The sequence below is a fragment of the Schistocerca gregaria genome, chromosome 4, assembly GCF_023897955.1.
Source record: "Schistocerca gregaria isolate iqSchGreg1 chromosome 4, iqSchGreg1.2, whole genome shotgun sequence".
Lineage (NCBI taxonomy): Eukaryota > Metazoa > Arthropoda > Insecta > Orthoptera > Acrididae > Schistocerca > Schistocerca gregaria.
In genome coordinates, this window is record NC_064923.1 from 499894902 (window position 1) to 500039080 (window position 144179).

General features: G+C 40.0%; 1 protein-coding gene across 1 annotated transcript; it reads right to left on the reverse strand.

Annotated features, from left to right (window-relative positions):
* Positions 1 to 22750: 22750 nt before the first annotated feature.
* On the reverse strand, positions 22751 to 91078 carry LOC126365894 (U1 small nuclear ribonucleoprotein 70 kDa). Its single transcript, XM_050008613.1, has 10 exons — positions 90771 to 91078; positions 90560 to 90677; positions 81324 to 81388; positions 60810 to 60872; positions 36406 to 36487; positions 31020 to 31121; positions 29282 to 29513; positions 28969 to 29205; positions 23124 to 23185; positions 22751 to 23027 (listed from the first exon to the last, which is right to left on the reverse strand). The coding sequence occupies exons 1-10, from the start codon at positions 90912 to 90914 to the stop codon at positions 22876 to 22878; spliced, it is 1257 nt and encodes a 418-aa protein (XP_049864570.1). The 5' UTR covers positions 90915 to 91078; the 3' UTR covers positions 22751 to 22875.
* Positions 91079 to 144179: the final 53101 nt, after the last annotated feature.

A 144179-nucleotide genomic window follows, 5' to 3' on the forward strand; every position in this document is an offset into this window, starting at 1 on the left:
GATTTTAATACCTACTCCAAACTTTTCTTTTGTTTCCTTTACTGCTTGCTCAATATACAGATTGAATAACATCAGGGAGAGACTACAACCCTGTCTCACTCCCTTCCCAACCACTGCTTCCCTTTCATGTCCCTCGACTCTTATAACTGCCATCTGGTTTCTGTACAAATTGCAAATAGCCTGTCGCTCCCTATATTTTACCCCTGCCACCTTCAGAATTTGAAAGAGAGTATTCCAGTCAACACTGTCAAAAGCTTTCTCTAAGTCTACAAATGCTAGAAACGTAGGTTTGCCCTTCCTTAATCTAGCTTCTAAGATAAGTCGTAGGGTCAGTATTGCCTCACATGTTCCAACATTTCTACGGAATCCAAACTGATCTTCCCTGAGGTCGGCTTCTTCTAGTTTTTCCATTCGTCTGTAAAGAATTCGCGTTAGTATTTTGCGGCTGTGACTTATTAAACTGATAGTTCAGTAATTTTCACATCTGTCAACACCTGCTTTCTTTGGGATTGGAATTATTATATTCTCCTTGAAGTCTGAGGGTATTTCGCCTGTCTCATACATCTCGCTCACCAGATGGTAGAGTTTTGTCAGGACAGGCTCTCCCAAGGTCGTCAGTTGTTCAATGGAATGTTGTCTACTCCAGGGGCCTTGTTTCGACTCAGGTCTTTCAGAGCTCTGTCAAACTCTTCACATAGTATCGTATCTCCCATTTCGTCTTCATCTACATCCTCTTCAATTTCCATAATATTGTCCTCAAGTACATCGCCCTTGTATAGACCCTCTATATACTCCTTCCACCTTTCTGCTTTCCCTTCTTTGCTTATAACTGGGTTTCCATCTGAGCTCTTGATGTTCATACAAGTGGTTCTCTTTTCCCTAAAGGTCTCTTTAATTTTCCTGTAGGCAGTATCTATCTTACCCCTAGTGAGATAAGTCTCTACATCCTTACATTTGTCCTCTAGCCATCCCTGCTTAGCCATTTTGCACTTCCTGTCGATCTCATTTTTGAGACGTCTGTATTCCTTTTTGCCTGCTTCATTTAATGCATTTTTTTATTTTCTCCTTTCATCAATTAAATTCAATATTTCTTCTTCTATGGCGTTAATACCAGTATTAATTGAAGTTCAAGATGAATTAAAGCAACAAGTAAATGAGATGTCAGCAGATATGCAAGATTTGAGACAATCACAAGACAAGATTCCGAAGGAAATCCAAAATTTGGATAAATCCATAAATAACATAAAGGAGAGACAAGATGAGGTTGATCATAAGGTAAACATTCCCACCGAAAAATTCTCGCAGTTAAGTTTGGAAAGGCAAAGTATTTCTTCAGACAATATTGAACAAACGGTCAGAACCGCTATACAATCCATGACCAAAAGTTCTGAAGAAAATTTATTTAATAAAGGTTTGCGAGAGGCCAGAGAACAACTAGGTGAAGAACTTAAACAATGGAAAGAAAAGATTGAGAGATCTTTAAACCTATCTCGAGAAGATTTGTGTTCCACGCAAGGAAATGATCCCATAACAAGATCTATCAATGAAGCTACATTATATAACCGATCAAGTACAGAAAGGGACATTAATGCACACGTTCGTTTTTGCAATCAACATCAATCACAACACAAAGAGGGTACTCATAATGACTGTAATTGTAAAAGCAAAACTGAGGAGAAAATGCTGAAACAACATCAATTCCAGATCTACAACCCTGACAAGAAAAATTTTCATCCCGTAGTGTTTATAAGAAGTTTTAGGGGAGTATTGCCAAAAAATTGGGCTGAGTGGCAAAAGTTTAATTTCGTGACCGGTTATATTCAGGGGTCAGGAGCTATATGGGCATCTGATATGATATCAACTTGGGACACATATGAAGATTTTGAACGAGCATTTTTATCTAAATACTGGTCCGAAAGAGTACAAGAACGTTTAAGGCAGGAGGTATTATACCCGGAATCTTTTTCCTTTTCACGTGGGTCTTTAAAGAAATACTTTGAGAAATATATAAACAAATTGCGGTATTGAGATAAGCCCACACCTCTACAAGACGTGATTGGCATATTAAAATCTCGATTTCCGGCCAGCATCAGAAATAGAATGCTGTATATTAATGAGTATGACCTTGACTCTTTCATGACTATGCTTGACACTATAGATATGATCGAGGAAGATGAACATCGGCCAAGACAACCGGTTATGCAGAGGAGAGCGATTGGGGCACCAAACGCAAACCGGAATGGAAACGGATTTAATAATTATTACTCTAGGAATAGTCAGAGATTCAATGGGAACAACTGCAATGAAAATGGAAATTTCAATAACAGTGCTGCGAGGGGCAGTTTCAGAGACAATCGAAAAGGTCGCAGATACAACCCAATGTTTGGAAATACAGGAGATTATCAGAACCAGCAGTTTTCAAACAATAATAATGCGTACAGAAATTCTGACCCTCGATTTGAAGCAAATAACACAACCAGTCATCAACAACAATCAATCATAACAGAAGTAGTAGATGATTCAAGAGGAAATAATAATCAACATTTAAACTGAAGGGGGCTGCTTTATGCTCCGTAAAGTCGGCCGGGGAATACTAAAGAGGCAAACCTGTTTTAAACTAAATTAATTCTGTGGCAATGTTGAGATATAATGAAGGCGAATGAATCACCGATGAATTGTCGAGAGACTTAAAGGCCTGTGTAGTCGAAGATAAAAGGGTTCCTGTGTCTGAGATCATCACAGAATTGGGAGGAATTTTAACCAATGTTGTATTGGACACAGCTTCATCTACAGACGTAGTATCGGGAACTTTGTTTTGCAGAATTAGTAAAATTAAGAAAATCCCTGTTCTACCAGTACAAAATTGCCGAATTATAGGTGCAGTGGGAGCAAAATCCCAGAACGTCAAGATACAAACGCTTATTGAGATAAAATTGGGAAATGTAGCTAAACAATGCACATTTCTTATAGTGGAAAAGTTGTTAGTAGATCATATTCTTGGCATTGGAACTTTGCAAGCCTGCAATTGCAAGTTGGACTTGGTAGAAGGAAATGTGCATTTTAAAATCGAAGATCAATTTGTTACACTGATCTTACTGAGAAAGGAGGCAGTGTATGAGCGATATTTCCGTGGTGCTGCAGTGCAGTTGATTTGTGCTGAAAATAATAATATGTACCGGCTACCGATCAAGTCAATTGAAGTAGAGGATTTCAGACAAACAGTTGAACAGAAAATTGCTGAGTCAGATTGCCTAACGGATAGTCAGAGGGAACAATTATCAATATATTAACAGAATATGAGTCAGTTTTCAATGAAAAGCCCGGAATTATTAAAGGATATGTTTGTACATTACATAAGACATTTTGCCGCAAACACTATCCCATTCCCTGGCGATTAAAACAACCAGTTCAGGAGGAGATAAAAAAAATGTTAAACTGGAATCTTATTGAACCGTCGAACAGCCCATATTGTTCTCCATAGCTTGTTGTATCAAAGCCAGGAGGAAAAGTTCGATTGGTATTAGATGCAAGGGAAATTAACAAAATTATAGTACCTGTGCACACACATCCAGAGAACATCGATGAGTTAATACAGAAATTTCAAGACGTATCCTATTTAACCAGTATTGATTTGAGAAGTTTGTTCTGGCAAGTCCGGTTAGACAAGGACTCAAGAAAATATGCTGCTTTTATATATGGAGGGAGAAGCTATCAGTTCAAGGTTGTTCCGTTTGGTCTCAATATCAGCTCTGGAGTTTTTATTTTTGTGTTGGACTATGCCCTTGGACCAGAACTAGGTAGTAGAAATAACAATTTTTGTGGACGATCTATTAATTGCCTCTAAAACTTGGGAGGAACATGTACAACTTATTATGAGGATTTTTGCTGTGTTCAAACAAACTGGTATAACTGCAAATCTAAAAAATCCCAATTTTCTCTACAGAGAATTAAATTCTTAGGACATATGATTGATGTTTCCAACAGAAGTGAAGAATAGTGCGATAAAAAAAAATTTCCAACTCCAGGAAACAGAAGACAACTGAAAGGCTTTATAGGCTTGGCTTCATTTTTTCGTCGATTTATTAAAACTCAAGCAATGAACTTTGAAGCACTAAATCAGCTCCTGAGGAAAGATGTACCATGGCAATGGTCTAATGATTGTGAAAAGGCTTTTTGTAAAATTAAGGATCAACTGATAAATGCTCCATTATTATACCATCCTGATATGAATTTCGGATTCTGTTTAGCCACTGATTCATCAGATGTGGGATTAGGATCTTGTTTATTTCAAATTAGGTATATTGATGGTGTAAAAACCTTTTGTCCAATTGCATTTGCTAGCAGTGTTATCCACCTGTGAAAGAGCATATACCACTACGGAATTGGAAGCTTTAGCAGTTATTTGGTCTTTGAAAAAGTTTAATTATTATGTATATGGCTCACGAATAACCGTTTACTGTGACCACCAATCACTAGCCTTTTTACAAACTTGTAAGTTGCTGCATCCTTGCTTGTCAAGGTGGACGCTGGCGCTGCAAGAATATCAGTTTCAAATTATTCATGTAGCCGGAAAAGAAAATATTATAGCTGACGTGTTGTCAAGATCTCCAGAAGGAATAACACCTGAAATGGATGTAAATAATAAGCCAGAATTTCCAGTGCTTCTTCTTCAAGAAAATAATTACAAGTTATATTATATTCATTTATGTAAGACAATGGTTCAGCTTCAGAAGAAGGATTGGAGATGGAATGCTATAATACGACAATTCAATCAACAAAATCCTACGGTAAATTTGGAATACTATCGGCTTACGAATAATATTTTATTTTTTAAATCTGGGAAGGCTGAGAATCCAAAGTGGTGTGTCTGCATACCCGAAGAATATGAAGAACGATTAATTTGGTTTACACATTTGACCTGGGGTCATGTTGGTGTTGTAAAGTGTGATAATAAGATTAGATATTATTGTTACTTCCCAAATATACGGCGAAAAGTGCACAAAGTTGTACAGAAATGTGTTCTCTGTCAAAAGGCTAAGCCGGACAACAAGGGAAATAAAATTGCGCTTCACTCAATAACACTTATATCATGTGATACTTGTGGACCACTTCCTAGAGCCAGAGGTGGTGTTAAGTACATTATTGGATTTTGTGATGTGTTTACAAAATATCCTATAAAATCAGCAACTGCATGTGGTGCCACAGTAAAGTTTGTAAATGACTACATTCCTCATGCAGGGATTCCAAAATCTATAATCTCTGACAATGCGAAGATATTTACTGGATATTAATGGAAAACATTAATATCACAACTAGGAATAAAACAGATATTTACATCTTGCTATCATCCACAAGGGAATTTAATTGAATGGGTTTTTCGAGAACTAAACAGATTCATGAGAACGTACTGTCATGATAAAGAAATTACCTGGATAAACTATTTGACCGAGTTTGAGCAGATTTATAATAATTTACCACATAGTTCTACAAACTTTACCCTGAATGAACTGATGTTCAGAGATAATGAAAGAAACTTTTGGGTAGATAACTTGCCTAAACTCGAGGACACCAAAATGTCATGGGAAGAAAAAATTCGCAATGATCTCATTAATATTGTGGAGAAAGCAAGACAAGGAAATCCATGATAGAAACATCAAACCGATTCAGACTTTCAATGTCGGACAGAAAATTCTTTTAAGAAGATACATCAAGTTATCAAGGTTGAAGAAGACCATCAGAAAATGTAATCTAATTTATACAGGTCCATATATAATAGTTGATATACCGAAGCCTGGTGTGTATTTATTAGCATATCCGGGTTCTGGAAGAATAAAAGGATTATTTCCCCATGTAGACCTAAAGAGGTACTTTGAAGAAAGTGTTTCAAAGTAAGTGAAAAGTCTGTATGAAGTATTTGGGTGTTGGAAAAAAAAAATAAAAAAAATAAAAATAAAAAAAAATAAATAAATAAAAAAAATGAAGTGCGAAGGACAGTATGCCTCAGCTACTGTGATAGGTTAAATGACAGCATGCCAAGCATCTGTGATAGTTTAATGAACAGTAAGCGATTGCTTCTGTGATAGTATAGGAATATTTAGAAAAGTAAGTGGAACTGTAGCTATTGCTGCTGTGAAGACTTACGGATTATCTGTCTACACGATGATCACCAAAGAAGCTTGTGCATTGAAATAATATACATTCAGGGAGTGTTACTCTCCAGTAATAATAAGTTTACTGAAACTATATGATCGAATACGGCGCTTGCGTGAGAAGTTAGTGTTTGTAAACTGATAGTTCACACGAGAACAAATGAACTGCATTAGGAAATTAGAATCGATTGCAGCTGTCCACAGACATAAACACTCGCTTTTTTTTTTTTTTTTTTTTTTTTTTTTTTTTTTTTTTTTTTTTTTTTTTTTTTTGGCGCAAGCTAAATTCTATTCAAGAGAATTTAATTAACTAGCTTAGTGTGTGTTTATAAAATTAGAGTTAATAAGAAAGTTCTTCATTGAATTTAAAATAATGTGTCATTTTCCAGTTGGATTTGTTTATTGTTACATTGGATTCATATATATTCATAAGAAAATGAGACAATTGGAGTATAAAAGAGAAAAATTTGATTATCAATCACTACTAACAAAGATTAATTTCAGCTGGAGAGGTCATGCAGCAAGACTTAATTAAACGTTCTCTTTCAGCAAAATTTCATTGTAATCATGTATGAATAAGGCATAATTTTTTTTGGAAATTGTCTCAAATAATAAAGTTTTTAATATTCTGACATGCTACCCACATTCGTACTTGAAACCAAATAACGAAAGATTCGGATCTACTTCCACCTGGAAAAGCCAGCGAAACACAAATTAAAACCAGGATTAGAACCTTTTGGCTTACTCAAGAAGATGGATGAAATTATCCATGTTTTCAAAATTGTTTTTGGATCTGGAATTGTGATATTGTGCAACTACAGTATCGATTAAGACACCTAGGTGTGGAAAGTATAAAACAAATGGATTTTCTCATTCTTCAGATGGAAGATTGGATGGATCAGGTCCATATTTGAGTTCAAAATGAATCTGGAGAAATTCGACTAATCCTTCTCTTCCAGGAATCTTTAATAGTTGACCATTCCTTAGACGAATTTCGATTGTTTCATGCCACAATCCTGAGTACCTGTTCCTGAGGTTCCTTCTGGTCTCTCAAATCCATTACGTCTCCTGTCCGGTACACCAATGCGACACCTGTCCTCCGTGCCGTGTCCCATGTTCCTGTTCGATCAGTTTCACCGCAGTTCAGCAAGACATCAATGAAGAAAATTTTTCAGAATATTGTCAAAATTTGCATGTGTAAAGACTTTTTTTTTCCTTCTATGAGGCAGATTTTATCTTTCCTATGAATTCTAGAATATCTCTCAAATTTCTAAATTATTCTATCTTTCCTATCATTTATGATACCTCGTTGGGGTCTAAGCCTCCAGGTTTTCCGGGGTTTCCCTGTGAAGGCCAGTTCCTGAATAGGTAGACCTGATTAACAATATAAGTCCATCTTCCCTGGTTGTGTACGTGGGATGCGGGTATGACCGAGTACACGTGAAAGCAACAACTAGGTAGCTAGGTAAAGAAGATCAGTGTAATCCTGTAATCAAAAAATCTTACTAACTTCTTAAAATTTATAGGAATGTATGTTCCACAAATTCTAATGAGTTAGCTAAGCCAATATTTAGCTCGCAAAGTGGATACATATCAACTTTGCTCGCTGCATGGGGCGATGTAATGTCTCTTGTAGCGGTCTCTCCGCGAAATTTTCAAAAATTTTATAAATTATATAACTCAGTACATATCTCGAAATATCTCTTCAATCTTACCAATTCCTAAACTTTAATATACGATGATTATCAATGCAAAGTAGTTTCAGGCCCTATTATTCCTTGGAGTGTCCATTTACTCCATGGAATAGCTTCTCTGCTATGTTTTCTCTTATGAAAAGAATGAAGGATCTTGCCGATTAACCGTGAAAGGAGGAGGATGTATATGTATGTATTGTTGAGCTAGTCACCATCTTGATGAGATTCTGTATGAGAAGGAATTTAATACATGACTAAACTAAAGTAAGTGTGTTCGCATATTATTTAACTGATTATTATAGACAGTGTCTGCTTACTACGCTGTGTTGCACGGGATCAGTGGGGAATGTCTGATTTACACTAGACAAACCTGCCGTTTTTATGCTCAAGATATCCAGTTTATTACAATAAATGGGCTAACACGGTCTTACCAGCAGATCTCCGGTCTTCCCCATGTGATCACCGAAAGTTAATAATTATTACAAATGTTTTTCAGGAGATCGGCTGACAATTTTCGTCGCACCGAGACTTCGAAATTGCCTCACTGCCTTAAGGAATTTAAGTTAAGCTCAATTTAATCAGGATAGAACAGTATTGAACTGTGTGAATGTGATAAGCCTGCTTTGTGAATGAAGATTCCCGTAATGTACGCATGTTTTTTTACTATCCTGATCAGTGAAGCTAAATCAGGTCGGTGTGAGAGAGGTTATTAAATTTTAGATCCCACAAAAAATACTGAACTACTTTTTATCATCACTTTCTATTCACTTATCACCAACATTCATAATGGCCTGACCATTTTATGGATGCTTCTTTACTTTTTCGTAGAACTATTTCATTTTTTAGGTTGAATAACAAGTAAACCGTTTTTGTTTATGTGCAACTACTTTTTGGCTTATTGGAGCCCCTCCAGAAAAAAACCTAATAGTTGGCAACATGAATGTTGTTCATAAAACAGCGCTCTCTGTACACAGGACATGTCAAGTTGGCTCATTGGATGTGCTACAACTGAAATTTATGTCCTTGTACCCAATCTGTCACATTTAGCAATAGCTACTGCTGACATTGTGGCTATGCACCTTCTGCAGGTGTCTCAAAATGGTGCTGGTCATGTGCAGATGTATGCTCCTAATGTGTAGCACTGCATGTGTGGGAAGCCCACAGTGGAGTTGATGCTTTGCAAGTAATAAGGTTTTTTCCTGGAATTGCAAGTGGTCACTAGTAACCAATTTTCTGCAGCTATCAGATAGATTATACATTGGTAAGACAGAGTTAGGAACCAGGTTTTAAATTGTAAGACATTTCCAGGGGCAGATATGGACTCTGACCACAATTTATTGGTTACGAACTGTAGACTAAAACTGAAGAAACTGCAAAAATGTGGGAATTTAAGGAGATGGGACCTGGATAAATTGAAAGAACCAGAGGTTGTACAGTGTTTCAGGGAGAGCATAAGGGAACAATTGACAGGAATGGGGGAAAGAAATAAAGTAGAAGAAGAATGGGTAGCTCTGAGGGATGAAGTAGTGAAGGCAGCAGAGGATCAAGTAGGTAAAAAGACGAGGGCTAGTAGAAATCCTTGGGTAACAGATGAAATATTGAATTTAATTGATGAAAAGAGAAAATATAAAACCACAGTAAATGAAGCACGCAAAAGGGAGTACAAACGTCTCAAAAAAAGAGATCGACAAGAGGTGCAAAATGGCTAAGCAGGGATGGCTAGAGGACAAATGTAAGGATGTAGAGGCTTATCTCACTAGGGGTAAGATAGATACTGCCTACAGGAAAATTAAAGAGACCTTTGGAGAAAAGAGAGCCACTTGTAAGAATATCAAGAGCTCAGATGGAAACCCAGTTCTAAGCAAAGAAGGGAAAGCAGAAAGGTGGAAGGAGTATATAGAGGGTCTACACAGGGGCGATATTCTTGAGGACATTATTATGGAAATGTAAGAGGAGGTAGATGAAATGGGAGATATGATACTGCGTGAAGAGTTTGACAGAGCACTGAAAGACCTGAGTCGAAACAAGGCCCCGGGAGTAGACAACATTCCATTGGAACTACTGACGGCCTTGGGAGAGCTAGTCCTGACAAAACTCTACCACCTGGTGAGCAAGATGTATGAGACAGGCGAAATACCCTCAGAGTTCAAGAAGAATATAATAATTCCAATCCCAAAGAAAGCAGGTGTTGACAGATGTGAAAATTACCAAACTATCAGTTTAATAAGCCACGGCTGCAAAATACTAACGCGTATTCTTTACAGACGAATGGCAAAACTGGTAGAAGCCGACCTCGGCGAAGATCAGTTTGGATTCTGTAGAAATGTTGGAACACGTGATGCAATACTGACCCTATGACTTATCGTAGAAAATAGATGAAGGAAAGGCAAACTTACGTTTCTAGCATTTGTAGACTTAGAGAAAGCTTTTGACAATGTTGACTGGAATACTCTCTTTCAAATTCAAAAGGTGGCAGGGGTAAAATACAGGGAGCGAAAGGCTATTTACAAGAGACCAGATGGCAGTTATAAGAGCCGAGGGGGCACGAAAGGGAAGCAGCGGTTGGGAAGGGAGTGAGACAGGGTTGTAGCCTCTCCCCAATGTTATTCAATCTGTATATTGAGCAAGCAGTAAAGGAAACAAAAGAAAAATTCGGTGTATGTATTAAAATCCATGGAGAAGAAATAAAAACTTTGATGTTCGCCGATGATGATCTTAGTGGAGAGGATATAAAATGTAAACTGGCAATGGCAAGGAAAGCACTTCTGAAGAAGAGAAATTTGTTAACTTTGAGTATAGATTTAAGTGTCAGGAAGTCATTTCTGAATGTATTTGTATGGAGTGTAGCCATGTATGTAAGTGAAACATGGACGATAAATAGTTTGGACAAGAGGAGGAGGAGGAGGAGGTGGTGGTGGTGGTAGTAGTAGTAGTAGTAGATGCAGGTGGAGGAGATACTGAATGCATATTCTGTGGAGGTCATTTCTCTAAAGACTAACATGAAAAAATGGGCCATGGAAGGTTATCCTTGTGGTGTCGAAGTATGTTAACTTCTTTTACGTAACAAATGGAGAAAATGTTGGAGACACAATAGGGGAGAGATTATTATTTCAGGCTTTACCTGTTCTTATGTTGGTTGATAGTTACAAGTTTTCTGTGACTGTCTCATATTAGAATATAATTTCTATTTACATTCAAATTGACTTGTTTGCACTTTTTTTCAAATTTACATGTATTAAGTAGCATACATTCAGGAAATGAAATTTAAAATGCATTAAAATCACTGACTTCCAATTAGCAAACATACAGTTATATCAGATTATGTAAAGTCTAGTAATGTGAGAAAAGGAAAGTTTCATTCAGGGATGAGGCTAGTCGACTCACCACTGGCATAAATTTTCTACCTCATCCGATGAGGCATGGAGGTGGAAACTGTCTGGAAATAAGTCTTATTGGCTATGAGACTCTCTCATGCATCAGACACTAGGTTTCACAGTCAGACAGTCAGTATTGTGCTGATGTCAGCCAGTAGAAGTTCATGTGACACTTCATTTTGGCCCACAAATTTTCAGTGGTATTCAAGTCTAGCACACAAACAGGTCAGTCAATCAGGTGGACATCAGCATTTTGTGAAAACCACTGCTGAATGATTAGACTTTTGTGATCCAGCGACTAGTCCAGCAGCGTTTGGATCACTCCACTGGGATAGTGTATCCTCAAATTCTGCTCCATAGCGTTTAATAAAGTGAACATACTGATCCATAGCAAGATGATCAAATTCTATGAAGTACTCTGCCCCACTTGAAGACACGCAACATCAGTACAAGATTCTGTTGAGGCCAACATGCAAATTATGTTCCACATACTGTGGGTTGTAACGCCCTACAGCTATCAGACCATCACTGAACCCTCATTTACTGAGCACCTCATCTGAGATGATGATGTGGTGAAATTCAAAGTCTACATTCAATTCAGTGACAGCCAGCCTGTAATGACCAGAGAGGGCTTCTATATTAGCAGCCCTATGGCTTTAAGACCAGCATCTCTTCAGTGGATGCGAACAGTTTGCGAGTATCCAGGAAAATTGCTGTCATTCTTGAGTTGGACAGCATTTAAAAATGAATGACCATACAGATGTCAACTAATATGCTGCCAACACCTATCCTAAACTTGACCCTTTACACTGGCTAGTTATTCGTCTTGCCCACTAGTTTATCCACTTCAGGACACAGCGAGGTTGAATACCACACCTGGCTGTGACTTCACTGCTGTGAAACCTTTGTATCTGGACGAGTGCCACCACACGATGACTTGTCACCTACACGTCTGTAGCACAGTGAGTCATGCTTGCAACACATTAACAAACAATACGCTGTACATATAAAAAATATGGTACTGAGTGAATGTGAACCCTAATTAATTCAGTGGAATTCCAGAGCCCCGAAAGCTGGCATGTGATTGCCATTAACTATACAGATTTTCTCTTCTTCGTTCATTCGAGCAAGAAGCATCTCAAAATGATAAATTTAAGTTAGCAGTACTTATACACAACCACAGAAAATCAGACCATAAGCAGTCATTACAATACGAAGAGACCAAATACACTGCTGAAAGTGTTTATTACAGGTGATGCTGCCACCTTGCAAGCGTCTGTTGCGCTACCACTGGCGTCAGCTGTACACAACTAAAGGTGGTGGTTGTTGTTGTTGTTGTCTTCAGTCCTGAGAGTGGTTTGATGCAGCTCTCCCTGCTACTCTATCCTGTGCGAGCTTCATCTCCCAATACTTACTGCAACCTACATCCTTCTGAATCTGCTTAGTGTATTCATCTCTTGGGCTCCCTCTACGATTTTTACCCTCCACGCTGCCCTCCAATGCTAAATTTGTGATCCCTTGATGCCTCAGAACATGTCCTACCGACATCAAAGTTTTTATTTCTTCTCCATGGATTTTAATACATACACCGAATTTTTCTTTTGTTTCCTTTACTGCTTGCTCAATATACAGATTGAATAACATTGGGGAGAGGCTACAACCCTGTCTCACTACCTTCCCAACCGCTGCTTCCCTTTCGTGCCCCCTCAGCTCTTATAACTGCCATCTGGTCTCCTGTAAATAGCCTTTCGCTCCCTGTATTTTACCCCTGCCACCTTTTGAATTTGAAAGAGAGTATTCCAGTCAACATTGTCAAAAGCTTTCTCTAAGTCTACAAATGCTAGAAACGTAAGTTTGCCTTTCCTTCATCTATTTTCTACGATAAGTCGTAGGGTCAGTATCGCCTCACGTGTTCCAACATTTCTACAGAATCCAAACTGATCTTCGCCGAGGTTGGCTTCTACCCGTTTTTCCATTCGTCTGTAAATAATTTGTGTTAGTATTTTGCAGCTGTGACTTATTAAAATGATAGTTCGGTAATTTTCACATCTGTCAACACCTGCTTTCTCTGGGATTGGAATTATATTATTTCTCTTGAAGTCTGAGGGTATTTTGCCTGTCTCATACATCTTGCTCACCAGATGGTAGAGTTTTGTCAGGACAGGCTCTCCCAAGGCTGCCAGTAGTTCTAATGGAATGTTGTCTACTCCCAAGGCATTGTTTTGACTTAGGTCTTCCAGTGCTCTGTCAAACTCTTCACGCAGTATCATATCTCCCATTTCAACTACCTCCTCTTACATTTCCATAATAATGTCCTCAAGAATATCGCCCCTGTGTAGACCCTCTATATACTCCTTCCACCTTTCTGTTTTCCCTTCTTTGCTTAGAACTGGGATTCCATCTGAGCTCTTGATATTCATACAAGTGGCCATCTTTTTTCCAAAGGTCTCTTTAATTTTCCTGTAGGCAGTATCTATCTTACCCCTAGTGAGATAAGCCTCTACATCCTTACATTTGTCCTCTAGCCATCCTTCCATAGCCATTTTGTACTTCCTGTCGATCTCATTTTTTGAGACATTTGTACTCCCTTTTGCCTGCTTCATTTACTGTGTTTTTATATTTTCTCCTTTCATAAATTAAATTCAATATTTCTTCTTTTACCCAAGGATTTCTACTAGCCCTCGTCTTTTTACCTACTTGATCCTCTGCTGCCTTCACTACTTCATCCCTCAGAACTACCCATTCTTCTTGTACTGTACTTCGTACCCCCATTCCTGTCAATTCTTCCCTTTTGCCCTCTCTGAAACCCTGTACAACTTCTGGTTTAGTCAGTTTATCAAGGTCCCATCTCCTTAAATTCCCACCTTTTTGCAGTTTCTTCAGTTTTAATCTACAGTTCATAACCGATAGATTGTGGTAAGAGTCCACATCTGCCCCTGGAAATGTCTTACAATTTAAAACCTGGTTCCTAAATCAGTCTTACCATTATATAATCTGATACCGTCTAGTATATATAAGACACGTGAAAGGTTTTGTTTTGTTGACTGCGTATCCTTTCCTGTATACTAACACAGGCTGAATCAATAACTTGTTTTTGTATATTGGCCTGTAGGTTGACTAAATTATACTTCCAGAACGATGTATTCACTCTGGTGGTTTGCTTACCCTTGGCCTTGGCCTGCAGGCGTGTCTCCTGCAGAGTCTACTTACAAACTCCACAAGGACATCGTGTGTTGTGGACATGACACTGTATAAACAGTGTGTTGATACACCAATTGTTACAGGACCACCAGCAGGTAACAGACATGCTTTCAAGTAGCGTGCATATCAGGAAACCGGCTGAGCTGCTATTTTGGAAATAAGTTTTGGCTACACATCATGTGGTCATGGACATACTTCCACCTCCAGTGGTATTGTGCAATTGCTGGCTCAGTTCCAGGCCAGGAGCAAAACTACACCTCAGAACTTGTTATTTGTAACTTGCCGAAACCAGCCCAGATGCTCCAATCTACACTGCACCATCTCCACTGAGCTTCACAGTAGATCACACTTTGTGGCCCTCTGTGATGAGGCTCCTCTTGGAATTGGTATAATGCCAGTGTACTTAGTTTCTGTCACTTTCAAGTGATTACAAATGATCATTCAGTTGCTTTCTGAACATAACTTTATTGTAAACTTATGGCTTTAATAGTGTGTTCCTTACTTCACCTTGAAATCTTCATTCACTAAAGCATGCACCAGCGAAACTGGGTTGTAGCAGTTAGCAAGGAACATATAAATATCTTTTCATTAGGCTTCCATCTCATGACATTGCTTATTGTTCTTGCCACATACTTTGTTGGGTGACTACTACATGCTTGTGTAATATACCATGTGTTTTTACTATTCTTATTGTGTTCTCACAGCTTACTGCCAGTGTCAAAACCACTCACAAGGGATAATTCATCACTGATGCACATGTCTGTGATGAAACAAAGTAAAGAGGGACACTTCATCACAAATAGCTGGTACACTTGTCCCGTGTCAGAGCTGCTCCAGCACTAGACTTAACAAAGGCCCTGGAGTCAGAGGACTGGTGCTAACTCACGCCAGGACATCTACAGTGGCCATCTGCTGCCTACCTCCAGCCATACCCAGCCTAGTTTGCACACTGTAGCCATGGTCGGCCCATCTTCCTAGGCTGGCATCACCTGTACATCTATTGATAACTAGGTTTGAGTCCAAACACGGCAGCTCTTGGGGTCCTCACCCACTGTTGTCCTGCACAACCACCACATCACCTCTTCAGCTGCACCCGATGCCACTCTACCACAGGGTATATACGTGGATGAGAGGAAAAAAATTCCCGGATTTTTCCCGGTTAAAAACAGACTTTTTCCCGGATGAAAATACACTTTTTCCGTGTTAAGTAACAGCATATTTTTCCTCAGAACTGTAAAACTTAATCCTTTCAATGGTTGTGGTTTTACACACTGGCATAGAATTTCCTGGCACTTTAGAAAATGAAACGCAGGGGAAAAAACACGTTTTGGAAAGATGTCTGAAATGCAACAACATGTACACTGCGTATTTTCGTATTACGAAAGTATCAATTTGAATTCCACCAAACACTGCATGTCACTTTACAAAGGATTGAAATCGAGATTGAGATGCACTTCTGTAAGCCAGTCGTAGCTCATGTCAAGCGATTATATAAAATAGAAAAAACAGTATACTCCAAGAGCCTGGGAATTTTGTGAACTATACTAAAATGCATCATTTGGCTTAAAGTGCACATTCGTGTGTCCAGATTCATAAGTAAATTTTCTTGAAGTACCAGTACTGTATTATCTCATGTTTGGTTCTTTATTTAGGCATAATGCCAAACGTGTTAGAAGATGTAAATGCAGCTAACAGTTGAAACTAGCCAATAGCGCAGAACTAAACACTTCATTTCAAATAAATTGACTGCCCCAGCAAAAAAGATTAATATAAGTCAAATTTCTTCAACAAACCCACAAAAATAACTTCATTGTTCTGCTAGGCGATTAACACTTTGACGGCCAGAAAGGCAGAACTAAAATAAAATCTGAAACTAATTACGTATTTTGGCCTACAGTAACTGTGTGAATGTATTTTAATTCACTTGATAGCTCCCGGCCACAGAAATCAGTTTGAGAGCAATAAACGAAGAGGAAACAACAAAAATCACTTAACGTAAACACAGATCATGTAGAGACTACCACCTCCCCACTACAACTCAGACAGCTCTGCGCATCAGGTATGGATCTACGATATTTCCAAACCAGGGCAATATTAGATAGTGGCACTCCCCCTCCCTCGAGTGTTTGTGGTAAGATGCCAAAAATTCAAAAATATCTTTACTTTGCAGCACACATCTTTCTGAAGATGTCTGATACATAAAACATATGTTTGAGGAAACTTAACACATGTTATTTGTGTCTTAAGTGTGCCAAAGTGCAGTGCCACACCTACTTACACAACATTCTTCCATCACATGTCTCTGATTTCACTCTGTGGAATTCAGACACGTAATATTTTGTAATGGGTGCCATCGAACTATATTCATGCCAGTGGAAATTAAAATGTCCTGTGGTTCCTCTCCTGCTACCAGTTGACCAATTTGACATCCTGCCCCTCTTTTAAAACATCTCGCAATCAATATTGAATGGGGTTATTTGTAATTGGCAGAAAAGAATTTTTCAGAAAATTTGCAGTCTTTACTGCCTGTTAGCTAATAAATTGCTGTTTAGTGTGATATAAAATTAAATACAGGATACATAAAACGAATAAGGACAAGAGACAAGCAAGACAGTGCATATTTCTTCAATCCTTAAGCCCTAGCTAATATTGCCACATCGTACTTTCCTTTCTGGGAAAGAATCTATTATCAAAGTTCGTCAACGTTTTGCTACATGAAGAAACAAAATGTTGTCTCATACTAGAAAAGCTGATAATACAAATTGTACCCAAGTCTGGTGTGGTTTCTCGATCTGATTACATGAATTTTGTCACTGCTAGATAAAACGAAATAGGCCTGTCTTGTTTTAGCACAAATGGTCATTTTTACAACAAGACAAAATATAATTCACGAAGTACCAATATCAAAATACCTCTAAGGCGTACTACATGAAAAAGTTTTATGTTAGGAAACAGTTTCATATTTCATTCGTACTCTCTAGCTTCTGAAGCACGAGATCGAAAAGTAGTAGTATGAAATTTTTACATAAATTTGGAATCTTCATATTCTTCTGTAATTTGTGAGAGTCCCCATTTCTTCTCCTTCCTCGTTATAACAGAATCTTGTCAGCACTAATTCTGTAACTATTCCTGCCAGTGTCAAAACTTATTCTTTGGTTAACTTCAGTAACCCTGCCACAATCACCAGTTTAGTTATCCCACATTCTCCAGTTATCACGTGTTCCTACAATGCTTTTTCCATGCTACTCCCAGAATAGAACTTTAGCCGCTGTTACCCGGGGACAGTATAACTGGCTCTTAGTGATGCAGCAGTCTGGTCAAAAAATATTCCGGCAAAATTTCATTCTCTTGGATACACGGAGGAGAGAATACGCAATCCTGGTAGTTGTTTATTTAGACTCTGGTAGTAGTTACAACAATGATGATCATTTCAACCACAAACAGCGATCGGCATTCACCCGTTCGGCTTTATTGTGCTCCGCTTGTATAGACCCATTCCCATTTGTCTGCAGGAAAGTTTATTTCTAGATGCAACAGGAATTCTGCTGGCAGAGACATCACATTCACTATGCACGCATTCAAAAATCAACTTAAGATTCTTTCAGAAATCAACTTAGAATTTGTTCTAAAATGTTCAAAAACCAGCAGGGATGCCTTCAAAATCATATGAGTAATCGACAGACCAATGTGCACTGGACACTAGGCGCTTTGTGAAACGGTCTTTTTCCTCAATAATATGAATTTGGTGCCCTTGACCCGAAACTGCTGCCCGGGACAGTACCCATTTTTGCTCCCACCCCCTAGTTCCAGGCCTGTTACGCATACCTGAATCTGGCAGCTTAGGCACACCAGTAAAATGTTTTGGTATAGCATCTGGCTGCTTGCTGCTATTGCTTACACAGCAAACTGCCACACTTCTGTAGCCAGAAATGGGAGAAGGTACTACTCATATGTGACTCAACTGCACATTCATATAAACTCACTCGCAACCATTCAAATGAATCTAATGTAAAAACTTGTGATTTCACACTCATCGGAGGCCTTTTGTTGTTGTGAAACATTGCATAGTCTTCCTAAAGCCTTTGGCACATTTTGCTGTTGGCAGATGCTTAGATGAGCACTGTGTTTTGTTGTTGTATATGGTGCATTTCCTCTACAACTTAAGTTTTCTTTTTTTCCTCTTGTTCGTTTTTATTGCTGCAGTAGCAAGATACAGTAATATTTTTTGTTATACTATTGGTTCTTACCAGTCAAAGTTACAAAAATTTAACAGAAAACTGAAACAATGAAAAATTTGCGGAATTTTGTTGCGAGCCTGACGGTGCTTCTATCCTTCTGCATCTTGGTTGTGGGGATAATACAACCACACCTGACCTTCCTCATGAAGACAGCACCGACATCCCCCTGATTCCTTTCCTTCTGGCTGCACCCGACACTGCACTCGGGATGCCAAAAGCAGGGCCCTCTCTGAACACAGCACTTTATGATTCAGCTGTTGCCCCACTGTCTTCCCAGTCATGTTCGATGTTGCTCATTTTCAGCATCTTTGCCTTCATCCAGCCATGGCCAGCGTTCCCTTAACAGGGTGGTGCTACACTTCACTGCTGCCAAGTGTGCTGTCTGGAATCCTGGTGTCATCCTCTGGTTTTGCTACAGCCAAATCCTTCACTGTCCTCCCACGATCGAGCCCAACACTGCCCACCAACACGCACCACCTCTTCCAGCTGACGACAAACCCTTTCTATTGAGGAAAGCAATGCACTACACACCTCTGCTTCTGTGTAATGTACATCCTTCTCTGCGTAATTTACATCCTCTGCATATGCTGCGATGACATGCTTTGTGGCACCCGCTGTTCTCCCTCCTGCCAGTTGTTCCCATGCTCTGTTGAACACCATTGAATTATTTCTGCATGAAATGTCCATGCCTCACTATGGTAAGTCAGAACAGGTCACACACACCGATTGTCAACTTTCCTAGTCAGACATCAGAACCTTAGCTTTGATAACCCTATTTAGTACAACGAAAGTACTCATGGCCATTTTTGCTCACATTTCTACTGCTGTACATTCAGCCCTTCAGTGGCTCTAAATTTAAAAACAAATCAAATGGTTTATTTTTAGTGTACTGAGTACACATTAAGTCTTATTGTTAGTTATATTCAGCGTACCTCCAAACTACTGCTATTAAATTTTCCACTTCATTTTTACCTGCATGAGAGAAACTATACAATGTCATCAAGAAAATGAAGGTAGTTCAAGTATGTATGACTGAGTCGTATTTCTGCTTTGGTTCTCCCATTTAGTGTTGGAAAAACTTCCTCTAAAGTTGCCGAAAACAGTTCTGCAATATGAAATCTCCCCGTCTGACTTCATGAATGTTCCAGTATCCTGATGAAATTTAATGGAAGCTGTACCATTGACGTATACATTCTTCGGCATACTAACATAGTTCAAACCAATGACTTGTTTCTAGAGGATCACTGGTACAGGTTAGATTTAAACCATGTCAAAAGCTTTGTCTAAATCTATGAACTTCAAGGCGAAGGTAATTCTTATTCATTGCTGCATTGTATAATTTTGTTTTCAACTTACAAATGGTCCTATGTGCTATTTATTTATGAAATCAGCTTGTCCATTTGCCTGATTAAAATCTAACAGTTTTTCTATGCTGTTGGCGGTAAGCTGAGTGAACATTTTGTACATTACAAAGAGGAGGCCGTTTGGTAGATAATTTTATGACTTGTTTCTGTTTTTGTAAAGAATAATTATGTTCAAGTTTGGGGAATTATTTTTCACATATTATCTCTAAATTGTTGCAAGTTCCCTTTATACAACCAATTCTCCATTTTTAACTATTCCTACTGAAACATTAGCATCTCCATGAAATACTTAATACTTTGAATGAGGTTACATATCTCAACTGGCATTACTTCCAGAACTACTTTTCATCAAGTACTATCATATCACAGTGGTACTGCCAGAAATAATAAACTGACAGTTTTCACTAGACTTGTGTTATGGAGAAGGTGGTCAATGAATCTCTAGCTAAACCAATTGTAGAACACAGGATTACCACGGTCTCTAAAATTATGTTTCAGAAATTAATTGTAATATCACTGACAAAAATAATAAAATCTTCAAATAACTATGATTTCAGAAACAATAGAATACTGCAGGCATGAAAGGATGAGTCAGTATTTTGAATCTAATGATATACTAAGTTCCTATTCAGCTCTTGTGCAGCCGAAGTACCTGGAAAGCTTGGTAACAAAAATACACAATTGTTTGAAAAAATGTGTGTGCAACACTGTTAGGCCTCAGGGAAGCTTTCACATTGTTTTCTATGCTACTGTGTTGTGAGAGAATGTTCTATACAGTCTTACTTGAACAACATAACAGTAAAGACCTAAGAAACCAGAATGTATTGCAAGTGTAAAAAGTGTACCTCAGGCATCTGTTCTTGGATTTTTCCTTTTCATTATTCAGATAAACAATATACCCACAGTTGTACCGTATGATGCAGTGTTATATGCATATGACTAAATTTATCGGATATGATATCAACCTTGGAAGTGTGTAATAGACTGGTGGTAGCAATGGAGATATGTACAACTTTGAGTGAGCAGCAAATGTACTGCAAAAACAATTCAGTAAAACTGAAGACATTGTACTCAGTCTTAATGCTCCTAGTTTTAAGTCAAACTATTAAGATTTCACATAGGCCAAAAACTCAGCTGGGATACCCACAAAGAAATTATGTGGCAGATTAGTGTGTGTCATCAATCTGCTGTACAAGTTTAGGGGCAATGCCAGTAAAAAAATTGTTATATGCGTATTCTCCATCCATTCATTTCATATAAGGTGCACAGCAGGACTAGGCCCATATGAATCATGTAGAGAGAATTGTAAGCAACTAAATACGACAGTTCCAACCTTCACATCTATAAATGCTTTTGTTAATGACAACTTAAGTAAGTTACCTAAGAAAGAAAATTCATGGTCAACACAAGTGGGCATGCAAATTAATGTCATAGGCTACATTGGCCAAAATCACTAACAGCTACAAATAACTTTTTATTATTTACTTCAATAAATAATTTCAAAATGCCTATGCAATGCCAACAGATAAATTTAAAATAAGTCTTGTGAAATGGATGAAAAGTAAAAGTTTACTCTGTTCAAGAGTTTCTTAAACATGGCAAATGACACGCATTTCTTAAGAGAATGAATGGAAATCAATTTTTTTTATAATCATAAATGTCAGACTATTTTATTACTGTCTTATGTTCGTGTCATCATTTACCTGTTTAATTGCTTATTTTTGTCACTAACTTAACTAAGCTGTGCAATAATCTTTTAATCACTATTATATAATTATTTTTATTGCTGCTTGATTATGCGGTGTATATTTTCTATCATTTCCTTGTACTTCTACAGAGTTCCTGACATTTGTCTATGTAGCAGTTATTTACTTTGATGACAATGACTGCATGTGAAGATATTTAGAGGTGAATAAAGCGTCTGTACACTGGCGGGGAAAAAGATCTTAACACCAAGGAGGAGTTGTGCAACATAAATGAAAGTTGGTAGCTGTTTCTACAGCTAAAAAATCTATTCAAATTTCGCATCAGTGACATACAAGTGGCGCCACTATGAAGATGAAATCCGGTTTCTTTTAAATACATGCTGTAACACTCATGAGTATTAGGTTAGGGATTGGATATGGTGAGCTGATGGTGAAAAATGCCTTTAATGTGACAAAGACACCATTAATGTAAAAATTAAGTGAACGAGGTTGCGTAGTAGTGCACGAATAGTAAATTAAAAAGTAACTAATATTCAGCTAACGAGTTCTTTAGCACCAGTGTTAGTGAACAAAAATACTGAGTATGGAATACTAACTACTACAGAGTTCCTGCAGTCTATCAGCCACAAATTTTCATGACAAAGTATCAGCAGTTTGGATGCATTAACAAGTGCACAGACTCTTCAGAAAATCAGAGGCTCTGAAGAATTTCTACTGACTTTTTAAGCATTGGAGTGCACTGTAAGAAACCTTTACAATTCTGGGGAAAAAAAAAAAAAAAACAAAAAAAAAAAAAAAACTATGTATTGTATTCAATGATGGTCTCCTACTAGTTCCACCTGCCAGGTGAAATATAATATCGTATATTCTTAAATTCGCACACACTTTTGTCTCAATGCTTCACTGAAAATAAGACGATCACCATTTATACAATGAATATTGCACATTTGAAAATCATCTCATCTCAGGGTCATTTATAACCACAATTTATGTTTGACAATATATTTTCAATAAATTAAAAATGTAACAATTTTACAGCAATGTTTTATTAAAAACTGCAAGCAAATGCATAAGAAACATCTAAAAAGTGAGACACTGATTATTTCATACAATTAATGTTTAAAAATTATAAAGCAAATGCTTCACTGTCTAATATTGCTCTCCTGCATATTCATTATTGAAAGGTCTGCCATTTGCTTCTCCTTGCTCTGCTTCTTGGTACCCCTCATTAGGTTCAAATTTGACGGCATTTTCTTCATAATTAGTTTCATCATAATTTGTTGCTGAATAATCAGGATAATCTGAAAATAAAAAAATGATGCAAAACAGAAAACACTGCAAATTCATTTCTGGAAAACCCTGTGTAATTTTTGGATCTTTGTATAAAATGATCTCACCATCTGGAGGCTCCAATTTGATTCTAACTTCCTTCTCTTCTGACCGCCTACGTTCCTTCTCCCTGGAAACGTCCAACAACACATTTGTAAACTGCCTTCATCATCATAATCAATAACAAAAACGTATGTAGGAATTTCTTACACAACTACGTTCAAACAAAACTGTCTCAGACTGAATCCAGAATAGCTTACAACATCAAGCACACTAATGAAATGCATCTTAAAATATTGCCTTGCAACACTGATGACAGAAACAACTTGACTGAGTTGTCATATCCAATTTATTTTTTACAGACAGGTGGAATGAACAGATCACATCCAGTTAACAACTTTACATTGAATCTGAGTATTTGCCAGTACCTCAGTGTTTTCAGATGCTACACATCTTAGCAGACTTCACTTTATAATTTTAAACAGGTGTAACAATATTATTAAAAGGAAAGTTGCTACTCACCATATAGTGGAGATGCTGAGTCACACACATGCACACCCAACACAAACACAACTGCAGTCTCTGGCAACTGAAGCCACACTGAGCAGCAGAACTAGTGAGGGTAGGGGTGGGGGACAGTGAAGTGCTGCTGAGGATCACGAGGTGGAGAGAGGCTAGGGCAGTCAGGAGGTTAGACAAGGGCAGGAAGAGGTGGGTAGTGGAAAAGGAGAGAAGTAAAGAAGGCTGGGTGCATGGTCCAAAACTGGAGTCTGATAAGCCACAAACTACAGTGAAACCCCGCTTTTACACTTTTTCTCAGGACTTCAAAAAATGGTGTAAACAGTGGGAAAATGTGGGAAGCTTTAAAAGTTACATATAGGATATCCCCTTGCACTTTACGTATGATATATCTTAATAGGCATCAAAAGACTTGTCAGGGACTTTTTTTACTATCTATTGAAGGTTTATTACCTAATAAAAACTGTTGATGTAATTTGAACTGATAAATGTCTGGGAAGTACGAATGTTTGACTCAATTTCATGGCATAATCTATGTTTTTGAAAGCCTGCAGCTGTCATTCATTATTTAAATAATAAAATACTGCACTAGTTATGTATTTTTTTAGCACAGCTGTTCCAAGAATTTTTTCTTGGTGTTGAGGGCAAATATGTAACTAAGTATTTTGCATGGTGTCTGAATGTGTTATTCCACACATCTTGCACTGTAGTCTTTTTAAAGTTATCAGGTACTGTGCCTGATCAGTTATGTAGAAAACCACACACACACGCAAACTATTGCTCACATTATTTGAGTGTGTAACATCACAAAAAATACATACGTAAATTCTTGAAGCACACTTTGCTCAGCATGAATACATTACGCAACCAACACTGTGTTTACACTAACAACAATCACGAAACTGCATTTGTGCAATAGAGGCAGTAGAGCTTGGTGGCAGCAGCAGCAGATAAGGCACAAATTGTTACAACTTTTACTCTTTTACTGGTTCAAATCCACAAGAGTGCCTTGGTATCAAGAAACTTGACTACTAAATATTTGTAAACTATTGGACGACAAACATGCCAGCATTGTATTTTCTACAGAAACATTTTTTGTAATGCATTAATATGTTGACGCAAAATCGGGTACAAATTAACATTGTGGCCATAGGAAATTTCATGGGACCAATAAGAAATGTCAAATGGTGGTAAAACATTAATGCTGGGAATGTGAAATCAGGATTATACTGTATAATGCGTATTATGGAAGAATATTAACAATGAAAGAAGACTAACGTGACAGTTTTTACACGCAGACCACTGGAAATAAATGAAGTGTAACCAAATGCAACATCCAGAATAAAAACCATAAAAAAAAGAGGCAAGGGCAAGGGGGTGGGTGACGGTTCACAAAAGCTTCATGTGAATGTTTAAGTACAAGAATGTCTAAGATAAATTTCTTTTGTGGCACAAGAAAGAATATAATGTAATATCTCTAATTACATTCACAACTGACATTGAAATACCTTCATCACAAGCTACAGGGGAAAATTACAGTTAGCTTGTCATTGGTTACTACAAACTAAGAACCTCAGTCAAAGACAAGGGAGTAAACTGGCAGGAGATTTTAAATAATCTACGGAGACTAAATAATGATAGGTAAAAATTTGCATTTTGATCCTGTCACTCACATGTGTTAACCTAGTTGCTTTCCATAGAAGTAGTGACTTAATATATTGGTCTCTTGTCAGTTATACTGATCTAATCTCCAGAGTGACTTTACATAGTGCCACAGTGTAGTATAAAATGTTGTAAAAGGCTTTTCTTCTGGAAACAATTCCTTTGTGAAACAATTTTGAGTTATATCAGTGAAAGAAAAATAATAAATATTGTGTTCCAAAAGACTACTTCATTTATGTGTGCCAGTGGTGCATTTACTTGTATGAAGGACATATGTTTTGCAATCTCAAGAGAGGCAATTGATCTCAACCAGCCATAGTGCAAACAATACAGATTGTTAAACATACACACAAGCACAGGCCAATATTTTTGACAAACTTGTTTGTATAAATATTTTAGTAATAATGTTAATTTATGTAATTAACTGCAATAAAAACACTGCATGGAATAAACTAATGCCTCGAGTGTATTTCTTTTACTGAATAAAATACATAAATGGGTTGCAGACACAGCTAGGTACTGAATGATTCATCTTAACTACACAAAACTTGCTGAAACTTTGCACTTGACATATGTTTCAAGTTGGTAGCTTAACAATCTAAGGATGAGAAGAACAAGGCACTAGACGTGGTGTGCGAAACAACTGTAGTGACAATCCTTTGCAGCACAGTGTTATGCCAATCAGCCAAGCATTGGAGTTACTATAGAGTGCCAAGTTTTTATATATCAGGAGAAGAATATGTAGAAGTATTCACATACGACCATCAACTGTTGCCAACAAAGTAGTGGAACACAAAAACTCTCGAAATCAGTACAGAAACAGTAGTAAGGAAGGGGAGTTATCACAAAAGTTTGAAGATGCAGATGTGAGCCATAACTATTCAAAGGCCTCTATATGAGATTATGTTTACGAACTCCTGGAAAGAAGAAAAAGCAGCCTCCCCATCATGGAGTTGAGATTCTTTCGTTTACTTTGGCAGGAGAGAGTATCCTATTGCAGCACAGCTACTAGTGTTATCAAGAGGCTTGAAACTTCTCAGGAGTGGGGAGTCACTAAAAATTGTGCTGAAAAGTATGGGTTTTCCCTCACAAAATGCTAGGTGGAAGCAAAGACCTGTTAGAAGAAGCACATTGTTATGGTTCTAAGTATACTCTGTCACAAAATTGTAGGCAAAAATATTTATATCATTTTATGGCTAAATGAAATGTGAGTTAATCTCAGGGAAGCTGTCAGTAAACACTGGACACATGACACAAAGCAACAGAAGCAGCACCAGCCAATGGGAAGAGGAGTTAACTATGGTCTGTGCAACCTCTTACACTAGTTTTGTTCTGGATGTACTTTTACTTTTTATTTGTAGAGTGGTTATGGAACCTTTCACAACAATTTTCTGTCTCAACAACAATTGTGATGGATAATGCTCCATATCACACAGTGATATGGAACTAAGTCCCAACCACAAATGACAACAAAGAAGTTGTTGTACAGTGATTAAAGGCATGAAATATTACTGTGGATATGAAGTTTGTTATATTTGCTTGTTAAAGAAAATAAGAACTACAACACCTACATACAAAGAAGAAACCACTAAGAAGCATCACCATATTGTAATACAGCTGCCATGATATCACTACCATTTCAGCTCACTGTGGTGGTAGGGAGTGATGAAGATTTACATAATGAACAGTAAGTACTTCATAAGAACAGAGGTGGAAAGACTATAGTATGAAGCTCTATTAACTGAATACAGCTTCATGGAAGAAAAAGGTCAAACATGTTAGAAAACATTCAAGCAGTACAGTCAATGAAAGGTATCATCATTGACCAGGAACAGCTAATTACTTGTCTTGGTGATAAAGACAGTTTTTGTGCTCATTCCACCAACAGTGACGCTGGGGAGGTAGATGGAATTGCACCATTGTTGCTGTAAACTGGTGAGTGACAAGCTACTACGATGTTATTGCATCATTGTCGTTATAAACCCTACAGCGAGAAGTTACAATCTGTTTATTTTCTAAACTGTGTACTGTCTATTTTTCAAGATATTGGTCATCATCAAATGCTTATTTCCTGTATTTCTTTGCTGTCATTGTGGTAGCTACTCAAAAACAAATGCTTACACAAATGTTACTGCTCAACAGCTTACATTTATGAGAGTGAATGGAAATCCATGTTGTCTGCTATGTGTACAGAGGCTGATGCTGCTGTGACACTGCTAGCACGGTATATCCAACGTAACTTGACATAACGTGAACTGTCAAGTGCAATGTTTCACCAGTGCAGGTATACTATTGGTAAAAGCAGAGTACTCATGATCAAAAAACTAGTAAATCTTAATTACATTACAAATAGTACAATCATCTGCCATGTGTTACAGAGGTATTCCAACTGAATCAATTATATATATAACATATCAAACTACAGTACAAAGGCAACATAAGCAAGGGGGAGGTTTACTGTTTTATAAAAATTTTGGTGGTTTTCAAGGTTTCGCTACAAATAGAAATATATTTGAAAATCAAAACAACGAAAATCTTGATTGTCACAGGTGATAAAAACTTTGCAAAATTCTACAATGATGTTAAGTAAATTATTTGTACAAATCTGATTTTTAAAGTTAAATTTCTGACAAAACTCTTCTTTAAGGGTTGCCTTGTGGATTTCTGTAGAAGAACTTGTTTGATACTGCTCTCCACACTAATCTGTCCTGTGTATCTTCAGCTACTGCAATCTATGGTCATTTAAATCTGCTTACTGTATTCAATCCCTGGTCTGTGTACAAGTTTTGTACTTTACCAGTTCTGTCCATTTTTGCCAAAGTAACTATTCCTTGAAGCAGGAGTACACATTGTATCAAAATAAGCCCACAGATGTTAGTCACCATGTATGTATGTATAAATGGGGGTGTTTTCCTAAATCTGATAGATATGGTGTCACAAGGCTTAGGCCTGTCCCACACCGCATTAAATAAACCAAGACTTGTACAAATAATTGTGAGAACAGTTATTGTTATGATCCTTAAGTTTGTTTTTGGATTTTCAGAAATACTGTGGAAAGAAAGTTTATTTATGTTGCAGATAAAGTGGAAGACATTGCCCAGCGATCACCACGAATGTTCCACGTAGCGACAAGTGGGCAAGGAATAAAACGAATGCTGCGAACTACCACGAGCCATGGAAGAGCCTGGGCCGTGAGGGCGTCAAGCTTCCTAGGTCGTTGTTGGACAACATCAAAGGAAGAGAGATTCTGTTTTCTCTTTGTAAACAGATTGATCAAGTCTTGAAAGATTCATGCAAAACGTATAGGCAGGTGACATTAGGTGGGACAAGATGCCTATAATACTTCCACAATTACTAAAAAGTTGTTAAACGGCAAAAACAATAGTTCATCATTTATATAGATAAAAAGAAGTAAAGATACAGGAAAGGAAGAGTTGCGGCGTCAAAACGAAAAGTGATACATTGCTCAGCAACAAAGGACGTACACCGCGGGCTTTGCATGGTGTAAACAAATCAACTGATAGAATAGTAAGTCTGTAATTAAGCATAAAGCCACGTAACACTGCATAGACTATCCAGCCTACTTTAAATGTACTTTATGCCTGTGTTACGTTTCACCTTGATGTGGTGAGTACCAATATATTGTTACTTACAAGCTTCATTTGATGTTGGTCTACCTTAAAGCCGTTGCACATAATTGCTTTCATATTCAGGAAAATGTGTACTGCTTACCTTTCTGGTCGTTCTCCACGATCTCTCTCTCTCTTATCCCTCTTCCTATCACGATCACGATCACGTTCTCGGTCCCTTGAACGTGACCGTCTTCTCTTGCGGTCACGATCCCTGTCCCTATCTCTGTCTCGAGGTCTCTCGTCCCTCGATCGTTCATCTCTGTCAATTTCTTCAATATCTGGATCTTTCTCCTTCACTCTATCACGACTTCGTCTACGTTTCCGGTCACGTGAACGGCTGAAAAACCAAATAACCAATAAACAAACCATTCTTTATGTAAACAATTTCCATTTTTTCAGATAGCAAGTATTACCTTCGGGATTTCCTTCTCTTATCTCGATCCAACCTCTCCCTCTCCCTACTACGAGACCTCCTCCTCTCTCTTTCAATTCTATCTCTATCGCGATCTCTGTCAATATTACCTCTTGCAGATTCTCTCTCTCTTTCAAGCCTGTACCTTTCTCTTTCCCTTTCATTGTCTTCTCGTCCTGAATGTTTAATGTTAACATCAGGTCCACCTCGGCGAGTTCCACCTAAGCCACCACCTAAAATAAAAGTTTTAGGATATTTTTACATAAACATACTTTTACTCACAATGCTAATTCAGTCAAATATACACAATCAACTACAATAATCCATAAACAGTTGAGATGGCATGCACTGAGTTGTCTGATAAACACTGTAACTGCATTTACATTTTACTATTCCGCAACTGATAGGTATAATCTAATGGTCTTACCATAAATTTTAGAACTTGTGATTAAATGAAAGGCTCTCCATAATGGCTGCTTTTACTACAAAAACAATGAAAATTCTTATGGTCACTACTAATTTTGTAACAATGCACCTGAGTGGCTTCATTGGTGTTTTATGAAAATGTTTATAATTTATGGTCAAAATACCACACATCTCTACTGCATTTTTCACCCAGTTTTCCATAGATTAAAAACAAGCTGTAACTACTTTGCTAACTGTTCAGGGAAAAAGACTGCTACTGATGACAAAATAATATGCAAAAACGTAGGTTTGAATATAATTTGAAAATGAAGTTACTTTGTTTATAATAATCTCAAATTGAAGTTTAAAACAATGGCTCCAAAGTAAAACATGATTCTTATTTCATCATCTATTCATCTGTCTATGAACAAGTCTACTGAACAACTTGTACAATTTATTTTAAGTTATGTCAAATTTAAGCAAAATGTAATTTTGATACAAAAATTGTGATTTTTGCTTTTCCTCCAACAAAAATCAAGATATTCAGTTAACACATTGCAGACAAATCCTGAGCACAGATGGGGGTCACAACATTGTGTTAAAGAAATCTTGCCCAAGTGTAAGTTGGGCCACAATTTTCTGCACGAGCCACTTATTGTCCAAAACGTGAATTCATTTCATACAACAATAATGTACAGACATCTCATTACCTGCCCCTTTACTAGTGCTGCGTTCTATTAATTTTTATTATTATTTTGAAAGAGATATTAGCGAATGTAATAGCTGCTGTCACAAACAGCTTAGCGAATATGATCACATGGATGTAATTTTGTCTATGTATTCTTTATGTTTCAAAGTTTGCCATAATTCTGCAACAAATGTTGCAAGTTTGTTGAGTGAGCAAGAAATTTTGGAAGCTGAAGAGGAAGAAATTGCTCAATAGCTCACCTTGCACTTTCTGTGGAAGATATTACACTTTCTGTCAAAATTTTAAAATTTGTGATCTATGGACATAATAAAGTAAATACGAAGAATAAATCTTTAAGCTCGGCATTTTTAGTACGTATTACTCTAGAAGATAAATCAATTACACACATGCCAGTAAATGGACGGTTTCGTAGGATGAATATTATTCTAAGTAACTGCTCTCCGAAGTGTTAATGAGCAATTTCGAGGAGCGTCAGTCAAATTACACATATAGCAATTCTACAAAGTATTATAGGAGTGCTCCAAATGGTCACCAGGCAGGCACCATGCAGTAATGTATTTTCCATTGTGATCAAATCTTAGGTCAGTAATTCCAGCATGTAACTCTAATCTATATAGGAACTCACCTAATCGTCTGGGTAGCCAGCCTTTTACGGTTCGGGCTCTTTCAACATCCACCAGCACTCTTCTTCCATCTATCTTCTTACCGTCAGCATGTTTATATGCAGCTGTAAAGTTATTTTCACCATGAAACAAAAATTTGGTAACAAGTTCCAGTACAGTCCCATACTGACATCAGTGTTACATAACATGGGAGAAAGGTTACATACTATATTAGTCTAAACGTTCAATAAATATTTATTGACCATTGTCCTTTAGGGGACGTTACTTGTGAAGAAAAATTTCGTCAGTATAAGACTGTACTATTTAGAAACAAGAGACAAATGCACACAAAGATTAGGCTAACCTTTCTTACCTGCTTATGGGATAGTAAATAATGTCAATTATGTTGTGTGTAGAAAATATTACTTTTTCTTTTAGATGAATAATTATCCAGGAAAAGAAATTCTGCCTTGTGTGAAATTCTGGATACATATGTATGGGCTATTTGGAGCCAACTGTTGTGTCAAAGATGCATTTACCCACCCACTGATAAATGAATGTAAACTAGATCATAAATATTTATGTTTAATAATTTTGGAATACCCACCCATTTCAGTCCTCTGATGGCGAGCTTTGATTCAACACACTTTAATACTTTACATCTGTAGTCTTGCATATTCGGAAGTTAAACTGCAGTAAAGACAAAAAAGAACTGAATGCATTTACATGCAATGAGTTTAATTTTATAGATAGTTTTACTAAGTACCTTGAAAATTAAAAGAACGGTTCATACCTACCACACATTACTTACGCAACGTGAAAATTTCGAATCTTTATGCTTGTATAGGAAGTTTCTCAAGAGAAAGATGGAACATGTGATGAAATCTTCATCCTTTCAGGTTCCCATTATTACCTGGTGCGCTATTTACTTACGTTAACCCGCGCATTTATAAAATTATACCCCTCAAATAACACTTATGTAATATTCCTGAGCTAGTGTACTGAAAATGTATTTTACAACATATCTCTACATACAAAGCTGAAGTGTTGGGTGTTATCAGGATAAACCTTGAATAGCCATTTCTAGTGTTATCTGGATTAGTTTGAAAAAGATTTAGTAATGAGATGCCTGATAGGCATTTTTATCCTATACAATGGAAAAACATGCAGCTACTGTTACCTGTAAGTTTCAGGTAACGAGCAATTAATAATAATTTTATACTCTTAGTGTCCAATTTGTTTTGCTTCAATACACTACGTTAAAAATGAGTCCAACTGTGCAGACACATAAGATGGCTCATTTTATTCAACCAATGTGCAAAGATGACGAGTTGCATGACAATATAAATGAGAAGTAAGAGAGTTCTGTGTAGCATGACATGGCTGACAAGTTCCACTAAATAATTTTAAAACTTGAGCTTTTTATTAAAAGAACAAAAGGCACAGAGTTATATGCACTGTTGTCGAATTTACACTACATCTTCAAATAATGTAAACTCCAGCTTGGAATATCAACATTATTTGAAAAAGGATAGAATGCTACTCACCACAGAATGACATGTTGAGTTGCAGACAAGCACAACGAAAGGACTGTTACACTTTTGGCTTTCAGCCAAAACCTTCTTCAGGAAAGAAAAAACACATTCATACAAGCACGCACAACTTACATACACGTGACTGCCATCTCGGGTGGTTTGGTCTGGTCTGAAATGCCAGAGGTGGCAGTCTGGAGTGTGTTGCGTGCTTGCTTGTATGAATGTGTGCACATGCAAGTTGTGTGCATGTGCGTGCGCGAGTGTGTGCTGCTTCTGAAGAAGGCTTTGGCCAAACTCTAAATGTGTGCCTCATTGCACCTGTCTGTACCTCAATGTGCCATTTTATGATGAGTAGCGATTATCCTTTTCCTAATGCTGAATACATTGCATATTTTTTTGAAGTTCTACCATGGTTCAATAATAGAAAACAAAAGAAAGAAACTACACATCGACAGGTAACTACCATTGGGGAAAGGTGAGATCAGTTTAACAAAAACACAGAAGAGCTCATTTCATTCAATTGCTGTAAAGTAATGGGACTTTTAGATAATTGACCATAGGAAAATATGCAACAGCGGTTTGTACCTAATGAATTTCTTGCCTACTGCGTAACATCCAAAATTACTAAAATAAAGCAAGTTGTTATTGCGTTTGTCCCATACTAAATTTTCCTGTGATGGGGTAAGAAATCATACTAAGAAAAATGAACATAAATTTCAATCCGATAGCACTTTTCTCTGTGTTTATAGTGCCTGCAATGATCCTGATGCTACACGACTTGTGTCCACCAAAGTGAAAATTTTTTATTTTGGAATGTCCATGTAACACCTCAAGATTATGTTCAATCTGACTAAACTACAACATACAGTTTAAAACAAGCTAGTACTACACACTATGCTGGGCCCTACATAGTCTGAGCGGCAAACTTATTGGTTGTTTCAATCAAAGATAATATCAGTGGCAGATATTTCAAATAAAGACTTAATTGAAAGAATGGATGAGCCTAATGAGAGATCTTTCTCTATTCCTATCAACCTCCATTAGTCTTGAATTTTTATGGAATATACAATGATTCAAACAGTCTGAAGATATGAAACACAAATGCAGTGTGAGAACTCTGCTAACATAATCACATGATATTACAAGCAATTTGAAGAAACAATCAAATGCAAAATACTGCTTCCAGGAAACTTGAAAAGCACATATGACATGACATTGGAACACTATGCAAGATTAACTAATTTAAATCTGAAACTAAATGCTTTTTTGTGGTATACGGTTTTCCATTAGGAATATATATAGAAACAAATCACAAAACAAAAAGAATTAGCACAATTCTTCATTCTCCAGTAGGAAAGTAGAGAAACTCGCCAGACTAGATTCATTATTCATTTCTACTTCAGGCATATAGACTACTTACGCATTGGCTCTAAAGGTGTACGAACGAAGTACTTGCTGCTGGATATTCTTTTCTATTAGCTGTTTGTATGGACTCTTGCCCATTTTGTCAGCCAACCTCTACCTCCATACTCACCACAAAATTTACAAATAGAATTTTTCTGAATCATATTTAGTTTTTCTTCAAGTATCTCATTTTACACGTTTTGCTATGTCTACTGCAATTTGGGCCATGTTTTGTTACCTTGTTCACTGATTTTTATTTTTTCCTCCATTAGCAAGAATTCCATTAACCAGACTGGTGGTAGCCTCACTTCAGCATGTAATGGCTTTAATATTTTAGTAGAAACAACTCTCCGTGTACCTATTAACATGCCAGTCAGTCTTCCCCCGTGTCCTTCATCCTGGTTGATTCCTCCATTTGGAGGACTTAAAATATATAGATTGTTTTTCTTGGTTTCACAGTTTTCTCTCAATGCCTGTGAGATTGAGTATTTTTTAGTTCTCATGCACAAGCAACAGTGTGATTCACCAATGGGGATAACATTTCAAAGAACTTGCTGTTCAGACTATTTTGTTACATAATGATGGATATGTTTAACACACAAAATTAAGATGCTAAACTGAAGATCTTTAACACTGAAATCACCAACCTGAATGTTTAATCAATTCAATTAAATAATGCTCCTGTGAATTTTTGCCATACTCTACAGGGTAAGAAGTCACTAGTATAATTATTCTATTCGATCTTTCACTTATGTTCACTGGAGATTTACAAGTATACATTACATACCGACAGAAAAAATCTCAACACTGTACTATATTAAGCAAGAATTTGTGATGCTACCCATCAAATACTGTTTATTAAGAAAACTGGAAATCCCGAAATGATTAACTTTTCTTACATCATCAATAAAGTATATCAAATCCCCCCCCCCCATCTCATTATTGCCAGCCAAGGGAGAACCCAGTCTTATAGTTTTGTCAAATTTGTTGTGCATTTCAAAGAAAACGCAACAACTTTCAAACTCAGCTGTAACATACCTGCTTAGGGAAACATACAGAATATAAATCTGTTATAAAACGAATTTTAATTGTTTAAACAGAGATAAATGAAGATTCCTAAATTTTGCTAAATCAGTTTTTGCCACCAGCCCAATATTTAAACCTTTTAACTTTAATAATTACTGCAATTAACAGCAATTTTTAGTTAGGATTTTTTTTCTCCCGTCACACAAAAACAAAAATTTTACACTCATAAAACTTTGAACGACAAAGTTCAGGCAGCAATTTACTTACTGCCTTTACAACTGTTAAGTAGTTATGTAAGTTCTTGATTTTTATCAAGAAACATGGTGGTGACAGTTCCTTCCAGCAGTACATCCCATACAACTATGCAGTGTGACAAAAAATTTCAAGAAAACCTCCATCACAATACTATGATAAACCGTACCCAGTGTATTAATGGGTTGTCATTAACAGCAGCAAATCTTGTGAAACTCTGAAACATCAGTATACTGAAATCAATTTATGACCATTTCTTCCTAATTAACTTTACCATTACTGACAATTTCCAATAGTTTCTCTTATTCAGAGAACTGCAGGACCAAGACCTTCAAGTAAGAAACTTCTGGGTATAAATTTAATATGCATTCACAAATCTGGCTTTTTTGCCCAGCATATTTTTCTTCATTGTTTTCACTCACCTGAACAATTTATATTTCACTAAAGCAAATCTAGAGTTTTTAAGCAAAGGGAATATTCTATCCATAATTTCTCTAGGTCAAGAGAATACAAATGCCAAGTTACTATTCCTATAAAATTATGTGAAAATATCAAAATGGATTAAAAACCTTTGGAATTATTCATCACAATAAAACCATAGTGTGATGATCATAAAACGTTAAGAGGGAAGCTCCTTTTTTCTTCCAAGACATAACAATAACTTCTTTACACCTCCTTTGTATGTTGGGTCTTACCACACATACAAACCTATTTTAGCCAGCAATGTTTGGATTTTGCACACAAATGGGGGGCACTAGTTGCCAGCTGCCCGCCATGCTGTATCAAGAACAAGATAAAAAGTGGTATTAATATATCTTTAAGGTCTTCAGCTGGCGTTAACACAAAATATGAAATAACTGATTCCCTCCCCTAAAAAGAGCATATTTATATGCTCACAAATTACAGAACATGGACATGGATAAAGAGGAAATATGGGGATTCAACATATATTTACATGAGGGTTGTAACATTTAACCTCTATGTACCTGCAGCTTAATATGAGTCAGCCCCCAGTCTCCTACATGTTAGGTACAGTTTAAGCAATGAAGAAAGTCTCAACAAGGTATGCAAATACCATAGAAATATAAATCAAACTTCTGCAGCACAGTGCAAGAATTAATGACACCTCAACACTGAACACTGAGTTTATATTTTAAATCTTTAAGTCATGTATTATCACTTTCTTACTCACAATGCATATCTCGCTCATGTTCATACTCTATGAAGGCATATCCTCTTGGCTTCCCATTCACTTTATTGTGTACAACCACAATCTGAAAAGTAAAAAAGAAAATAATTTAGGTGTAAGACTTTGAACTGACTCAGATTTAATGACAAAGTATCTGACAGACATAGCAAGGCAGAACATCTCTACTTGCTACAATTTCACCTGCAAAGTGGCTTCAGTTTACTTTCTACAAAATGCATGTACCATGATTACATACAATTGCTAAATTCTTACTCGAACTGCATTTCACTAAACTGCTTTATTTGGGGATTATTTTCAGATCTACAACTAATATCATTATACTGGAATATTTTATTTAAAGAATTATTCTGAAATGTATGATTCTTACAAGCCTTGCACTCTTAAAATTTGACATTAATAACAGTTTCAAAATAAGAAAACTTATTTGAAAACAAATGTTTAACTTCTGAAAACTGTTTACTTCAAAAGTTAACAGTAATCACAATTGTTATCCAAAATACTGGAATCTTAAAATGAGATTATGTTACAAGCCTACCAATATAATTTTGTGGCTATCAATTTTAGGGTTACAAAAATATGTAACTTTCCTAAAACATGTGAGTTTATTAAATATTCAAATTACACAATTTTCAAGAAAATTCTTAGCATGAAAATTCCATAACTTCCAGATGATACAACAGTAGCCATTATTCTGCCATTTTCTGATTAGTTAAATCAAGACAACTTCACTGCCTGATCTGTTTTCATATTTATTACTGTTACTGACTTACGATATCTGAAATGTAATTGCTTCTTGCTTTAACATTGTCATTTCTGTACAATGCACATCTTTATATAGACATCACACACAAAATAGGGGTTAATCCTTGTCCATCATTCAATATGTGAACATTTGTGTTTGCCACGATTTAAGTTTGTTTCTTTATCTCTGCCACTATGAAATTATGTGAAACCGATCGGTCTGTGCAGCTTACAGATCTGTGCTGAGAAACCCATATTAATACATTACCAACAAGCTAATCTTCATGGCAAATAGTATCAGTAAATGTGAAGACAATGAAAGAGTGAATCTGACTTCTGTACATTTAACATGAAATGCTCATAGTAAGATTTGTGAAGATGAACATCCAGGAAGCTGTAAGGCACAAAAACCAAGTTGTGCACACACAAGGAGGTTGACATTATATTAGGAGGTATCCCATGACTTGTCACCTCAGTGTAGGAGGTGACTGCAGTTTCTGAGGCAGAATTATTACATACTTTGATCTGCACAGGAAGTTACATGAAGTAAGGCTAACAAGTTTTGTTTTAACGAAACGACAGCAAGTGAAGGTGTCCAAGGGAATAGAAAATGTGTCTAAAGAACTCTACCATGTCACCGGACAAGTATGAATTTGTGTTAGAGATGCAGTATCTCAAAACTTCGCCACCAGCCAGAGACAAAATCTCAGTTGTTCGCTCAAAATTTTAAGTCTGGCAGTCTGCACGACCTGGCAACACAGTATTATACCGCTACGTATATAGTAAGTGTTTTCTTCTGCGCATGGCATAGCAGCAAACATTGTGCAATGTAGGAACAGCCTTATGTTTAAATCAACCTTACCATTTTTTTAAAACAGTTTCTAGCTGTCTGCTAAGGTTATCAATCAGTTGGAATTACAATGATGATCAGCTTCACTTTCTAACCCACAAGTAACATTAAAACTCCATGAAGGAAATGGGTCTGCATCCAGACAGGAACACTAAGCTCTATTTGAGTTTCCTTGCTCTATAGCAACCACCAGAAGCCTTGTGACCTTGCCATCTGAGCAGATAGTTGCAGTGCACTTAGGCACATTTCTGCTGTTTTACAGTTAACATAATATTGTTTCTTATTTTCTACACTAAATCAATTCAATGAACTGAATGAAAACCATGCAGTTACACTAGATGTGTAGGTTGCTATGATTATTTATGGAGCACTATTTTCTTATTTGAAGTTTTACTATTTATATGCAGTTGTGTATTGGATTCAGCATACTTCTGTCATATGAAAGTTGTTTAAGCATTACAAAGTAGCCTGAAGTCTAAAAAGTAAGACATTTGCAACACATATTGGGTTTAATGGAGAGGTACACATAGCAGGAGGAACTCTATAAACATTTGTAACGTGTGTGGGGTTAATGTTATCTGACATGTCGTCAGACAAGGATGTTCTTGTTTCAAGAAAAATTATCAACTTTCAAAAAGTCTTAATAACTGACACATGAAGTCTGACATTTGCATTCAATCAACTAGGTACACATGTTGGGTATAGGATTACTGCATGTTCTAATCCAAAGCAACAAAAATTGAAGAGGTGACAATACATTTTCACTTGAAAGTCATCAGTCCACTCTGGAACACACATGGAAAGGCAACAACACAACATTAACTGCAAAACTAACATCTGTAGAGGGACTTCATAAAATAAAAAAATAATGAATTTCCAAATCAAGAATGACAGGAGAAGTAGACACCACTGTGGACATCTCAAATTACAACACTAGATACAGATTTATACCCACTTTACCTGCAAGTGGACAAGGCAGAAAGAGGCAGATTCCTCACAAAATGAAAGGTGACAAATTATAATTCAATCATAAAATAACCACCTTGCAGTTGTAAAATAAAATTTTATAACTCACTGTCTTGCATTCAGAATATTCTATCTAAATTAGATGGAAGTATCCAGCATACATCGTCGACATTCATCTAACAATAATATATAGCATCTGTTTAGTGACTCGCAGCAGACAATATTGTTCTATAATTATCTGCTGAACGAGTGTAAATGCAACAATGAATTCTGTTGCCATTTTGTATAATTAGCAGCTCAGCTCATGGAGTGAGGACTACGTTATCAGATTATTCAAATTCATGCCACATCAAAGACATTGTTTTTAAACTGATCATGAAATTTTTTTGCCACCAGTGGTGAAGGAGATGGCTTGAGCAATATTTAGTCTGTCATTTAACATGTAAAAACATTGTTTACAAAAGGAGATGCATAACAGTGTCAGTAATGATTACAACCAAGATAAAGGATGACGCAAGCTGTGTTCAGTACTATTGTTTACAGTACTTACCTATTTTATGAAAAATAGCAGGTATGATCTGAAAGTAGGTTTTTGACTATACTGCAGTATAAGTGAATGTTGCAGCTACACAAAACAATTTTAAATATTTTCTTCCAGTATTCCATTGTAAACGTGTGACGGAACTTTTCTTTGCAATTGCTCAGGAAGTAACATGCAAACAGGTGTATAATTATGGACGTTACACACAAGGGGAAGTCAAAAGAAAAATAGACATGGGAAAAGTAAGCAACTGTTTATTATTTAAAAATAAATCACCATGACTATCAATACATTTATGCCACTGACATAAGATATCAATGTCTTGGTAGTAAAATGTTAGTAGTTGCCTACAGCACAAATAATATATTCCGGCATGCACTTCTTTGTCCACAGCAAATCCATGACCCTGGATTTCTTTCCACAGGGCATCAAAAATATGGAGCCCTAGACATTCATGGTAATCTATTTTCTCTGGAAAAGAGGTGCATGCCTGGATACAATCACAGTTCTGTAGGCAACTGTAAACATTTTCCTATGAAGGCACTGATGTCAGTGATATAAATGTATTAAAAGTTACAGCAGATACTTTAAATACACAATCCATTTTCTTTCCATATGCTCTGTTTTCACTTTAATGCCCGTCATAGATCTTTAACTTTTTGTTTGTCAGTTTATAGAATGTCTTGTTACAGTTAAATGTATACTTCCAAGAAAGCCAAATGATGACTGCAGCTTAAGTCAATTTGCCAGAACTGACAGTTCACAGCTAAAGCCAAAATTTCTCTCTGCTCCTGTAGACAATTATTCATGACAAAATAATTGCATTCACAGTATCAAAATAATCACTACCTGTAAAGTATGAAAACCATTATCAGAACAGGAATATGCCATGACATGAACCACCACTAACATCATTGAAGGCCATTATACATCTTAACACTACCCCATTCACTAAGCACCCAAGTTGGTAATACAACTGCTGCTGATGCTTTGCCAAGAAAAGTTCTTTATACATAATATTTTCCATTTGGAATGTAACAACAGTAGGAAAAGGAAAGTGACCACTCACCATATAGTGGAGATGCCAAGTCTCAGAAAGGCACAACAAAAGACTGTCACAAAGATCTCTGCCACTAAGGACTTTGGCAGCAATAGACTAAGACACGCACATGCACTTCTTACACACGAGGCCAAGAGGGTTACGGGAACATACGTTGTACTGGAGGGAAAGTTCTCACCTGCGGAATTCAGAAAAGCTGGTGGTGGTGGTGGTGGTGTGAAGGATCCATATGGTACAGACTGTGAAGCAGTCACTGAAATGGAGAATATCTTGTTTGGCAGCGTGCCTTCGATGGAGAAGTAATTGTGAGTGACTATATAGTTGGTCAAGCCGACTCATCAAGAGGTGGGTGGTTTGGATTCCGTCGGGAATTAGGAAAGTTAGTGTTCAATAGTGGTATGGGATGTTAGTGTAAAGGGAGGTGGCATCGGTAGTGACAAGCAGGACACCGTGTGGTACAGGGGCAGGAACTTTGAGAGTTGGTGGAGGAAATGGTAGGTTTCTTTATAGGAGGCTAGGTTCCGTGTAATCGGTTGAAGGTGTTGGTCTGCAAGAGCAGAGATTCTCTCAGTGGGGGCACAGTTACCACCCACAATGGGGTGTCCTGGGTGGTTACATTATGGACTTTAAGAAGCATGTAGAAGGTAGGAGCACAGGGAGTGGTAAGGGTGAGCAGAGAGATGGACTTCGGGGAGAGGTTCTGTGATGAGCCGAAGGATTTGAGTACTGACTGGAGATCTTGCTGGATTACTGGATTGGGGTCACTGAGGCAAGGTTTGTAGGTGGAAGTAACTGACAGCTGGCAGAGTCCTTCTGCTGGGTAATCCTTGTCAGGATCAGTTTTTAGATGGTGGACTGCAGTTCTTTCTGTGGATGTAAGGTTAGTTTGCATGTTGAGGGATATGGGGAATGATGGTGAGGCAAGGTTCGAGGTTAAGAAATTCTGGCTATGGATAAGGAGCGTTTTCTGTATTGACACAAATGGAAGGAGCAAGAATACATGGTGGTGGAAAAATGCGAAAAAATAATGTAAATAATGTAGAATTACATCCAAACTTTTTTGCAAAAATACGAATACGTGTGAGAATGCAAGGATTAAATGGATGCAAAAGGGGGAATCAAGCTGAAATCAGAGAGTTGCTAGCCAGATCTCTCTCCCACATACTGTTCCTGCATTGTGGCTTGGCTCATGGAATCCCCTTAATGGCCTTACCATCAAATTACCCATCTCTGGCCACCATCCTTCCTTCCACAATGACCTCCACCTGTTCAGATTCTGATAAATCCTTAGCCCTCACCAACATAGTTCTGCAAAACCATATCCACAAAGCCCAAACCTCCTTGCAGTACCTTCTCTCCATCCCTAAAATTCTCCTGCTATGTAATCCCAAATTTCTGGAGCCAATAACATATTTAATCTCTCCCCTTGCAGGAACTTTAGCAACATGCACAATGACAAGTTGAAAAGCTCTCCAGCCTGCTCTCCTCTTACTCCCCACCTTAGAGTACCACTGTCCACCACCTCTACAAGAACCTCCAAACCCCCCACACGTCCACTCATACCAGACAAACCCTTTCTAGCAGACCTACTACACTCATCACACCCTACAAAACTCTCTCCCATCACCACACACAATCCAGAACCTAATCAGACCCACAAGAAAGTCGTGAACCTTTCCTCCAGAAGTCTTAGCACCACAGAAATATCCTTTCCAAAGGCCTCACCTCATCTCCAAATACAATCATGCAGGATTTGTTACAGACCACCTCTCCTTTTCCCAGCACCTACAGTGGAAACACTTTTGGCCACCAGCCCTACCAATCAGACTCAACCAAAGACCAATATTGAACCTTGCCTAACTCAGTTCACCCCTCCATACAACCATGATCCAATCCCATTGCTCCCAAACCACACCCTGTTAACTTCCCAGTATTTCTTAACCTTGAACCTCGCCTCACCATCGTTTCCCAAATCCCTCAACATGCAAACCAACCTTACATCTGCAGAAAGAACCACAACCCACCACCTAAAAACTGATCCTGACCTTATAATCCTACCTGTGGAAAATGGCTCCACCACTGTTTTGAACCACCACAATTACCTGGTAGTAGGACTCCACCAGCTGTCAGATACTTCTATCTACAAATCTTGCAACAGTGACCTAGTTCCAGAAATGTAGAACGATCTCCAGGAGCTACTCAAACCCTTAGGTCCATCCCAGTACCTCTCCCTGGAATCCACCTTTCTATTCACCTCTACCACTTCATGCATTCCTTCCTTCTACATGCTTCCTGAAGTCCATCAAGCTAACCACCCAGGATGCCCCATTGTTGCTGGTTACTGTGCCCCCACGGAGATAATCTCTGCTCTCGTAGACCAACACGTTCAACCGATTACACGGAACCTATCATCCTATACAAAAGATACCAACCATTTCCTCTACTGACTCTCCACAGTTACTGTCCCTTTACCGCATGGCACCCTGCTCATCACTATTGATGCCACCTTCCTTCACAGTAACATTCCTAATAAAAGCCCACCCAATTGGCCGTGCAGTCTAACATACTGCTTTCCGGGCGGGAAAGGGTGCCTGGTCCCCGGCACTAATCTGCCCGGCGGATGTGTGTCGAGGTCCGGTGAAGCAGCCAGTCTGTGGATGGTTTTTAGGTGGTTATCTATCTGCCTCGGCAAATGTAGGCTGGTTCCCCTTATTCCGCCTCAGTTATACTATGTCGGCAATTTCTGCGCAAACAAGTTCTCCACGTACGTGTACACCACCATTACTCTATCACTAACGTAAGGGTTACCCTGGGTTCAGTGTGGGGCGGCAGAGGGGTGAAGTGGACTGCGGGAGTCGTCATGGGGTAGTGGACCACTGTGGCTGCATCGGGGACGGAGCCTATCTGTCGTTTCTAGGTATCTGGTTAACATACAATACGATAAAACACTCCTAATGCCCATGGCCTTAACACTACTGAACACTACGTTTCCCAATGACCGGCAGATTCCAAACCAACAACTTACTTCCTAGTCACTATGACCAACTACATCCTGACCAACAATTACTTCTCCTTTGAAGGCAAAGTGCCAAACATGATACCCTTCCTTTCAATGGCTGCTTCACGGCCTGTGCCATATATATGCTTTTCTGAATTCCACAGGTGGCAACTTTCCCTGCAATATATCCTACATTCCCCTAACCCTTCTGGCCCCAGTCTTCTAGTCAATGTCCTCACCTATTCAGCCCCTTCCCTGTTCCCATTCCAAAACTACACAGCTGTCATTCCACCACCACACCCAGTCTTTATTTCTCTCCTTTTCCCTTCATCTAACATGCAGCACTTCATTGCCTGCCACGCACACCATACTATCCATCTCCCTCTCCACAGCAGCCTCCTTAACCCTCCAAATCACTGCTTCCACCATGCACTGGTGCGGTGCTGCTGTTCGCATTGTGGTTTCAGCTGCCTGAGACTGCAGTCACTTTTGTGTGTGTGTGTGTGTGTGTGTGTGTGTGTGTGTGTGTGTGTGTCTGTGTGTGTGTGTGTGTGTGTCGTTGACTAAGGCCTTAACAGCCGAACACTATTATTGCGAGTGTCTTTTCGATGTGCTTATCTGTGACTCATCATGTCCACTATAAGATGGGTAGCTACTTTCCTTCTCATATTATCCTTCATGATTTACAATGGCGTGAACACTGGTAATTTTTCAATTTTGTGACTAGAAATCACAAGGTTGAGGTGAAGAACTTGTTGAGCCACATTCGGTGCATATTTTCAGCCACAAAGGAAGTTTCTTGAAGATTGTTCGATAGTGGAAAAGGTGAAAATCTGAGGACATAAGATGGCGTAAATAAGGTGGGCGCAGTACGACTTCCCAAACGAAATCCTGAATAGTTCATCAGTCTACCAGAAGGCAGGTGGGCATCATTGTGCAATAGCACCAGTTCACATAGTCTTCTTGGTGGTTATTCTGGGACTGTTTGCAAAACGTCTCAGCTGTTGATAATAAAAGTCAATTGATAGTTACACCTTGTGGATTTAATTTTTAGTAGACAGATGCACAACATTACCATTTGTGGATGCATGCAGGTCTTTGTACGGGAAGTTGCTGCTTTGTTTGGGCTCAAACACTTCTTTTCCTTATGTTAGCATACAGGTAACATTACCTGAAACCATTAATTGTACTCGATATGTACGATATTGTCATACATGACCAAATGAAGAGTAAGCAGAGATGAATAAATGGGCACCTGCTAATTTTTGGTACCTACACACCCAATTTTTGAACTTTCCCCACTGTACACAAATTTCGCTCGATGGTTGCATCATCACAGTTCATCACATCTGCCAGTTCTCAGGTATGCTAACATGGACCACTGCAGATTAATATGTGTGAACGATCATCAAATCTCTGAGAGGCTTCCTAAACATTGAGAGTCATTAATGCCAAAATTATCCTAACTAAAATAGAACCATTTTCTTGCCATCCTCTATCCGATGGCATTATCCCCCAAACGTGGCGCAAATGTTTCTGGCTGCCTCCACTGTTGTTACTCCTCTATTAAACTCAAACAGAAGAATACGCCAGAAATGTTCAGATTTCTCCACTTGACATTCTGTTTTCTAGCATCTACAGCTCCACTATCTCCAAATGACAACATGTAAAATAGCAACAGTGACCTATAAATAAAAAATGACAATCAATAAACCCATACCAACAGGTATACCAAATTGCAAAACAAAAACATTACAAACTTATGCACCCACCTAATATTTCATGACAGTGCTTTTATCAACCATGTCTGAAACCAATAAGGAAATCTTAAAAAGAAACCTATGAATCATAGATCCTATTGCTACTTCCAGTGCCCAGCACATTACCGGCAAATTTGTTATAGTACAGACTTCATAATGCCTTTTGTGCCAGCCTACGCAATTTTTAGTTTTTGTGACCACAATTTTATTTATGAAACTGTGACACTGAATTTCTTAGCTGGGCTTCTTTCTGTGTGTACCCCCCCTACTGCCAGATTTCTATTCTAATTCAGTATGTTACGACAGCACATAAACAGACTGCTTCAAAGTCTAAAGTGCATAACATTTTACTAATGCGTACCGATTTAGGCACTCTCGTGTTACAGATACTTTGTTTTATTTAAACAGACCTTTGTCATAATGATATCTTAAATTTTAATTTATTTTCATTAGTACATTAGCACAGTATTAGCATTTTAACAATATTTTTCCATTTGTTTACTCATCACCACCACAAAAACGTAAGAAAGGAAGAAAGAAGACATTATCTGAGTAAACATAAGAGTGCAACTATTACATTATCTGAAAGTCTGACAATGCTCTGGTAGTTCCATTCTACACTTTTAGAAACCTACTTGTTCAGAGTTAAAGATGCCATCAAACCTGGTTTGAAGTGCCTTTTCACCCAGAAAAGCATTTTGTTGACACTTGTTTGATAAACAGGGGAATCTACAACTTTATGGCACAGTATTAGGTGAATAAGTGCATCAGGTATAACTTTTGAAACTCAATTTTGTTGGTTGTTTTTCTGATACTGTAATCAGAAGGCTTCTCCACTGTTCACAAAAATTTCAGCTGCACTGGAAATCTCCCTGCAGGGGAGTCCGTAGTGTAAAAACACTTTTCTTTCCATGAACAATAGTGTGCTGCACAGATGCGCACAGTATAGAGGCACAAACGGGACCTGCAGCATTGGCGGTTGCGAACAATAGAAGCGGTATATGCATAGAGATGTAGATGGCAAACAGTTTGTGACCTTGCGTTTAACAGGTAGCAGACAGCGGAGGAAGTTTTTCGGTGAAATTTTATTCAGTTTGTTACAATTTGTCAGTGTGTTAAGCTCCCACAACCACACGAACACCACTGGGAGATAGATTGAAAGGAATGAGACATGCAATGTTGTCTGGCACAATAAGGTGGAATGCTTTGCTCCAAGCATCTGAGTACAGGGAAATACGAATGCTTGTGTCCAATGACAAATAGTTTACAGATAATTATTTTTGTAAAACACCAAAAATTGCTGTCATGTGCAGTGCTGAATTAGTTCTAACACCAACAGTCTACCACAAATTACACGTTATACAACATTCTGCACGAAATAATTTTAATACCACAAAAATATTGTATGCAATGTTAGAAAATTTTCCATTTTTGCAACTGTGACTAATGTTTCCTTTATAAAAGGCGCATTTCTTTTTTCTTTTTAAAGCACCTCGATTAAACAAAGTTTATAAAGAATAGAATGTAATTGCAGACTCATAAAAACAAAGACTAAAATTTATTGAGTGTTATTACGGCTGCAGTGATGCACAAAACTACAACAGGTAATCAAGTGGCAGTCAAGAAGCCAAAATACTGTCCACTGAAGGTGCTTCAAAATAAATCAATAAGCAGCCAGTATAAATAAGACTTATTACAGTCACAAAAAACAGAATGTATCTCAATATTACTGGTAAAACTGCAATTGAGGAAGAGAAGTTATAGAAAAAGAAAAGACAACACGAATATTTTATGTGTGGTTTGCTTATGGTTATTTTCAGTCACTGTGACCGTCATAATCTACACTGCTGCAGTCTGTTTCATCTGGTCATTGAGTGATGATGGGATTAAGCGTATTAATTAAAATTTCCCTCTCCATGTCCTCCTGCAATAGTCATTCCACATGTCTAACACATTCAGCCCATGCTGAAGTTGTTATGATGTCAAGTGCTGTGTGTGTGTGTGTGTGTGTGTGTGTGTGTGTGTGTGTGTGTGTGTGTGTGCGCGCGCGCGCACAATTTTAAATGTTGTGTTTTGTTCTGAGACGTATCCTTTTACTTGTGCCCATATGAGCTTTATCAGACGATGTAGTGGAAAACTTTAAACTATGTCCATATTCCTGTGCAATACAATCAATTTCGTATGCTTTCACATGAGATTCATGAAGCCCTGCATAATTTAATGATTCAGCCTGAGTGACTGGCAGTGTGCAGAATCATCTTACTTGCAAGCCACAGCATGGTATCTGTTATTCTTTTCTAGTTTTGGGAGTCTTAACAACAACTGAGTAGTAACTTGCATTGTCCGCAACAACTGCTGAGTTTGCAGACAAGTAAAGCAGAAATTGTTTCCTAAATCACAATGTAAATTTGTCAGAGTTCATTTCAGAATGATAATCATCTGAATTGCCCTTTTTTGCCCGGAACACTAATTTGCTTTCTGGAATGAATCTGGATGTAGAACCACTATGAAGAACAATTACTTGTCCCCCTTTTACCAACTGGTACTCTAAAACCACCCAAACCATCACTCAGTTTTCAACATGCTTACCTTATGATTATGGTTTATCCATGTTTGTCCAAGTAGACAGTGTTCCGACTGCCAAATTTCCTTATTTCAAGAATACGTCTAACAAACTGCACCCTTGAAGCAGCGATATCACAATGCTGCACTAAAAACTTTTGTCTGTCATTTGTATTTACATATTTGAATCCAATGTCTCAGTATTCTTGACATTGAAGTACCACTGCCTTTAAAATTTAGTTTCACACATTTCAACATAATTTTAACAATGTGTAATTTGCCTGTATTTCACATATTTAGTCCAACTCTTCTTAGAACATCTCTGTTAAAATTGTCTGAGTTTGTGATATCCTTCTCATCACTGATGTTTCCCTGGCTATCTGATAACTTGGCATCCACTTGTCTGGACAGATAAATTACCTTCACTTGCAATCCACAGAACATTTCTTAAGCTGAAGCCACTCATTTCTTCTGTGCGTTCCAGAGATCTGGCAACATCTATGATAGATCCACCATTTTCTGCTTTGTGCTTGATGAAAGTGTGTCCTATAAATTATTTCTCACTTTGTTATGGAAAATTAGTCGCTTTCCACCACCATCAGCCATGATAAATCACAACAAACTGAATAAAAATTCAACAAATAACTGCCACAAATACATTTAACACTTACACTGACCCAGATGTTCATAAGCAGAGTATTGAGAAAACTACTGAATGTTCACTGGCTGTCCGAGGATGACGTCACATCAGTTGCGCAGAACGAGCCTAAACTACCACTGTTCATGGCTCCAACTATACACACCAACTGTTATCTGTTCACACTGCCCATTATTGAAGGATATGTCTTTCGTTTGGGATCAGCTGTTAATTCCTTGTTTCATTGGCACTTTTGAGTGGATGACAGCTGGTTTCTGCAGCAGCTGGCCAGCAACCAGGACGTATGTCTAAGATAAGGTATAACCTATCACTTCAAAGGTGATTCATCTCTCTCTCTCTCTCTCTCTCTCTCTCTCTCTCTCTCTCTCTCTCCCCCCCCACCTGACACAGGTTGGTGTTCTTAGTAAGTAAGTTTCTGATTTTGGGGGTATATTGTGTGGGAAAGTTTTCTGTCCTTTCGCTGATGTCATGAAAGCGAGGGTGGATGCAGCTTATCTGCAAGGCAGGGCAACGGGCATCTGTGTTCCTGCACTCACACACCTGCTATGTCAGTTATTCCATGTTAACACTGACCCACATAAGAGATTCACTGTGAACCACCTTACCTCACAGGGCGTGATGATTACGACGACATTACTTGTTAAATGAAACACACAATTGTTGACATACAGAGTGCAAATGAAAAGAACCAAACTGTACTGCCAGCTTCGTAAAGTTTTACACAATAGTTAACTAACATGGACTGTATGGATGGTAATGAAAGTGTAACATGTAAGTGAAAAAGAAGCCATACTTTAATTTTTGAGAAATTTGCCGTTGAGATAATTTCCAGCTGGACAGGCATACTTTTGGAGGAGGAGTGCTGCATAAAGATAAAGCAATGTGGTTATTTCAATAGCTGTTGTCAAGACAAGCAGCCAATAACGACAACCACAAAACCCTCAGTCCTTACAATGCCTGCACCCCAAGCGCATTTCATTCCAAAGACTGTACATGCAACTTCCTGACAGAAGTGAAGTTGTGAGGGTTGGTTGCAAACCATGCCTGGATAACTCAGTTGGTAGGAACATTACTTATGAAAATAAAGGATCTAGCTTTGAGTTCCAGTAAAATAGTTTTAACCATCCAAGAAGAGCACAGAGCACACACTGTAACAAGGCGAAAGAATCAGTCTACAATGATGTGTTGAAATAAATAATGGCCTCAATAACACAGAAACCCTAAGTAAAGGTCACGGAAATTGCAAACGAAATTGAAGTCCTTTACAATCCTAGAAGGTTCTAAAATATTAGAAAGCTTACATTTTCTGTCAATGCATGTAAAATTTAAAGCAAGCTTTCCTTTTCCTGCAAATGACAGCATAAAATTGCATTCCAAGATATGAATTCTAACAATAAATTACTAAGGTTAGTAACAGAATTAAAATTAAAGCATTACAGTGAATGGATCTATACCAACAGGCTTGACAAGAGGGATGTCTTCAGTATCTGGTACTTTATTTGTAAGAAAATGTCAAAGTCTCAAAAGCCTATCTCCCCCCCCCCCCCAAACTGAACATTGAACTACATTATTATAATGCAGCGTATTTTACAGCTTGCACACTAATCTACATCTATACTCTGGAAACCGTGAGGTGCATGGCAGAAGATACATCTGACTGTACCAATTACCAGGGTTTCTTCCTGTTCCATTCACATATGGAGCATGGGAAGGAAGAATGATTGAACGCCTCTATGCATGTAGCAATTATTCTAATCTTATCCTCATGACTCCTATGTCAGCAGTACATAGAGTATTGTGTATTCCTAGAGTAATCACTTAAAGCCAGTTCTTGAAACTTTATTAACAGACTTTCTCAGGATAGTTTACACCTGTCTTCAAGAGTCTGCAATACACTACAAGGAAAACTGGAAGAAGGTATTAAAACCACAGAGCATATGATCTGGGCTGACTGATCACAATAATAAAAGAGTATGAGCCAGTCATTCTGCAACACATTAAAAGTCCACCCCAAAAAGACAAGGTGAGATGAACACATGTAGGGAAGAGACAACCACCAAGACAGACAAATGCAAAGAAAGTGCAACAGAATTAAAATGGAGGGAGGGTGGCGACCTCGGAGAGAAGGTTAGATGTCCATCCTTAGATGGTACGATAAAAATCTCACTCACAAATAAAACATAGAACTGAATCTGCTGATGAGGTATAGTAGGCAACACTGAAGGTACGGTGCAGGGAAGGTTAAAAGTCCACCGCAGAGAGGCAGAGAGTGGGCAGCCTAACAGGATGTGGACAACAGTCATATGTGAGCTACAGTGACACCAAGGTGGGTCTCATGACAGAGGAGGTAGCCATGTGTTAGCCACGTGTTGTCAATGCGGAGCTGGCAGAGAACAACAGAGTCCTTGCGTGAGGCCCACATGGAGGTGTTCCACACATTCGTAGTCTCCTTAAGGGCATGCAACTTGTTGCGCGTACTAAGATTATGAAATTACATCTCCCAAAGCTGAAAAACCTTGTGGCGTAATAATGATCGCAGGTCAGTTACAGGGATGCCGATCTCCAGAAGCGGTTTCTGTGTAGCCTGTTTGTCCAGCCTGTCAGCAAGTTCATTTCTTGGGATTCAGACATGTCCTGGGGTCCATAAAAACACCACGAAACGACTGGACCATTCCAGGGCATAGATGGACTCCTGTATGGTCACTAACAAAGGATGGTGGGGGTAGCACTAGTTTATAGCATGTAGGTTGCTCAAGAGCACGAGAAATGGCCGCCAGCTCTGCAGTCATCTGGCAACGAGTGCTGTTCAATATGTCCTCCATGAACATATGTGAAGCCAACGTGACCATCGGCCATCAACCCATCAGTGTAAACCACTTCATGGTCCTGGCACATGTCAAGAATTGAGAGGAAATGACAGGAGAGAACTGAGGGGTTAAACGAGTCCTTAGTACCATGTAAAAGGTCCAGGCAAAGCTTCGGCCTTGAAGTACACCATGGAGGTGTATGTGGATGGACCTCGGGTATAGGTGGTAAAGGCAAGGACTCCAGTTCAGAAAGAGATGAGACATGAACCGCAATCTTTAGCCCTAACCTGGGCCTCCGATGCAGGAGATGAACCGCCGTGGATGGGAAAAGGAGATGGTAATTCAGATGCCCAGGAGAACTATGAATGTGTGCAACATAGCTGGAGAGCAGTTGTGCACACCTAACCTTCAATGGAGGGCCTCCAGCCTCCACCAGGATGCTGGTCAAAACACTTGTCCTAAAAGCTCCAGTTGCCAGTCTAACGCCACAGTGGTGCACTGGGTCAAGTAAACGCAATGCTGAGGGTGCCGCCGAACCATACACCACAGTCCCATAGTCAAAGCGAGATTGAAAAAGGGCCCTAAAGAGCTGCAGCAGCATAGAGCGATCTGCACCCCAGTTGATGTCGCTCAGGCAGTGGAGGGCATTGAGGTGCTGCCAGCACTTCCACTTCAACTGACAAAAATGAGGAAGCCACGTCAATCGGGCATCGAAAACCAGTCTTAAGAATCGATATGTCTCCACTAAAATGAGTGGATCATCATCATTAAGGTAAAGTTCCAGCTCCGGATGAACAGTACGACACCGGAGGAAGTGCATGACACACGACTTCACGGGTGAAAACTGGAAGCCGTGGGCTAGAGCCCATGACTGCACATTGTGGATGGCTCCCTGTAGGCACTGTTCGGCAACACCAATACTGGAGGAGTAGTATGAAATGCAGAAGTCGTCTGCATACAGTGAAGGTGAGATCGACAGCCCGACAGCTGCTGCTAGACCGTTACTGGACACTAAAAATATAGATACACTCAATACAAAGACCTGCAGGACCCCATTCTCCTGGATGTCAGGAGGGGGGAGGGGAACTACGGGAGGCACCAACTCTAACATGGAAAGTACAGTGCGATAGGAAATTCTGGATAAAAATCTGTAGCGGGCCCTAGAGACTCCACTCATATAATGTGGCAAGAATATGATGTTGCCAGGTCATGTTGTAAGCTTTTCGTAAATAAAGAGACAGCAACTGGGTGTTGACATCTGGAATAGGCTATTCGAATGGCAGACTCTAGGGAACTAGATTACCAATGGTAAAGTGACTCTGGCGGAAACCGCCCTGGCATGGAGCCATTAGGCTACGTGACTCCAGGAAGCCAATACAACTGCTCACTTACCATACTATCTAACAGCTTAAAAAAGAATGTTTGTGAGGCTGATGGGCCCATAGCTATCCACATCAAGCTGGTTTTCACTAGGTTTGAGCACTGGAAAGATGGTGCTCTCCTGCCATTGCGATGGAAAGACACCATTACACCAGATCTGGTTGAAGATGGCAAGGGGATGTCTCTTGTAAACAGACGAGAGATGTTTAATCATCTGACTGTGGATCCAATCTGACGCATGAGCTGTGTCGGGGCAATGTGCAAGGACACTAAGGAGCTCCCACTCTGTAAACAGAGCATTATAGGGTTCACTGATGTTCAGCGAACGACAGGGCTTTCCTTTCCACCTACCGTTTGAGGGTGCAAAATTCTGGGGGATAATTCTGTGAAGCAGAGGCTCGAGCATATTGCTCAGCAAAGCGCTCGGCAATTGCATTTGCGTCGGTAGATAACACGCCACTGATGTTAATTCCATTAACAAATGGAAGGGTCTGGTACCCAAAGAGACATCTGATCTTAATCCAGACTTAGGAAGGTGACCTATGGCACCAAATGGTTGAGACGTACCTATCCCAACACACCTGTTTCCACCTTTTTATAAACTGGTGAATGCGGGCACAGAGCCATTTAAAAGTTATTAAGTACTCTAGGGAAGGATGCCTCTTATGTTGCTATAGAGCTCGCCGACACTAATGGCCTCAGCGATTTCTGGCACCCACCAAGGTACTGACCTTTGCTGGGGGCACCCTAAACAATGGATCGCATTTTCTGCTGCAGAAATGATCGTTCTAGTGACTTGATCAATGACAACAGTGATGGCACCATGAGGGGAAGATTCAGCAGTGAAAGCTTCCCAGTCTGCCTTGTTTAAAGCTCATCTTGGTAGACGTTCAAGGGAATGGCACTAGGGGAGTGACAAGAAAATGGGAAAGTGGTCACCACCACACACGCCATTGTGGGCTCTCCAGTGGACAGATGGAAGTCCTGGGCTGCAGAGGGATAAATCAATGGCCAAGTAAGTGCCATGAGCCACATTTAAATGTGTGGAGGTCCCAGTATTTAAGAGGTAGAGATTGAATTGAGACCGGAAAGTTTCGACATCCCTAACTCAGCCAGTAAGCACAGTGGCACACCACAAGGGGTTGTGTGTGTTAAATATCCCAAAAGTAGGAAAGGTTTAGGTAGTTGATGAACCAGTGCAGCCAATGTGTTCAGGGGTACTGCACCATCTGGAGGAAGATATACATGGCAGTCAGTTATTTCCTGCGAAATCCTTATCCTGACTGCCACAGCTTCAAGAGGTGTTTGAAGGTGCATAGGTTCACTGCATACTGAGTTCAGGACAGACACAAACTCCACCTGACAATATTAAGTCACTACGGTTCTTGTATTATCGCCTACAGCTGTGAATGGCAGGGGTCCTCATTGCCAAGTACCAGGTTTCCTGGAGGGCAATGCAAAAAGCAGGCGTAAAGCTTAACAGTTGCCGTAGTTCAGCCAGGTAGTGGAAAAAACCGCAGCAACTCCACTGGATGATGACACTGTGTGGCTGGGAAGGCATGAAGCATACAGGGAGGCAGGTTATGCCTCAGGATCACCTGCTGCCACCAATTGTCTGTATCCCTTCCTATTGTGGATGACGCATCAGTGAAATCCAGCTCCTCGGAGGGGGGGGGGGGGGGGGGGACAGATCTCCTCCACATCTGCAAGTGCAGGATTGGTGTGGAGTGGTGGTGGTGGTGGTGGTGGTGGTGCTGGGTCTACCGGAGGGTCCTGTTTCTTGGCAGTCTTCTTGGTTTGCTTGGCCTCTCGCTTCTCTTTAGTGGCTTGCTTGGAGGACTTCCCCGAATTAGCTTCAGGAATGGAGGAAGACCATGAAGCTCTTCACCCAGCAGCTTTTGGCTTCTTTAGCCACTTGCGAGTGTCCGCTGTGGCATTAGTAGAGACTTTGGGAGAGAGGGTCCCAAGGGACCCTTTCCACACGACAGGAGCCAGAGGAAGCTGTTGCTTCTCTGGCTGTGGAGGGGACTGATGTCCCCTGTGTTTGGGGGGCCCCTGCTCCCGAAGTAGGTACCTTGGGAGCACCGAAAGGATATTTTCCCCTACCACCAAAGGGGCAGATGTATTCCGGAGGCCCAGAGGGCCCACTGTTTGTGGCACAGAGTGTGGTACGACTGGTACTTGTGACCAGCATATGTGGATGTCAACCGAACAAAGTGTAATTGTTCAAATTTACTTTTAGCCTCTTGGTATGCCAACCAGTCCACAGTCTTCTACTCCACAATTTTCCACTCCTCTTCAAGTACTGTGATGAGCAGGGGAGTGCTGCTCTCCACAGTTGACACAAGTGAGAGGAGGCACACAGGGAGTATCTGGATACAGTAGACATCCACAATCTTGACATTTGGAATTCTGTAATGCAGCAAGTTATTACGAGATTACATTAGTTGCAGAAAGGCCATCTAGTACAGTGGCTGCAGGATGAAATGAACACCCTGCCGTTCTAAATTGGCATGGAGCTCTTCGTCAGACTGCAAGAGGAGGTCACGATGGAAAATCATCCCCTGGACCATGTTGAGGCTTTTACAGGGAGTGACAGAAACAGGAATATCACCCAACCGATCACAAGCAAGTAACTCCTGGGATTGGGGTGGGATACTGCCTGAAACAAGACTGCGCCACTTCTCATCTTGTCACTTCCCCAAATTTATCCTAAAGATGTTCAACAAAAAAATTGAGGCTTCATAGGCAGAAAGGAGGCCCCGTCCATTCTGCTACAGACTAAAAACCAAGGCAAATATAGCATTTCTTTCAGTAGCCCTGAGCTCCTCCCATGGTGTAGAGAGGGAGGGAAACTATTTAGGGTCATATCTGTTAGCATTGTACTCGGTCTTAACTTCTTAGGGACTGCTGGAGCTGTACAGTTACCAGCAAGAGATGACTTAATCCACTTCATTGTGAGTCATCCACCGTGATGCCACACACTCCAACCAGGGGCTCTCCTCACGGGCACCACCCAGCCACAGCAAAGGCCACCTGGCATGATTGCCATTGCTGGGAGTCCTGATGCCCCAGGAAGACAGGCATCTACTACTTGGCATATGTGGGGAGTTTACAGCTCAGGCATCAGCAGTGCAATCCCTGTGTTGTCAGGGGGTACCACCAAATGGGTACATGATGGCCCCACCACAACAGACTGGCTACCATACTGGATATTGGGCGCAGAGAAAACCAATACTGTCATGGGGACGAAAGAGGACACAAGACAACGGAAGAAGATTAAATACTCCAGAAATCGTCCTTGCCCAAATAGTTGAATTGCAAGTGGAGATGCAAAGCCACGGCAAGAGGTTCAGGAGATTAACTCGTGCACTATGGAAGGCATCCTTCCCCATATGGCCTGCACTTCTGTAGAATTTGGAAAGTGGCAGGTCACATCATATAATGAGACCTGAACTTATAGTGCCAAAAAGTGAGAGACACTCTTTAGTCGTCTATTACGACAGGCATGGATACCTTGGGTTGATTCTAATCCCCGGACTTGCAGGGGGAAATTCCAACAGTGACTAGCTGATGTAGGATACTACATTTTTCGTTTTGTTAAGTGCAAAATTTTACATTCCAGAATATTTAGAGCAAGTTATCAATCTTTTCACCACATAGAAATCTTAAAATCTGACTGAATACTTATGCAGTTTCTCTATGGTGGTACTTCTTTATAGGTAACTGCGTCATCTGCAAAAAGCCTGATTTTATTATCAGTATTGTCTGTGAGGTCATTAATATACAATGAACAGCAAGGGTTCCAACACCATTCTCTGGTGCAAACCTGAAAGTAATTAAAAAGTTGCCAAAATTAACAGCATATTTTACTATTACTAATGGAGCAACTTCTGCATGTAGCAACAAATAATAAATTTCCACATGATGAATTGTGTATCACTAATTTTGGGAATTTCTGAATGTTCATATTCTACACCAATTTGAGATTTCTACCAATTTTGGAGAACAGCTTGAGTCAGACGAATGTGCAACAACTTTAATAATTCCACCAACATTGACGACTGTTGGTTGAACAACAGTTTTCCAACACAGAAGGAATATCACACGATCCCACTGATTATTTTCATGAACGTTTTACAGACAGAAATCGCAAAATTTTGATTGGTAAGAGGCCTGTATATTTTAAAAATAATGATTCTGCCTTTTCCAAGGCATCCAGAACAACAAAAATCAATAAATCAGTCACTAGGTATTTCAACAAATTATTGTTTATTCGCAAATTAAAGAACAATTAAAGCATCGAAAGAATAGTTTTTTACTCATTGTCCAAAAAACATGTATTTTCTTTTTCATGCTACTTATTTAATACTCCTCGTGTAAATCTATGCTGTTCAAGTGGATGTAATGATTGTAAGTACATTAATCACAAAATTTTAACACATGAAAATAGCCCAGCACACTGTAAATCTATGATGAATTATCTGGCACAAAGTAATGCAGTTGGTAAAATAGATATAGACTTAACACCAAAATGAAGTGGATTACTGGAGACATTTATTTAAACATATTGCAACTGTTGTAAAATTTTGGCATCAAGAGGGCTTCCATTTCGTAGTGACAATGAAATCCTAGATCTCCCAACAATGGAACTTATTTGGGATGTGTGGAATTATTGAGTGAATTCGATCCATTTCTTCCTAATCACTTACAAAACTTTGGGAATCCTGGAAAAGGTAACACTTGTTATTTATCATAAATGCAAGGAGTTTATTGACGTAATGGGAAAACAGGTCCTACAAAATTATAAATGAAGTTATATTAGTAAAATATTTTTCCATTAGTGTTGACAGTACACCTGATCTGCCTCATGTTGACCAGCTAACTTTTATAATTCTACACATGAAAGACCATGTTCCTTTGAAAAAAAAAGAGCACAGATCTGAGTATTTAGTAGAAACCATCTTGAATTATTTTTTTTAGAGAATCAGGATATTCTCATAAAAGATTGCAGAGGACAAAACTAAGGCAATGCTTCAAATATGTTAGGGAGGTATACTCTTTTACAAGCAAGAATCAAGGAGGAATGTGGATCTGCCACCTTTGTACCATGTGCGGGACATTCACTGAACTTTGTAGTCCAAGCTGCTGGGTGTGGATCAAAGTTTTTTCAAATGGTTCAGAAAATGTACAAATTTTTGTTGAGCTCTACCCACTGGTGGAATATATTGACAGAATATTTAGGTTCAAAAAAAGTGTTAAGTATTTCACAAACCAGATGGTCAGCCTGGGCTGATGCAGTAAGCAGCTCACATGAAGGTCATAAATTAGAAACTTTGATGTCCACTGCAGAAGATACAGAACAGGCAAGAGACACTAGAGATGAAGCACAGTCTGTCCAGAAAATGGGAAAGCTAGAATTTATCACACTAATGGATATTTGTAGTTATATATTGGAAAGAATAGACAAAATAATTATCTTCAGAAAGAAACACCTTACACATTGTAACTAATTTATTTACTTCACTATGATTTTATCATTAATCTCAGGGATAAATTTGATGATTTCTAATTGTCCACCAAAGAAAGAAACCTGAAATCTGATTACAAGGCCCCACCTCAAGGAAAAAATGTAGCAGCTCTCACCGGAGGTTTTCGATGTCTCTGCAAATGGGGAACTAATAGTATATTGGAAATTTATCATCTTTTGAAAGAAAACAAAATTGAAAAAAATTAGAAATCACACTGAATTTTTTTAAGCATGCCTGTAACTAACTGCAGTGTGGAATGCTCCTCCAACTTGAAAAGAATAAAAATGAGTAAAGAAGTACAAGGCTTCAGAGAGAACTAGTTTATCACTGATGTCCATATAATGTGATATGCTCAAAAAATAGCTTTGGAAGAAGTGATTAACTAATTAGCCCATCTCAAATCTAGAATGAGACCTCTTCTACCAGCAGATTTTTAAGTATTAACCTGTGAATGCAAAAGCTACTTCTGTGGATTAAATTATATTACCTATTCATTTAATGTGACTAAAGAAATACAAATATATACAGAACCTCACTTATCTAATTTTTGTGTATTCTAACAAAACAGTGCTCTGTCAAGGTAATAGGGGACCCATTATCCTAATGTGCCCAGGGCCTACAATATGTTAAAGATGGCCCTGGGAGTGCCCTGTACCATTTACCAAGAACTGGGCACTGTTCTTTGAGGGATCTACAATAGGTTATAATTAACTCAGCAGTAAATTCAGTATAGAACCTGACGGGCTGTGTTTCTCAACACCACTGACAGTAATACTTATTTACTTAATCTTTTCAGTGGTAAGAAGAATCTGGTTGATTCTCCTGGGTTGCCTTTGAACAGTAACATTTGAAAATGGTGTTAAGCATTTCAGCTTTTGCTTTGCTACCTTCAATTTCAGTTTTCTGTCTCATTCACTAGGGACTTGACATCAACCTTCGTGCAACTAGTAGCCTTTACATATGACCAGAATTTCTTTGGGTTATGTGAAAGATCACTTGACAATATTCTGCTACAGTAATCATTGGAGACTACATGCACTCCTCTCTTCACAGCCAAATACATTTCATTTAGCATCTCTACCTATAGCCCTATGCTTTGTTTTACACCTATTGTGCAGTAATCTGTTTCTTTAAATGTTTTTCACTGTGATGTATACCTTGGAGATTCCCCAGCTGTGCTACTGGGCTTATACATATCCAGTGCGTGGTAAATTATTCCTTTAAACTTTAGTCAAGAGTTCCTCTTCATGCTCCTGACCAGTGCTGAAAATTTCAAGTTCCTCACTGAAATATGGCACTACCAATTTCTAATTTTGTTTACTGAACCTATATATATCTTCCTGCTAGTTTTAGTTGTCCTTTGAACTTTGGTGATCATTGATACCACAACAGCATCATGGTCACTGACATGAGTTTCTATGTGCACACATCAAAGACATCAGGTGTATTGGTTGCCATTAGATCCAACATATTTCCATTGTTAGTGGGGTTCCTAGCTACCTGTTCTAGGTAATTTTCAGAGAAGGCATCTAGTAAAGTTTTACAAGATGTCTTATGCCCACCACTAATGAAACTGTAATTTACCCACTACTTGTTGTACAGTACGACTGGGGAACTTACGTACAAATGAAATGTTTTCTCTGTGCCTATCTTATTGATATACACTTAAAATTTTCCCCAAAAATCTCACTGCCATCAAATTCAAGTTTCAACCAGTCTTCTGTACCTAGTATGATGTGAGCTTCCCTGCTTTTCATGAGCACTTAAAACTCTGGCAGTACAAATGCTTAACAGTTTTTAGGATTTTAATACATGTAGGAGACTTTTCTTTTGACATTAACAGTGATACTTCTAGGTTTCCTACAGCTATCACTATCTGGATTGGATGGAGAGTCGCCTAATCTAAAAAAAACCTTGTACATATTCCACGCACAGTCAGCTGCCTGAGTAGCAGTCTGATGTGTCGTGCACACCTGAACTTTAGGGGGATCCTACAGTTCTCAACCCTATGGTGCAAGACCACGAAGTTGCAGCCAACCTTGTCACAGAACCTTCAAAGTACCTGGTTCAGTCCTTCCACTCGACTCAGAACTGAAGGTCACATTCTGTTCTGGGGACAATGCTGCAAATTATGAGCTTCGGAGGCTGGCTGGCTGGCCAGCCTTCTCCACCTTCTCTGCCAGTTGCTGGAATGACCAAAGAATGACTTCTGAGCCCAAACGGAAGGCATCATTTGTTCCAATGCGCACCACAATCTGCAGTATGCTGTACACTGTTCTCTCAATGGCTGTCGGAATAGCCTCTTCAACATCTGGATGAGGGTTCCAGGCATAAACAGTGAGTGCACCTGGTGTCTTTTCCTGTCACTTGCTGTCATTTCCTTAAGGGGTACCATCATTTGCCCTAGAAATGTGCTACAAAACACACACACACACACACACACACACACACACACACACACACACACCTATGATGGTCCAAAATAAGCTGTGGCATTGTGATGTGTCAATGTTGCACTGCCCTTCCACTTACCTTTTTAATAGGTCCATAAACTTCAAATTCTCGGCGGAGCTTAGACTCAGATGAATCATAATTCTAGAAAGAAAAACAAAAAATATTTTACCATATTACGACAAAGTGATTTGAGTTTTATACATCAGTGGTAGCAAAGAATCAATCTCCACTAAAACTGACATCTTACTTCAGTTTTGTACATGAGAAAAAGTATAAAGACACCACTACGATTAATACAGCAAAAAACTCTCACATTAGCCTACTGAAGGAGCAATGTGGGAGTATTACTTGTTTTTATCTCATTCCTCATGCTAATAATGTTTTTTTCATTCACCATCTTTTCATTAGCACTGCATATAGTGTGTGTACGTGAAATTGCCATACTGTTATTCATGCAATATTTCACTAAATTTTATTAATCACTATATGATTTACAGTCTGCTTGTAACAACATAAATAGTTCACAATGAAACCTTTTACTCTTAAGAATTACTCAGTTTACTATACATGTAAACTGATACTTGTCAAAATTTCAAACCACTGAAAATTGTCTGTTTCTAGGTTCACACACATTACTTTGAAGTCCACATTCTCTTTCAACCAAGGTTTTACTTTTTCTGAAACCTAAAATTTCAGAAGTTAATCATAATAAAAATTTTTGTACTTCAGAATATCCCAGTCAATAAATGGCATCCTTTCAAAAATTCAATGCCTTTTTTGTTATGGTTTTAGGACACAAAACTGCTATGGTCATTAGCACCCGGTCTGTGACTTAGGAAAAGCTAAAAAACGAAACTGGAAACCAGCAGCAATGGGAGCAAAACTAAAAACGGGGGAAACCAAAAACAGAAGGAAATCTTAAAAAACCACTATAAGAGGGTTGTTTGTTCCCAAAAAGAGCTTCAAATGGCTGACGTCATCTCACTGGCACTATTTAACTCGAGAACGCAATTGGCTGAGTGCGTGTCATCTGCTAAAATGGATGATATATCAGGCAACAGCTGTAGACGGGCGTGTAATGGAGTAAAATAGGGGAACTAAACTAAAAGGTGACTTACCGTCCACAGCTGAGAGCAGTGGGTACAGGGTGGAGGTGAGGGGGTGGGAACGCCACTTAAAAGATGTCGATGGCTAAAAAAGACAGTGCCCTATCCGGAGTCTAGTTAAAATTACCTCCTCCCGACGACTCGTTCGAGAAGAAGAGGTCCAAGCACAGGGAAGAGCAATTTATTATTGGGAAGTGTCGACCAATGTGCGTGCCATAAAAATTCAACACGACGGCATAAAACATTCCGTAGATCGGCAAAGGGAATCATGCGAATAGCCGTCCGAAGAAGAGAGACTGCAGCCTTGGCCGCTATATCGGCCGCCTCATTTCAACATTTACCAACATGTCCTGGGATCCAGAGGAACACCACAGACACACCTCCAAGTGGCGCAAGTGGAGGCAGTCCTGAATCCGGTGGACCAGAGGGTGGAAAGGGTAGAGAGCTTGGAGACTGAGGAGAGAGCTGAGAGTCTGAGCAGATAACATACTGTATTCGCTGATGGCGACGGATGTATTGGACAGCCTGGAGAACAGCGTAAAGCTCCGCAGTATAAACTGAACACTGGTTGGAAAGCCAAAATCAATTTGGGTGTGTCTAATAATATAGGCACTCCCAACACCTAATGTTTTTGAGCCATCAGTGTAAATAAATGTGGCATCCTTCATTTGCGTGCATACAGCAGCAAATGCCCGATGATAAACAAGAAGAGGGGTACCATCCTTAAAAATGACAAAGGTCACCGAGTAGGCAAGATCCGGGGCCGGAGCCATGGTGGTGCCGTACCCCAAGTTGTCAAGTTTTAGGAAAGTGGAAGGAAAGAGAATGGAGCAGTTGACAGAAGCGGACTCCTGGTGGTAGTAGAGAGGAAGGGCAGCCAGCATACCCTAAATCCAAGGTGGTGTCGAAAAAAATGTCATGGGCCAGATTTGCAGGCATGGAAGACAGATGGCTAGCCTAACGACTCAGGACAGCTCGCCGATTGAACAGTGGAGGTTCAGCAGTCTCAGCATACAAGCTTTCCACAGGGCTGGTGTAAAAAGCTCCAGATACTAAATGTAATCCACGGCAGTGGATAGAGTCAAGACGCTGAAGAATAGACGGTCGAGCAGAGGCGTAAAATATGCTTCCATAGTCCAATATCGAGCACACTAAGGTACTATAGAGGCGGAGAAGGACCACTGTCTGCTCCCCAGTAGGTGCCATTCAGGACACGGGAGAGGGGGGTTTTGAGGGATCGCAAACAGCGAGCTGAAAGATAGCTTTCTGTCAAACATAAGACCCAAGAGTTTAACGATGTCTGCGAACGGAAGGTTGACAGGGCCTAGAAGTAAGGAAGGCAGAAGAAAATTAACACGAACGGTCTTACTGGGAGAAAAGCAGAAGCCTGTTTCAATGCTCCAAGAAGGCTGGTTTTTTGAGAGCTGTAGTAGATTGCAAAATCGTCTACTAAGAGCGAGCCCGACAAATCAGAAAGAAGACAATGCATAATTGGGTTTATGGCAATGGCAAACAGTACAACACTTAGCACGGAGCCCTGGGGTACCCCGTTTTCTTGGGAGAAGATACGGGAGAGAGTAGTGTTCACCCTCACTTTAAATGTGCGCTCTGCCAAATTCACGACGAAAAAGAGGCAGCCGTCCGCAAAAGCCCCAAGAGAACAGTGTGCGGACGATGCCTGTCCTCCAACAAGTATTGTATGCTCTCTCCAGATCAAAAACTATTGCTACTGTTTGGCGTTTTCGGATATAAGTGGAGAGAGCAACAAGATGGTCAACTGCAGAATGATGCTTTCGGAAACCACATTGGGCAGGTGTTAAAGACTGCGAGACTCCAGCCACCAGGCTAAACGCTAATTCACCATACACTCCAAAACCTTACATACACTACTCTTGAGAGAAATGGGGCGATAGCTAGAGGGGAGATATTTGTCCTTACCAGATTTTGGAACAGGAATGACGATAGCTTCCTGCCATCGTCTGGGAAAGTACCGTCGGTCCAAATTCGATTATAAAGGCGAAGGAGGTAATGCAGACTATGGTATGATAAATGCAGTAACATTTGTACGTGGATACCATCCGGTCCTTGGGCGGAAGAGCGAGATGAAGAGTGCATGTTTGAGTTCTGGCATGGAGAAAACAGTATTATAGCTTTCACGATTTTGAGAGGAGAAAGCAAGAGGTCGCACTTCCACTGCACATTTCTTCGGGAGAAATGCTGGCTGTAATTTGAAGAGCTCAAAATCTCAGCAAAGTGTTGACCCAATGAGTTAGAAATTGCTACGGGGTCCACTAATTTATCATGCGCGAGAGTGAGCCCAGAGACCGGGGAAAAACGAGGCGCTCCATATAACTGCCGAATCCGACTCCAAACTTCTGAGGAGGGAGTGAAGGTGTTAAATGAGCAAGTAAAAAAGTCCCAGCTTGCCTTCTTGCTATCGCGGATGACAGCATCGCACTCAGAACTGCTTATAGCGGATACAGTTGGCCAAAGTAGGATGGTGTCTGAAAATGCAAAGAGCACGTCGCCCCTGCCTCGTTCCACCAAGGAACAAGGGGGCGCCGGGGCAAGTCAGAGATGTGTGGTATTGAACGTTCCACAGCTGTAAGAATAACTTCTGTAATATGAGTGACCTCTTCGTCGACGCTAAGAAAGTGACGATCATCGAATGTCGCTAGAGACGAAGAAAGTGTTTAATCGGCTTTGGCAAACTTCCAGCGTCTCGGGCGCACATATGGCAGTTGTGTCTGCAATCGAAGGACACACGGAAAATGGTCACTCGAGTGTGTATCAGCAAGAGCGAACCATTCGAGGCGCTGAGCTAGTGGAACAGTACCAACCGAAAGGTCCAGATGAGAAATTTGCCATGGAGGCAGACAAAAACGTAGGGCCCCAGTGTTGAGGCAAACGAGATCCGCTTGGTGGAAGACATCTATCAATAGTGAGCCGCACGGACAAGGATGCGGAGATCCCCAAAGCAGGTGGTGGACATTGAAAAGCCCCCAACTAGCAAACAGGGGGGAGGGGGGGGGGGGGGGGGGGAGCTGACCAAGCAGATGAAGGAGATCAGCTTGTGCTATTGGTGTGGATGACAGAATGTATACAACACAAAGAGAGAAGGTGTATCCAGAAAGGGAAAGACTAACAACGACAGCTTGGGAGGAAGTGTTTAAGGGGATTGGGTGATAAGAGTATCATGGATAAGAATCGTGAGTCCTCCATGTGCTGGAGTGCCTTCAACAGAGGGGAAATAGGATTGTAAGAGGATCGACAATTCATCCCCATTGGCTGGACTGGTGCGGATATTCCAATGGATAATGGACATAGGGTGGACAGAAAATTGAAGAACGTGACCAAGGTTGCCCTCAACTCAACGACTACTCAGAGCTTGCGATCAACAGTGTGGAACTGCATTCAGCCGAAGGCAGAAGATACTGATCCATAGGTTGTTCGGGAGCAGCTCCTGCCACCAACACCCGGCCGGTTGACTGGTTGTCAGCAGTGCGCCTCAGAGGCACAGAAGACTGCTGAGGGTGGCTACTGCCAAGTGGTGCTGAAGATTAGACGCGCCGTGGCGGAGGAGGAGAGGAACTGGGTTTCTTATTAGCCTTTTTGGAAAGAGAACATTGAGATGAAGGAGGAACCGATGGTTGAGATGTTGGGGTACATAAAAAATCTTAACTAGTAGGCTCTTTTTTGGAAGAGCAAGTGTCTGATTTTGGGGCTCGAGATTTAGCAGAACCCGATGAAGGGTGAGCCATAGAGAGAGCAGGTGAGAGTGGGGAGGTTGAACGGGCGATCTTTGCGCTGGACGATCTGACGACCGTGGCACTAAAGGTGGGATCACAAGGCTGAGTGGCTACCTCCTTTGTTGGCCGAGGAGAGGCAAGGACAGTGCTGTATTTACCTGTGCGAGGCACAGTGGGCTTTCAACTGGCGAATAACTTTCGAGCAGGAGAGGTCGACATCTTTTCCTTCACTCCGATTTCCTGAACGAGCCGTTAGTCTTTAAAAATGGGGAAGCAGCGTGGTCACCCATACAGTTGATGCAACGAGGGCATATAGGTGGACAAGCACCCTCATGGGGATCCTTGCCACACGTAACACATTTGGCCGGATTGAAACACTACTGGCTGGTATGATTGAACCGCTGACACCAATAGCAATGTGTAGGGTTTGGGATGTAAGGGCGAATGGAAATTCTCATAGCCCGCTTTTATGTTCGATGGAAGCTGAACTCTGTCAAATGTCAAGAAGACAGTGCGAGTTGGAAAATGTTCTTGTCAACCCTTTTCATGACTTAACAGCTGTGACGCCCTGGTCAGACAGGTAGTTCTGAATTTCGTCTGACAATCCGTCGAGGGAGCATGTATAAACAACCCCACATGAGGAATTTAAAGTGAGGTTGCTTCCACCTGCGCAGGGAAGGAGTGTAACAGTGAAGTGCCTGACTGTTTCTAACAGCAAGGTGCTTTTTCGTAATCTCGAACAAGACTTTACAGGACCTGCAATTGCGTCGACTCCTTTCTGAATAATGAAAGGAGTTGACCGTGGAGAAGTCGTGACCTTCGTCCGACAGAGAAACAACAAGGAACTGTGGCAATGATGGAAGAACTGTCTGTGGCTGAGACTCATTGAACTTATGCTTGTGAGCAGACAGAGTAGATAATGAGGAAACCATTGCGGAAATATCCTCCATCAAAACTCAAAAATCTTAGCAGTAGTCCAAACTCTTAAGTCTAAACTGAAGAGGTTCCTCATGGCTCACTTCTATTATGTCGAGGAGCTCCTGGAAGAGCTGAAAAATTAAGCAAATTCCAGTGTTACATTGTTGATTTTCTTTATTTAAACTTACTTCTTGTCACCTGAATATGTGTTTTATATTTCATTTTATCGGTTTCTACTATTGTACTATAATTTCATGTATTGACTCATTCTATGACCATGGAGACTTCTCCTTAATTTGGTTCCACGGAACACTAAATAAAATAAATAAATGATTACCGGCATCTCCAATGGCGCACTCCTTCCTTGTGGGGGTCTCTTCTGAGGGCACTCCCGCCTTAGGTGATTGTGCACACCTCAGTTCACACCTCCCGAGAAACGGACGGAGGGACCAATCTGAACTTTCGGAAGGTATCAGCTAGGGTAATCACCCCTCCCTGGGCCTGGCCGTTACCAGAGGGTACGTACGTGTCCTACCTGTCTACCTGGGGCAGGGAATTCCGCATTACCCCGTCATCAGCTAGGCATAGGAATGTGTGGGTCGGCCTTCAGACACGCACAGGGAGAAACAAAGAGAAAAGGAAAGGAAAGAAGAGAGGTCTCAAATGCTGCAGTGGAGGAAAGGGTAAAAAGAAGAGGTAAAGAAAAGAGAAGGACAAAGACTTGCCAGCAGAGAAAGTGAAGAAGAGAGACTGTTTTACATTTCTGAGTGTCCGTCTCCGGACGTAGGCACTAAACATACTCCCAGAAGGGGGAAAGCGAAGGAAAGAGGCGGAGGTGGGGGGAGGCGAAGATGGGGGATAGGGAAGGATGCAGAAAAGGAAGTTATGCAGCCCGGAAAGGAAGGAGGGCCACATTAGCTCGGGATCCCATGCTCGGTACACATATATCCACAGAAGAGTTGCGGACGTCCCTGGGGAGGGGGGGTTTGTTCAGTGCCTCAGTTTTTCTATTTCTAAAAGTGTATGTACTGTTAAATAAATAACCTGCTAGTTTCTTAATTATACCAATGAGAAAATTTCACTTTCTCAATAACTGCTGGCATACTTTGGGAATCGCCATACACATTTGAACTACTGTTCCACGAAATATTACTTATTTAGTCATGCACTTTAGATAAATTTGACTGCCTATTGTACCTTATTTTTTAATTTTTTATGATCCAAAATTTAATAGTACAACATTTTACCATTTTGTAATTGTACATACATCTTTGTGTTGCACACGAGCCCACAGGCAGTCTGAGCACAGCATTCAAAGTGTAAACATCAAACAGTTTTATTAACTCTATCACTACAGTGATTGATGTTAAAGTGACCAAAAGAGTCCTAAGAGAGGAAGGGTAAACAAACCCTGATGAACCCAATTATAACCAGTGATCTTTAAAACCAAGGTATGGAATAAGCAGAAGTAAAATATGGGTAAAAGGGTGAAGGTGGGCAAGTTGCTCTACCCAGAAAGCAGCTGGAGACCCCCAGGACATGCTACATGATGGGAGAGAGATCCTCTGCATTCGACTGGTGTTTCCTCATCCTCAATTACCACAACATAACTATGACAAAATCTCAGGAAAGAGAACAATGCCCATAAGACAGTTAACCAATGATAGTTGGAAAAAGAATAAGAAGAATTAAAAATGTTGGGAGGAAAGGAGCTAGGCCAGACCACTGACCAAGGGCAGCCATGAGCCGAGTCTGAGCAAGCAACTAAATTCTGCTCCAAATCTTGGAGTGAGTGACAAGGCCAACCTGCTCTACCACAGAGGAGTAGGAACCACTTTCACTAGTAAAAATGTAAAACTCAGTCATAATATAGTAGGAATGATTAAAATCTGTTCGCCAAGTAGTGGCAGGAGAAAAAGCGCACAAAAATTAATGGAATATACCAGCTTTTGGAGCCTTTGGTTTCTCCTGGCAGAAGGATGAAGGGAAAGGAAGAGGAATATAGGAAAAGAACTGATGGTTAGGAAATGGAGATAGTTACAGAAAGGTCGCCCATAACCTTGGGCTGCGGAGTTACCAGACAGCAGGAGAAGGAATGACTGTTGGGAACTGCACCGGTGAAGATTTAAAAACCTGAAACCTTAAAAGCAGAAGAGAAGATGTGACAGAGGTGGGGAGGAGGAGGGAACAGACAGGTCAGATCATAAAAGATTCAGAAACTAAAAGTGAGTCATGAAAGGAATAGTTACTGACACAAGAAGTTGAAACCAAATAAATTAATGTAAATTAAGGCCAGGTGGGTGAAGAAAACCAAGGACATGTTTTAACTCCAGTTCCCATCTGCAGAGTTATGAGAAACTGTCGGGCGAGGTACCACTCATGCTGATGACAACTGGTGAAACAGGAGCTGAGGTCACAACTGTCATGTTATATAGTCTGGGAGACGAGTCTTTGGTATTGACAGCTTGGTAGCGTCTTTCCGTTGCCTAGCGACCGCAGGCAGGCAGCTAATGACGGCCTGACTGAGCGGGTAGCAAGGGCAACGTTGCCGCTCTGAAACCCGGGCTAAAATTGTAAACAGCACTGCAAGTACCATCAGAGAGGCGGCAAAAACCGAAGGGGTTGTGGAAGAATGCATCGAAAATTATACATCTGGGAGAGAGCAGTGATTGTTCTAGTAGTGCTGAGGAAGACGATGTCAAATCACATTCTGACAGTGATATGAGTGGTGTTTTTCCATTACAGTAACTACAACGTATTCAGGAATGTAAGAAGGGAGTTTGCTATCGATCTACAACCAGATCATCATATTGTGAGTACTTTCTTCAGATTATAACTCTTAATACACTGACCAATTATTCTGTAGCTTGTAGTAGAACCAATTAATAATGCTAACACTTAACAATGGAAACCAAAACTGCTAATGTTCAACAACTTGCAAAAATAGTTTTCATTTCAGTTGTGAAGTTTAACAAATAACTATTATGTTTCAGCATCTTAGATACTTGTACTAAATAGCTCTTATCAGTTTTCGAGTTAATATATTTCAAGCATAAACTTCAAATAAATTCACGCGTACCAATACGACTTTTTTGTCTCGCTTTTATTTCTGCTGCTAGAGAATGCGTGTAGCAGACAGGGCGCCGTGTGCTGTGAGCCATGTTCGGCAACATTGCCGTCTGCCCGCCGGAACTGTCAGTACCAATCACTCGTCTCACGGACTATAGAGCAGGTTCTGAACAGCGTATTGTATTTGGGCAATATACACCCTTTGTCTATGCCCGTTCATCCTTACTCCCACCATCCCCTCCTGTGAAATGACATCAGCTGTGATGTAAATACTGTTTGGCTTTCTAAGTCACCAAGTTATCAGTTAGGATAAAGGGCATAGACAGATGTATATTGGCAACACATAATATCTTTTGCAGACCACTCAACAGCATGACAGCCATGACTGTGTTGCCTGTTTCACTACGTATGTATGCCATTTTGATTCTCTTCCAACAGTTTTGAGAAACTATGCAAGTGGGAAATGGCGTTACAATTTTTCTGTTTTATCACCACCCACTTTACTAATTTACATTAATTTCTTCAGTCTTAAACTTTCAGTAACTTCTTTCTTTGTTCCCTTACAGCTTTCTGTATCTTATTTTCTGACCTGTAAGCCCCCACCACATGTCAACTATGTATAAAGCCATTAACTTTTCATTCTTACCAACTATTGAATAATGTGACTCATCAAGCTTTCCTGTCGGAAAGTCCCACTGTGAGTATCATAGGTGCCCCTACTTATTTTGTTGCCAAATATCTGACATCACTATTGGGACCTCTTGTAGGCAAGTGCAACTATCACATTCGAAACTGAATATTTCATAGGTCACCTGAAAACTCTTGGATTGCAATCATTGGGTCTCTCAGTAAGTTCCGATGTCTATTTACAAAGGTGCCCTTGCAGGACACTCTGTAGCTCATTAGCAACAAGTTAGAGGACGTAGCAGCAGCATTATTTAAACACGTGCTTTACTCAACATACTTCTTATTTCATGACCAATATTTTGAACAAGTGGACAGTGTCGCCATGGGGAGCCCTCTGTCTCCTGTGGAGGCCATTTATTTTGTGGAGGACTTTTAAGAAAAATCAGTACAGTCAGCCACTCTCAAACCCTCTTGTTTTCTGCAGTATGCAAATGATACGTTTGTGGTGCAGCTACAAGGACTTTATACTCTACCTATATTTCTTCAGCATCTGAATTAGCTCTATCTGAATATAAACTTCACAATGGAAATGAACCAAGATGGTACTTCACCTTTCTTGATATTTCGGCACAAAGGAAAGCAGATGGAACCTTGGGACACAGTGTCTACCGCAGGCCAATGCATACAGATCTATATCTGCAGGCCACAAGCTGCGATCATCCTGCACAATGCAGTAGTGCTTTACATACGGTAATTCATAGATAACATGTGGTATCTGAACCTGAAAGCCCGTCGAGTGAAATACAACATTTGGAGACAGTGTTCTGAAGAAATGGTTATTCCGAGAGACAGATACATAATGCATTCAGACCCAAGCGAGTTCAATCTATGGAGCAGAATGAAAATACGAAGACACTCACCACTTTGGTCTTTTTGACAATTTTGGTGCCACGTTGTCAAGAATCTGAAGAGTCCTCTGAAGATATGGCATTAAGTGTGTTTTTCAACCATCTGCAAAGCTGAGAAATCTATTGGGTTCAGTTAAGGATGATCTTGGCCTAAGAAAATGTGGTGTGTACAAGATTCCTTGTCAATGTGGGGCCTCATATATGCCATACAATCACAACGCAAAAATAAAGATTTTTTGATAACAGACTCGTCACAACATTATTCTTGTACGGTCTTTGGTGAGCGACGTTTGGCCGCATTCTTAGTAAACGCAGCATACAGAGCACGCACAGGAGAGCTGCTCTGCAATTTTTGGTTTGAGTATGGCACCATCTATCTGCATATAATTGCACATGTGCGATTTACGTGCCTGTGCATTCTAGGAACGAGATGGCATCGTGCGGATACTGTCATTTGTACCTACCCACCAGCAAGGTTTAACTACTTGAAGATTTCTGACAGTTGCTCCGAGGAAACTGAACAATAGATTCCCTGTGAGAAGCACCAAGGCACGACTGACATGACTTTGGTCCCTTTATTCCTCACCGTTTATTCAGAGAAGCCAAGACCCATCAATCATGTTCCAAGCCTCCAACAATTTATGGTGTAGTGTAGACAGAAGGTCTGAATCTAGTACCCCATCTCCAAAGTCTGCATCCAACTTGAGCAATTGGTCCGCATCTTCATTCACTGAGATCCCAACATGACTTGGGACCTGAACAAGGGTGGCCGATCTGTTTAATGAAGGTGAAAAAAGGAGATCCTGGATAATCAATGGGTGTCATGGGTGACACTGGTCAACACCTGCTGAAGACTACTGGAATCGCTGGTAATTACGAACATCTGATTGGTACAAAAACCGACATGACAGGGTTCTCATGGTGGCCACCAATTCTGCAGTAAATACACCGCATATGTTCAGCAAGGAGCACAGTTCATCGACGTCGCACATGCATATACAAAACTAGTTTGTTCGTCAACCTTGGAACCATTTTTTTTGTTTTAGGGCGCACAACTACAATGGTCATTAGCACTATGACTAATTTAGGAATGTACCTTGAGGCACAAGGTTAAAACAGCAACTAAAAGGGACAACACTATAAAAGACATTAACAGACACAGGATTAAAAAACTACAGCAGAATCAAACGTCCTTAGACAGGTGTGTCAAGTTGATAAAACGAAGAACGCAAGCAGCAGCTCCTGGGTCATCCGCTAAAATGGCATCCAGAGTACATGGCAGGCCAAGATCAAGACGCAGCGTACTAAAATCCGGACAGGACGTTAAAATGTGGCGGACAGTAAGCAATTGCCCACATGGACAGAACGGTGCCGGCACTGCCGTCAGCAGATGGCGATGGCTGAACTGGCAGTGTCCAATTCGTAGCCGGGTCAAAACGACCTCCTCCCGTCGAGAAGGACGTGAGGAGGATGTCCAAGCTACGGGAAGAGGTTTCAAGGCCCGAAGCTTGTTGTCCCTAAGTGCAGTCCAATCGGCATGCCACAGCGATAAAATGCGCCGACAAATGATCATGCTACAATCTGATGAAGGGACACAACAAGAAGCCATCCGAGGCTGGAGGACCGCAGCCTTGGCCGCGGCATCTGCAGCTTCGTTCCCAGGGATACTGACATGGCCAGGAACCCACATAAAGCTAATTAGAGACCCGTCATCCACCAGCTGCTGAAGAGAGCGTTGGATCCGGTGCACGAAAGGGTGAACCGGATACAGATCACTGAGGCTCTGGATGGTGCTCAGAGAATCTGAGCAGATGACATAACCAGAATGTCGGTGGCGGCAGACGTGAAGAACAGCCTGATAGAGGGCAAAGAGCTCAGCTGTGAAGATCGAACAATGGCCATGTAGCCGGTATTTGAAACTGTGCACCGACAATAAAAGAACACCCGACCCCGTCATTGGTCTTAGAGCCATCTGTATAAATGAAGGTCATATTAATGAACTTTGAACGAAGTTCGACAAAAAGGGAGTGGTATACTGAACCGGGGGTAATCTCCTTTGGGAGCGAGCGGAGGTCAAGGTGAACGCGAACCTGAGCCTGGAGCCAAGGTGGCGTGTGGCTCTCACCCACTCTAAAGGTTGCAGGGAGCGAAAAATCAAAGTGTTGAAGGAGACGAAAGCGAACTCCAGGGGGTAGCAGGGCAGAGACATACAACCTATATTGACGGTCAAGAGTCGTCAAAAAAGGAATACGATCGATGGTCGGGCATTGACAGAAGCCGACAGGCATAACGACAAAGCAGCATATCGCGCCGGTAGGTGAGTGGCAATTCACCGGCTTCAGCATGAAGACTCAACGGGACTAGTATAAAACGCTCCGATCGCAAGCCGTAAACCCCAATGTTGTATGGAGTTGATGCGGCGTAAGATGGACGGCCATGCAGAGGAGTATACAAAGCACCCATAATCCAGCTTGGTGCGGACGATCGACCGATATAGGCGAAGTAGGACGGTTCGATTCGCTCCCCACGACGTGCCACTGAGAACATTTAAAGCACGGGTACAACAGGCAGCCAAATATGACATGTGGAGACCAACTAAGTTTACTGTCAAATGTAAGACCTAAAAATTTTGTTGTCTCCACGAATGGGAGATCAACAGGGCCGAGTCGTAAGGACAGTGGGAGAAACTCTTTGTAGCGCCAGAAGTTAATACAGACCGTTTTCTCGGCAGAAAAACGGAAGCCATTGGCGACACTCCAGGAGTAAAGACTGTCAAGAGAACGCTGAAGAGAGTGCTCCAGGAAACATGTACACAGCGCGCTGCAATAGATGGTAAAATCGTCCACGAAAAGGGAGCCTGATACATCATCTGGGAGGCAATCCATTATTGGATTGCTCACTATGGCGAAGAGAGCGATGCTCAAAACGGAGCCCTGTGGCACCTCATTTTCCTGGCGAAAGGTGTCTAACAGGACAGAACCCACACGTACCCTGAACTGTCGATCCATTAAAAAGGAACAAATAAAAAGAGGGAGGCGACCGCGAAAGCCCCATGTATGCATAGTGCGGAGAATGCCCGCCCTCCAACAGGTGTCGTAAGCCTTCTCCAAATCAAAGAACACAGCCGCGGTCGGGCGCTTCCGCAAGAAGTTATTCATAATGAAGGTCGACAGGGTAACCAGATGGTCAACAGCAGAGCGGCACCTATGAAATCCACATTGTACATTGGTAAGTAGGCGTCGAGATTCGAGCAGCCAAACCAACCGAGAGTTAACCATTCGCTCCATCACCTTAGAGACACAGCTGGTAAGCGAGATGGGTCGATAACTGGAAGGCAAGTGCTTGTCCTTCTCCGGCTTAGGAATCGGTACAACAATAGACTCGCGCCAGGATGCGGGAACATGTCCCTCAATCCAGATGCGATTGTAAGTATGAAGAAGGAAACCTTTACCCGCAGGAGAAAGGTTCTTCAGCATCTGAATATGAATAGAATCAGGTCCTGGAGCGAATCAGGTCCTGGAGCGGAGGACCGTGACCAGGCAAGTGCATTTTCGAGGTCCCACATGGTGAACGAGGCATTGTAGTTTTCACCATTCGAGGAGTGCAAATTAGGTGGCCGAGCCGCCTCTGCCTGCTTTCAGGTGAGGAAGGCATGGGGTAATGAGTGGAGCTCGAAACCTCTGCGAAAAAGCGGCCGAAGGCATTGGAGACATCCTCAAGGGCCACAAGGACGTCATTCGCAACCGTCAAGCCAGAAACTGGTGAGTGGACCTTAGTGCCAGATAGCCGGCGCAGGCTACCCCATACAACAGAAGGAGTAAAACTGTTGAAGGTGCTTGTGAAAGCAGCCCAGCTGGCTTTCTTGCTTTCTTTAAAAATACGACGACACTGCGCACATAATCGTTTGTAAGTGATACAATTCGCCACTGTAGGGTGGTGTTTAAAGGTGCGTAAAGCACGTCGATGAGCACGTAAGGCGTTTCTACATGCTGCGGTCCACCAGGGAACTGATACGCGGCTTGGAGAAGAAGTAGTGTGAGGGATGGAATATTCAGCAGCAGTGAGAATGACTTCAGTGAGGTGTGCGGCCCGACTATCGCAGCTTGTGAAGGTTTGATCCTGAAAGGTCACCCTGGAAGTGAAGAGCCCCAGTCTGCTTTGGAGATGTTCCAACTAGTTGAGCACGGAGAGGGGGTATGATGCAGAAGATGGATAACACACAGGAAGTGGTCGCTCGAATATGTATCAGAAAGCGCATACCACTCAAACCAGCATGCAAGTTGGGTAGTACAGACAGAGAGGTCCAAATGGGAATAGATGTGAGAGGTGTCTGAAAGGAAAGTAGGGGTGCCAGTATTAAGGCAGACTAGATTGAGCTGGTTGAAAACGTCTGCTAACAGGGAGCCCCTCGGACAGGATGCTGGAGAGCATTGAAGTCTCCAGTTAAAAATGGTGTAGGGAGCTGAGCAATAATTTGCAGCAAGTCTGCCCTGGTAACGGCATACGACGATGGAGTGTAAACGGTACAGATGGAAAATTTAAAATTGGGGGGAGTAATGCAGACGGCAACTGCCTGCAGGCCGGTGTGCAATTTGATGGGATCATAGTAGATATCATCCCGGACTAGCAACATAACCCCTCCACGAGCCGGAATACCTGCCACAGGGAGTAAGTCAAAACGCTCAGAGGTTTAGTGTGCCAAGGCAATTTGATCGCATGGGCGTAGCTTCGTTTCCTGGAGGGCTACAACAAGTGGACGGTGCGAGCGGAGCAGCGATTTCAAGTCCTCTCGGTTGGAACGAATGCTGCGAATATTCCAGTGAACAAGTGCCAGCGTGAGAAGAAGAAGGTGCAAGAAGGGGTTATCGAGACGGCCGCTGAGGGCCCAACTTCGAGCGAGCACTACCGCCGCTAGCAGGAGGCGGACAGTCATCGTCCATTTGTTTTAGAGGTTCATCGGCCATCTTGTGAAGATGGCCAGAAGGGGGAGCTTCCTCCACTGGTGAACGGCCAGATGTTCGGCTACCAGCGGTGCGGCCAAGCGAAACGGATGACGACCTGGGGTGGCAACCGCTGGGAGAGGGGGGGGGGGGGGGGGGGGGGGCAGGAGGAGAAATGTGCTGTGGCGGGGAAGGAGAACTGTGCTTCCTATGAGCCTTCTTAGAAGGCCGTTTTGTGGAAGGAGTGGTCAATGGCTGAGGGTTCGAGGTACGTAGAAGGTCTGCACGAGATGGTTCTTTCTTGAAGGCCCGTGCTTCTGACTTCTGGGTCTTCGTCCTGGCAGAAGCTGATAAAAGTGCTTGTGTCGGAGGGGCGACGGGAGGAAGAGGAGACGTCGACCGGGCGATCTTGGCACTGGCCGAACGGACGACCGTAGTGCTGAAGGTCAGATCGCATGTCTGCGTCGCCACCTCCCTGGTAGTCTGAGGAGAGGCGAGGACAGTACTGTACTTCCCCGCTGGGAGCAAGGTTGGCTTCCTGCTAGTGAATAGCTTGCGAGCAGCCGAGGTGGGGACTTTCTCTTTGACCCGAATTTCTTGAATACAGCATTCTTCCTTGTAGACGGGACAGTCGCAGGAGGACGCTGCATGGTCACCGCGACAGTTTACACAACGAGGACACGGAGGCGGACAGTCACCCTCATGGGCAGCCCTGCCACAAGTCACACATGTAGCCGCATTGGAACAAAAATGGTGAGTGTGATTGAAATGCTGACACTAGTAGCATCGCGTAGGTGTCGGGACATAGGGGCAAACAGAGATAACCTCGTGGCCCGCCTTGATGCGTGACGGCAACTGAACACTGTCAAAGGTCAAGAAAAGTGTCTGGGTCGGTACAAGGTCATTGTTGACTTTTTCTTGACCCTATGGACAGCCGTCACGCCCTGCTCAATGAGGAAAGACTGAATCTCCTCGTCAGTCAATCTTTTGAGTGATCTAGTATAGACCACTCCACGAGACTAATTCAAAGTGCGGTGAGCCTCCACCCGGACAGGGAATGTGTACAGGAGTATGGCCCGAAGCAGTTTTTGTGCCTGAAAGGTGCTCTCAGTTTCTAGTAACAAGGTACCATTACGCAACCTGGTACAAGACTTGACAGATCCGGCTATGGCATCTACGCCCTTCTGGATAATGAAAGGGTTGACAGAGGAAAAATCCTTTCTGTCCTCAGATCGAGAAACTACGAGGAACTGTGGGGCAGGCGGTAGCACTTTTGTCACTGGTGGCTGGTCAAGTTTCTGTTTGTGGGCAGAAGTCTAGAGAGAAGAGAAATCCATTGCGGAGGAATCTCCCACGATTGCCAGCGTCTCCGATGGCGCGCTCCTTCCTTGTGGGGACCCTCTCAGAGGACACTCCCGCCTTAGGTGATTGTTCACACCTCCCGAGAAACGGACGGAGGCACCAATCGGCACAGTCTGAAGGTGTCAGCTCAGGCACCTCCCTGGGCCTGGCCTTTACCAGGGGGTACGTGTGTGCCTTACTTGTCTACCCAGGGCGGGGAATTACGCATTACTCCGTCACCAGCAACGCGTGCAAATGCGTGGGTCGGCCTTCAGGCACGCACAAGGAGGAAGGAAGAAGAGGAAAAAGAAAGGAGAGAGGGAAAGAAAGGACATACTGAAACTTCCTGGCAGATTAAAACTGTGTGCCTGACCGAGACTCGAACTTGGAACCTTTGCCTTTCGCGGGCAAGTGCTCTACCATCTGAGCTACCGAAGCACGACTCACACCCGGTACTCACAGCTTGAGTACAGAGTGAAAATCTCATTCTGGAAACAATCCCCAGGCTGTGGCTAAGCCATGTCTCCGCTATATCCTTTCTTTCAGGAGTGCTAGTTCTGCAAGGTTCGTAGAAGAGTTTCTGTAAAGTTGGGAAGGTAGGAGACGAGATACTGGGAGAAGTAAAGCTGTGAGTACCGGCCGTGCGTCGTGCTTCGGTAGCTCAGATGGTAGAGCACTTGCCCGTGAAAGGCAAAGGTCCCGAGTTCGAGTCTCGGTCGGGCACACAGTTTTAATCTGTCAAGAAGTTTCAACATAAGGAAAGTTTATCAAGTGTCAATAATAGGCGATACAAAAAGCATAGCATATGCAGACAACATAATGATATGGGAAGACAACAAGCAGAAACTGGAAGAACTAAACTGGTGGAAGGTAACTGAACAAGTAGAGCAGAAGAAAGCTTAACAAAAAGTTAGGTAATGAACATCAGCAGGGAAATTAAAAAATGAATGATCTAAGTTGCAACAGGAGAATTACCAAAGAAGCAGATTCTTTCAAATATCTAGGAAGTAGGCTAACCAAAAAGGGAAAAGTCAGGGTAGAAATTTCTCGAAGGACAGAAAAATAGCTTAAAAATTTATTATTTTGTACCAGACATAATTAGGACATGGAAAATACAAAAATTATTATCAGCCAACTTTGACCTGTAAAAGAAAATAAGTAGAAAAACAGGCTAAAATCGTTTGGCCACATTAACAGAAAGGGGAGACTACTACTGTGGAATGGACAGAACCTGAAAAAAGACCATGAACAAGGTAGACCAAGTGAGGGAGGAAATGACTCAGAGGATTACAATGGAAGGAAATGCTGAATAATAGACTGGGAGAAAAGGGAAGAGACTGGATGACCAGCAGGTAGTAAGTTACACCATGGTAACACATATGAACTGGTAGATCCCCACAATGGACATAGGTCTTAACCTCTGTTGGCCTCTCCCCAGCTCTTAAGGTTTCACTGCACTATTATACTGTAATATATCTATCTTTGACAATGAAATACAAATAAAAGAAATGTAATAGTTGTGCCAAACAATGGAACAGCACTAAAGTTGGACTCATAATTCAAGTAACAAGCATAAAGTGCTAAAAATCACTAAGACATATTTAAAATGTCTGATATTTCAAAATTATGAGCTGTGGCATAGTAATGTCACTACCTTTCTTACTCACCTTTTTAATACATCTATAGATAAATTCTTGGCAGACTTTAGAAAAACAACAAAAAGTCAAAGTGCAGAGAACTTGTGAAAATACACATGCACAAAGCTGAATAATTTTAAGATTGCCTACCACAGCTGCCCAGAGGAATAAATGATGAGCCCTTCATAACAACCTGGGTAGCAATTAAGAACAGAAAAATCTTAATGACAAACCAGTTTGGCATTTAAAAAATTAGACTGAATCAATACCTCTGCAGTACACTTAGAACAACTAAAACATCTAGATGAGCATCATTTTCCTCCCTTCTTAGAGCATGTAAAGAACCCTCCTGATTAATGTACTATATCCTAAATAAGCTTACTTTGTTATTTGTAGTTTGTGATCTTTTTCCTATTTCTGGACTTACACCCCCTAGTTCAAAGAAGAATGAATTTTACCATGTAACTTATTTCCCAATGAATTATTTTGGAGTAATGTGTTGATAAAAAAACATTTACCTTTAATGACTCCTCACATCTTTTCTCACTAAACCTAAAGGCAGCAAACACAGGTCCCAATGTTCAGGAAGCTTCAAACACCTCCAATGCTTATATTCGTTTTATAGTATTGTGTGTGGCACAGAGAAACTCCCATACGTCCCACTCTTAATCCTCAGCTAGTCTTAGGACTTTTTCCTTAACTAATCAATTTTAACATCAGCGAATGATCTGTGTAGAAAAAATGTGAAGTTACCCAATGATTCAAAGTCCACAAACTGTAGGTCATAAGCCACCTTTTCCTAATAACTGTCTGCAAATAATGTCAGAATGCAAAAGGTATAATGACCTCCAATATGACCATATTTAGAAAAGCAGAGTTCTGAAACCAACATTTGGTTAAGGACAACACAAACACCAATCCCCAGGCAGAGAATTCCCAATCTGGCCAGGAATCAAACCTGGGACCCTGTGATCCAGAGGCAGCAACACTAACCATCAGACCATGAACTGCACACCTCAGATGCTATGGGGGGGGGGGCATGTAATGAGCAAATGTTCAAGTGTTGTCAGGACATCGCATGAAACTTGCTTATCAAATGTGACTGTCAAAAATATAAAAAATAAAACCACAAAGCTGTTGTCTGTCAAAACAATCGTTTAATGAATACAATGGAAAAGAAGCTACAATATACATAATGATGTCAAAAGTATAGCATAAAAGCATAAGTTGTGATAAGTATGCAAGGTGACAACGCACATGAACTAGCACATATGCATGGGATGACTGTTCACAAAACTAATAAACTGCAACCACTGGCTTGTATGAATGAAACAGAGAATCTAATTTATTCTCAGAATCTTCAAGGACATTCCCAAGAAAACAAGCCAGAGATTGCACTTCACCTGAATGTTGCTCAATGCAAAAAACATACTCAGTTTTCATATGAATAAAACTAGACATGTTTATCTTGAGTTGATAACATTCTCCAGTTTTTGAAATGAGTTCTGTAGCTTACTTTGAGCTGAATAAATTTTGAGGCAATGTTTTATAATTTTCTTGGTAAAAAATTGAAAAACTTATGTTGCTTTGAAGGCAAAAGAGATATGTAACCCCAAAGAAACACAGAGTAGAGAAACTGAAGACGTATCTACAGGCTGAGCAATAAAACATTATTTGACTGGCAAACTTACTTCCTCACCCCTAGTGAAGAAGAAAGGGGTGACATTTCAAACGAAATGAAAACAAACATTTCTGTGCTATTTAGCTGATCCAGGTTTTTCAAACTGGTGTAGGAGAAGACTTGCGTGTACACCAGAGAACTCTGCCACAAACATTTTCAGATGTCGATGGTTTCTCACAGCATAAATCACTTATTTTGCTATGTTAGAAATAAGCAGGCAGACAAGAAAAATTAACAGGTGGTTTATTACAAGCCTAGAGATCTATTTCTGGTAAAGAAACCGCTTGTCATATTTAACCAAAACTATCTCTTTTTGAACTCTGGCAGAGGTCTGGTCTTGAGTAGACAAAAATGTAAAATTCTTTTTGTTCATTACGTAATGTGTTCACAAAACGTTTCCCCACATGCTGACAATTTGGTAACATAAAAAATGCATTCTTATGAACTGTTCAAAATCATCCACACACAAAATCTAAGCATAGTGAAACTCTTCCAGAACGCGTTGATGCAATTTGAGCAGTATGACATTTCTGAGGCAAGTATCAGGAGATGGGAAACAGTGACAAATACAATTATTTCCACAAACTGAATTAAAACGCTGATGAAATGTACTTACAATTCTTGCAACAAATAGTGTCTTGAATGGATCACCTGTTGCAGTAGCAATACTGTGAGGATCCCCTGAAACAATTGCACAAATGAGTTATGAAAATAATTGTTTCTTAACTACATCACACACACAGTCTTTTGTAACTGACCACATCTAACATTAAAAAATAACAAAATCCAGTAATTTAATCACATCAAATAAAATTTGTTGACTACACATACAATTTGCAAAGTGGAGTAGTTTTAGCGAAGGTATCTGGTAGACATTTCTGGCTGAACATGTGTGTTACACAAATGCAGGTAGATTTACAAATTTCTAGCCCAAGGATTTTAATACTTTGGAAGTAAAGGTTCCAAGCAATTAGCATCAGTTTTGAACTGTATACTATATTTCTGTTTATTAGTTGGCCACACTGTTGTGATCAATTTCAATTTCCACAAATTTGTGACTTTCTCCATAGTGTCTAGCTATGGATCAGTTTACTACTGCACTAATATCGAGAACACTATTAGAACAAAGAAAGTTATTGCATAACTGAGAGTTTGTGTGTTATTCTAGAACACAATGAAGCACCGAATGAATCACCAGGCCACAGACTTATTGTGAAATTCAATATTATGAGCCCGACAGTGAAATGTAATGAGTTCTGGGTGCCCTCATTCTCACAGATCTATGAGAAACACTGCAGCAATTTATGACAGTGTGGTTGTCAATCCAGTGAAGTCTGATCTTTGCTGTTCTCAAGAACTGGGCACAGAATATGCTTCATACAGCAAATTCTCACATAGTATGATCTCCATTACCATTCGCACAGAATTAAGTTAACACAGCAGCTGAAAGATGCTAATTATGAGAAGACAACAATGTGTTGACAGGTTCCTGATAAAGAGTTCTACGAGAAGCGTTATCACCTTTAGTAACAATGTGCATTTCCATTTAGGAGAATTAAGAACAAACATGGAAGAATTGAGAATAATCAGAACTACTGGTTCTGGGATCCAAAATCCTGGCGTGGTTCAAAACAGGGAAATGAATTCAGCCACAGTAAGTGTCAGTTGTGTGGACAGCATCACTGGCACTCTTTTTCTAAAAGATGGCCACCTCCTGTGATTTTTCTTTAAGGTTACCTCAAACCATTGGTGTGCATCAATAAATAAGAAAGCAGCCAAGAGTTAATGAGTCTTTTTAAGCAGCCATAGTGAATTTCAGAGTTCTTACTTGCCAGCACAGCAGAGGAGGTCAAATGCCAGGCATTATCCACGTTTCAAAAGAGAATGGAGGTGAATATGTTTAGGTATTTCTTTTAATGTGTTTTTAAAACAAAGTTTGTAATTTGGAATACATGAAAGCCATTATGTTTTTTGAAGGACCCTATGGGAGCCTTTTACGAGAGGATGTATCAAAATGTCACAGTGACAATTTCTTTGCTGTCTTTGAAAGGCTGAGAATCAGTGAATAATTATTGCAGTAAAAGTGAAAATCTTAGTTCACTCCATGAAAATTATTTTTTTATAAATCTTAATGCCTAGATGGTATTTACCTAAGACAATTAAAATATTGTGACTGGCTAGATCTGATTGTACGTAACAACCATCTTCAGACCATGTACATATTAAAGGTAGTTGGAAAACAAACAAGATGTAAGAGTAATGGTAGTCATATAGTGACACATTTGTGTAGAAAACATGAATTAAAAGAAAGGCATGTCATTGCATAATCACTGGTACATTCAATTTATGTTCAAACTGCCTTTTAATTATTGTGGACAATCTGAAGATGGCTGTTACTTACAAGCAAATCTACCTACTGGTAGTATTTCAGTTGCCTTACATGAATGGGACATATCCATTAAAAGATTCTGGTATTTTTTTTAGTTATTAAAGAACACTTTCTACATTCCTGATAATGTCAGGCTTTATTAACAGCTTACCATGTGAACATTCTGTATGTTTTACTTCATTTGGGTCACTTTTTATTCTAAGTGGCAATACACGTCTAATAAATTCTGGCATTTTTTTCTGAAATTTTAAGCAGCTTGATCTCTGCATGTACTTGGCTTGGGAAGATCTAATTGTGAAATTTTAACCCAACAGCTTGTTTATAAAGCCTGCAAGTTTTGTAATTTTTGTGTTCTTATAACATCAGGAATTACCACAGAGTAGAATAACTACGCCAGCCACAGGAAAGAATTTGGGTTCAAGAGATATATAAACCCAATTCCAAATAAGGAATGTGTTGGCACTTGTAAATACCACTAAACCAGAAGTTTAATTATTGATTGTGCAGTACTAAAATTCATTCAGTGTTGCTCCAAGTTCCCCCAAGTGAAATCACTTATATTTCCCTGATTTCCAGACAAGTGTTAACATTTTCCCCGGTAGAATTCAGAGATATCGACAGTGTGTAAAGACGTTAGTTGACAAAAAGTAATGACTTTTGTATTTCAAAATGAGTGAACAAAAAGCTTAAGCACTAACATCAAAATCTTTTGTAAAGAATTGTATTTAGAAGAAGAAAGCAAGCCAAATGGTATGTGCGTATCATTAAGACCATTGATGCAATTTTATTTCAATAGAACAAAATACATTTGCTGACAAATACACACTTTCTTGGAGTCGCGAGACAGATTTAAATACTTTCACCGACTTCAAAAATAATCTCAGCCGAAAGTAGGCCTCTTGAAGAGTATAAGGCAGGGAAAAGTTGCGTAAACCAGCACTATAGGCAACCAAAAATAAAATATTGGTACTACTACGTTCGATATTGTCAGTTATCCACAGTGTAAAGTCTTATTTTTAGAGGTATTGGTGTCCGCCTGCTTAGCTGCGTGGTAACATATTTGCCTTCCAGAATGAGATTTTGACACTGCAGCGGAGTGTCATATTTGCCTACGATGCAGGAGGCCCAAGTTTCATTCCTGGCTGAGATGGAGATTTTCTCCACTTGTGGACTGGGTGTTGTGTTATTTCATGATCACTGACACACAAGTCGCCCATGTGGCATCACATAACTAAGACTTGCAACCCAGTGGCCAAAATTCCCTGGATGGGGCCTCCTGGCCATCAGTGTCAAATCGTCATTTATTTTACAGGTACTGCAATTTTCCTTGCAAGAAAAGTGTGTACATACCATACAAACCACCAGTGAATGCCAGAATTTCCTTCTGATCGCCCTACTTTCTAATGTATGGACTACTTTCGAAGTGCCAAAATTTACTAGAATAAAGAAAATGTCTATAAAATGCTGCACTCTACAACATACTTGGGATGAGAGTTAATTCCTGAAATCCCCTGCCTGTGGCCTCTGGCCTACTTAGGGGCACTGCAGTGCTGGGTCCTTGACGAAAATCTGCCACATAATGCCACACACAGGCTCAGCCTACGGGCAGATCAGTGAGACTATATCAGACAGTTAGGGCTTGCACATTTGTGGGAAATGATGGGCTTCAGATCGGCAGGCCCAATCCGTTAAAGATATCCACAGAAATGGCCTGCAGTTTTGTTCCATCATGGATGTCCACTTGAGTGGCCAGCCATTCATGTTAGACACCACAATGGTTAAAAGAAACCACTGATCAATCCTAACAACAGATACTTTGCGCAATATTCTAAGAATCAATACTAATGAGAATAGGCAGCAACTCACCATGAAGATGATCACCTAGTTGCAGACAGGCACATAGAAAATAATCACACACACACACAAATTTTCAGCAATAGCATTCGTCAGAAAACCAGAGTGCACACACACTTTCACACAATCACTTAGACAACTCGAGCTCACATGACTGCTGTCTCTGGCTGTTGTGTGAATAGTCTAAGAATCAGATTCAGACCACTCCTCACCTTTCTGCCTCTCGTTGGCAGCTGCTTGGCTAGTGACAAGTGGTGGCAACACTGACTGTAAGCTGAGGGGAATGGTAGGAAGGGGAGAAGCAGTAATAATGAGGGCATAGGGAAGCAGTGTACATACTCAGCTGCACCCAGCCAGCAACAATGTGTGAAATCTCAGTAAACAAATCATTTCCTCTACCGAGACAAGATTTTTTCAGATTTCCCTGATTTCCAGAACTTGGGGCAACACTGAAGTCAATAGAAGAAATGACATACTGCAGAAGCAGACCTCTAAGAAGGTGAGCTAGGGTTCTGCAGAAGTATAGGAACATGCAAGGTAGTACTGAGTCCTTATAAGCACTTGCAGATTTAGAAAAAATACTTTTCTAAATACAGACACATACACTTTCTGAAATAATCAGTGTTGAAATCACGAAGTACAGGTGGCAAGTGATTATCTACTAACAGAACAGAAGTCAGTTTGCCATTCTAAACATGTATTTCACATGAGGAAAAAAATTACAATACACAAAACATTACATAACGAGTAGCACCAAGCAGAGGCATATTAAGTACATAGATATTACAGAAGACATCATAATTAAAGTAAACAGTTATATAGAATGCACTCAAGACAAACTGCACATATCTGGGTATGAAATAGACTTAGTCCGAACACATGCACTAAGAAAAAACTCAGTACAGCACTCAGGGCTGCCACATCACGGTCGCGAAGTGGGGCTGAGGCAGTTTCTGATAAGCTTTTATAGCCAGACGATAATTTATGGTTCTAGCTTGACGATGTCCAGTATGGAAAAATGGTACTTACTTTTATTCTGAAGGTGGTTTGGTTATCCCGACTGAAACCTAGGTAAACATTGCAACTGAGCATGTTGGTTAAAATTAAAAATTTAACAATTCTATTATATGGTTTCCGGTCCATGGATCTCCAGTTTCTTCATCTCTCTCTAGCAATACTACTGTATACCTCAACCAACTCTGCACATAATCCTTATGAAAACTCCGAGCTATATTCTTCTTGGCTGCTTCCTTCCGGATGGCTACAAATGTGTTTCCTACAGTACAAGGAACATTTTGAATGTGCAATTTGACCTCTTCACAGAAGATGTCCAAATCTATTTTTCTAAAATTCCATCATTTTAGTTTGGTCATTTTTAATGACTGGCACTTTAAGGCCTGTTGTGAGGCAGACATGCTTCTTCTGACTTAGCGAAACTAACATTTTATGGCAGATGGGTATTGTGCTGTCAAACTGGTCTCTAATGATGAAACAAGAGGTCCAAGTAGAAAGTTTTGCTGCCTTTGGCATCATATAGTAGGTACAGGTTGTTAGCTTTCACCCATTCCACCACTGTCTCACCATCACTGTTCAATGCACATCCCCAGGCAGTATGGTGGCTGTTGAAGTCATCTATGTATACAGCAGAGTGAGGCTCAGAGGTGGTGATGTTATCAGGCCATCTTGTGTAACTAAACAATGTTTATATTTTGGAGTTGAGAGTTAAGATTTCCAGGACATCTCCAGTGGAAACCACAGGCTCTGCACGACATTCAGTTAGATAATCTTATGTAGCTTGCCAAACCATGTGCACTAACAAGGCATAGTTTGCTACCTTGCAAACTGCAATTCTTGCCCTGTTATTCAGCTCTTTGGCATTTTTTATATGAAGCTCCTGAAGGTAGACAATGTCAGTGCACTCCTCAGCAATTTATGCAATGCACTCACCCTTTGGTGTAAGACATGCCTTCACAATTCAATTTTAACAACTGGACTGAGGGTCTATTTTAGTTGAGTAGCCACAAGGGTGACAACTTTTCCTGCAGTTCATTTAGGATCTAAAATGGTCCGATTGTTCTCATCTTCCTTACTGACGAGAAATGTTGAAAGGAAATTAAAGTTCAGGGAGAAGAAACAACTTTGCAGTTTGTCAATGATGTAACCTGTCAGATGCCAAAGAACCTGGGGGTCAATTGTGTCAAATTGAAATGTCCTACAAAGATGTTTTTGGTTAACATAAAAGTAAAATAAAGGTAACAGTGTATTTTACTTCAGTCGGGTGATTCTGCGGCAATCAGAATGGGAAATGAAATAAGAAGTTAGCTAATGGACCAGCAAAACAAATGATGGTAAGAATAAAAAAGAATGGAAACAGAAGACTAGCAGCAGCAAGAAAAGCTTGCCTGGAAGAGAAATTTGCAACAATGGAATATAAATGTGTAATGAAGTCTCTTCTATAAGTACTTACCTAAAATGTAGCCATGTATGAAAGCAAATTGTGGATGATAATTTATGCAGACAACATGAGAACACAGGTTACAGTGAGAGCAAATGCCTGTTTGCACTTTTGGTAACATATGCTTGAAGTTGTCATTTGCAGAGGTGTAACTTCAGCAACTGGTTGCAAAATGTCTGACTTTCTCTGGAGAAAATTGGCAAATAAGCTGAAAAAGCTCAACAAGCATGATTCAATTGGACAAAAGCTGTGTTAATTGTTACAGAAACATTGGACTGGACGATGTGAGCAAGTCATAACACTAACAGCTCTCTTGAAGCTGGCCCTCTTAAAATTCTGAGGATCAGCTCACCATTTATGTTAAACAGCAAGTCAAACACCTGAAGCTTAATGAATAGTCAAGTGGTGTCTGCTAGTGGCGTTGAACCTTACAAGCTACAACAGTGAACTGGTTTAGGTAAAGACAGTATTTACTGCTCTGGTAATATTGTCATCAAACTGAAAGAAGAACTGCACACTTCTACTCATGAAAAGATTCACTTCAGCACAATGCAGCTGGTCTATTGGAAAACTCATCAGAATTTTAAGACCAAGACAACGATTTTAACATTTGAAAATTTAAAAAGGCACAATAGCGGCCTAACATTAAATTTGAAAATTGTCAGGGTAAAACATCTATCAGAACTGAGTACAGAAGGCCAACAAAACAGTCAAAAATTGAGAAATTTAGGAGATTGCTCACAGAAAGTAATTGGATAGATGTTTACATTCATTGATAAAGTTAACACCTTATTTTAAAATTGTTTTCCCCTGACGGTAAAGCAAATTAAGCAGAAGTCTAACAAGAAGCCATGAAACACCCAAGGGATAAAGATATCATGTGAGACAAAAAGGAAACAATCTTATGTAGGAACACCTTTGATACTAACATTATAGGTCATTCCAAAAGTTACTGCAAAATATTGAAAATTATCCAGAAATCCAAGCACCTGCATTATGAGAAGATAAATACATCCAGCAATAAAATAAAAACAATATGGGATATAGTTAAGTCAGACAGGTAGGATCAGAAATGAGGAGGAACAAATAGCTCCAAAAATAAATGAAACCCTGGTAACAAACATGTGTTGCAAACCATTTAAACAAGTACTTTGTCTCTGTTACTGATAGCATGGGGTTGTCAGGTTCAGACTAGTGCACACAAGCAATCTCAGTAAAATGGAATTGACACTTCACCCAAAGAAATAGAACCCAGCATAGAGTCCTTGAAATCAAAGCATTCCTGGTGGTTATGATAACATATGAACAAAGTTAAGAGTGTTCATGTTAGGTCATATCTTAAGTTATTTGTGTAATAAATCACTTGTCACAGGAACATTCCCAGACTGGTTTAAATATCCTGAAGTTATACCTCTCCACAAGAGAGGAGGACAAACAAATGCCGACTTATTACCAACCAATCTCGCTTTTGCCAGCATTTTCAAAAATCTTTGAAAAGGTTACGTTCTAAAGTCTACTTAAGCACCTTAGTGAAAATAACATACTGTCGAAGTCACAGTTTTGGTTTCTTAAGGGTTCTGATATTGAGAAGGCTATTGACACTAACAGTGAAAAAGTCCTTCATTCATTAGACAACGAATTAGATGCAACTGGCATATTCTGTGACCTATCAAAGGCTTTTGACAATCACAGCATTATTTTAAGCAAATTAAAATATCACGACATCACTGGTAGTGCTGCAAAGTGATTTCAGTCGTATCTTACTAATAGAAAACAAAGGGTGTCATTACATATCACTTCAGCAGTAGGCAATCAGACAACATCTGACTGGGAAGAAATTACATGTGGTGTTCCCAAGGTTCTATACTAGACCCACTAGTTTTTCTTCTGTAAATTAATGACCTGTCATCTGTTACATTACCAGATCCCAAGTTTGTCTTATTTGCAGATGATACAAACACTGCAATAAACAGTAAATCAAACATTTAGAAAGGGCAGCTATCAAGTGGTTCATAGCCAATTCACTGTCAAACTTTGAAAAGATGCACTGTATGAAGTTCAGAAAAGATTTCCTTCTAGTGTGTGTATGAGGACATGGAAATGGGAGAAGTTAAGAGTGTAAACTTCTTGGGATTACAACTTGATAATAAATTTAGTTGGGAGTGACATACTAACGGGATTCTGAAGTGCCTAAAAAAGCCTGTTTTTGCAATGAAAATGATGTCAGACATAAAAAAAAAAAAAAAAAAAAAAAAAAAAAAAAAAAAAAAACTGGAAATATTTTGCTTATTTCCACTCCAGTATGTCAGATGGTATATTCTGGTGTAACTCGAGAAACAATTTTAAGTACAGAAGCATACAATAAGTAATTAATAGTGTAAATCCAAGATCACCATGTCGAAACCAATTCAAAGAATTGGTAATACTAACTACAGCTTCTCAGTATTTATTGCTCAATTAAGATTGTTGTAAATAATACACCTTTTTCCAACTAACTAAAGCGCACAGTATCAATGTTAGGAATAAGAACAATATATATAGACTTAAAATGCCATACTCTTGCCCAAAAAGGAGTCCAGTATTCAGCAACACATTTACAATAACTTACCAGTAACCAATAAGAGTTTAGTTTCAGACAAGGCACAATTTACACATAACTAAAAAGAATTTTCGGTGGCCAACTCTTATTCCATCCATGAATTTCTCAACAAGTGCAGTAGACCATTTTAATGAAAATTATACTTTAATTTGACAATACTTTGCTGTAACAGCCAAGTAACTAACTACCTACTGTGTGAATTATGGATGTAAGCAAAACATCTAAGCCTCAATTCTGTAAATAGTGGAAGTTTAATTTTAATTCATGCACATAATTTTACTGTTTATTGACTGAGGATCATTAAAATTAATGAAACAAGTTTTAATAATTACAGTTTTTGGAATGTGTTTATCTGACATGTTCCACTCCCAGGAGGATCCCCTCGTTTGTGGGGCTATGGAATGAATAACCTAATCAAAACCAGGGGGTAGGCCTATGGAAAACATGCGAATGAAGTAAATAAAGAAATCTGTTACTGGCTGCGTTTACACAAAAACTTAGTATACTCTCTCCTAAATTCCACAATAAAATTTAGAAATTTAAATATTCACTTACAAACAGCAATCTCTTGCTCTAATTTGTAGGCAACTTGCTCAGCACGTTCTCTTCTCCGGCGTTCCAAACGCTCTTCTCTAGTTTCCACTCTCGTAGGGGGTGGGGTGTCTTTGGGATCCTGCGGAAATTTTTTCAAAACACCAAATATGAGAGACACCACACCGAAGTGCTAGCAGGACTGTCTACATACATGCACGCGTAACTACCTTACCTCAAAAAACTGCAAAAAATTTCCAACACCAATGTATCCCCTGTTTTTCTTCTCATGTGGCAATTTATCAACGGGTGGTAAATATGGGACGGGATCACGAGGAGCAAAGAGTGCTAACAAATTTGGTGGCAAATACTGCGTCATTGCTGTGTATGTGACTAACTCAACGATACCACAAATTAATATGGACACGGGTTTTTCACCGACCGAAGTAGAATTGTCAAATTAACATCACATTCGCAAACACCACTTCTGAACTACCACCAACATGAAAATGGCCGTCTATCCATGAATACCAACACTTAAGTGATCTCTGAAGGACGCCGAAATCGATCATTGCAAAGATAACTTCCACAGATATAAACCATTTCTTTAAATTTACTTACTTGATCCCATTTCTATGCCATTTACTCTTTTCAGCGTAATAAGCGATACTTTTCAAACAGATTTCAGCATTTTTGTTATTAATAGTCATTAATATCCGTTGCCAAGTGGACGTACCTCTCACCTAGTAGCCCAATCAACGAAGACCAAAACAGGTGGATTAGGGAGAAAAAATAGGGTAGTTGCAAATGCTTGTACAGTGCCAGGAGGGTATGATCTGAACGACATACTAAAAATCCTGACCGGTGCGGTGTGAGCGTTGGGGTTGGTGTGGGTGTAAATGTAACTTTTTAAGGTTTTTCTCGAGTTACTCGAGGACCGCGGCCTCTAGGGAAAATGTTTGTCAGTGTAAAATTAAACTGGATTAAAATTCCTACAAAAAAGGTACTATCATTTTTTTCTCTACAACTAGTAGTTTCGCAGAATAAAAATGTTAATCTATCCGTATAAAATTAACGTTTATCTTGAAATGGAGTGAGTTAAAAACAAATGTTAAATGTATGTACCACGCAGTAGAGCTGTACAAAAGGATAAATTGTGTTCCAGTGGTGCAGCAAAGTGGAGGAGCGAGATGTGTGGGGTAGAAGCACGAAGGAAGGTAGGTCATACGTCTGCAAACTGAAGATCGAGCAGGTGATTCCCCACTGTATCTAATACACTAAGTCAGAATAAGTAACTGCATGGTGTTTCAGGAGGCTATATGAGCCCTCACAGTATGGTTTTCTTTTTGGGGATTGATGGCACAAAATATGGAGACCGTTTCTTAGACTACAGGGAGGACTGTAAAAATAATAACTAGAAACAGTCATTGGATACATTGTAAAGAACTCTTTAAAAAATTGAGTATCCTTACAGCACCATTGCGCCAAGTGAGACATCAACTGCCCTATTTCACTAATAGTTCTCTATATAATCATGGAATAAGAGGTAATTTGCATTTTCTTTTTCCAAGGAAAGCAAACCATTGTCACAGAAAATTACTAAATTACATCTGTTTAAGAAGGTTGCTGAAACATTCTTCATAAATGATGCATATTACACAATTAAAATTTACTTAGAGAATTCAGAGTGGCGGTTAATGATGAAAGGAGATAACAACACATCCAATCACAATAAGGTAATGTGTATACAAGCAAACCATGTGTCTATATCTCTAACACATGTTAGTAGTGTCCCGTTATTCCTCTGGGTTCAAAATCTCGCTCGTCATGATGCAAGGCTGACTCAGTTTGTCAGGTGGATTGAGGGGAAGACATGAAGGTGTGTGTTAAGCATTGCTGCAGGCCTAGAGCCTGTTTTCTACATGTATTACATTTGGTGCAAGGGGTATAGCAGTATGTTCATTGTCTAGGAGTCATCAGAAGGTGCTCTTAATATGTGCAGTGATGAAGAGCAAAACTGTGAATTACAACATAAGTCATCTGAAGCAAGTGGTGTGTACATAAAAAAACATTGTACACTAGGAACCAACTGAATGAGGCAGTGTGGTTGTTGACACACTGATCTCATTTAGAGCAGATACAGTGTGCTGTGTCTGGCCATCCTTTTTTAGGTTTTCAGTAATTTTCCTTAATAATTGCAGATAAATACTGGAATAGTTCTGTTATTGATATCATTGCCGAGCACCTATCCTATCCACATGAAAACATACTTATATATTCTGCGTGTATGTATTGTAATGATTGTGTCATGAAGGGTAACCAGAGAAAAAAAAATCAAGTATGAATATTAGCTGTAAGCCTTGCAAATAAAAAATGATGCAGTTGCATACCATCTGTAAGCAAACAGCCACAAATGCCATATACATAGACACTCAAACGTGAAGCTGGGCAGAGTTCCAGCAAGCAGAAGAGTTCTATACAGAGAAGAGTTTCATCTAGTCTTGGATAAAGAAGCCTGTAGCTCTATACTCATCTACGCCTGTGCAATAAAAAGGATTTGCAAAGCTTGCCTGTGCGTACCTATAGACTAGAATTACTGGTTTCCATCGTGCATTTGTGCTCATGTACCTGTGTCTGTATGTCAGTTTTAGTGTAACGAGTACCTGAACTTAAGGGTTCAGTTAGAGCAATAGAATCTGCCGCATCCATGGTTCCTAGTCTATAGTACTAAATGCTGCTATGTATACCCAAATCTTAAGAAAGTTATGGGCTGGGGTGGTGATTTGTTCTGGTAATTGACTGGAGAATCTAGTAAGCCTATGTTTTACACATACTCTAGGTACAAACTAGTGGCTGCACCCTTCTAAATGTTCATTGCAAACAAGTGAAGAAGCAATAAAATGCAGACAGGTAAGTCAACCCAGAGTCTCATTTCCTTGGCATTACCATATCTACTGCCTTAGCTCAACATCAGTCATTCTGTGCTGTCTCCAACCACAGAGACCTGATATACGCAGCTTGATCCTCTACACAGCTGCCTGCTACCTAGAAACAGATGGATCAAGTAAGTCTCACATCTGGTCTGAGAGTATGTTGTGTTACAGCAGTGTATTTTGGGCTATTTATTTTCGTTATATAAATGATGCCAAATACTATATCACTGGGAAATGATTTCTGACTGAGTAAATACACATCTAACAGCTGCTCACCGACTAGCTCTCTAATAGCTGTGTGATGCAAGAAGCTGAAATAAGGCAAAAAAATTATGGAACTAATACAACTTTACGAAGCAAACAAATGCCTGTGGGATATAAAATGTTTAAAATATAGGTACAGGACGAAGAAACACAAGCTTCTGGAAGAAATGGAACTGAAGAGGTTATGTACTGGAGAAGTAATTCAGGGAAAACTTAAAAATTTTAGAAATTAGGTATCAAAATTCAGTGTTAACAGAAACAGAATTACAATTAAATAGTTGTGTTGCACGTTTGTAAACAATATGTTTACTTGAAATCATATAACAGTTACTGGCACTGTTAATGTGTGACTGATAATGGGAGTGGTAAGTCGAGAAACAAAATATTACTTTTAGTCTGTCATCATTTAAGGTATCCTAAGAGTGGAATAATTGAATAAAATTAAGCAGATAAAAACCAGAAGTGGGGCACAAAGCGACATGTTAGTAATGAAGAAAAAAAATGCTGACCTTGGTACAATTAAAATAATGTCTGGAACTTATGTCCCACATTTCTTATTTGTGAATAAGAAAAAAAAAATTGTTTCGTCTGCACCATGGTGGTGTAGGACATATTATTTGTTGTTTCAAATCTATAATACCATTTTCAAAATACTAATGTGATGTGTCTGTAATCATCCCTAGCTCTGATGATCAATTTCATGCAGATACAAGTTCACAGACTGGAGTATCATGAGAAGTCACTCCAGAAGAGACTACCAAGGACATGACAGGATGTTACGCCAATACTGAGTAGATGATGTGGAAAAAAGTTAAAAAAAAGGAAATGTGATGAAGACAATGGCCTGGTGGCAAGAGCTGCATTCCAAGTGTTAGCGAAAGGTACACCTGACGTATATGAGACTTTTGGAATTTATGTAGCCTCTAAATAAAGCAAACTGCGCTCTGACAGTGTTTGAGGAAAACTGGAAAATGAAATAAGGAAAGCTCTAATTAGTGTAGCTCATGAGGATGAACAGTATTCTGCGAACAATACAAAAGCTAGAGCTCCCACAACATCGCATGTGTGCAAATAATAACCTTCTGCTTTATTGGAAACTTCTGCAGACAATTCCACTTCAGAATTCAATATGCATTTCATTGGATGAATTTCAAACTTGAGCCCTGTACTGAAATTGATACTATGCTGTCCTCATGTTGATCTTAATAAAAAACTGTCTGCTTGTAACTAGTGATTATAATTATGTTGCCTGGTAAATCCTATTCTTGAGATCCCTGTGACTTATGCCACTAGTACAGTATTTATTAGGCATAAAATAGTGTTGCAGATTGTCATAAGAATCATGCAAAAAGTTATTTGTTACTTTGTATAAAACACAGATAACGCAAGAATCATTCTGTATCACTTTTTGGTATCATTACTAGTGTATGTTAAGCCAGTGGATGAATGTGCAAAAGGAAGAAAATTAGGCTCTGGAGGATGGAGTAGAATTTTCGAGTTTTGCAGTGAAAGTTAAAAACAAATTGTTAATTCGAGAAGTACTTTATTACACGTAATTTCAGCCTTACTTAAATTACTGTGAAAGTAGGCAGGGTATTCTTAGTAAACAAATGGTATGTAAGGAAGTTTCCCATGGTAACCATATGCAAAAATGTTATCCTTTTGGTATGCTGTTATTTCATAGAATATTGCTTAGAAACTTCAAAACTTTTATGAGACACAAATGATGTTATGTATATTTCATTCTCTCTTTATCATTTGAATATGGGTTGAACTAAGTGTACTGCACACAATCCTTTTTCTTGAGAATGGAGAGAGATATAATCTTCTCCAAAGTTTAAAGAATACTTCAGTATGTTGGTTACATTTCGTATGCAGCCCTTTGTGACTTAACACTCACCAAACACTAACTCATAGTGACCCCTACTTTCCATAGCAAACTGTTCGAATTTCTTTTGGTGGCTTACTAATATCACAACAACTATGACAGTTAACGAAATAATAGTCAATTCATTATGAAGCTGATGGATCAGCCTGTGATATATGAGAGAATTAATGTTTTTACACGTTAGTTTCAGTAAAATCGTTTGAGAAGGGTTTAGTGCAGCTTGCTCATCCACACTTCTATTTTCTTGTTCTAACTTTTAATCATCGCTAGTTACTGCAACAACAGTGGACACTGTTTGGAGAGGACTACAGCGAGTTCTTAAACCAGCTTTCTGCAGGCATGAATTTCGTATACCAGTGTCCCTCAAACAATTCTTGTGTAAATCAACCTACATGTGGAAACACACAATTTGCACACTGTCATGCCAGCTTACGAGAAAATAAAGAGGTACTAATGAGGTATGATTTCGTTTCCGCCATGACTGCCTCTAAGGTACAGCAGCTGCCAATGGACCTGCTCTCATTCAGCTCTGTTTCTACAGTACAGATCGAGAATCGTTTGTTTATATATTTGAAAAGTTAGTATAATGCCAAATTAATGAGCTTAGTCTTTAACTCAGTAAATAAATTGTAACTATAGTTTTTATGGGATTTATGGTTGGAATAGAGCATCACCACATCCTTTAATCTGTGATCTCGTAGATGATTCGATCTCCTAGGTACTGAGCATCCTTTTATGAATGATATGTCGATACAGTGGAACATCACTTATAGAGTACTTCCCATAATGTGCAATTCGCATAATGAGCAAAACAAATTGTAATAAAAAATGACTCACTTGACGAGCTACATTTCGCGTAACGAGTGACGACGATTTAGTGTGATGTCACCAGCCATTCTTACATGTTGGGGGAAATGTTCAACATTATAAACACCTTTCACTGTCGGCAGCGCCATAAGAACAATGTCTTCAGTACATACTTCAGTCTGAGTTTAGCGCTCTTCCTGCTACCATCTTAGTGCAGCTTGTGAGCAATCATTTTTCTAAACTTATGTTCACACAGTGTTTTTTTACGTGCAAATATGAATAATCTTCATAGAAATGTTCCTGAAGATAAAACCGAAAGAAGACGACCACAAGAAAAAGTAAATTACCTTAGAAATGAAACGTAAAATCGTTGAAAAACGCGAATGTGGTGTGAACATTGCTGATTTAGCATGCACATACAATCGACCTAAATCTATTTGAACTATCTTCAAGAACAAGAACAACATTGAGGAGATAGTTGTTTCAAAGGGAATATACTTTGTCTTTAAGATCTCTCAAGTGAGAAACTGGAGCATATGAGGGAAAGGTTAGACTGTTTCTGTGTTTTTTAACATATTCTGTTTATTTGTAGTAATATGTAATACGCAGTTGATGTCAGTATTTCTTGAACGATGTACCACTGTTTATTTATATAAACTTTGTGCTTGAAATGACCATGCATGCCAAAAGAGTCTCATTTATCAGGTAAGGGCTACAATTGTTGTAGTATTAGAAAGAACTACTTAGTTTTATTTAGTAGACAGCACCAAAATAGATCCAAGCAAACGAAAAAACCACCAGTCTTGGACACCATCATTTGTATTAACACAGTTTTCAGTATAAGACAACAACATTACGATTTTTTGTGTAGCAAAACGTTGGATAGAATACTGATGTAACAAATAACTCAGCCACATTGCATCTACAGCAGGAAATCCTGTTCATTCTTATTTCCCATTGAGAGAACAACTTTCAATCTCAAAATAAGAAAATAACTGTTGACCTAGTAACAAATGCTATCTCTCATCATGATATACAGTTAGTAGTATGAATAACATAGTGTCTGACACTATGGACACTCCTCAATGGAAATCAGTTACAATAATTAATGACTCCAGGACAAATGATTTTAGGAATAGTGTACAGGAGATGACATAGGATGTAATTTGCAATGAAGAAATGCTAACACCAAATTTAATCTATTCCACAGTAAATTCATATTATTATTTGAAAATAGCTTTCTGTATAAGATAGTCAGGAAGGGCACTAAACAGCCAGGTAAGAAACAATGGATCACTAGAGGGATTAAAGTATCTTGTGAAAGGAAAAAGGGAAATGTATCTTTTGGCAAGAACAAGTAGGGATCCTGCAGTAGTTGCACACTACAATAGATACTCAAACTAACTGCAAAAGGTTATTAAAAAATCAAAGAACATGCATATATTGTCAGAAATCAGTACTTATGACAATAGACTTAAGGCAATATGGAATGCATTGAAGCGAGGGACAGGACAAGCAGCCACAGAACAACACAATGGACTACTGAACTGAATGGAAGGACTATAAATGATGAGTCAGGGGTAGCAAATGCATTTAATAAATATTTCTTAAATACAGTAGAAAGCATAGGGAGAAACAGTTCAAAAGTACAATCACAGCAGTACGTCAAAAATGGAACTTTCATTTAATTTTATCATATGGGTGTGTCAACAACTTCTCTGTCTGAAATTAAGGAAATTATACATTTTCTCAAAAATAAAATTTCATTTGGTTTTGATGGTTTTTCAAATAGTGTATTAAAAATTCATTCCCCTGTAGTAAGCCCAGTATTCCTGAAATATGTAACACATCACTAACTCAATGCATTTTAGCAGAAAGACTGAAATGTGCTGTTGTTACTCACCTTTTTAAGAAAGTTGATAAGAGAGATGTCAATAACTACTAACCTGTTTCAATGCTGACATCATTCTCCAAAAGTTTTGAAAATGTGACGTATTCTAGCAACAATAGTATCCTTACCAAATCACAGCTAGGGTTTCAAAGGTTGCTCTACTGAGAATGCCATTTATTCGTTCACTCAAAAAATTTTACAAGCATTAAATAATAAAATATCACTGGCTGGTATTTCTGTGACCTCTCTAAGGCATTTGACTGCACGAATCACACTGTTCTCCTAGATAATTTAATATTCTGTAGGACTGCTGGTATATCCAACCAATGAATTATAACATATCTAACCAAAAGAATGTAGAAAATTGTACTTAGTAATCCAAGCAACATAGTCCAGGGTCATAATTCCCATTGGGGAGATATCATATATGGGGTCTCCAAAGGTTCAGCCTTAGGTTCATTACAGTTCCTCATATATGTAAACGATCTTCTGTCTAGTATACAAGCAAAATTAGTTCCTTTTGCAGATGACACTAATATTGTAATCAATCCAACCATACATACAGAAAAGGAAGAAATGGTAAACAAAATTCTCAAAAGTATCATTGACTGTTTTCTGCGAATTGTCTCATCCTCATTTTTAAAAAGGCTGAACGTATTCAGTTCTGCACATCCAGAGGTACTGTGCCAATGATATGTGAAACACATTGCGAGGAAGTAATAAGTTGAGTGGAAACTTGTTGTTGTTGTTGTCTTCAGTCCAGAGACTGGTCTGATGCTTCTTTCCATGCGACCCTATCCTGTGCAAGTTTCTATATCTCCAAGCACCTACTGCAACCTACATCCTTCTGACTCTGCTTAGTGTGTCGTATCTTGGTCTCCCTCTATGGTTTCTACCCTTCACACTGCTCTGAAAAACTAAACTGGTAATCCCTTGAACTGATCCCATCTTCTAGTCTAGTTGTGCCGCAAATTCTTCTTCTCCCCAATTCTATTCAGTATCTCGTCATTAGTTATGTGATTATCCATCTAATCTACAGTATTCTTCTGTAGCACCATATTTCGAAAACCTCTATTCTCTTCACGTCTAAATTGTGTATCGTCCATGTTTCACTTCCATACATGGCTACACTCCACACAAATACATTCAGAAAAGACTTCCTGACACTTAAATCTATACTCAATGTTAACAAATTTCTCTTCTTCAGAAAGGCTTCCCTGGCCATTGGCAGTCTACATTTTATATCCTCTCCACTTTGACCATCATCAATTACTTTGCTCCCCAAATAGCAAAACCCATCTACTACTTTAAGAGTCTCATTTCCAAATCTAATTCCCTCAGCATCATCTGGTTTAATACGACAGCCTTTCGTTCCCTGAATTTGACCCCTGCCACCTTCAGAATTTGAAAGAGAGTATTCCAGTCAACATTGTCAAAAGCTTTCTCTAAGTCTACAAATGACAGAAACGTATATTTGCCGTTCCTTAATGTATCTTCTAAGATAAGTCGTCGGGTTAGGACTGTCTCACATGTTCCAACAGTTCTACAGAATCCAAATTGATCTTCCTCTAGGTCGGATTCTACCAGTTTTCCATTTCTCAGTAAAGAATTCGTGTCACTATTTTGCAGCTGTGACTTATTAAAGTGATTATTCGGTAATTTTCACACCTGTCAGAACCTTTGGGACTGGAATTATTGTATTATTCTTGAAGTCAGGGGGTATTTCATCTGTCCCATAATTATTGCTATACAGATGGTAGTTTTTTTGTCTTGACTGGCTCTCCTAAGGCTATCAGCAGTTCTAATGGAATGTTGCCTACAACTGGGGCCTTGTTTCAACACAAGTCTTACAATGCTCTGTCAAACTCTTCATGCAGTATCATATCTCTCATTTCATCTTCATCTATGTCCTCTTGCATTTTCATAATATTCTCCTCCAGTACATCGCCCTTGTATAGAGCCTCTGTACACTCCTTCCACCTTTCTGCTTTCCCTTCTTTGCTTAGATCTAGTTTTCCATCTGAGCTTTTGATTTTCATACAAGTTGTTCTCTTTTCTCCAAAAATCTCTTTAATTTTCCTGTAGGCAATATCTACCTTACCCCTAGTGATACATGCTTCTGCATCCTTACATTTGTCCTCTAGCCATCCCTGCTTAGCCATTCAGCACTTCCTGTCGATCTCATTTTTGAAACGTTTGTATTTCTTTTTGCCTCCTTCATTTAATGAATTTTTATATTTTCTACTTTCATCAATTAAATTGAATATCTCCTCTGTTACCCCAGGATTTCTACTAGCCCTCGTATTTTTACCTACTTCAGCCTATGCTGCCTTCACTATCATCTTTTAATGTTACCCATTCTTGATGAAGAGTATATTTATTTTCCCTGTGCTTGTCAATCATTCCCTAATTCTCTCTCTCAAAGTCTCCACAACCTCTGGTTCTTTCAGTTTATCCACATCCCATATCCTTAAATTCTCATCTTTTTGCAGTTTCTTCAGTTTTAATCTACAGTTCATAAGGAATAGATTGTGGTCAGAGTTTACATCTGCCTCTGGAATCTCTTAAAATTTATAATCTGGTTCCTAAATCTCTGCCTTACCATTATATAATCTATCTGAAACCTTCCACTGTCTCTAGGTCTCTTCAACATATACTACCTTCTTTCACAATTCTTAAGCCAAGTGATAGGAGCCTCAGGTACTGCGCGCCACGGAATTTGAATCTGCACCAGACGGCATGGTGGTCGAAGACCCCTAGAGGCCTCTGCACCATAGCGCTGTAAGCCGTAGCAGCGCATGCCTCCTTGCCCATGTTTAGTGCGAGGGTGGCCCAGTGGAACACATGGTCCTAACGGTTGATAGCGGCGCCCCTGATCATGTATTTAAGCATCTGCCTCTCACACATCCAGGAAGTCTAATATTGCATGCATCTCTGGACATGTAACCTATTAGTGCTTAATAAAGCTACATCTAACACAATGAAACTAACAGGAAAGTCAGTACTTCCTCTTTTTAAGAAAAGAGAAAGAAAATCTTTCTTCTGCTTCAAAATACAGCTGTTGTGTTCCTCAATTATTTGTAACATCCACATAACCACATCCATTTTCATCATAAAATAATAGTCATCTCTGTGTTATGAAAGTATTGGTATTTATCATTCAGCTAAGAGCACTCTGCAGTTATTGAATTTATGTAATCATAACTTGTGGAAGAAGTCGTTGGCAAGCTATATTTTTAAAATTCTTTTGAAACATCACATAAATTGTTTCATGTAATTCTTTTTTTCCTTCACATAGAAGCGTGTTCCACAAATGAATCATCTAGTACTGACACTCAGCTTCTTTGCCTCTAGGGATTTCCTTTTGTTTAAAGGATATCTGAAAAACGGTTCAAATGGCTCTGAGCACTATGGGACTTAGCATCTGTGGTCATCAGTCCCCTAAAAGTTAGAACTACTTAAACCTAACTAACCTAAGGACATCACACACATCCATGCCCGAGGCAGGATTCGAACCTGCGACTGTAGCAGTCGCGCGGTTCCCGACTGAGTGCCTAGAACCGCTAGACCTCAGTGGCCGCAAGGATATCTCATTGGTATTGATTACGAGATAGGGCAACATGCACAAGAGACAGTGGTTTTAATTATTTCAGTTCTCTGTTGTAACTAAATGAAGATAAAATAAATGAAAGTGTATGGGTTAATACGTTTTATTCTGAAATAATTTGTATTAATTTTTCTTTGTTAATGCCAGTTTTGACATATTTGCTATTTTTTTTATCCAATAAAGTTCTAGCTCCCTCCTCTGGTAACTGTCATTCTATTTTTGAAACAACAGCATCTGCAACTCTGGTAATTATTTCTCGCTTGAGACTAGGTATTATTATTCTGAAGACAAAATTGACAGTTTTATGCCGAAACAGTTGTACAAACGAGGAAACCCACAGTGAAGGTATTACATCTCCACTTAGTTCCTCTCAGACTACATATAGCTGCTAGAGATGACTGTGCAAGCCAAAATTATGAATTAAATAATTACTGTTACTCAAATACACTCCTGGAAATGGAAAAAAGAACACATTGACCCCCGTGTGTCAGACCCACCATACTTGCTCCGGACACTGCGAGAGGCTGTACAAGCAATGATCACACGCACGGCACAGCGGACACACCAGGAACCGCGGTGTTGGCCATCGAATGGCGCTAGCTGCGCAGCATTTGTGCACCGCCGCCGTCAGTGTCAGCCAGTTTGCCGTGGCATACGGAGCTCCATCGCAGTCTTTAAAACTGGTAGCATGCCGCAACAGCGTGGACGTGAACCGTATGTGCAGTTGACGGACTTTGAGCGAGGACGTATAGTGGGCATGCGGGAGGCCGGGTGGACGTACCGCCGAATTGCTCAACACGTGGGGCGTGAGGTCTCCACAGTACATCGATGTTGTCGCCAGTGGTCGGCGGAAGGTGCACGTGCCCGTCGACCTGGGACTGGACCGCAGCGACGCACGGATGCACGCCAAGACCGTAGGATCCTACGCAGTGCCGTAGGGGACCGCACCGCCACTTCCCAGCAAATTAGGGACACTGTTGCTCCTGGGGTATCGGCGAGGACCATTCGCAACCGTCTCCATGAAGCTGGGCTACGGTCCCGCACATCGTTAGGCCGTCTTCCGCTCACGCCCCAACATCGTGCAGCCCGCCTCCAGTGGTGTCGCGACAGGCGTGAATGGAGGGACGAATGGAGACGTGTCGTCTTCAGCGATGAGAGTCGCTTCTGTCTTGGTGCCAATGATGGTCGTATGCGTGTTTGGCGCCGTGCAAGTGAGCGCCACAATCAGGACTGCATACGACCAAGGCACACAGGGCCAACACCCGGCATCATGGTGTGGGGAGCGATCTCCTACACTGGCCGTACACCTCTGGTGATCGTCGAGGGGACACTGAATAGTGCACGGAACATCCAAACCGTCATCGAACCCATCGTTCTACCATTCCTAGACCAGCAAGGGAACTTGCTGTTCCAACAGGACAATGCACGTCCGCATGTATCCCGTGCCATCCAACGTGCTCTAGAAGGTGTAAGTCAACTATCCTGGCCAGCAAGATCTCCGGATCTGTCCCCCATTGGGCATGTTTGGGACTGGATGAAGCGTCGTCTCACGTGGTCTGCATGTCCAGCACGAACGCTGGTCCAACTGAGGCGCCAGGTGGAAATGGCATGGCAAGCCGTTCCACAGGACTACATCCAGCACCTCTACGATCGTCTCCATGGGAGAATAGCAGCCTGCATTGCTGCGAAAGGTGGATATACAGGTGGATATACACTGTACTAGTGCCGACATTGTGCATGCTCTGTTGCCTGTGTCTATGTGCCTGTAGTTCTGTCAGTGTGATCATGTGATGTATCTGACCCCAGGAATGTGTCAATAAAGTTTCCCCTTCCTGGGACAATGAATTCACGGTGTTCTTATTTCAATTTCCAGGAGTGTATTTATGTGAGATATCATAACAATGGCTTCCAGTTTGAATTTTACCACAGCTACATTTCTACCTGAGTGCTATGTAGATGATTATGGCTGTTCATAATAAAAGTTGCAACTTATTCTCCATATATGCCCCCCCCCAGATAATTTTTAATAACCTTATATCATAGAAACAGAATTTGCATATGCCAAAGAACTGCAAAAGAGGAAGTGCAAACAGTTTTCAGTAATTCACAAATGCAATTTCTGTAGAACACTGATTACTGCTATAATGAATTGATTGTTTAGGATATAAATACAGCAGCAGGCTGACCACTGGACAACTTATCTCAGAACTGTCAGTCAAATCAATATCCATGATGTCTATGTTGTCACAGTTTGTTGGAGGTTCTGAAAAGACCATATATTTCTCAAAGTATATTGCATTTCAATATTGCTACTGTAGTATGTGCCTACTTACAATTCATCGTCTACCATACAGGTACATTTGATGGAACATCATCTTATTTAAAAATGTAGCATCTGAATCTAACTGACCATGGCATCATTTATTTGACAACTTAATCAAGTTGTGTATTTCAGTGATGACATCTTGCAACTTATGTTCCACATACAGGTCACCAGCAGTCTGTAGCCTCTGCTATGTTCCCTGGGTATAATATTTAAGTGCTTCTTCTAGTTCAACTGAAAAATAGGATACTAATGCTAGCAAAGGCGAAAAAAATCGGCATGAGTAACATTGACATTCTGTACCTCAGTTGAACTACACAAAGGCGAAAAAAAGACATACATGAAATTTGTATCCCATACTTCAGTTGATCTATATAGGTCAACTGCAACATGGGAGACACTTTTTTTTCACCTTTGATAGTAATAGTCTTGACTGAAAATTATCATAGTATTACTAGTGATGGTAGAAAAACATACAACAGTAAAATCTGTATTCTGAACTTGAGTTGATCTATGTAGGTCAACTGAAGAATAGGATACTAGTTTTAGAGAAGGCGAAAAACTCCGTATACATAAAATTTGTATCCCATACTTCAGCTGACCTATGTAGGTCAACTGAAGGACAGAACCTTCGTAGTTCAAATGAGGTACAGGGAGCCAGTGTTAGATAAGTCGCTTTTTTAGTCTTTGCTAGCACTAGTATCCTATTCTTCATTGATTTATATAGGTCAATTGAAGTTTGGGATACAAATTTTTCGTACATCTGTTTTCACCTTCGATAGTACTAGTATCGACTGAAAAATATCATAGTAATACTAGTGCTAGCGAAAACGAAAAAAAGAGACAACTGTAAAATTGATATTCCACACTGCAATTGATGAACCGTGCTTCAAGTCTTCCATATCCATAGAAACAGATGAATCCATACCTACAAACGAAAATTTAAAAGTAAAAATTGTCCAGAATGAAAAACAATTCTTCCAAAATATCTCAAACTCACTAAGAATAAAAGCAAGTACCAAATGAATTGGAACAAACAAATGATTTAAATTAATACAAGTGACAAAAGTCATACACAGTGTTTAGCCCTTTCTTTTAGGAACACATCTATATATTTCAGTTTACAATGATGACACCTCACCACAGTAGATAACTAATTTATTATCCATGGTTCGAAAATAAAGATATTAATATCTATGAGTAAACTATGATGTCATTGGTCGAAGCTGATGCATTGCATCCCTTTCTTCAGTTGGCCCTATTGTTATGTATAAGGTAATGATGTATCTTGAAATAAGTCAAAGGATTAGGTATTTGTTGTTTCAGCAGTAGGAGAACTTACTAAATTTCTGAATAAAGGATGGAAAAAATATGCGACAGTATCAGTTCACAAACAATATCACACGGCCCTTCTGTGCATAGAGGGGGAGCAGGAAGGTAGTGCAGAAGGGTGGGGAGTGAGAACTGCTCACGCGTGGTAGCAGAGGAGTGGGCAAACGAAGTCCACGTTGCCGAACTGTGTTGCTGTGGACAACAGTCAGGCTCGTTTGCCTTTGGTACATAGTATTAACGTTCAAATCTATGAGGGGAATAGTAAATTATAAAACCAATTTCGATCAATCGTCACAAGAGAAATATTATTTCACGTTTTGACGAAATTGTGTCCATGTTGTGTACATAGTTCCGCGTAGTCAGAACGTACACAACTTTCCCACTAGAGTGTGCCCCGCTAAGCAAAAGAGTGCAGGAGCAGCGCTCGTCCATCTCCACACTACGAGATGGCACTGTCTTAGAGACGGACCAAATTCTGCTTCCGCCGATCCACGTATTAATATGTAATGCAGCCAATGAAATTGCTGCTAATGTAGAACCTTTTCTCCTCACGGATCACACTCACGCTGTGATACCTGAACGCACGAAGTATTATAGCGAGTGTACAGACCTCCAATTAGTCAGTCTGCATTAGTCTGTAGTCCAGTTTCAGTCTGCGCCTAATAAGGTTACCATATTCTTGTACATAGCCATGAAGATAAATGTATAGACACTTTGTCCAGTATCAGAGATATGTGAGAATAAGGTTAATGTACCAAGACCAAAGGAACTTCAGATTGTCAATTGTAAACAGCATCCAGAATCAAGTTATGTAAAGTCTATGTTTTTTATTATTTTAATAAATGTGTGTGAAAATTAATCATGTTCTGTTTAAAGTTGGTCATCATCAATCTGCTACTCCAAGTGTGCAAGTGGCATTTCTATCGTCTGACCTAACGGCAGAAGGTAAACACGCCACAACAAGACCACGAGACATATTGCTGACACTCGCCTACTTCGCTAGGACAAGTCAAATAATCTGATGGTTTGTGTACCGAAGGTCTTACAGTATGCACACCACAGTCCATTGCTCCACAGATTTACTCTGTGTGACGACGGGAGGCGAGAGTAGTTGATACAGCTTTTAAAAAACGTGAAGTACAATTTTTCTCAAAATGACAATTATCCAACGACAAGGTCATTGAAACTGCTCGCAGTAATTATCATTTACTGCGATTTGAACTGTATCATAAGCGAAAATTTAATCTACAACAAAATTAACGTCAAGCACAAACCGAAATCAAAAAATGGTTCAAATGGCTCTGAGCACTATGGGACTCAACTTCTGAGGTCATTAGTCCCCTAGAACGTAGAACTACTTAAACCTAACTAACCTAAGGACATCACACACATCCATGCCCGAAGCAGGATTCGAACCTGCGACCGTAATGGTTGCGCGGTTCCAGACTGTAGCGCCTAGAACCGCACGGCCACTCCGGCCGGCAAACCGAAATCTTTATATTTGCTTGACAACTACTTCTATTCCATAGAATTTTTAAAAATGTATAAGGTGTATGTGTGTGGAAGTGTTTGAATACAGTTAAGTGGAATCACTGCACATAAAAAGAATTGGTGGTAGAAAAGACTAACGTAAAAGACTATCATAAAAATGATCAGCAAATTGTGAGATTTTTCACTGTTTAAGGACAGTATGAGTGTAAATTAACTCGTTCGGCATTACAGTGAGAGACCGTATTTATAAGCAATTGAACAAGCAAACAGTTAACCATCATCTGCAAGTAACCCCAGGGAATGCTGGCCGATACCATCGAAAATCATAAATCACCGATATCTCGACAAGGAACAGTTGATGTCATTTAGGGCCTTATCCAGTTTGTGCCTTGAAAATGACAGGGATTTACATGTGGACATATCGGACTTAAACGAATTTACCCAGCAGCACTCTCGTGTGTTGTAAGAGCATACAACATGGTGGGACAAAAGCATTGTTTAAACCATGAGTCTTTAAAACTAAGAAATATTATTACTTTGCTCCAAAGTCTACATTGTAATACCATCATCACTTCTATATGAGTCTGTTTCTGAAGAATCTGACTGTAAATTTACGATGATAGGTTCTCTGTCAAATTCTTGTTTCTGAAGATTTTCAGCATGCCACACAGACTGTCCCCTCGCTACAGATGAGGTGTTGTCTATTGTCTCATGCACAAGCGATTCAGTGTATGTTATATTGAATGTTTTGTTTTTTTCTACCACATAGTGGCATGGGGCTACACTGACAGTGGCACATGGGTAAACGAAAAACTGTGTGACCCCATTCACGTGCAAGGGAGTCAAGTTTGTATGTTCTGTCAAATGACTTGTATAAATTAACTAGTTGCAGGAGATCAGCACGAGTCTGGTTTACACTGTGATTAATATTTTTATTTTTAAACCAGGAAAAATATCCACTTTTCTGGTGTTTGTACTTGGTGTTTTCTCTGTAATAGTTGAATTATAACTGGCAATGACCGAATTCGAAGCAAGGTGTGACAAGAATTGCGAATCATGTCACGAAGCTGACATCATTCATTTCCGAAAGGTAGTCACTGCTCTTTATCTTACACGTAAATATAAGTTTATTCTCAGAAACAAAACCAGAAAAAGAGTCAGCATACAGAATAATTATCCGAGAAACTATTCCTATGTGAACTTTAAAACCGCCAGTATCATCACTCATTTTCAATATGACCTTCCTGGAATGATTATAATTCAGCCATGTTTCGTTGTACCTCAAATCTTCATATGGGATGCAGTTCGTGCTGCATCTCTGTAACTACTTTGAACTAAAAACGCTCTTCTCAACATGTCTGGAACCAATGTCTTTTAAAATTCTTTACATTGACGAAGCGCTTATCATTGAAGCCAATTTTCTCTTGCACAGCTGTAACACGTTTTTGTGATGTCAGGCATTCACCATTCACACGGAGCACTTTAAAACACCGTTGTTAAAACCATCCATTTGTGTTACAGGTTCCTTGCGATTTCGATGCTTTTCAGGAGATACGAAACCAACGTCTTCAACGGTTCCTACAGCGCTGCACCATCGTTCACAGTCCTCCTGCCGACACCACATGGTTCTGGAGTCCGTTTTTGTGTCTTCAAAAGTCAACAGTACGAGACCAGCTTTTAAATTTGCGTTTGAAAAAGTTATGAACGCGCTAAACAATCCCCCTCGCTTGCTTGTGAATCACTTCACATTTACTTCCATCACTTGAATTTTTTTCTAAAATCGCACTTAAACATTTACAGATACACATTCACAGCTACACTGCCGCAAAAAAATAAAATAAATAAAAATAAATAAATAAAGAAACTGACAGTTGAAGGAATAATTCGATTGTCGCGAAGTGCAACATTGCAGCATATAGGAGGGAGATTCTCGCTCTCCAGCTGCAACTCGCTGCTAACCACTCGGAAAGAGAATGAATGTTATTGGCTACCCGTGGCTAGTGGAAGGGGATGCTCAGAAGTCTGGAAATTGGGCCGCCTTCCCACACGATGCGAACCTTTGTAGTAGCAGAGACGAAACAATCAACACATCTAACATTTGTATCCCATACTTCTACATACGCCAACTGAAGAATAGGATACTAGTGCTAGCGAAGATGAAAAGGTCGACATACGTTAAATTTGTATCTCATATTGCAGTTAACGTATACACATCAGCTGGAGTTTGGGATACAATTCATATGCCTCAACGGCTACGTGGGGTTTCAAATCGTGGGGTTTTCTACAAGGGTGCAACAGGTATCGAAGCTGTCCCGAGCAACCGGTTCCCTAACGATGTGTTTGCAAACTGAGCCTCCCCCACTGCTTGTCTACCCCTGTCGCTCACCCTCAGTGCAGATGTTGTAACCGTATCTCAGACAGTGTCGTCGTCGATAGCTTTCGTTTCGTGCGTTTTTCCAAACAACTTCTGTTCTATGCAGTGTACACGATGGAAGTGATAACAACAATGACAGGGAGGCCGTGTCTTATCAAGGATGGACATCGCTACCGTATTTATAGGAAAAATGAAGAATATTCGAACTGGATGTGCGTCAGTTATGAATGGAGTAGGTGCAAAGGCCGTTTAAAAATTGCAAATTGTGAAATCGTTGCTCAAGAGCAACATTCTTGTCTGCCAGACAAAACAGATGTGGAGATAAAGAAAAGACTACATAATTGCAGAAAAAGAGTTCATGAAGAAAAGACAGTGATTGTAGCTCAAATTTTTAAGCAGGAATTTCAAGATTTGAAAGATAAAGGATTAGAATTCGTGGCATATATTCAGTATTATGACAGCTCCAAAACTCAATTGCGTAAGGCGAGAAGAGGAGCTATTGGGACAATCCAGAACCCTGGCTCTAGGTCGGAAATTCACCTTAGCGAAGACCTTTTGAAGTTAACGGAAGGTATAGTTTTTTGCAGATCGATGATGGCTCTCTTCCAGGCAAGATACTTCTAGTATTTGCTTGTGAAGAAGCAGAGAAAATCCTTTGTGACAATGGAACTGTTCTTATGGATGGGACATTTGGCAATTGTACACAATCCACGTCGATATCGGAAGTACAGAAGAGGCAACTAAGATATTTCCTGTTTTATTTGCTTTGCTACAGATAAAAGTCAAAATTCATATGAAAGACTTTTTCCTGGATTGAAATCTAAGATGCCTGGGTGGTCACCAAAATCTGCAGTGCTAGATTTTTAAATGTCTACAATTAAAGCAATGAATTTAGTGTTCTCTGAAACACAACTTTCCGGTTGTAATTTTCACATTTTCACTTTAACCAGTGTCTGAGGAAGAAGATACAGGAACTTTGATTAACGGAAGACTATCGGGACAGGGAGGAAGTCCGATTGTTTTGTCACATGCGTGCTGCAGTGTCACTTCTTCCACTTAACACTGTCGACGGAGCGTGGATTTTAATAATGGAACAAATGCCCAATGGAGCGAAGATCACAGCATTTACAGACTATATGGTTGATCAGTGGATGGAAAGTTCTAATCTACCTCTTGAAATGTGGAATGTTTTTAACCAACGACACAGAACGATGAATGCTGTCGAAGGTTGGCATAGAAAACTGAACTCCTCAATAAATCAGAAACATCCAAATGTGTACTTTCTGATTCAAAAGCTGAAGGAGGAGGCAATGAATGCTATTTTCGAAATTAAAAAAGGTTCCATTGGCCTACCTCTTCAAAAAAGAAAGGAAAGGCATATAGATCCTGAAAAAAGATTAAAAGACATTATGAAAACATATGAAGACTCTGGAGATTTAAAAAGATGTTTAAAATCTCTAGCCTTTTTACAAAAAATTAAATACGAAATTACGATTGATAAGAAAAAGAGGTTATAAATTTGCTACTGTAATGTTGAACAACAACAATAACAACAAAAAATAAACAACAGCAATAACAACAAAACAATAAAAATATATAAAAATGAAAAGAAACAACATTTAAACATGTCTATGTATTACGTGCATAGCCGGTCCTAAGCCTGGATAAAATGTGAAGGGATGTTTTTATTTTCATATTAGTCAGAAAGTTCATGGTTACGACATTTTTTTGTAGACGGAAACACGAGTGTCACCACGGAGGGGGTCTAGAGATTCGAAAAGTTGGATGATAAAAAATTTACCATGATGTTCTGTGTGAAAAATTCTGGGATTTGCTTAAAAATATTGTTGTTTCAAAACGGTATGTGTAAATAGAACACACATTTTCCAGTATCAATAATTTCGCAAAGCTAACTTGCCGATTCTGGAGTTTCATCATATATGTCATATGAAACTAATTATTTGCATTTGGCGGATCTTATTCACAAAAGTACGCTTTTAACGGTATTTCTAAAGTTCTAATACAAAATCTGCTACTTATTGAGTTTTTAACTCAACAAAACTGAAATTTTACTTGGTAAATTTCTTATATGGTATGGTCACTCGTCCTGTGAAGCTTCCAGAATTTTTGGTGAGGGAGGTGGCATGAGGACTCAGACAGCTGGTTGCCAACTTTTCTGTCAGAGTCTTTTAAACACTATCATATTTGCCTTCATTTTGCTCCAATAGGAGCATTCTTCAGCGGATTATTATGTAGTTCGTTTTATAAAGATGAAATTTCAACTAGACGAACTTTGGTGGAATCATCTATATTAAGCAACAAATTTTATCATCTGTGAACATCAAGAACAACACTAGTTATCAAGACTTTATACGCCACATCTAACCATAGGAAAATATTCTGTAATTTCTTTCAGATGAACATGCCCATTGTCACATAAATCTTTATCTAATTACTAACAGTAAACCCGGCGTTGCCTGGATATTTATTCATCCCAGTTTTATGTCAGTTCATTCCCTTTTCCCTCATGTCTCTTGTCCATTTAGTCCTATCTCGTCTCTCTATCCACCTTCTCCTTCCTCCCATCCATCTCTCTTTCCATCTCCTCCATCTGCCCCTCTCTCTCACACTTCCTCCTCCTCTCCATCCTTCTCTCCTTCTCCATCCATCTTCCCGTCTCTGTCCACCTCCTCCTCCGCTTTTTCTAATAGTACATCAAATTCACAAGAACGCCTCTAATTTATGTATTTATTACAGTGTTCCATTAGTCATTCACTACCTTCCCTCTTTCTCTGTTTACCTGCTGCTCCCTCTCTCTTTTAATATGCTTCTCTCACTTCTCTGGATGCACTTCCTACCCCCTCCCCGCCCCTGTTCTCCTCTCTCCGTATATCTCCTTCTCCGCCTCCGTTACGCCATCTCCTCTTTCCCCATCTAAGCAAAAATACGCATATCTGCCAACTTTCATGCTGATTGACGAAACTATGTTGAATTTATTTAAAGGCAGGCCAACCCTCCGCCATCCAGTAGTATACATTGGCTTGTATAAATGCATTCACCACGAAAACATACATACATTAGCGAACTCCCAAGCTGATGAGTCAAACGGTGTGTAATTCTGTTATAAGGTACCCTCCGCCATACACATTTCACGTAGACGGCGAGGTTCCCCTAGTTTTGAAGATCAAATGTACAAAATTCCATCAAGATCGATGCAACACTGTGGCTTTTGTTGAAACCCGTAACTAAAGTACCCTCCACCAAGAACTGAACGAAGTTTCATGTAGACAGTGACTTTCCTCATGGTTTCGGAAATAGGGAATCATTTTTATACACCCCGCTCGACCTATGACGACTTAGTTGCGAAACATAAATAATAGATCCGAACAACAGAAATTATGTAATGATTTCTGTCGTATAAGGAGCAACATAGCTATTAAATAATAGCGACGAGATTACCTGTGTGGTGAGAGGGTGCGAGGGGGCAGCAAGGGGAGCCTCAATTTGTTTTGCCGGTGCGGGCCTCCGACAGGTTTAGTGCACCACTGCCCGTAGGAAACCCCACAGTGTCAACTGAGGTACTCGATGCTAATGTTGCTTCTGTACCTTTTTTTCCCTTTAATTCTATTTTTGCACTAGTGTCCCATTCTTCAGTTGAGCTATATGGGCCAACTGAAGAATAGGATACTAGGACTCAAAGAAGCTATATAATAAACATTATGTTCGAAATATGAATGTACATGATGTACACTATGTGATCAAAAGTATCCGGACACCTGGCTGAAACTGACTTACAAGTTCGTGGCGCCCTCCATCGGTAATGCTGGAATTCAAATTATGCTGGCCCACTCTTAGCCTTGATGACAGCTTCCACTCTCGCAGGCATACGTTCAATCAGGTTTCTTGGGGAATGGAAGCCCATTCTTCACGGAGTATTGCACTGAGGTGAGATATAGATGTCGGTCGGTGAGACCTGGCACGAAGTCGGCGTTCCAAAGCATCGAAAAAGGTGTTCTATAGGATTCAGGTCAGGACTGCGCTCAGGCCAGTCCATTACAGGGGTGTTATTGTCGTGTAACCATACCGCCACAGACCGTGCATTATGAACAGGTGCTCGATCATGTTGAAAGATGCAATCGCCATCCCATTATTGCTTTTCAACAGTGGGAAGCAAAAAGGTGATTAAAACATCAATGTAGCCCGGTGCTGTGATAGTACCACGCAAAACAACAAGGGGTGCAAGCCGCCTCAATGAAAAACACCAACACACCATAACACCACGGCCTCCGAATTTTGCTGTTGACACTACACACGCTGGCAGATGACTTTCACCGGGCGTTCACCATACAGGGTTGTCATCCGATCGCCACATTGTGTACCGTGATTCGTCACTCAACACAACGTTTTTCCACTGTTCAGTCGTTCAATGTTTACGCTCCTTACACCAAGCGAGGCGTCATTTGCATTTACCGCCGTGATGTGTGACTTATGAACAGCCACTCGACCATGAAATCGAAGTTTTCTAACCTCTCGCCTGTCATATTATTTGCAGTGCATCCTAATGCAGTTTGGAATTCCTATGTGGTGGTCTGGATAGATGTCTGCCTATTACATATTACGACCCTCTTCAACTTTGGGCAGTCTCTGTCAGTCAACAGACGAGATCGGTCTGTACGCATTTGTGCTGTACGTGTTCCGTCACATCTCCACTTCAATATCACATCGGAAACAGTGGACCTAGGGATGTTTAGGAGAGTGGAAACCTCGCGTACAGAGGTATGACACAAGTGACACCCAATCCCTCGACCACGTTCGAAGTCCGTGAGTTCTCCAGAGCGCCCCATCCTGCTCTCTCATGATGTCTAATGACTACTGAGGTCGCTGATATGGAGTACCTCGCAGTAGGTGGCAGCACAACGCACCTAATACGAAAAACGTATGTTTTTGGGGGTGTCCGGACACTTTTGATCACATAGTGTACGTCTACCATCTGTTTTCTTTACCCTGCTTTCCTTTGTTTCTCATCATTCGTCTTTGCTGTTAAATCTGTGTAATACATCATCTGTGGTAGCTTCTGACGTATTGGTCAAACCGATGGGTTGTGTCCCATTCTTCAGTAATCCCTAAAAATAACTTACAAGCTTAGTTAAATGTTTTGCATTAATCTTTTCATTACATGAGACCACTTCAGTTTTTATGTTCGCTGGTATCCTCTTGAACTCGTTTGCAGCATCAGCCAGTCTCAAAGTATCCTCAAGCGAATAGTTTTGCAATCTGGAAAGCTTGTCTCTCATATTAATCATGCTGTTTCTGCGTTTGTCAACTATAGTTGAGTCGGCTTAAGTTGATCCCTGACGGCTACAGTGGGCTGAATGCAGGAGCTATGTGTACCTATCTCAACCAATAATGTAATGGGATTTCGTAAACGTCTCTTTGTCAACGTTACAGTCGCAGCTGCATAGATGACTAGTTTTTTCGCCAGCAGCCTTGTGCACTTCTCCGTTGAAAGCTGTCAACAAGGCTGCTAGGTGTCAGGGATCGTCTTCATATTATAAATATGAACGATGAGTGCAAAAATACCCAGCACACTCTGTCGTTGCTGCCAACGTAATTGGACAGGAATGCTTTTCCAAGAATAACTTACTAAGGAATAAAATGGCATCATGAAACTCACAATCCCGGTTAATTGTTCATGCATTTATCCCGAAATTATACAGCTGAGCCATAGTGCTGGAATCTTATACAGCTACAAAGGGGAGTATTTCAGATTTATGCAACACTATTTTGCTTTTAAGACTGCGATAGAGTCAGCCAAAAAATCTAGATAGTTGCTGGCAACTGAAATGTTTGTAATATACGAACCTGGGGATTGAAAACCGAGCGTTCTTTTTTATTTTTGCCTGTAGTCTCTGAGCCGTCTTCATATACGTGCAGTGCTTTAATTACCTCCAAAGAGGCAGCTTTTCCATCATGTGGAGCAAGATACTTCCATGGGGAGTCCTTTGTCTCCCCTGGTGGCAAATCTTTTCATGGAAGATTTTGAAGAGAGAGCTCTCAACTTTGCCACTTTTAAACCGACAGTGTTTTGGTGTTACGTGGGTGACACCTTTATAGTATGGCCTCATGGTGTGAACTGCCTCCAGGAATTTTTACATCATATGAATTTCATACATGAAAATATTAAGTTAACAATCGAAACTGAAAAAGATGGTTGTTTGCCATTTTTAGATGTTTTGGTACGGCGCAAGAATGATGGCACACTTGGTAATTCGGTGTATAGGAAACCGACCCACACAGATTTGTATCTGCAAGCTACCAGTTGCCACCATCCGGTACAAACAATGGGTGTCCTTAAAACTTTAATCCACCGTGCCCATACTATTTCTGACGTCGACAGTCTTCAAGCGGAACTGAAACACCTACAAAAAGTATTCTTGATGAATGGCTTTTCATCTAAGCAAGTGAATAGATCTATGCAGTCCTACAAACGACGCAACAAGGAAGAAGAAGAGGTCTTCAGGTCAACGGTTTATCTACAGGGTGTTTCAAAAATGACCGGTATATTTGAAACGGCAATACAAACTAAACGAGCAGCGATAGAAATACACCGTTTGTTGCAATATGCTTGGGACAACAGTACATTTTCAGGAAGACAAACTTTCGAAATTACAGTAGTTACAATTGTCAACAACAGATGGCGCTGCGGTCTGGGAAACTCTATAGTACGATATTTTTCACATATCCACCATGCGTAGCAATAATATGGCGTAGTTTCTGAATGAAATTACCCGAAACCTTTGACAACGTGTCTGGCGGAATGGCTTCACATGCAGATGAGATGTACTGCTTCAGCTGTTCAATTGTTTCTGGATTCTGGCGGTACACCTGGTCTTTCAAGGGTCCCCACAGAAAGAAGTCACAGGGGTTCATGTCTGGCGAATAGGGAGGCCAATCCACGCCGCCTCCTGTATGTTTCGGATAGCCCAAAACAAGCACACGATCATCGAAATATTCATTCAGGAAATTAAAGACGTCGGCGTGCGATGTGGCCTGGCACCATCTTGCATAAACCACGAGGTGTTCGCAGTGTCGTCTAAGGCAGTTTGTACCGCCACAAATTCACGAAGAATGTCCAGATAGCGTGATGCAGTAATCGTTTCGCATCTGAAAAATGGGCCAATGATTTCTTTGGAAGAAATGACGGCCCAGACCAGTACTTTTTGAGGATGCAGGGACGATGGGACTGCAACATGGGGCTTTTCGGTTCCCCATATGCGCCAGTTCTGTTTATTGACGAAGCCGACCAAGTAAAAATAAGCTTCGTCAGTAAACCAAATGCTGCCCACATGCATATCGCCGTCATCAATCCTGTGCACTATATCGTTAGCGAATGTCTCTCGTGCAGCAATGGTAGCGGCGCTGAGGGGTTTCCACGTTTGAATTTTGTATGGATAGAGGTGCAAACTCTGGCGCATGAGACGATACGTGGACGTTGGCGTCATTTGGACCGCAGCTGCAACACTGCGAACGGAAACCTGAGGCCGCTGTTGGATCACCTGCTGCACTAGCTGCGCGAAGTCCTCTGTGGTTGCCGTACGCGGTCGCCCTACCTTTCCAGCACGTTCATCCGTCACGTTCCCAGTCCGTTGAAATTTTTCAAACAGATCCTTTATTGTATCGCTTTTCGGTCCTTTGGTTACATTAAACCTCCGTTGAAAACTTCCTCTTGTTGCAACAACACTGTGTTCTAGGCGGTGGAATTCCAACACCAGAATAATCCTCTGTTCTAAGGAATAAACCATGTTGTCCACAGCACACTTGCACGTTGTGAACAGCACACGCTTACAGCAGAAAGACGACGTACAGAATGGCGCACCCACAGACTGCATTGTCTTCTATATCTTTCACATCGTTTGCAGTGCCATCTGTTGTTGAAAATTGTAACTACTGTAATTTCGAAAGCTTGTCCGCCTGAAAATGTACTGTTGTCTTCAGCATATTGCAACAAACGGTGTATTTCTACCACTGCTCGTTTAGTTTTTATTGCCGCTTCAAATATACCGGTCATTTTTGAAACACCCTGTACCTTTTATTGGGAACATCTCGTCACAGATAGGTAGAATATTGAGGAAGCATCAAGTCAGAGTCATCTTTCACCCTCCTCCTAAAATATCATCACTTTTGGGATCCGTTAAGGATCACCTGGGTCTACGTAAATCAGGTGTCTACAAGATTCCGTGTGATCGCGGCAAGTCATATATAGGGCAGACAACAAGAACGGTGCAGGAACGTATTGTGGAACACCAGCAGCATACTCGCCTTCTACAATCCACCAAGCCCGCCATCGGTGAACATTGCATTTCTACTGGCCATTTAGTGAATTACAATGATACAAAAATTGTGGCTCAAACATCAAATTTCTGGAGTTCAGTTATAAATGAATCCATAGAAATAAAATTTTCAGACAGCGAGACTCTTATCAATCGAGATAGCAGTTACCAGTTTAATTCCGCTTGGAATCTCGTTGTAGAGAAACTTCGAGATCAACGTAGTTATCGGTATAAAGATGAAGATCGATCTGATATCGAAATGCCCAGTTTTCACCTCGGAGGGCGCCAGGCGCAGCGCACGGAGTTGTGAACGCGCACGCCTAACAGTACATGCGCAGCACATGCGCAATGCCGCCCCCTTTGGCTTTAAATAGCTGAGCTCAACGCGCATTCGCATCCACCCGCTCCTTCCGCCTCCAAGATTCCTACCTCACCATTTATGGCCGTCCTATCCACCTCACTCCTACCCTCAAATACCTTGGCCTCACACTCGATCGCCACCTCACCTGGACTCCCCATCTCCTTACCCTCCAAAACAAAGCTCACAACTGCCTCCGCCTCTCGAAACTCCTGTCCGGCCGGACGTGGGGTCTGTGTCCTTCCACCATCCTTCACACCTACAAATCCTTGATCCGCCCCATCCTCTGTTATGCCAGCGTCGCTTGGATTTCAGCCCCTCTCCGGTTCTATCAAGCCCTCCAAATCCTCGAAAGTCATGCGCTCCGCCTCGCCTTCCGCATCCGCCTTCCGTCCCCGACGCGCATCCTCTACGACCTCATCCCCTTCCCCCACCTTCTCCTTTTCTTTGAACACATCTGCACACTCTATATTGTCTGCCGCCTTAATACCCATCACCCCCTGGTTTCTCCCATCCTCTCAACCCCCAACCAGTTGTCGCGCCTTTACCGTTGCGTCCCACCCTCTCTCCATCTCCACACCCTCCATCTCCTTTCCCAACACAACTTTCACCGTCTATCCCTCCCGGATTGTTTGCATGTCTTGAGAGCATTATTTAGAAGTAGTTTACAGGTCTGTGGGCTGTGTGACATGGTCCCAAGAACATGAGGCCTAATGTTTTGTATCAGTTTGGTAAATGCACTCCATTCCTAAATAAAATGTTCCAAAATAAATAGAGTGCACTCCTTCCTTACTCTACACAGCAGCCCAGCGCAATCTGAGTCATTTTCGCACCATATTCCCCCTACAGACCACCATCTTGGATTATGTCACAGGTGGGATGACAGCACTATCTGGTGGTAGTACTGTGTACTAGGTCCGTTGGAGACTAGATCTCCTGCTGGAGAGACTGCCTGCAAAATAAAGACTTGTGACCAGAGTGGTTTTCCCGCCATTTCCCCCTACCATCTCGGATTACGTCATGAAATGGATGACAGCACCTTCTGGTGGCATTATTGTGTACTAGGTCAGTTGGATTCTAGATCTCATTGTGGAGACACTGCCTGCAAAATGAAAACTTGTGTCTTGCACAGGCACAGTCGTTTTCCCACCATTTAAGGAACAAACTATTAAATTAACCAAATAATTACAGTACACACTGGCTAACTCATCCTAAATAATGCAGCACAGTGATGTGTAGACATGCTCAGCACTCGTAAACTGTCCAAATAACGCATAAAACAGCCTATAGATCTGCTCACAAAATAATGCAATCAACATGTGTACGCACCTCCCACCACCCCCATTCCTCTTACAAAGTGATGCGGCCAACAACTGTCAAACTGCACACAGCTGCCCTCAGGCATGAGGCGGCAACAGCCCTTTCATACTTGACACCATAGGAATTTCTATCGCAATACATGTTCACCTAGATTCTGATGATGACTCGAACGGACAGGAGTGAAGACATATTTACGGAGCGCAGATGCTCCAAGCTGGGGCGCATGCACGTGTGGTCGATATCCCGACGTGAATGCGAGGGAGTGCAGACACTCCAGTGGGCGCGTACAGCCGCGAGCTGCCGCCGGACGCAGGGGTAAGTTGTCTCTATTTCCGAGTATACAGTCACAGTTATACCAACGTCACAGAACTGCAAGGCGCGTTCACGTCTGTCTCATACTCGAGACACCTCAAGGCAGCACTCGTCATTACCGCTAATGAAAGAATAGTACAGGCTGCTTTCCCCATAGCATTTGTAATGGACAATGCGTGACGTGTTCAGCTGTGCGTACCCTCCCCAGCATGGTTCACCCGTCGCCTCGCCACAAAACGCCCACCTGGCGACTAGCCATCTAAAATCTTCTCAATGTTATTCTTACGTCACATGGCATTGTAAAAAGTAACATCCAAGTCGACTTCTCAGGAATTGTATTGTGTCCCAGAAATAGTTTACCCTCGCCTTCTTGATGTCTCAGCTTGTATGGACAAAAATTCTTACCCCAACAGAACTTGTTAACGAAAATAACGCTGAATGCAGTCTTCCTCGCGGACCTAACGTGATAGCCTTCCTGCTCTCAACATACGCAAATGTTCTCACCACTGTGTAGAGGCTCCTATATCCCAGCACAAAGGATGTGACTGAATCGAACATTATGATTGGCTCTCACCGAATTTACCTGCCGAATTACTGATGCCGTTGATATCGAAGCAGCATCCACCGTTTCTTTCTTGGACTTTCAGAGGTAAAATTATTTTTCTCTGATCGCTAAATCGCATGGACAGTTGAATCCGTAAAGTTGTCTACAGATCATCAAATACATACCAGACTCACAAGAACATTGGAAGCCAGGAAGATATTTACCAATGTAATTACAGTTAAATATTACGATTGCTGCTACAGTCTGACACCAATCAGATAACGTCTCATCTTGAAAATTGTGCTTCTGGAATGAATCTCAATATCTATAGGGCATATAATTTTCCACTTAAAAAAATCTCTCTCATACCCTCACGGTTATCGACGTGCTGAATCTATACACCCCTCACGACAGGACACACAGTCATCCTCTCTAGTCATGCCATAACATAAACTGTAGTAACTTTACAATGCAATATATTAACATTTTACACAATGTAAGCCACAGTAACTTTACAGTACAATATATAAACCTTTTACACAAACAGTGCGGTTATTTTTTATATCTGTAAAGCACCCGAAAAAATTATGGTGTGTGTACACTTACACCAGTTATATCTGACGATGCTCCCCAGTCCTAGGGAAGTACCATCAGCCTTTTCTTTCTACAGAAGAGACTTTCAGTGGCAGTAAACTATTTTACACTGATCACCATATTGTACTGACAACTAAGCTTCGCAAAGTGCCATACATATCGTAAAATACAGGAAGACTTACTCATTTACACTGCTCTCCCAACAAGGACAGGAGCCTGAATATTAGTCCATGAAACCGTAAATATGTTACCGCCTACTGAGTCGGTGTTGTAAACATACAGTTCATATCCTTCGCCATACAAAATCATCCCTTTTACAACATTTGTACATATACCGTGAAGACAGACAGTACCATATATATACTCCTCTCAGCATCAGAGCACCTGCGCCCGACAGGTGCCCACAGCACCTCAGAACTGTTCTACAAATTCGGTATCGTTCCCCCTTGGCACAACCGCATTACTGTTTCTGCTTCCTTGCTTGCTCACTTTTCAACGCACATCTCCAGACTCAGGGATTACAAGAACACACGTATTTTCTCCATAATATAATACTATTTTTGCGGTACCTCTCGATATTAAGAATTGGGCATCACCCTACCGATTACTAGCGTAACGTAATTCCAAAGATATAGATTAGAAATTAATTCTCTACAAACTCCAAGCTTTGGAGAGGTGCAGAGAGCTGTAAACCACTGAGTAAATAGGAACAATTAGAGGAAATTGTTATTTCCACTCTCGAATACCAATGTTGGTGATGTACAGATTCCAAACCATCCCTATAATTTACAAGTCAACTAAGCTCTTTCCATGTCTAGAGAACAGGCAAACGTGTCCTCCACATGCTAGATGCTCACACCACAATCGATCTTCTCTCAACTAAATAAAAGCGCCAAAAGTGCAGAAGTAGTCAGCTGAACAATTTACATAGGAAGGAATAACAGCCGAGTGCAGATGCACCTCCATACACAATCTTCTCAAATTTCCAATTGATCACGAAAGCCACCCAACACATATTAAGTATTAGTTCGCTGTTCGGCCGTTTAGACGATGGTAAAGTTAACTCAGATAAATTCCTACACTCCAACAGGCCTATGCATTTGGACGGCCGCTGCCGTTATTGGGAAACGTGGATCATTCCCACCACAGGCCATACAAAGACAGAATTATTCCAGAAAACTGGTCACATATATTTTTTATCATTATACTTGCAATTAAATCTTATGATTGTGGCCTCTATTGAATGGCATTCGACAATGAGCGAAGTATCGGATATACATCCTCTTGATGGCTGCAGCTCTGGAAATAGAAATATGACTACCTTTCTTATGACTTGACATACTCTCCCCTTTGCTATCACAGTACTCCAAGTCAAATCTATACCCTCCGTATGACCGGACATAGTCATTTCCTTTCCACAAACACACACTTTATAAAGCCTGATGCTCAAATGCGAACATATCACAGATTCCGTAGTACTACTAAGTATAATACACCGTCAATAACAGATTGCCTGCGATACGAAATAATACTGACCCAAATCAACGATGGGTGTGCATGTCTCTTACGTTTTTCTTGCGAGTCCTACCACCATGTTCTAGAAAGAGATACGTAATTGGTGCGATGTTAAAGAAAACGCCGATCGCACCAACTACTGCATGTTACTGTTACAAGCAATATTGGTTCTACAGGTGCACACAAGTATCCATGTTAAAAGCTATACCCGCTTTACGAATTGAGGTACGACATTACTTCTGAATGAGGTGGTTTTGTCCAGACAAATACCGTAACGGCGATGGTAGGAATGCATATTATCAGCCCACGACACAATTCATGATAAAATTACCCAATTTTGAATGTGATTTGGCTAAGAAACTTGGTATGTAAGCTATATTTGCGACTGCCTCACACCACCCCAACTATATAATTCTATAGTATTTGTAGCTCATTCTGTCTCGATACCATATCAGAGGTTCTGCGATATATCCACTGAGTTATAGGTGATGACTTATTGAGAAGGAACACAAACAGTGGTAGTAGATGATGTGGGTCATAAGAAGAGAAATGCACACTAGCTTTCAGATCTCTAGTATTACGCTATCCGCTAGAAATGATGTCAATAATTTCGAATGAGGTCTGTCCATTCAAGCACATACTTGCATCGGAAGACACCCACAAGTGAACCATACTTCTGGCACTTCCATATCTCGAAACGAGTCACCTTTCCCGAACCTAGCTGCTACAGTAAAATTCCAACGTGGTTTTGGCCACCCACTACGAATCTTGCAACTACCCCCATTTCTACAGCTTCGCGTATGTGATCGTTCCAATTTATGTCGGAACTGAGCAGAAGTAGGAGAAAGACTTAGCCACCTCCTTCTGCAACCCGTATAGAAACAGAACGACATGAGGTAGTGCAACAGGAGCATGTTTAGACTATTCGGCAGATATACACGCAACATGGTACGTCCCCAAACTAGATTCAAGTACTACAGATCCACGTCCGTTCCAATCAATCAGCCCAACATGCTATCATCGTTATTCTCTACCCCCCCCCCCCCCCCCAACACAGAAAAATTAGAATGCACCGATGCCGATGCCGATGCAATGACGCAAAGCTGTGGTGGGCCTCCAGTGCGGACATAGAGATTCCGCAAAGATTCCCAGAATACCATAGGGTGCATCCCATCCAAGTATTCCTAGCGGTATACCACGTCCCTCACCGAATTTACACCTCAAACTGCTGCTGCTACTGCCACCTATTATATATACAAGCACCGCAGAGGCCACTTTACAGTTTCATCACATATACTCTAGGCGGATAGCATAACATGCCACACATTGGTTGATTTTAAATAAAAGAAAATTACAACATTTGCAAACTGCAAGATTTTTGCCACGTTGGCGTAGGTCTCGAAACTACAGTCCGTAGGTGATTCATGAGCTCTACCTTTAGACTCGTCTCTCACACTACATGTACATCTATATACATACTCCGCAGTCCACCAAAAGGTGCGTGGCAGAGGGTACCTCGTACCACAACTAGCATTTTCTCTCTTTGTTCCACTTTCCAAACAAAACGACAAAACGAGGGTAAAATGACTGTCCATATGCCTCTGTACCCTCCCCTACCCCCATGAACCATAGACCTTGCCGTTGGTGGGGAGGCTTGCGTGCCTCAACTATTCAGATAGCCGTACCGTAGGAGCAACCTCAATGGAGGGGTATCGGTTGAGAGGCCTGACAAAGGTGTTGTTCCTGAAGAGGGGCAGCAGACTTTCCAATAGTTGCAGGGGCAATAGTCTGGATGATTGACTGATCTGGCCTTGTACAATAACCAAAACGGCCTTGCTGTGCTGGTACTGCGAACGACTCAAAGCATGGGGAAACTACGGCCGTAATTTTTCCTGAGGGCATGCAGCTTTACTATATGGTTAAATGATGATGGCGTCCTCTTGGGTAAAATATTCCGGAAGTAAAATAGTCCCCCATTCGGATCTCCAGGTGGGGACTACTCAGGAGGATGTTGTTATCAGGAGAAAGAAAACTGGCGTTCTACGGATCGGAGTGTGGAATGTCAGATCCCTTAATCGGGCCGGTAGGTTGGAAAATTTAAAAAGGGAAATGGATAGGTCAAAGTTAGATATAGTGGGAATTAGCGAATTTCGGTGGCAGGAGGAACAAGACTTCTGGTCAGGTGAATACAGGGTTATAAATACAAAATCAAAAAGGGGTAGCGCAGGAGTCGGTTTAATAATGAATAATAAAATAGGAGTGCGGGTAAGCTACTACAAACAGCATAGTGAACGCCTTATTGTGGCCTAGATAGACACGAAGCCCACGCCTACTACAGTAGTACAAGTTTATATGCCAACTAGCTCTGCAGATGATGAAGAAATTGACGAAATGTATGATGAGATAAAAGAAATTATTCAGATAGTGAAGGGAGACGAAAATTTAATGGGTGACTGGAATTCGATAGTAGGAAAAGGAAGAGAAGGAAACATAGTAGCTGAATATGGACTGGGGGTAAGAAATGAAAGAGGAAGCCGCCTAGTAGAATTTTGCACAGAGCATAACTTAATCCTAACTAACACTTGGTTCAAGAATCATAAAAGAAGATTGTATACATGAAAGAAACCTGGAGATACTGACAGGTTTCAGATAGATTATATAATGGAAAGGCAGAAATTTAGGAACCAGGTTTAAAATTGCAAGACGTTTCCAGGGGCAGATGTTGACTCTGACCACAATGTATTGGTTATGAACTGTAGATTAAAACTGAAGAAACTGCAAAAAGGTGGCAATTTAAGGAGATGGGTCCTGGATAAACTGACTAAACCAGAGGTTGTACAGAGTTTCAGGGAGAGCATAAGGGAACAATTGACAAGAATGGGGGAAGGAAATGCACTAGAAGATGAATGGGTAGCTTTGAGGGATAAAGTAGTGAATGCAGCAGAGGATCAATTAGATAAAAAAACGAGGGCTCGTAGAAATCCTTGGGTAACAGAAGAAATATTGAATTTAATTGATGAAAGGAGAAAATATAAAAATGCAGTAAATGAAGCAGGCAAAAAGGAATACAAACGTCTCAAAAATGACATCGACAGGAAGTGCAAAATGGCTAAGGACAAATGTAAGGATGTAGAGGCATATATCACTAGGGGTAAGATAGATACTACCTACACGAAAATTAAAGAGACCTTTGGAGAAAAGAGAACCACTTGTATCAATATCAAGAGCTCAGATGGAAACCCAATTCTAAGCAAAGAACGGAAAGCAGAAAGGTGGAAGGAGTATATAGAGGGTCTGTACAAGGGCGATGTACTTGAGGCCAATATTATGGAAATAGAAGAGGATATAGATGAAGTTAAAACGGGAAATATGATACTATGTGGAGATTTGACAGAGCACTGAAAGACCTATGTCGAAACAAGACCTTGGGAGTAGACAACATTCCATTAGAACTACTGAAAGCCTTGGGAGAGCCAGTCCTGACAAATCTCTACCATCTGGTGAGCAGACTCCAAGAAAAATATAATAATTCCACTCCCAAAGAAAGCAGGTGTTGACAGATGTGAAAATTACCGAACTATAAGTTTAATAAGCCACATCTGCAAAATACTAACGCGAATTCTTTACAGATGAATGGAAAAACTTGGATTCCGTAGAAATGTTGGAACACGTGAGGCAATACTGACCCTACAGCTTATCTTAGCTAGATTAAGAAAAGGCAAATCTACGGTACTAGCATTTGTAGACTTAGAGAAACCTTTTGAAAATGTTGACTGGAATACTCTCTTTCAAATTCTGAAGGTGGCGGGAATAAAATACAGGGAGGGAAAGGCCATTTACAATTTATACAGAAACCAGATGGAAGTTATAAGAGTGGAGGGACATGAAAGAGAAGCAGTGGTTGGGAAGGGAGTGAGACGGGGGTGTAGCCTCTCCCCAATGTTATTCCATCTGTATATTGAGCAAGCAGTAAAGGAAACAAAAGAAAAGTTCAGAGTAGGTATTAAAATCCATGGAAAAGAAATAACAACTTTAAGGTTCGCCGATGACATTGTAATTCTGTCAGAGACAGCAAAGGACTTGGAAGAGCAGTTGAGTGGAATGGACAGGGTCTTGAAAGGATGAACATCAACAAAAGCAAAACGAGGATAATGGAATGTAGTCGAATTAACTCAGGTGATGCTGAGGGAATTAGATTAGGAAATGAGACACTTAAAGTAGTAAAGGAGTTTTGCTATTTGGGGAGCAAAGTAACTGATGATGGTCAAAGTAGAGAGGATATAAAATATAGACTGGCAATGACAAGGAAAGCGTTTCTGAAGAAGAGGAATTTGTTAATGTCGAGTATAGATTTAAGTGCCAGGAAGTCATTTCTGAAAGTATTTGTTTGGAGTGTAGCCATGTATGGAAGCGAAACATGGGCGATTAATAGTTTGGACAAGAAATGAATGGAAGCTTTCGAAATGTGGTGCTACAGAAGAATGCTGAAGATTAGATGGGTACTTCACATAACTAATGAGGAGGTACTGAATTGAATTGGGGAGAAGAGGAGTTTGTGGCGCAACTTGACTATAAGAAGGGATCGGTTGGTAGGACATGTTCTGAGGCATCAAGGGATCACCAATTTGGTATTGGAGGGCAGCGTGGATGGTAAAAATCGTAGAGGGAGCCCAAGAGATGAATACACTAAGCAGGTTCAGAAGGATGTAGGCTGCACTAAGTACTGGGAGATGAAACAGCTTGCACAAGATAGAGTAGCATGGAGAGCTGCATCGAACCGGTCTCAGGAGTGAAGACCACAACAACAACATGCCTCTGTACGAGCCCTAATCTCTGTTATCTTATGTTTGTGGTCTTTCCACGAAATATAAGTTGGCGGCAGTAAATTTGTACTGCAGTCAGCCTCAAATGCTGGTTCTCTAAATTTCCTCAGTAGCGATTCGGGACAAGAATGCCTCCTTTCCTCTAGAGACTCCCACCCGAGTTCCTGAAGCATTTCCGCGTTATGATCAAACCTACCAGTAACAAATCTAGCAGCCCGCCTCTGAATTATTTCTATGTCCTCCCTCAATCCGACCTGATAGGGATCCCAAACGCTCGAGCAGTACTCAAGAATAGGTCGTATTGCCGTTTTAGAAGCGGTCTCCTTTACAGATGAACCACATCTTCCCAAAATTCTACCAATGAACCGAAGACGACTATCCGCCTTCCCCCAACTGCCATTGCATGCTTGTCCCACTTCATATTGCTCTGCAACATTACGTCCAAATATTTAATCGACGTGACTGTTTCAAGCGCTACACTACTAATGGAGCATTCAAACATTATGGGATTATTTTTCCTATTCATGTGCATTAATTTACATTTAGCTATATTTAGAGTTAGCTGCCATTCTTTACACCAATCACAAACCCTGTCCAAGTCATCTTGTATCCTCCTGCAGTCACTCAACGACGTCACCTTCCCGTGTACCACAACACCATCAGCAAACAGCTGCACATTGCTATCCAGCCTATCCAAAAGATCATTTATTTAGATAGTTTAACGGACCTCTTCCTAAGATTTCCACAGTCTATAAGTTGTCCTACTCCTTTGTCCACATGGTGACTTCAGGCACTACAGGAGATTCAAATTTATAGGCCAAGGTCGTTAACAAGTACGAACAGTTTGGTACTTAACTCAAATCGATGGCTCCGTTGTTGTCTTCGTGAAGTCTAGAGGTGATTCCACTGCGATGTTCCCGCGGTTTTCTTTGTGTTTGGATGAGACTAACTGGTTTGTAGGGCGACGTGGTATTTTTGTTTTTAGAGAGCAAACGTTACATTATTTTTGCACATCACTATTTAATTCATTTATTCACATTTAACACTTCTACAATAATATGAAATAAGACATTGTTTTACACCACATCTCTATCTCCACCTCCTCCAACCCCCACTCTCGATCAAAAGACCATCAACCACCACTTTCAAAGCTCGACCTCCTTCCCCCATGACCAAAGATAACTGTCTCTTAGTTGTTACACTCGCAGTCAAAGGCTATATTTACATAAAACATTACATGTAAAGAAATTACTGACATACATGATTTTACGTTCTGTTATAATACCCCCCCCCCCCCCCCACAAGTCCATGCATGGAATGCATGGGATTGTGTGTCACTATGGAATAAAATAATCTAATACACACATCATGATAAAATTTCCAGTTCCGAAAGTTAGTAATAAAATTGGTTTCCCAAGTGATCTTAGTTATATATATATATTGAGTAATAAGTATAATGAGTTTATAACTAACAGTAAAATATGGAACCTTAAATTTAGTTGATCATGGTAGCTGTAGTGCCGCTTTAAGATAGGTACATAACTATATAGTATATGTATACACTCAAGTTTACTTCAATACTGACTTAATACATGTTAGTTAACATTATCAGTGGTTTCTTCAGAATGTATTAGGTGAACTGTGAAATGATGCCTCTCTCACAATCTTTTAATATTAGTACTTCAATAAAATACCTTATGGCATAGCTTGTGCCCAAAACAACCATTAAATCTAAAGAAATCATTATTCTAAAATAAACAGGTTCTTTTAACCACGTACATAAAATAGACATAGTTCAAAATATTGTAATACTTATACACAATGTTTAATGGTTGACTCTTAGGGAAAATTCATGTATATGTGATGAATATAATCACATGGTGGATCCAGTGCAAATTCAATTACGTGTGATCAGCACTGTATTTTCAGAGTCAGGTTGGTTTACATATTTATGATTTAATGTTCCTTTATAATGAGGTAGCTGAGACTTTCCATATATGATTGTGACTATCATTGCAGTATCCTCACATTGTACATGTATGTCAGCTTTATAAGTCAAACTATGACAAAGTCTACACTTAAAATTGTGTAAGATTGTTAGTATTTATACCTTAACATTACAACATTATTAAACAGTGTTTCATTTTTATTCACTCTCTTGTGCTCAAATAGCATATTGCCATGAATAGAAATTATTTCAAATTGTGTAACAGGGTATGGATAAATTCCTAACAGCTCTTCATTCACTTTAGCATTAAATTATCTAAACTATTACAAAATATTCTCCCACAATATAAACTTCAAAATTAGTATCACATAATCTTCAATCCATCACAGGGGTTTCAAATGTAACACACCAACATCTGTCTCCATAATGCTCTAAACCTCAATATATTCTTAATTTGGATAATTAAATTTCATGACTATCCACTATATTTTTAACACACTATAATATGCCTGGCCTTTCAATGCACACTTTCATAATCTGACAAGTACCTCCAGTTTGCTTTATCCATTAAATAATGTTCCATCTGACATAGCTTACAAATGACAAGGTTTTGTCTTCTTACACACAATCATTATTCATATCTTATTACTTTAAAAGCGTCCACATCATTAACTTTAGTTTTTGTTAAGAGACATTACTATGACACTGAAGACTGGTTTCTAGTCTGACACACTAATTTCATACCAACTTTAATGAATGGGTATATTAGAGAAAAAAAGAGACATTAATACAGACATAATTCACATACACAAAATCTACTTCATACTTTCAGTTGACATAGTCCCACACTTTGACATGAAGTTTTCCTTGAATGATAAAGCAATAAAGTGATATAGTTGGGCCAGTCAACTAGTTCTTTCCGAGCAGCATTTTACTTATTAATGACTATTTTATGGGTCATGTTTGTAGAGTTTTAACTCTGTAACATTGCGCAGTCCAAATAACTTCTTGGATTTTGGGTAGATTAGTCTATAGGCATTAGGGTGCGGGTTTTCCTTGGTTTCAAAGGGGCCTATATAGATGTCGAAAAATTTCTTTATTTCAGAACTCATCAATTTAGATTTTTCCTGTGTTTTTATTAAAACCAGATCTCCCGTCCTGAACTGTACTCCTTTACTTCTTGCATCATGTCTCCGTTTTCGTACCTCTCCCTGCCTGTTCCTAACAGCTGTCTCTCTTTCCTGGGGTGTCATAGTTTGACAAGGTGGGAAATCAACATTCTCAGAAATCAAATTTGCAGGTTGTCTATTAAACATTACTTCATAAGGTGAAAAACCAGTGGATGAATGCTGTAGGCTGTTCATTATATCCTCGAAGTCAGTAACATTTTCAATCTAATTACAATGATTTTTTGCAGAGCCTTCCAATTTCCCTCATGTACCTTTCTGCTGGGTTACTTGATGGGTGACAAACTGAAATCAAAATATGTTTTATTCCTGTATCTTCAATAAAAATTTTCCATAATTTAGATGTAAACTGTGACCCACTATCAGACATGATGGCCTGGGGTATACCAAAATTTGTGAAATAATGATTCTTCAGCTTGACGATAATTTGTTTACTGGTTGCTCTCTTTAATGTATAGAATTTTATAAATTTAGAGAAAACATCAACTACAACAAAGATGTAACTGTACCCTCCCCTTGATCTTGGTAGTGGTCCATATAGATCAATAGCTGTCAATTCAAGGTTTTTATTTGGTAAAATGTTGTGCATCAATCCTTTAGAAGTCTGGTTACTCACTTTTACCCTCTGACAATGATAACAGGTTTCAAGTTTTTTCTTCACTCTCCTACTGATATTATAGAAGTATACATTTTCCTGTATATTCTGTATACATTTTGTTGCTCCGCAGTGCCTGAAGCTTTCGTGTATATACCTGATTAACGTGTCAATACATTGCTCAGGCCAGCATAGTTTCCAATTGTCTAAGTCAGGTCTAGGTCTCCTAAACAAAATCCCTTTTTGTACTTTATAATACTCATCTACCTTTTCTCCTCCCTTTTTCCCTATATAACTTTTAACCAACTTCCAATTTTCATCATGGTTTTGGCTTCGACGAATATCATTACAGATTTTCAGTATTTGAGTTTCATCTTTTACACCCTTTAAGTACATAAGTTTGAACTCTTTCTCCTCTTTTCCATAAGTATTTTCAACATCTGCACCTACTGGTAGTCTGGAAAGGGCATCTGCAATGACATTATGTTTACCCTGCATAAATTTGATCTCATAGTCAAACTGTTGACGGAATAAAACCCACCTTGTTTTACGGTCATGATAGAGTCTGCACTCCTGAGTGTAAGATAGGGCTTTATGGTCAGAGAAAACAATTACCTTGTGCCCTAACAGATAACTTTTAAACTTACGAAGTGCCCAGTGGATGGCAAGTAGTTCCTTCTCTGTGACTGTATATGATTTTTCATGCTTTTGTAAAACCCGGGTAGCAAAAGCAATAGAATGGTGTTCTAATTTTCCTTCTACTTCTATGTTTTGAAACAAGTGTGCCCCTAAACCTGTCTCACTACTATCTGTCATTATACAGAATGGTAACGACATAACAGGTCTATACAACATCTGACTTTGGGACAGTTGTTGTTTTATTTCCATGAATGCATCCTGACATTCTTGTGTCCAATCCCAAACAGTATTCTTTTTTAGTAAGTTACATAAGCAGTTTGCATTTAAAGCTTGGGTACTAAGAAATTTTCTATAGAAACCAGTGAGACCAAGAAAGGACTTGAGTTGTTTTTTGTTCTTGGGGGTAGGGAAGTTTACAATGGCCTCAAGTTTGTCCTTATCAGGTAAGATTCCCTTTTCTGAAATATTATGCCCCAAAAATTTCAGTTCATTAACTCCAAAACAACATTTTTCCAATTTTACAGTCATTCCCCCTTCCCTCAATTTTGAACAGACTTGTCTCAGAAGGTTTAGATGATCTTCCCAGGTTTTTCCAGTTACAAGAATGTCATCTACATATACTATTAATTTTGAAGACAATTCAGCACCTAATACAAAATCCAGTGCTCTGATAAATTCAGCCACAGATACATTCAATCCAAAAGGGACAACACAATATTGGTAACTTTTGCCACCATACAAAAAGGCAGTATACTTCCTAGAATCAAGTTCAAGTGGTATTTGGTGAAAACCAGATGTCAAGTCTAGGCTACTCATGAATTTTACATTATCAAATTTGTGCAGAAGTTCATCCATATAGTCAGGATAGTCATTTTCTCTAATCAAGAACTTATTAAGGTGCCTAGAGTCAAGCACAAGTCTAACCCCACCATTTCTCTTAGACACAACTACTAATGGGTTGTTGTAAGCACTTCTACTTCTTTCTATAATCCCTCAAGTTTCCATTTTTTGGATTTCCCTTTCTACATCTTTTTTCCTGGAGAATGGAATGCCATATGGTTTTAAGAAGAAAGGATGATGATCTCTGAGTTGAAGTCTGCACTGATAGTCTTTTACCTTCCCTGGTCTCTCACTAAATGTATCCTGAAATTCCCATAACACTTCTCTTAACTGATTTTTCTGACTTTCACTTAGATTTACAGCTTCCTTCAATTTGACTTCGACTAATTCTTCAAAATTTTGTTCATTTATAAGGTCAAAGGGTGTGTTATCACTTATGGGTTGATTATCTACCTCACTTACAACAGCTTTGCTACAGTTAAGGATGAACATTTCTGTTTTCAGAATACTATTTTCCTCAGGTTCAGTAATTATAACACTCTTATCTTCCCACGAGAAGCTTACACCCAATTTTAAGACCCAATCCATGCCAAAAATGATATTTTCTTCTAATCTTGGGACCACAAGGCAACTGTGCTCAAACTCCACATTTTCAATTTCAGTCGTTAACAATACTTGACTCTTAACTACCTTACTTTGCCTACCAGTGGCACCTCTGATTTTTACCCCTACAACCGGCATTTCTATAAAGTTCTTACCATCTCTAATTTTATCTCTAAATTTTTCTGAGATTGCACATATGGGGCTTCCTGTATCAATAAGACAGTGTCCTTCCCATTGATTGACTCTTATTTTAATGTATGGACAGCCTAATTCCTTTTCATCTGCCTTCCCCTCATGGCCTTCATATAATAAATCTGTTTCAATTTCTTTATAATTTCCATCTACTTCCTCCCTTTCAGCCTTCATCAGGTTTACCTGAGTTTCAGATTCTAAGTTACCGGTGTCAAGTTCACACTTTGGCTGCACAAAAAATATCTCCCTACTGTTTATGTATCTTTCACTCAAACTCTTTCTTTTACTCTCCAACCAGTGTGGGCATAAAACTCTACTAATTATACCTAGATAATACCAAAACACTTTGCTACTACCACTCTCATTATACTGGTTCCACAGGATTTCTAAAAATTGGCTCCCTTTACTTTCGATATCACGCAAATCTAATTCTTTCACAATATTTTCACTTTTGTTATCACCACTTTGATCAACCATGAAATCATCAGAACAGACATGTAGCAATTGATTTTCAGCTGTCACTTCATTATTCTTGTCATATTCCTTTCATTCATCACCACAACTATCATCAAGTTTCAACACTTCATTATTTATTTCAATAAAAACATTGTACTCACCTTCTGATTTGCTTACCATACTTTTCACATCAATAATACTAACATCATCACTACTATGGTATACTTTACTGGCAGTTTCATCTATTTCTCTGTGTTTCTCACTTTCTATGGTTGATTCTTTTTCCTGTTGCTTAGGTATATCATCAGCTGATTCAATATTACCTTCTTGTGTGAACAACCCCCCCCCCCCCATTCTGAACTAAAACATTTATTACTCTCTTCATCAGTAGCTTGCTCTCCCCTTTTGGCCAAGCTGTAAAAATCATTTAACATCTCCTCATCCAGAATTGAGTCAGAACTTTGATCCATCCTATGTTTATTTTGTGGTGGTCTACTGTGGAACATAGCATCCCACAATTTTTTATCAAAATTTACATATTTCACTTGATATTCCTGGTTTTTAACCTGTTTGTTAATGGTGCAGTTATTTACACTATTGGGTTTTGTGTGAACGTTAGTGGTCCTCTCATGTTTAAATCTGTTCGCCCCAAAGCTGTGGACCCTCATTGAGGTGGACCGGAGTTTTCTGGATGTCTACCTCTATTGTCACTCCTCCAATTTGTATTCATTCTGTTGTTACCTTCCCATCTGTTGTTCCTAGTTACACCACTGTTTTCCCTGTTACTCTCTCTCCCATTAGCATTGTACTCTCTTGTTCTATCATATTGGTGTTCATTCCGAAAATCTCTATCATCCCTTCTAGTGTTCTCCCCACGGTAATCAGAATTCCACCTCCCGATGTAATGGTTTCTATTACTAAACTGTTGCACATTTCTCTCCATTGCCCTGTCTAATTTGTCTATATATTTTAGAAACTGGTCTAAAAAGTCATCAGGTCCATGCACTAATTCCCACTGTATTCTTTCAGGTAACCTCCTTTTAAGGGCATCAATTTGCGTCATTTCGTCGAAGGGTTTATCTAGATGCACCAATTTCCTAAGTTGATCCCTGCAAAAGTCTTTCATTGAGTGGTTTCTGCCCTGAAACTAGTCCCATTTAAAAATTCACTTTTTATTCTACCCTGTTCAGTCTCAGACCAAAACATATTTAAGAAACTCTTCTTAAAATCATCAAATGTTTTCCAATCATCAGAATGTTTTATTGCCCAAGACAAAGCTTCTCCCTCAAGGAAATTTTTTACAAACTTAATCTTTAGATTATCAGACATGCCAGGAACAAGGTTGTCAGAGCAGTGTTGTAAAAAGTCTACAGGGTGTAAATTATCACAAGGAAAACTTTTAACAGGTGAACTACTCCACACACTCCCACCATTCATACATAAATTTCTATACACAAAATTATCTTGCATTTCAGTGAATCTATTACATGTTACAGACTATTGTATCTTATTTAATTCATAATCTAAGGCGTTAACTTTTGATTCTGTATCTAGACTTAATTTGTCTACTCTCTCCTCCACAGTTCTTTGAGCTGCAGTTAACCTTTCAATCTCTTTTCCTTGACTTGAGCTAACTGTGGCCAATTTATTTTCTAAGGTCACAAACTTATTTTCTATAGCCTCAATTTTGGAGTTCACGCCCTTCAAACTTTCTCTTAATTGAAGTTTTAAATTTGAGATCTCTTCTTTCAGTACATCACCGTTGCTTTTCATTTTTGCTTCCAGCGATTCACTAGTTAAGTTTAATTTCGCTTCTAGCGACTCACTGGATGCATTTATTTTTGATTCTAGGAATTCACTATTTGAATTCGTTGCCATTGTTAATTCGGACTGCATTTGTCCCATTCTGGCAAAGAGTAAACTTATCCAGTCCTGTTGATTCGGTTTTCTTTCATTTTGTGAGTCATCTGGATCGTCACTTACACCACACATGTTTGAGTCTAACGTTTCTCCCACTTCCTTTTTAATTTCTTCTGTTAGCGTCATGATGGCACCATGTGTTTGGACACAGTTTTACGAAAAGTTTAAAACAAAGCAGAATTGTACTTATCTTTTCACACTACGACGTCGATCACAGGTCCACCTCTCCGATAAGCCAGCACTTTCTTGGTTCTCACACTACTTTTTCTGGTCCAGGAAACGTGTACAATGTTATTCATGTTTTACGAATTATAAAATTTATAAACGAAGCACAATTAGTCTCATCGCATTTATCTGTAATATCCCGGACGAGCCCCCAAGTTTAACGGACCTCTTCCTAAGATTTCCACAGTCTATAAGTTGTCCTACTCCTTTGTCAACATGGTGACTTCAGGTACTACAGGAGATTCAAATTTATAGGCCGAGGTCGTTAACAAGTACGAACAGTTTGGTACTTAACTCATATCGGTGGCTGCGTTGTTGTCTTCGTGAAGTCTAGAGGTGATTCCACTGCGATGTTCCCGCGGTTTTCTTTGTGTTTGGATGAGACTAACTGGTTTGTAGGGCGACGTGGTATTTTTGTTTTTAGAGAGCAAACGTTACATTATTTTTGCACATCACTATTTAATTGATTTATTCACATTTAACACTTCTACAATAATATGAAATAAGACATTGTTTTACACCACATCTGTATCGCCACCTCCTCCAACCCCCACTCTCGATCAAAAATCCATCAACCACCACTTTCAAAGCTCGACCTCCTTCCCCCATGACCAAAGATAACTGTCTCTTGGTTGTTACACTCGCAGTCAAAGGCTATATTTACATAAAACATTACATGTAAAGAAATTACTGACATACATGATTTTACGTTCTGTTATAATACCCCCCCCCACAAGTCCATGCATGGAATGCATGGGATTGTGTGTCACTATGGAATAAAATAATCTAATACACACATCATGATAAAATTTCCAGTTCCGAAAGTTAGTAATAAAATTGGTTTCCCAAGTGATCTTAGTTTTATATATATATATATATATATATATATATATATATATATATATATATATATATATATATATATTGAGTAATAAGTATAATGAGTTTATAACTAACAGTAAAATATGGAACCTTAAATTTAGTTGATCATGGTAGCTGTAGTGCCGCTTTAAGATAGGTACATAACTATATAGTATATGTATACACTCAAGTTTACTTCAATACTGACTTAATACATGTTAGTTAACATTATCAGTGGTTTCTTCAGAATGTATTAGGTGAACTGTGAAATGATGCCTCTCTCACAATCTTTTAATATTAGTACTTCAATAAAATACCTTATGGCATAGCTTGTGCCCAAAACAACCATTAAATCTAAAGAAATCATTATTCTAAAATAAACAGGTTCTTTTAACCACTGTTAGTACCGTAGATTTGCCTTTTCTTAATCTAGCTAAGATAAGCTGTAGGGTCAGTATTGCCTCACGTGTTCCAACATTTCTACGGAATCCAAGTTTTTCCATTCATCTGTAAAGAATTCGCGTTAGTATTTTGCAAATGTGGCTTATTAAACTTATAGTTCGGTAATTTTCACATCTTTCAACACCTGCTTTCTTTGGGATTGGAATTATTATATTTTTCTTGGAGTCTGCTCACCAGATGGTAGAGATTTGTCAGGACTGGCTCTCCCAAGGCTTTCAGTAGTTCTAATGGAATGTTGTCTACTCCCAAGGTCTTGTTTCGACATAGGTCTTTCAGTGCTCTGTCAAATCTCCACATAGTATCATATTTCGCATTTTAACTTCATCTATATCCTCTTCTATTTCCATAATATTGGCCTAAACTATGCAATGTTTAATATTTGTGGTATCCCGAAAGTACATCGCTTCTCACTTGCTTTAAGCATCAAGACGATTACTATGCCACTCATATAAGTCTTTGATAGTTATTATCAAGCTAATGTCCGTAAATTGCGATTAATATTACTGAATCACACACGTGACGATAACGCCCGATATTCAGACTCATATCTAAAACTCTGCGCCGTTATTTGAGAATTCTCTCGCGATTTACTTGCACCAAAGTCGGGCGATGGTTCCCTAGAATAATTTTTAAATCCCATCAGGACCTGGCGATTTATTTATTTTCAACCCATTCAGCTGCTTCACAACCCCAGGGATGTCTATGACTATGTCCTCCATACGGGAATCTGTACGAGACTCAAACGGCGATATGTTTGTACGATCCTCCTGCGTGAAAGATTTCTCAAATGCTAAAATTAAAATTTCAGATTTCGTTTTGCGTCCTCCGTTGCCAGAACAGATTGATCAGTGAGTGACTGGATAGAAGCCTTAGACCCGCTTACTGATTTTACGTAAGACCAGAATTTCCTTGGGTTTTCAGCAAGATCTTTTGCTAAGGTATGACGGTGGTAATAGTTGTATGCTTCTCGCATCGCTCTTTTTCCAGCACCACAAATCTCTACTAACTTTTGCCTGTCCTCATTCTCCCGATCTTTCTTGTACCGCGAGTGCAGCTGTCTTTGCTTCCTGAGCATTCTCCGAATTGCGCTCTTTAACTACGGTGGGTCTTTTCCATCCGTAACCCACTTTTTCGGCACATACTTTTCCAAAGTGTGATTTACAATATGTTTAAAATTTGCCTATAATTCTTCCACGTCCATGGTACCGGAAGTTAATGAAGTCGATTAATTTACTAAGTGGGATGCTGACAACTGCTTATCTGCTCTTTCTAGAAAGAATACCCTCCTAGCCTTCTTGACCGACTTTTTAACTTTCGTAACCATAGTCGTAATGACAACATCATGATCACAAATCCCTGTCTCAACACTGACACCATCGATGAGATCTGGTCTGTTCGTGGCTACCAGGTCTAAAATATTTCCATTACGCGTTGGCTGTCGATTTAGCTGCTCAAGACAGTTTTCGTATACTGTGTTCAAAAGTAATTCACATTACGGCTTGTCTGTACCACCTGTAAAGAATCCATAGAAACCCAGTCTAAACTAGGTAGGTTGAAGTCGCCTCCGAATAATATAGCATGATCCGGGTACTTTTGCGATACAGAGTGTATACTTCCTTTGAATGATTCTAGAACTGCCACGGTGGAACCTGTTGGCCGGTAATAACACCCAAAAATTAACATTATTTATCCTAGACCTGTTAAACAGGTCCAGATAACTTCCCAATCACACTCTACTTCGACCTCAGTAGACACAACATTTTTGTCAACTGCAATGAAGACACCATATCCTACGGTGTCTAATCTGTCTTTCCGATACACGTTCCAACCCTCACTAAATATTTCAGAACTTCCTATTTCAGGGTTCAGCCAGGTCTCAGTCCCGAGAATAATTTGCGCGCCACACACCTCCTGGAGGACAGTAAATTCAGGAACTTTATTCGAAGACTCTGAAAATTTACTGCTAATATCTTGATAGCTGAAGTGTCTTTACAGTGAGCGCGTCCTGATTTTGCTGCCTGCACGTCGACTGGTGAGTGTTCATCAGGACACCTCGCACTACTGCCTAGCCTAGAAAAACCCCATGTGCACGCCACAAGTACTCTGCTACCCGAGTTCCCGTTTCCTTTGTGTAGTGCACTCCTGTCCTATCTAGGGGCGTCCTACAATTCCCCACCCAGTAGCACAAGTCTAGAAATCTGCAGCCAGGAGCGTCACAGAGTCGACGAAGCCTCTGGTTGAGGCCCTCCACTCGGCTCCAAACCAAAAGACCTCGATCCATTCTGGGAACGATGCTGCAAATAGAGAGTTCTGCTTGCACCCCGCGTGAGAGGCCAGCGGAATAGCTGATGACTCTGCGTGTCCTTTCGACTGATTCCTCGTATTGCACTCATGTACGCGATCAGTGTTGCGGTACTATCCGCACCAGAAGTAGCTGTCCATCCACCAAAACGTTTCTCCTAATTCAAACAAACAATATCAGTCAATAATTATGTGGTAACCAGTGCACGGATGGGATGAAGAAGACAACATCTATGTACTCTAATAATAAGCATCACAGTTGATAGCGAAAACAATTTTACAGTAACTTCAACACCGGCCAGTGATGTGACAGCGTGTTTCCGCAATTTTAGTATCATAGCTAAACCACCCATTCTCCACTTTGTGAGTGTCAGTGCGAACATGGATAGATGACTGTGCAATACATCCATTCAGCGTTAATTCTCAAACACATAAATCATCAAAGTGTACCAGACAGTGCTCCACATATTTCTATCACCTCGAGCATAGTGTTTAATTTACGATCTATCTCTCTGTGTATGGGAGTCACAGAGCATTTTCGCTGTCTTGGGGTAAAATTAGAGAGTGAAAGACCATCCTCACGTTGTCATTGACCAACCCACCATGCCCACCATGCAACACCGTTAGCGCATTAATCTGCACCTCCCGTGAATGAATGGAGCTTTCCGAGTCCTAACCCATCTCGAGATGCGTCCATGTCGAGGAGCTTAGCACTCCTTACCGATGTATAGTAACAGATTTCAAAGTGCCGTGATGTAATAGCAGAGAGTTACGAAGAACAAGAAACGAATGATTTTTATAGGAGATGGTGCTCCAGACAGATGGAGTTCGACGCATTTTTACGTAAATCAACCAAGCTTTCAACTCTAAAGTACTGTTGTAGAGTCTACGATCGGAACCTGGAAGCTATTGGTAAGAGAGAATATAAACACATGCACCCCTAAAGCTACGACGTTCTGCACTTAAAACGTGCCTATAATGTTAGCTCACCTGCGTTTCCGAACTATCAGACATATGAAAAGTAGCATTGTTAATAATCCTTTGTGAGAAATATATTTCAAACAAGGTCCAATTTAATGGCTGACTGATTCATTCTAGAGAAGGAGAAGTTGCTGCAGGTTAATTTCTTTCCAGACTTCTGTCCGGATGCATCAATCGCGTGACATAGCCTACGTTCTACTCGAATACAGCTACGTGTTCTGTATGCGGTTTAAAGCGCTGTCTACTTGCGATCATTTACGGTGAACCTGTGGGTCATCAGAGTACTTCCATCTCATGTGTGATGAAACTTGACACATTCCTCTAAACGAACTTTGATTTATGTGATGTATTCCATCCCCCCTATTGCATCTTGGGTGTAAAATCTAGACTTCAGCGTCATAACTAAGTTAGCGATAGGAACTTGTGAGGCGATGCAATCCCCGATTACACATTTGTCCGACAGATGTGCTGTTTACAGAGTTAGTGATGCAATGAGTTGTAATTTTCACGTGTTGCACGCTATTGCTATGCATTTATTTGTTTCCTTGTAGGATGTATCCCCCGCTACTAACGATTATTTTATATAGGTCTGATGCAGGCATTGTATAATTTCTGAACAGTGTTCAGATATGAATAGTGGACACTATACGTCTTCGGTAAGCTATATTATGCTCATATCACACAGAGCAAGTGTTTTACGGCTTGATGACATAGTTTATCGAAGAAAAGTGCGAAGGAGGATGTATGTCACGTGCTTGAAATGTACGGTATTTATCACAAAGGATTATTAACAACGCTACATTCCATACGTCTGATAGGTCGGAAACGCAGGTGATCTAACATTATAGGCCCGTTTTAAGTGCAGAACGTTGTAGCCTTAGGAGTGCGTGTGTTTATGTTCTCTCTTCCAGGTACCGATCCTAGACTCTAGAACAGTACTTAAGAGTTGATATCTTGGTTGATTTACGTAAAAATGCGTCGAACTCACCCCGTCTGGAGCACCATCTCCTATAAAAATCATTCGTTTCTTGTTCTTCGTAACTCTCTGCTATTACATCACGGCACTTTGAAATCTGTTATTATACATCGCTAAGGAGTGCTAAGCTCCTCGACATGGACGCGTCTCGAGATGGGTGAGGAGTCGGAAAGCTCCATTCATTCACGAGAGGTGGAGTGTAGCGGTCTCCTTCTGGTCGGTTGCAGATTAATGCGCTAACGGTGTTGCATGGTGGGCATGGTGGGTTGGTCAATGACAACGTGAGGATGGTCTTTCACTCTCTAATTTTCCCCCAAGACAGCGAAAATGCTCTGTGACACCCATACACAGAGGGGTAGATCGTAAATTAAAACACTATGCTTGACGTGATAGAAATATGTGGAGCACTGTCTGGTACACTTTGATGATTTATGTGTTTGAGAATTAACGCTGAATGGATGTACTGCACAGTCATCTATCCATGTTCGCACTGATACTCGCAAAGTAGAGAAAGGGTGGTTTAGCTATGATACTAAAATTGCGGAAACACGCTGTCACATCACTGGCCGGTGTTGAAGTTATTGTAAAATTGTTCTCGCTATCAACTGTGATGCTTATTATTAGAGTACATAGATGTTGTCTTCTTCATCCCATCCGTGCACTGATTACCACATAATTATTGACTGATATTGCTTGTTTGAGATGGGGAAAAGGTTTTGGTGGATGGACAGCGACTTCTGGGGTGGATAACACCGAAACATTAATAGCGTACATGAGCACAATATGAGGAATAAGTCGAAAGGGAACGCAGAGTCTTCAGCTATTTCGCCAGTGTGAGAGACGAGTCTAAATGTGGAGCTCGTGAATCACCTACGGACTGTAGTTTCGAGACCTACGCCAACGCTGCAAAACTCTTCCAGTTTGCTTATGTTGTAATTGTCTTTTATTTAAAATCAACCCATGTGTGATATGCTATGCTATCGGTCGTAAGAATGTGATTTACACCGTGCAACTTCTAGTTTCCTGCGAAAGGCCGTGGATCAGAACTTCTTAATGTCAATTCAGAACCTGACACTGGCCTCGAAGTTGTGGCAGAAAAACGAGATCTTTGGCATTGTTCAAAAGCGTGTTAGAAAACATCGTTTGAACCAGGTACAGAGGGACTGTCTCTTGCGAATTACTATAGTGTGTGGGATCATTCGCTTAGAGCATTGGTGATCAAACATTAAAGTGACCTCTGCGGTGCCAGTATATATAATAGGTGGCAGTAGCTGCAGCAGTTAGAAGTGTGAATTCGGTGAGGGACGTGGTATACCGCTAGGAATACTTGGATGGGTGCACCCTATGGTATTCTGGGAAGCTTTGCGGAATCTCCATGTCCGCATTGGAGACTCACCACAGCTTTGCGTCATTGCGTCAGCATGAGTGCCTAGGTGACTTCTAAATCGGATGAACTTTTATAGTTCGTAATTTTTCTGTGTTGGGGTGGGGGGGTGGGGGGTAGTGGTGAATAACGATGATAGCATGTTGGGCTGATTGATTGGAATGGACGTGGATCTGTAGTACTTGTATCTAGTTTGGTGACGTACCACATTGCTCGTATTTCCACCGAATGGTCAAAACATGCTTCTGTTGCACTAATCATGTCGTTCTGTTTCTACACGGGTTTCTGAAGGTGGTGGATAAGTCTTTCTTCTACTTCTGTTCAGTTCTGACTTAAATTGGAACGATCACATACTCGAAGCTGTAGAAATGGAGGTAGTTGCAAGATGCGTAGTGAGTGACTAAAACCACGTTGGAACTTTACTGTGGTAACTAGTTTCGGGAAAGGTGACTCGTTTCGAGACATGGGAGTGCCAGAAATATGATTCACTTGTGTGTGTTATCCGATGCAGTTATGTGCTAGAATGTGTGGCATTACATGAGTATGTCCAATATAGTCGGATCTTCTTTGCGTCATGCGAGTGTAGGGGAGTCTAAACAAGTAGTGACCTATGACGTCATATTAACTTGAGTTTTTTTATACATGTAATTAATTTCTAAATTTGATTGATTATTTACAGATAAAAGACTTTAATTATGTACAATATTTACAACATTTAATAGGTAATGAGTTTTAATGAGGAAGATGTAAATATGTTTTGACATAGCAAATAACATTGTTGCATTATGCATGATATGTTTTCTCTTTGTAAGAACAAAAATCTTCCATGTTGCTCGAGTGCGCGATCAAGTAGTCGCCGAGTGCGGATTTGTTGTAACTTTCATGAATGGGCATAAAATTGTTAATCTACAACCCGTAGCTGATTTAAAAATTATTCTAGGGAACCATCGCCCGACTTTGGTGCAAGTAAATCGCGAGAGAATTCTCAAATAACGGCGCAGAGTTTTAGATATGAGTCTGAATATCGGGCGTTATCGTCACGTGTGTGATTCAGTAATATTAATCGCAATTTACGGACATTAGCTTGATAATAACTATCAAAGACTTATATGAGTGGCATAGTAATCGTCTTGATGCTTAAAGCAAGTGAGAAGCGATGTACTTTCGGGATACCACAAATATTAAACATTGCATAGTTTAGGCCAATATTATGGAAATAGAAGAGGATATAGATGAAGTTAAAATGCGAAATATGATACTATGTGGAGATTTGACAGAGCACTGAAAGACCTATGTCGAAACAAGACCTTGGGAGTAGACAACATTCCATTAGAACTACTGAAAGCCTTGGGAGAGCCAGTCCTGACA

Excerpts from the sequence above, each read along its gene's own strand:
- LOC126365894 (XM_050008613.1), bottom strand. The coding sequence starts at position 90,914 with ATGACGCAGTATTTGCCACCAAATTTGTTAGCACTCTTTGCTCCTCGT. Across the intron at positions 60,873-81,323 it reads CACTATTTGTTGCAAGAATT|AATTATGATTCATCTGAGTC; the intron begins GTAAGTACATTT and ends TTTTCTTTCTAG. Across the intron at positions 29,206-29,281 it reads AAGAGAAGGAAATCCCGAAG|CCGTTCACGTGACCGGAAAC; the intron begins GTAATACTTGCT and ends TTGGTTTTTCAG.